This window comes from Mus caroli, unplaced genomic scaffold (genome assembly GCF_978045245.1).
Source record: "Mus caroli unplaced genomic scaffold, Mus_caroli_1 scaffold_1, whole genome shotgun sequence".
In the NCBI taxonomy this organism is placed as follows: domain Eukaryota; kingdom Metazoa; phylum Chordata; class Mammalia; order Rodentia; family Muridae; genus Mus; species Mus caroli.
Window position 1 is genome coordinate 72,216,892 of NW_028227256.1, and position 134,952 is coordinate 72,351,843.

General features: G+C 48.5%; 10 protein-coding genes and 1 pseudogene across 32 annotated transcripts; 4 read left to right on the forward strand and 7 right to left on the reverse strand.

Annotated features, from left to right (window-relative positions):
- Positions 1-9,931: 9,931 nt before the first annotated feature.
- Positions 9,932-13,019, forward strand: Zfand2b (zinc finger AN1-type containing 2B). 3 transcript variants are annotated; one of them, XM_021152620.2, is made up of 10 exons: positions 9,932-9,993; positions 10,117-10,192; positions 10,471-10,565; positions 10,786-10,917; positions 11,051-11,202; positions 11,647-11,739; positions 11,819-11,879; positions 11,966-12,033; positions 12,305-12,377; positions 12,631-13,019. In XM_021152620.2, exons 2-10 carry the CDS (start codon positions 10,138-10,140, stop codon positions 12,673-12,675), a joined length of 774 nt encoding a protein of 257 aa, XP_021008279.1. In that variant the 5' UTR covers positions 9,932-9,993; positions 10,117-10,137; the 3' UTR covers positions 12,676-13,019. The 3 variants fall into 3 exon arrangements, with proteins under 3 accessions (XP_021008279.1, XP_021008146.1, XP_021008212.1); XM_021152487.2 differs by having other exon boundaries at positions 12,732-13,019; XM_021152553.2 differs by having other exon boundaries at positions 9,934-9,993; positions 10,120-10,192; positions 12,732-13,019.
- A 91-nt stretch (positions 13,020-13,110) lies between these two features.
- Abcb6 (ATP binding cassette subfamily B member 6 (LAN blood group)) lies at positions 13,111-21,902 on the reverse strand. Its single transcript, XM_021152727.3, has 19 exons — positions 21,064-21,902; positions 20,362-20,499; positions 19,319-19,499; positions 19,062-19,163; positions 18,701-18,884; positions 17,479-17,600; positions 16,900-17,009; positions 16,364-16,429; positions 16,094-16,219; positions 15,870-15,946; positions 15,718-15,781; positions 15,531-15,616; positions 15,243-15,300; positions 14,931-15,035; positions 14,182-14,356; positions 13,950-14,062; positions 13,661-13,755; positions 13,509-13,577; positions 13,111-13,383 (listed from the first exon to the last, which is right to left on the reverse strand). Exons 1-19 carry the CDS (start codon positions 21,610-21,612, stop codon positions 13,272-13,274), a joined length of 2,532 nt encoding a protein of 843 aa, XP_021008386.1. The 5' UTR covers positions 21,613-21,902; the 3' UTR covers positions 13,111-13,271.
- Positions 21,903-22,346: 444 nt separating this feature from the next.
- Positions 22,347-33,781, reverse strand: Atg9a (autophagy related 9A). 5 transcript variants are annotated; one of them, XM_021157399.3, is made up of 16 exons: positions 33,453-33,781; positions 32,460-32,514; positions 31,948-32,079; positions 31,756-31,799; positions 31,211-31,275; positions 29,408-29,569; positions 29,148-29,289; positions 27,650-28,398; positions 27,411-27,564; positions 27,126-27,305; positions 26,510-26,758; positions 26,170-26,348; positions 25,941-26,058; positions 24,365-24,587; positions 24,067-24,212; positions 23,329-23,414 (listed from the first exon to the last, which is right to left on the reverse strand). In XM_021157399.3, the coding sequence occupies exons 3-16, from the start codon at positions 32,048-32,050 to the stop codon at positions 23,409-23,411; spliced, it is 2,520 nt and encodes an 839-aa protein (XP_021013058.1). In that variant the 5' UTR covers positions 32,051-32,079; positions 32,460-32,514; positions 33,453-33,781; the 3' UTR covers positions 23,329-23,408. The 5 variants fall into 5 exon arrangements, with proteins under 5 accessions (XP_085694562.1, XP_021013058.1, XP_021013069.1 ...); XM_021157410.2 differs by having other exon boundaries at positions 32,460-32,517; XM_021157421.3 differs by lacking the exon at positions 33,453-33,781 and adding an exon at positions 33,117-33,344.
- Positions 33,782-33,806: 25 nt separating this feature from the next.
- On the forward strand, positions 33,807-41,036 carry Ankzf1 (ankyrin repeat and zinc finger peptidyl tRNA hydrolase 1). 4 transcript variants are annotated; one of them, XM_085838443.1, is made up of 13 exons: positions 33,807-34,295; positions 35,793-35,896; positions 36,480-36,582; positions 36,701-36,894; positions 37,239-37,351; positions 37,441-37,588; positions 37,790-38,018; positions 38,153-38,308; positions 39,294-39,774; positions 39,914-40,025; positions 40,126-40,293; positions 40,429-40,514; positions 40,712-41,036. In XM_085838443.1, the coding sequence occupies exons 1-13, from the start codon at positions 34,073-34,075 to the stop codon at positions 40,833-40,835; spliced, it is 2,241 nt and encodes a 746-aa protein (XP_085694569.1). In that variant the 5' UTR covers positions 33,807-34,072; the 3' UTR covers positions 40,836-41,036. The 4 variants fall into 4 exon arrangements, with proteins under 4 accessions (XP_085694569.1, XP_085694572.1, XP_021013140.2 ...); XM_021157481.3 differs by having other exon boundaries at positions 33,809-34,295; positions 35,790-35,896; XM_085838446.1 differs by lacking the exon at positions 37,441-37,588 and having other exon boundaries at positions 35,790-35,896; positions 37,208-37,351.
- Glb1l (galactosidase beta 1 like) lies at positions 40,982-52,549 on the reverse strand. 3 transcript variants are annotated; one of them, XM_021157469.3, is made up of 17 exons: positions 52,535-52,549; positions 51,104-51,226; positions 50,781-50,947; positions 50,412-50,562; positions 50,061-50,121; positions 44,440-44,534; positions 44,172-44,346; positions 44,009-44,067; positions 43,788-43,909; positions 43,651-43,691; positions 43,338-43,456; positions 42,993-43,067; positions 42,795-42,884; positions 42,541-42,654; positions 41,977-42,108; positions 41,558-41,773; positions 40,982-41,404 (listed from the first exon to the last, which is right to left on the reverse strand). In XM_021157469.3, exons 2-17 carry the CDS (start codon positions 51,161-51,163, stop codon positions 41,141-41,143), a joined length of 1,941 nt encoding a protein of 646 aa, XP_021013128.1. In that variant the 5' UTR covers positions 51,164-51,226; positions 52,535-52,549; the 3' UTR covers positions 40,982-41,140. The 3 variants fall into 3 exon arrangements, with proteins under 3 accessions (XP_021013128.1, XP_021013119.1, XP_085694576.1); XM_021157460.3 differs by having other exon boundaries at positions 52,368-52,547; XM_085838450.1 differs by having other exon boundaries at positions 51,104-52,547.
- Positions 52,550-52,619: 70 nt separating this feature from the next.
- Stk16 (serine/threonine kinase 16) lies at positions 52,620-56,027 on the forward strand. Of its 4 annotated transcripts, none has more exons than XM_085838457.1 (8): positions 52,620-52,935; positions 53,016-53,190; positions 53,701-53,920; positions 54,371-54,504; positions 54,653-54,773; positions 54,900-54,995; positions 55,358-55,479; positions 55,596-56,027. In XM_085838457.1, exons 2-8 carry the CDS (start codon positions 53,105-53,107, stop codon positions 55,732-55,734), a joined length of 918 nt encoding a protein of 305 aa, XP_085694583.1. In that variant the 5' UTR covers positions 52,620-52,935; positions 53,016-53,104; the 3' UTR covers positions 55,735-56,027. The 4 variants fall into 4 exon arrangements, with proteins under 4 accessions (XP_085694583.1, XP_085694582.1, XP_085694589.1 ...); XM_085838456.1 differs by having other exon boundaries at positions 52,620-52,829; XM_085838463.1 differs by having other exon boundaries at positions 52,620-52,801.
- A 1,314-nt stretch (positions 56,028-57,341) lies between these two features.
- LOC110304519 (tubulin alpha-4A chain) lies at positions 57,342-61,587 on the reverse strand. Of its 2 annotated transcripts, none has more exons than XM_021175934.3 (4): positions 61,225-61,587; positions 59,007-59,229; positions 58,610-58,758; positions 57,342-58,380 (listed from the first exon to the last, which is right to left on the reverse strand). In XM_021175934.3, exons 2-4 carry the CDS (start codon positions 59,185-59,187, stop codon positions 57,409-57,411), a joined length of 1,302 nt encoding a protein of 433 aa, XP_021031593.2. In that variant the 5' UTR covers positions 59,188-59,229; positions 61,225-61,587; the 3' UTR covers positions 57,342-57,408. The 2 variants fall into 2 exon arrangements, with proteins under 2 accessions (XP_021031593.2, XP_021031591.2); XM_021175932.3 differs by lacking the exon at positions 61,225-61,587 and adding an exon at positions 60,994-61,103.
- Positions 61,506-74,159, reverse strand: LOC147006065 (uncharacterized; annotated as a pseudogene). The gene is made up of 4 exons (XR_015047251.1): positions 74,060-74,159; positions 65,024-65,161; positions 62,222-62,359; positions 61,506-61,567 (listed from the first exon to the last, which is right to left on the reverse strand). The product of XR_015047251.1 is annotated as an uncharacterized LOC147006065 (transcript).
- Positions 74,160-78,710: 4,551 nt separating this feature from the next.
- Dnajb2 (DnaJ heat shock protein family (Hsp40) member B2) lies at positions 78,711-88,559 on the forward strand. Of its 5 annotated transcripts, XM_021161168.3 has the most exons (11): positions 78,730-78,877; positions 79,140-79,236; positions 79,751-79,860; positions 81,416-81,469; positions 81,645-81,767; positions 83,601-83,693; positions 83,880-83,982; positions 84,118-84,188; positions 86,343-86,546; positions 87,433-87,460; positions 87,664-88,559. In XM_021161168.3, exons 2-11 carry the CDS (start codon positions 79,172-79,174, stop codon positions 87,737-87,739), a joined length of 927 nt encoding a protein of 308 aa, XP_021016827.1. In that variant the 5' UTR covers positions 78,730-78,877; positions 79,140-79,171; the 3' UTR covers positions 87,740-88,559. The 5 variants fall into 5 exon arrangements, 4 of the variants coding, with proteins under 4 accessions (XP_021016819.1, XP_021016802.1, XP_021016827.1 ...); XR_003837210.2 differs by having other exon boundaries at positions 78,729-78,877; positions 86,343-87,460; XM_021161186.2 differs by lacking the exon at positions 87,433-87,460 and having other exon boundaries at positions 78,734-78,877.
- A 1,360-nt stretch (positions 88,560-89,919) lies between these two features.
- Positions 89,920-107,696, reverse strand: Ptprn (protein tyrosine phosphatase receptor type N). Of its 3 annotated transcripts, none has more exons than XM_085838482.1 (23): positions 107,678-107,696; positions 105,507-105,557; positions 105,215-105,328; positions 103,736-103,832; positions 101,738-101,996; positions 101,304-101,655; positions 100,653-100,784; positions 100,202-100,239; positions 98,899-99,176; positions 98,401-98,487; positions 98,058-98,137; positions 97,864-97,928; positions 97,208-97,426; positions 96,544-96,744; positions 96,296-96,443; positions 96,055-96,128; positions 95,752-95,829; positions 95,540-95,659; positions 95,028-95,194; positions 91,571-91,624; positions 90,981-91,045; positions 90,716-90,789; positions 89,920-90,499 (listed from the first exon to the last, which is right to left on the reverse strand). In XM_085838482.1, the coding sequence occupies exons 3-23, from the start codon at positions 105,222-105,224 to the stop codon at positions 90,428-90,430; spliced, it is 2,670 nt and encodes an 889-aa protein (XP_085694608.1). In that variant the 5' UTR covers positions 105,225-105,328; positions 105,507-105,557; positions 107,678-107,696; the 3' UTR covers positions 89,920-90,427. The 3 variants fall into 3 exon arrangements, with proteins under 3 accessions (XP_085694608.1, XP_021014345.1, XP_085694606.1); XM_021158686.3 differs by lacking the exon at positions 107,678-107,696 and adding an exon at positions 107,237-107,507; XM_085838480.1 differs by lacking the exon at positions 107,678-107,696 and adding an exon at positions 106,863-106,939.
- Positions 107,697-115,354: 7,658 nt separating this feature from the next.
- Positions 115,355-121,606, reverse strand: Resp18 (regulated endocrine specific protein 18). Its single transcript, XM_021171066.3, has 6 exons — positions 121,366-121,606; positions 118,757-118,861; positions 117,533-117,665; positions 117,304-117,346; positions 117,093-117,182; positions 115,355-115,519 (listed from the first exon to the last, which is right to left on the reverse strand). The coding sequence occupies exons 1-6, from the start codon at positions 121,469-121,471 to the stop codon at positions 115,469-115,471; spliced, it is 528 nt and encodes a 175-aa protein (XP_021026725.1). The 5' UTR covers positions 121,472-121,606; the 3' UTR covers positions 115,355-115,468.
- Between the last annotated feature and the right edge of the window lie 13,346 nt (positions 121,607-134,952).

Below are 134,952 nucleotides of genomic sequence, written 5' to 3' on the forward strand. Positions count from 1 at the left end.
TAGTGTGGCTAACACTGCTGCAGGACAAAGCCATTTAGCAGGTTCATGTATGCTTTGTTGATCTATAAAAGACTTAGCACAGCTCAATTGATAATTGATATCTCCTGAAACAGCCATGCAATTTGTAAGTTGCAAATTGTTATTAGATTTCCTTCAGCATTCTCCTTTATTTGGGAACCAAGGAAACTACATCCGAGCTTTGTGTTGGGAGAACTGAGACTGGTTCATCTGGTCTTCTCTGTGAAACTAAGGGACATAGTAGCAGACAGCGATAATGAATAACAACAGCTGTGTGGATGGTAACAGGTCAGTAGGGAAAACAGTATCTAAGAAGATGTTGATAATGCCAGCCTACTTTGTTGAGGTAAATTCATTATGGCAATTTAAATATTTGTCAGGTGGTGGCCCATGCCTTTAATCCAGTACTTGGGAGGCAGAGGCAAGCAGATCTTTGAGTTTGAGGCCAGCCTGGTCTATAGAGTGAGTTCTAGGACAGCCAGGACTACACAAAGAAACCCTGCCTCAAAACAAACAAAATTTTACTATATTCTAGGTGGAGGCCTAATGTGTACCTCAGTGGCAAAGTGCTTGCGCAGCACATGTAAGGCTTCCTTCCATAGCCAACATTACCAACGTCAAACAAAAGCCATCAAACCATTCGGAGCCATGTTAAAGAGAGAACCCCTAAAATCATCAGGCTCTCTCTCTCTCTCTCAAAATATCTCCCTTCCTCCCTCCTTCCCTCCCTCCCTCCCTCCCTCCCTCTCTCCTCCCCTCTGAGTTCTCAAACCCTTTAGTCATTCAGAGTGGGAATGAGGAATGATATAGAGTTCACTTTGTTTCATCTGTCCCCCACCAAAGTTCCTCTAACTGGAAACTTACAATTCTAAAACCACTGATGAACATAGTATGAAAAATAAAAACTATAGCTCCTGAAACTATGTGATTATAGTTTCACTTGGAAATAATAAGTTAAGTTCACTTGTTCAGTGGCTAGGGCCAGGCAGTGGTGGCACACGCCTTTAATGCCAGCATTCACAAAACATAGGCAGTTGTATCTCTTGAGTTAGAGGCCAGTATGGTCTACAGTATGAATTCCAGGACAGCCAAGGCTACACAGAGAATCCCTGAGAAGAAAGAAAGAAAGAAAGAAAGAAAGAAAGAAAGAAAGAAAAAAAAAGAAATAAAACAAAATTAAGAAGTTAGGGATACCTCTCAGTGGTAGAGGGTGTGCTTAGCATGCCCAAGGGCTAGGTTCAGTCCTAAATGAATTCATGAGTGAATAAATGAATCATCCTCAAAGAAAATTAATTCCATGAACTGAATATACATACATACTATGTATAGACTGGTGTTGGTGGGGCTCAAACTCAAGACCTGACTTAATGTTCGGCAAGTATTCTATTACTGACTGATATTCTTAGCGCTAGTCAATGGACTATTAATACAGCACATTATATGCAGGGCCTTCCCAGATGTTGGGTGTTCACTTTCAGAGTTTAGCAACAATTCTACAGCTCCCATCAAAACCACCAGGATAGCCAGGCAGTGGTGCCACACACCTTTAATCCCAGCACTTGGGAGGCAGAGACAGGCAGATTTCTGAGTTTGTGGCCAGCCAGGTCTACAGAGTAAGTTCCAGGACAGTTGGGACTACACAGAGAAACCCTGTCTGGAAAAACAAACAAACAAACAAACAAACGACAGAAAAACAAAAAACAAAAACCCACCAGGATGTAGACAATAAGCCACTAAAGAGTTCTGACTTGGCAAATACTCATTTTTATTAAGATAAGCTACCATAACAGCTGTTATCTAAAAGAAAGTTAGGAGTTGCAAAATACAGAGACTTACTAACAAGGACATTATTCACTTCTGTACCAAGAGTGCAGATTATCTGGGGTTAGTCACCTTTACTTCGACTTTTCCTGCCTACTTGTTCTACCATCTTCAGGGAAGTGGCTTGTCCACTTGCTGTTTTGTTTGTTGGTTTGTTTACAAGGCTGAGTGCTGGATGTCACAAGTAATTTTGAAGCAGAAACAATTTTTCATCGAAATGCATAGTAAGAGCTGGGTATGGTAGTCCAAGCCTATACAGCCAGCACTTGAGGTTTGCCACAAATCTAAGGCTAGTCTGGGCTTCATAGCATGGCTATTCCAAACAAAGCAAACAAACAAAACTAAGCTGAGCAACAGTGCTCTCCTTAAACTCCACCACTTCAGAGACAGAGGAGGGTAGAAATCTGGGAGTTCAGGTCTTGAACAGGCCTACATGGTAAGTTCCAGGCTTGCCAGGGTTACAGTGAGATAGTCTGTAGCAAAACTAAGCAACAAGGTTAAAGCTCTAATTCACCACCACTCCTCTGTACTGCCTAAAACTGCACATGTGCAAAGTCTCCTGCCTGTAATCCCAGCACTGGGGAGGTAGAGGCAGCTCAGGAGCTCGAGGTCATTATTGGCTACACATAGAGAGAGCTTACAGGCAACTGGGCTACAATAAGACCCTATCTCAAAACAAAACAAAACAAAACAACCACACCCACATTTTAACATTTGAATCATTAATAAGGAATACAAAAATTCTCAACCTTTCCTGGAAATAAGTCTTGAAGTTACTAGGTTATAAAGTCAATTGATTAATATTCAAGACAAACCGAAGCTCAGAATGCATTTGGAGTTAATGCCTCTTCAGGGCTACATAGGAATGGCCTTATCAATTTGTGCAGAGTAAACCGCTTTTATCAGTAGGGGGTTGTCAGTCACCCACACTCTAACAACATTTATACTTTCTAAGAGGGACAGATGAAAGTATAGTGGTTTACTAGGAAAGTTACTAGTGGCATTTTTTTAAAAAGAAGGAGGTTGAAAAACAAAAAACAACAACAAAAAAAGAAAAGAAAAGAGGAGAAGAAGGAGGGGGTTAACATGTTTGTCTTTTTTAAAGTTTATTTTATTTTATTTACTCATGTGATGTTCAGGGGGAATGAGGGTAGTTTAATTGGCTTACAGAAGTTATCCCAAAAGCCGGGTGGTGGTGGCGCATGCCTTTGATCCCAGCACTTGAGAGGCAAGGCAGGCAGATTTCTGAGTTCGAGGCCAGACTGGTCTATAGAGTGAGTTCCAGGACAGCCAGGGTTATACAGAGAAACCCTGTCTGGAAAACAAAACAAAACAACACAACACAACACAACAAAGAGAAAGGGAAAAAAAGAAGTTAGCCCCACCCCCAATTTTAGATTGCAAACTATTAATGGGATGGTGGGTGTTTTAGGCTTACTGTTACTGCGATGAAACACCATGACCAAAAGCAACTTGAGGAGGAAAGGGTTTATTTTACTCACAATTCTGTTTAGTCAAGAACTCAAGTGAAGCAGGAACCTGGAGGCAAGAGCTGATGCAGACAGAGACCATAGTGGGGTGCTGCTTACTGGCTTGCTCATCATGGCTCAGCCTGCTTTCTTATAAGAGCAAGGACCACCGGCCCAGGGACAGTGTTGTTTGCCATGGGCTGGGCCCTGCCCTATCAACCCAGATCTTAGGGCAGGATTTTCTCAATTGAAGTCTTCTTGTCATATGAATCTAGCTTGTGTCAAGTTGATATAAAATTAACCACCACAGTGGGATGAAAAGATCCATATTATAATGCAACCAGCATCTTTTAAAAAGCAAATAGAATGGAATAGAATATCAATTGTAAAAAAAAAAAAAAAAAAAAAAAAAAAGGAGCAATGAGGGCTGGAGAGATGGCTCAGTGATTAAGAGCACCGACTGCTCTTCTGAAGGTCCTGAGTTCAAGTCCCATCCATAATGAGATCTAATGCCCTCTTCTGGTGCATCTGAAGACAGCTACAGTGTACTTAGATATAATAATAAATAAATCTAAAAAAAAAAAAAGGAGCAATGAAGTAATAAGCATATTAAAACATAAGGGCAAGTCTTAACTTTGTTCCTCAGTGTGTATGTCTGTCTGAGAACATGTGCATATGCATATTGGATATAAATTGCAGGTTTAAAAATTGTGGGTTTTTGCCGGGCAGTGGTGGCACATGCCTTTAATCCCAGCACTTGGGAGGCAGAGGCAGGCAGATTTCTGAGTTCAAGGCCAGCCTGGTCTATCGAGGGAGTTCCAGAACAGCCAGGGCTATACAGAGAAACCCTGTATAAACAAAAAACAAACAAAAAAAAAAACAAAAAAAAATTGTGGGTTTTTAAAAAAGATTTATTTATTTTCTGTATAGGAGTACCTGGTCAGCCCTGCTTGCCCTGGCCCAGAGATTTATTTATTGTTTTAAATAAGTACACTGTAGTAGCTGTCTTCAGATGCATCAGAAGAGGGAGTCAGATCTCATTATGGATGGTTGTGAGTTACCATGTGGTTGCTGGGATTTGAACTCAGGACCTTCAGAAGAGCAGTCAGTGCTCTTAGCCGCTGAGCCATCTCTCTAGCCCTTAAAAATTGTGTTTAAAGTTAACAGGAACTCTAGAGGCCTGGTTTTTCTTTTCTTCTTTTTCTTTTCTTTTCTTTTTTCTTTCTTTCTTTCTTTTTTTTTTTTTTTTCTGAGATAGGTTTCACTATTTATCCCTGCTGTCTTCAAACTAGGTATCCTCCTGCTCCAGCCTCTGACTGGCCTGTAACTAGCTTTGTGCACTATGTAAGCCTCAATTTACAGAGATCTGCCTGCCATTGCCTCCCAAATGCTGGGATTAAAAGGGTTATGCCATCACTACCTGACAAACATGGTTTTTATTAGTAAGGGTAACAGGTAGAGATTTGAAACTGGGTTTCGCTATGTAGTTTTTGTTGGCTCAGAACTCTCTCTGTGGACTAGACTGGCCTGGAATTCACAAACACTCTACCTCTCCATCCATGTGCTGGGATTAAAGGCTTGTGCCACCATAAAACAACAGCAACATTAACAAAGCCATCTACTTTCAAAGACTGCCTCTAGTTGGTCAGTGTCTACAATCCCAGCTCCTCACCAGGCTGAGGCGCCACACAGGGATGGGGAGGACCACAAAGTTGAGATCAATCTGGACAATTTAGAGAAGAGGCTCCGTCTTAAAATAAAAAGGACCAAGCAGTGGTGGTGCACTCCTTTAACCCCAGCATTTGGGAGCCAGAAGCAGAGGCAGTTGGATCTCTGAGTTCAAGGCCAGCCTGGGCTACAGATTGAGTTTCAAGACAGCCAGGGCTACACAGAAAAACAAAACAAACAAAGCAAAGCAAAACAAATAAAATCAACCAACCAACCAAATAAAAAAGGGAAGGAGATATAACTTAAACTGTAAATGCTTGTTTTAATCCCCAAAGCGGACAGGAAGAAGACAGGGAAATCAACCTGGAACTTCAAAGATATCCATCAATATGAAAGCACACCTGCTTGGTATATGATCACTAATTAAGGTTTTGTCTTTAAAAAGTGAAGAGGTGGCTCAGCGGTCAAGAGCATTGACTGCTCTTCCAGAGGTCCTGAGTACAATTCCCAGCAACCACATGGTGGCTCACAACCATCTGTAATGGGATCTGATGCCCTCTTCTGGTGTCTAAAGACAGTTACAGTGTACTCATATACATAAAATAAATAAATAAATAAATCTTTAAAGGAGGAAGAGGAAGAGGGAGAGGAGGAGGAGGAAGAGGAAGAAGAGGAGGAAGCAGAGGAAGAGGAGGAGGAAGAGGAGGAGATGGGAAGCGAATATTGTACAACCAACAGAGCCAGGTCACAATAGGATTTGACAAACCAATATTAAATCCTGTTGTTCTCTGGATCAAACCCCATGAGCCAAGACAAAAACTTTACACAACCTAACATTTGTTTCATCTCTTCAAGCTGAACATGTTCTCAATACCATAAAAGCCATCCTTTCCTTACCTCTGTAACACCGATTGCTTTACAGATATCTATTCTTCCTGAATTTTATCTGGGCACATGGCCACCTACATTTTCCAGCTCCCCTGGAGCCTAGAATGACCATGTGACTAAGTGCCAGACAATGAAAACTATCCAGAGATGATACAAGCTGACTGACTTAGGGTCAGACCCTCAAATAGCAAAGGTAGGCTCTTTTTCTTTTCCTGTATTCTGTTGCCTGCAATAACAACTTAATTGGACATAGATGGGTTAAGGCAGCACCTCAGAGATGGTACCAAAACAAAATGAGGAGGCGCTGGGGCCTCTGAATGTCATACCAGTTCAGGATTATAGTACAAGCAAGAAATTAACCTTCCTTCTTCTTTATGCTACTGTGGGAGTGTGTTGTAGCAGTTTAAATTGATTCCTACCTACTATATCTCGTCTTCGGGGTTTGTTGTTGTCTTTTCTTCCCAGACAGAGGTTTTCTGTGTAACAGCCTTGGTTGTTCTGGAACTTGCTTTTGTAGACCGGGCTGGCCTGGAACTCACAGAGATCTGTCTCCCTCTGCCTCTGTCTAGAATGCTGGGACTCAAGGTGTAGGCAACTACGCCTTGCTTTATGTCTTTTTGTTTGTTTGGGGGTTTTTCTTTTGTTCTATTTGTTGTTTTGTTTTGTTTTGTTTTGTTTTGTTTTGAGACAGAGTTTCTCTGAGTAGCCTGGAACTCATTCTGTAGACCAGGCTGGCCTCCAACTCAGAAATCTGCTTGCCTCTGCCTCCTGAGTGCTGGGATTAAAGGCATGTGCCACCATTGCCTGGCTTCTTCTTTTTTTTTTTTAATTAAATTTTTAAAGTGTGTGTGTGTGTGTGGGGGGGTGTTTGCACACATGCCACAACACACATTTGAAGGTCAGAACAGAACTTTGTTCTCTTCCCCCAATATGTGGGTCCTGAAGGCTCGGCAGCAAGTTACTTTACCAGCTGAGCCAACTCACTAGCTCTTGTTATCTATTTTTTACTCTATTAGCTAGAATTAATTGAAGTCTGAGGATTTAAGCACAGATATTTCACCCATCAGACTGTACGGTGTTTAGAGTTTTCTTCTTGTGGTTCTGAGAACTGAAACTTAACTCTTGTACATACTAGGCAAGCACTCCTTGTCCATTTCGCCAGCCTTCCTTGACATTTCGAGCCAAGGCCTCCCTGGTAACCCTAGCTAGCCTTGGACTTGTTATTCTCCTGCTTCAGCCTTTCCAAGCAGCTGAGACTACTCACCTATGCCACCAGGTTCTGTGGTACTTGGACTTTAAGCCATGCAAAATTTTTTATTTGACTTTGTTTTGTTTGAGACAGGGCTTCTCTATGTAGCCCTGACTGTTCTGGAGCTTGCTCTGTAGACCAGGCTGGCCTTGAACTCAGTGATACAACTACCTCTGCTTTCTGAGTGTGACAAGTAACAGCATGTGTCACCATTACTTGCTGTAGGCTTAGAATTTTCAAAATCTACTTTAATAAGGGGTCTTAAACACTTTAACCTCTCTTCTAGCCCACCACCCACCAGAGGTAGTGGAAAGGAAAGATATAGGACAAAGGGGGATGTGGGCCTCTTTGGGACGATTCCAGTCTTTACTGTCAGCATATCAGCAGTTCAATTCACATGAGTCAGCAGTGGTAGCTTGATCCACTCACAAACACCATTCACAAATCAGCAAAAGCAGTTCAATCCTGAAGAAACCCTAAGGCTCTGCAAATTGATCCAAGTCCAAAGAAGTGGCAAGCCAGAATATTATGATAATGAGAAGTTATTTGGTGCGTTTCTCTCTAGGATGTCTCGAAGTCACAGCAAGCAATGATCAGCAAAGAAGGCAAGATTAACCAATGCCACAGCACTGTTAGTGAAGACCTGCATCAGCAAAGTCAAAGGAAGACCAGTAAAGAGCGGCAAGGCTAACCAATGTCAGAGTCCGTTGGGTTATACTTCTACTCTTTCCAAATATCCACAAGTCCTCTCAAGTATCCACTCCAGCAAAACATCACATGCCCCTTTTCCAGGCAGTTTCCAGAAAAATACCACGTGTCTGTTCTCAGCAAAACATCCTCTCATAAGACAGTTTCCAGAAAAACATCACAAGACACAACTGAGTCTCCAAAGAAACCAGAAATGTCCACTTCAACCTGGCTTCTGCGTTTGACTTTTTATTAGAAGGCTGAGGATTTAATAGAGGGCCAGAGAAATATAATTTTTGCCAATGAGATATACTATTTACACAAAATTAAACTAAACCATGTAAAATAGGTTTAGACTTTTATTATTCTTCCTTTCCCCAATTTCCTAAGTATTTGTACATAATCATGTTTGCATGTGTGTGGTCACATGTGTGGGGAGGTATGGACATGTATTTGTATTTGCATGTGTATGGTCACACATGTGGGGAGTTGTGGACATGTATTTGTGTGTATTTGCATGTGTGTGGTCACATGTGTGGGGAGGTGTGGACATGTATTTGTGTGTATTTGCATGTGTGTGGTCACATGTGTGGGGCGGTGTGGACATGTATTTGTGTGTACCCCGAGGCTTGTGGCTGATGCTGGGAATCCATCTGGCAGGTTGAGGTTGCTCTTCCTCTTGATTCATTGAGACTAGGCCTCTCAATCAAACCCAGAGTTTGTTGACATAACACAACCAACAAGGACATGAGTGTGGCAGGCATGTAAGTGGGCAGATGACCCAAGTCAAGGTGTTTGGGTACAGTTAGAGCTGAGAACAGAGCTTCTGCCTGAGGTAGCCAGGAAAGACGGTCTTAATTTCTACCGGTCTTAGAGTGAAAATCAAAGGAAGAGGAGGGGAAGGTTGAGAGGCAGAGACTGTTTTTTTGTTTGATTGTTTGTTTGTTTACTTCACCTGATTACTTGTTTCCATGTCTAGACCTACGGGAAGGTAGAGTGACTACCAATTCCAAGTAGGAGAAGCTGTGTGAGAAGCAAAATGTGCTGGACCAGGAAGGTCATCTGCGGTTCCTAAAGGTGTACATGTTTAATGACTGCCACACTTAAGAAAACATTCCAGAAACCCTGAGAATGTGCTAGGCTAGTGTTTTTCAAGTTGAGACATACTAGAAATGTGTTACCATTCCTTCTGGAGCTCCCCTCTGAATCAGAAGTCCGAGGACCCAGGCATCTGTTTAAAGTAGCTATGTAGTGAGTTTCACCTGACACTGTTCTACTCTAGGTATTATGTGCCAGGCAGGGCCCAATATGAAACAGGTAGAGCTGATCCTTGACTCTTTGATATATTTTAATTTTATCATTGGAGGGAGGGGTGTGCAGTTCTCCTGGGTTTTTCTTCTTCTCTCCTTTCACTATGGATGTCTCTTTTCACTCAGATAGTCCCCTTTGTGTGGCAGATGCTTTTACCTGGGGAGCCAACTCTCAGTTCTTCTCTAGTATGTGTGAAGGAACTGGGGGACAGGTAATTCATTCTGTCTCTCTCTCCCTCCCACCCCCCCCCACCCCCCGAGCCTGGGTGTCTCTATGTAGTCTTGGCTGTCCTAGAATTCGATATGTAGACCATGCTGACGTCGAACTCATAAAGATTCACCTGCATCTGCTTTCTGAGTGTTGGGAGTAAAGGCTTGAGACACTGTGCCAGGTTGAACAGCTGATTTCAATGAGGTGACGTGTAAACTGGGATGGAGGGGAGGAGATGACAGAGCAGGTGTGCTCAGGTCATACCGACAGGGGCCAGGGATTTCTTAGAGGGTGAACATCAGCTCTAAAACCTGGAGAGGAATCTGCACCACAGAGAAACACTGTAACTCCTCACAGAAAAGAGGTAGCCTCGGTCTGGAGAAATGGCTAGAGAAAAGTAAGTTAGTGACGAAGTGAGAAGCAGGCCAAAGACCGAACTGCTTCCAAACCACCCTTGTCCACCAATATGCCCATCTTTGCCTTCACTGGTTGGTTCTGAAAAGACTCTTCTAAGCTTTACACCCGCTCCCGGGCGTGGCTCAACTCTTCTGGGACTCTCCGCCTGCAATCTACTGTTGCCCGGGATGGACCCGCCCAACGTGATGACGTCAGTGCGCGCGAGCCCTCGGGAGGAGGAGTAGGGGCTGCGGGCCGGCGGGCGCTCAGGCTTCGGTAACCTGTGCTGGGCGGGGGAGAGGAAGGGGCGGGGCGGAGAGCCCCCCGGAGTTGCTGTGTTGCGGACGGGGCCCGGAGCAGGAGTCTTTGGCACGCTCAGCTCTCGTTTCTTCCCCGCAGCAGGCCCCGCACGGCCAGGCGATGGAGTTTCCGGACCTCGGGGCTCACTGTTCCGAGCCTAGCTGTCAGCGCTTGGGTGAGGGGCGGAGCACGCGGGAGGCGGGGCCGGACGGCTAGGGCTGGGGACTGCAGGTAGGGCCAGGAGGGTGGGCACTGGAGCTGGAAAGGCCAGGAGGGCGGGGCTCGAAGTTTTGGGCGGAGACTAGGGGCGTGGCCAAATTGATCGTGTACTGTGAAAGAGGTACAGTGTGTTGCAAATAGGGCAGAGTTTTTCCTACTGGAGTAGCAGCTTTAAGCAAGAGGAAAGGACATCTAGGTTTCCTTTGAACCCGCAATCTGACCCATTCTCTGTAGATTTTTTGCCACTCAAGTGCGATGCCTGCTCGGGCATCTTCTGCGCAGACCATGTGGCCTACGCCCAGCATCACTGTGGATCAGCTTACCAAAAGGTGAGGGGGCGATCGCGAGGGTGGCAGGGGGTGGTGTATGGAGAGGAGAGCGGGTGCAGATGCTTTCAGGATCTGTCTATTTTATGTTTTCCCCTCTTAGTTATTGTGTTTCTCAGCCCAGCACTGGGTAACTTTGTTTTTTGTGTATTTGTGAGTGGTATATCCGGGTTCTTTAAGAGATTGCTTGGCTCTCAGACTGACTCCTGACCCTTGACTATAGGATATCCAGGTACCTGTGTGCCCTCTCTGTAATGTGCCTGTGCCGGTGGCCAGAGGAGAGCCTCCTGACCGTGCTGTGGGAGAGCACATTGACAGAGACTGTCGCTCTGACCCAGCACAGCAAAAACGCAAGGTAAATAAATAATGGCGGGGTTAGTGAGACAACCCAGGGTAGTATACTGACATCTGCAAACCCAAAAGGCTAGCTCCATGGGGGCCAGAGGAGGAGATGAGTTTCCTAAATAACAAACCCTGTTTCATCTCAGATCTTCACCAATAAGTGTGAACGTTCTGGCTGCCGGCAGCGGGAGATGATGAAACTGACTTGTGATCGCTGTGGCCGAAACTTCTGCATCAAGCACCGTCATCCCCTGGACCATGATTGCTCTGGGGAAGGTCATCAGACCAGCCGGGCAGGGTAATTACCACCAAATAGCCAACTTGCTTTGCTTCAGCCATGTCTTCCTTGACCAAGGCATATATGCTTTTTGCTCCATTTTGCTTGCAGTGCTGTGGACTGAAACTAGGCAAGCAAGCGCTCTGCCCCTGAGGTACTGCCTTGGCCCTTTTGTTGTTTTGAGAGGTTTCACTTCTTAGCCCAGGCTGGCTTCAAACTTGTGGCAGTCCTCCTGCCTCAGACCCTCCAATGCTGAAATTACAGCATACATTACTTCCAGCTCCCTTTATTCCTTGGAGACAAGAGTCCACAAAGTTGCCCCGGCTGTCATTGAACTCACTGTGCCCTGTACAATTTTCAGTTTTCCAGTCTGAACCTTCCAGGTAGCTGAAATTACTGACTACCCTCTTGACATCCAAAGCCTATCCTGGAAGATTTATTAGAATGGTTTTTTCTTCCCTTCAGGCTTGCTGCTATTTCTAGAGCACAAGGTCTGGCTTCTACAAGCACCGCCCCCAGTCCAAGTCGGACCTTGCCTTCATCATCCTCCCCAAGCAGGTAGGCCTACCCATTTCTCCTCTCCCCATTTTAACCCCTTCACACCTCTGACCACAGCCTGTTTTAATGTCTTCCATAGAGCCACATCCCAGCTTCCAACCAGGACAGCCTCTCCTGTTATTGCTTTGCAAAATGGCTTGGTGAGTTGGGGAAAGGTTGGATAGACTGAAGTAATTCTATACAGACTAAAGTCCAGGGAGACTAGTCTTTCTGTCTCCTTTTGCAGAGTGAGGATGAGGCCCTGCAGCGTGCCCTGGAACTGTCCCTTGCGGAGGCTAAACCCCAGGTTCTAAGGTACCTACTCTAAATGAGGACAAGATCTGTTTGGAAGGATGGAGGTGGGACCACACCAACCCACAATAGCTAAAAATTTGATTTCAAAATTAGATGAACCATATATCCCCAAAGGCCATACCAATGACAGTAATTCTGATAAACACTATGTTGATTATAGAAAGTAAAGATGGAGGTCACACTCTAAAGCATTCAGTACCATGATACCGAACAGATCAAATCCTCAGAGTTTTAGATATTACTGTCACTAACTTAAACTCTTCCTTTCCAGTTCTCAGGAGGAAGAAGACTTGGCGTTAGCACAGGCACTGTCAGCCAGTGAGGCAGAATACCAACAGCAGCAGGTAAGAGGACTGTGTGAGCTGGGTCCTGTGTTGGAGGGTGAGCAGTTAGGGTTGGCCCTACCCACCTGTGGATAGTATTGCCGTGGGGATCGTCCCATTGCCGTGGGGTGGGGATCGTCCCATTGCCGTGGGGTGGGGATCGTCCCTTTGCTTCCTTCCAGTGACTCCAGCTCACCCTGAGCCCTGAAATGAAGCCTGTCCCCTCTGGTCTTTGACATCACACCATCTCCTCCTTCTCCTCTCCTTGCTCCAGGCGCAGAGTCGTAGCTTGAAGCCGTCCAACTGCAGCCTGTGCTAGGGTCCTGGGCTTGGGGAGGGAGGCTCACCCAAGGACTGTGGCCCTCACATCTCCAGGGTCCAGAGGGAAAGGAAGCACAGAGAAGCCTGGACAGCAGTGCCAAGCAGGAGTGACGTGGAGGACGCTCCATGGAGCCTGGAGAGGAAGGATGCACATGCAGCTAAGCTAGCTCTGCTGCTGCAGAAGAGGGTGGCCGGGAAGTGCTCTCTGGTTGGGGCCTTGGTAGGTGCTAACCAGACTCAATCCCTACAGTCTTTTTCATCATGTTATCCCCTTTTCCCTGGGGCTGCCACATGTAGCAGACAGGGAGAGGGCCAGGAAGAGTAAAGACTGGCAATCAGTAAGACGTATGAGTGCTGTTTCTTTTTCGGGAATGTTCATTCACCTCAAGGGGAGAGACCCCTTGCAGAACCCCACACAACCAAACCACAGCCGTCCTTGCACAGGCCATTTATTTCCTCACGATGCTTTCTGGAAGGTCCCTTTTCCTTACAATAGCTAGCACCAAACTCCTACACCAGGATGAAATGAAGGCAAGAGAGGGGACATATCTTTTTCTCCTGAGTTAGCCTTTGGAAGGAAAGAGGTCCCTTTTATTACTGTGCCGTGTCCTGAGGTTTAGATTCTTCAGGGACAGTTTCTTGTCCTTGCTGCTGCAGCTGCCACATCTCGGCATAAACGCCACCTCGGGATAGCAGGGCTTCATGCCTGGGATGATAAAGCAAAGCTAAGTCCCACTCATTGGTTTCACTCCCATCTCAAGGAGAACGGAGGGTGTGAACCAGAAAGAAACCCTCTGGGAGCCCCTGCCCTGTTCATCCTGCATGGCTCACCTTCCTCTCTCTATGATGCAACCGTCCTTGATGACAAGAATCTGGTCAGCATTGACCACAGTTGAGAGCCTGAGAGATCAGACATCCGTTACTTACTACCTGCATCCAAAGTGGTCCACACTGCCAGCCATATCAACCCTGTAGTCCTGTACCTGTGTGCTATGACGATGGTGGTGCGGTTGGTGCAGACTTTGGCCAGAGAGGCCTGGATGGCTCTCTCATTAGATGTATCCAGTGCTGATGTGGCCTAGAGAAAGAGCTTTGGTGAGATGCTCTTGCTACCCAGAGGTTCCAAGGAGGGGAGGATGCAGGCTGCTAGTGGAGGGTAGTTTGGGTTCATGACTCATGCAGGGCTTTGGTGAAGATGGATGTTGTAAGGTAGGGAACTGCTCAGGAAGTAGGCAGAGATGGGAGACTAACAGGCACGCGCTGGGGCCTCACCTCATCCAGCAGAATGATGTCAGGAGCCTTAAGGATGGTGCGGGCGATGGCCACGCGCTGCTTCTCGCCACCACTCAGTTTCAGACCCCGCTCCCCGACCTGTGTCTCATACCCTGTGGATATTAAGTACCTCTCTCGTCACGTGTAAATTTGTTTTCTGTGGCTAGGTGGGCAAGGAAGAGGTGGAATTTGAGAGTGATAGGGTATCACTGGATAGGGAGGAAGACCTCACCTTCAGGGAAAGACAAGATGGCATCATGAATGCCTGCAGCCTGAGCAGCAGCCTCTACCTCACTGTCCCCAGCTGTGACACGGCCATAGCGGATATTGTTAGCAATGGTGTCGTTGAAGAGGACAGTGTCCTGGGGCACAACTCCAATGTGAGATCGGAGAGAGATCTGGGTCACCTGAGACCAAAAGACCAAAAATGCCCTGTCCTGTGAGGTCCCTCCAGGCTTCCAGGAAGCACCAGGGATAAGCAGCCGAGGGTAAGATTCCAACCATGGCTACCACAAATCTTAGCTGGGTGGGCAAGTCACACAACCACTCCAAGTCCTTCCCATTCATGAACAGAAAACATGGCTGCTGCCTGCTTCACAGAAAAGCGAACCTCACATGGTACTAGATTACTTTCCTGGGTGACTGCTGGTCACATGGTACTAAGGTTTTTAAACACTTGGAGGTGCTGGGGAATAAGCCTGGGAGCTTAGGCTAGGTCACTAAGCTATAGCTCCAACCACTCCCTTTCCCCCAGTTATTTAGAGACTGGGTCTGGCTAAGTTGCTCTGGTTGGCCTTGAACTCCTTTGTAGCTCTGGCAGGCCTTGACCTTGCTATCCTCCATCCTGAGATTACAGACGCACACCATCCATCAAACCACGAAAGGCTCTAGGTTTTTGCAAGGCTGGTATCTCAGGGATGCCCACTCCTTGCTGTTCTTCCACAGATCCCTAAATTACAGTCTTCTCTGCAGCAGCCTTACCTGTGAAATGTCCTGTCCGTCTATTCGGATGCAGCCAGAGCTGATGTCATAGAAGCGAAATAGCAGGCGCAAAATTGTGCTCTTTCCTGCCCCAGATGGACCTACCTGTTACATTGGAAACATGGGGAAAAAATTCTCAGGACTTCCCTCTGGTTTTTAAGGCTCCCTCTTTAAGAAGCCACCAACATCCAGGAGGGCTGCTACATTCAGTCTTGTTGCCTGTTATAACCAGGCATTGAATGTCTAATCTGGATCATGACGACACCGAATGAAAGAAACTCAAGGAATGTGGGCCATGTAGACTTCTCTTACCAGAGCCACTGTCTGTCCAGGCATCACAGTGAAGGACACATCTTGTAAGGTCTCCTGCCTGTAAGCGAGGGTGGTGAATTTAGTAGTGGATCTACTGGACCACCCAGTAGCAGATGGATTTCCATCCCCAGAGCTACTAGTGGTCCTTACCCTCTCCTGTCTAGGCTCCCTGTTCCCTACCCCACAGTGGTAGGCTGCAACGCTGGGGTTCAGAGCAGGATGAAGGGCAGGAAGGCAGTGTGCCAATATATGAAGGGAAGAGAAAGCGAGCAAAAAGGTGAAGCTTACCCATCAGTGTAGCTGAAGTGCACATTTTCAAACTCAATCCGGCCCTTATGAAAACGAAGGGGCCCTGCACCAGGAACATCCTTCACCTGGAGAACACAGCCAACGTGTGCTAGCTAGCATCACTGGCCTGGGATTCTCTGCACACAAGAAACTCCCCCTTACACTATCTTATTCCTCCCCTACTCACTTCTGTCTCCTCTTTCAGCAAGTCAAACATGTTCTCCATGTCAATGAAGTTAGTCTGGATCATCCTGCAAGAAGAGCAAAGACCAGGGCTTTATCAAGGAACCGAGGACTAGCGATACACCCTGAGCAGGGAAGGGACAGGAATCAGGTTACCTGTAGTAGGTGCCAAACCAGTTGAGAGGCATGTACAGTTGGGTGATGTAAGTGCCAAAAAGCACAAAGTCCCCAACCTGTAGAGACCCAGAGAAGCAAGTATGTCACGGGAAGCCTGCAGGTCCTCTGGCTGTTACTTCAATTACAAGCCATCCAGGAGCCCAGGGGCTCGCTCATGACCTTCTTCTCTATCTCCTACCCTTTCTTTCATGATTCTGCCTCACCTGTAGCTTCTGCTCACTGACGAAGTACGCGCAAAGCAAGGAGCCAGCCAGGAGCCCGAGCCCGATCACCAGGTTCTGTGTCTGATTCAGTACAACCAGCGAAGCGGTTGACTTCCACTCCAAACCCTAGGGATTACAAATTCAGGAGGAAGGGATGGCCCGGTGGCCAACTACCACCAAATCCCACTCTGGGTGCCAGCACCTCCAGCTGAAGCCCTGGGTCTCACTCTCCTCAGGCGTGGTAATGACAGCTCCCACGAATCCTCTCACCTGGAACTTGAGGATGGCCTCTCGGTAGCGTTCTACTTCATACCCCTCGGCGCCGTAGTATTTCACCTGATGGAGTCACACAGTGCACAGCTGAGAGATCATTCTCTCCAGAGTCCTCATCCCTTCCTCCCAATTTCTAAATTAATTCATTTATTTATTTTGCCTTTTCGAAAGAGGGTTTCTCTGTGTAGCCCTGGCTGTCCTAGAACTCACTCTGTAGACCAGGCTGGCCTCGAACTCAGAAATCCGCCTGCCTCTGCCTCACAAGTGCTGGGATTAAAGGTGTGCGCCACCACTGCCCAGCTCTAAATTTATTTGTAATAGAAAAAAACTGTTTGAGACAGAGTCTTGCTATGTTGCCTGGTTGGCCTGGAACAGGCTCTGCTGGTCAGGTTAAGGCTTGAACTCAGAGAGACCCACCTGCCTCTGCTTCCCAATCTCTAATCTCCCCTCCAGACTTTATCATTTCAGTGCTCCCGCCACGCTCCTCCACCTCTCCTTGCTTCCCACCGCCGCCATCTCAGGGCGACTGTTACCGTTTCAAAGTTGAGCAGAGAGTCTACTGCTCGTGCCCGGGTGGCATTTTCCTGTGTGTTCATATCGCGGCGAAATTTGGCTCTCCACTCGGTGACCACGATAGTCAGGACTAGAGGAGGAAAGAACGAGACATCATCCCCAACAGCTGAGACCAAATATACATGGCCATTCCCTGTGCCACACATACTAAACCTAGGCTAGCACCCAGAGACCCAGACCCGGAGAAAGAACCATAAATTCACCAAGGAAGGGAACTGCGTACAAGGTATCTTTGTATCCTGCAAAGTTTCATGTAGAAGATGCTTTTGATGAACACATGAGAAGATGCACTATGTGCTACACGGTTCTTCCTGCACTGGCCACACGGTGAGTATGTAATGCATTATACATGCCCTTCCCTGACTTTTACCTGTTTTACCTTAACAGGGGTGGGGTAGACTTTCCATTCACAGTAGCAGTAGTCTGAGCCTAGTCTATCCTCAGCCTGTTGAAGCTGAGTCAGCTGAGTGGGCATAGGGGTCATGGCCAAGGAAGACCCTACCCAGTTCAAGGAGATGGTTTCCCGGGGCAGCACTCACTGAGGTAAAGACTCATGCACAGGAACACGATGAGGCCAAACCAGGCATTGAAGAACATGCTGAAGTAGATGATGCCAATGATGATGTCAGCCAGGGTGGGAATGATGCTGAACACCAGGTAGCTAGAAAGGTAAGTCAAGGAGAGAAAGGCTTGAGGCTTGAGACCCAGCAATCCTACCTCTAGGGACTTACCTTAGCCTGGTTTCATTTTCAGCATCAGTCTAGAATGACTCTAAATACCCCTCAAGAGGTAGATGGCTAGGAAGGCCTAGTGGCAGAGGCTATAATCCCAGCCCTCTTGACCTCTTGAGCTTAAGGCAGGCTAGCCTAGGTCAAAGGGCTGAGGATATGAATGGAGAGTTTGCCAAGCATATGCAAGGCCCTAGGTAGTTCAGTCTTCAGCATCACACACACACACACGCACACATACACACATACATGCACCAAAAAACAAAATCCCAAAACAACAACAAAGTAACCTCTATCAACTGCAAGTAAAAGAGACCTTTGTGAAAAGGATCTCAGCTGGTTGGAGTGGTGTACTGGGGATCTCTGTGAGTTCAAGGCTAGCCTGGTCTACAAAGTGAGTTCCAGGACAGCCAGGGCTTTTACACAGAGAGACCTTGTCTCAAAAAACAAAAAAGAAGGAAAATTAATCCCCGTGAAGTTTTGTTAAGGCAATTTTGAAAAAGAACCTATGCTGTGGCATCTTTAGGTTTAAAAAGATGTTCACAGTATCATATTGGTTCTGAGTCTTCAGAGATTTAAAACAAAATGTATAGCTTAACACACTAAACCTAGCAGGAAAACTCTGGAGAAATGAATGGAACTCAAAAGATTTGGTCTATCTATAGTTTCATTTCTTTCCAGTTTAATTATGTGCATGTTTGTAGGTGTGGGAGGGGCATCAGAAGGCCAGAAGCCAGTGTCAGATCTCCTGGAGTTAGAGTGACAGGTGGGTGCCTGTGACTGCCTGAGGCAGGGGATGCTGGGAACTGAACTCAGGTCCTCTGCAAAAGCAGTGTGAACTCTTTACCTGTGGAGCCTTCTCTCCAGCCCCCACTTTTAGTTTCTTGAGAAAGAATCTTAAGCAGTCCAAGAGAGGCTAAAACTCACTGTATAGCTGTTTGCCAAAAAGACCGAACGAAGCCAGGTAGGAGGAGCAGAGCAGCCTGTGTCTTCCCGGCCCCCCTCCCATACACACTCTTTACTGGTGTGGCACCTGAGTAGTCCTGTGACACTAGATGTTCCCCGGTCCACGATCCGAAGCACCTCCCCGGTACGCCGGCCCAGGTGCCAGCGCAGTGAGAGTTCGTGCAGATGAGAGAAGAGACGTAGCTCCACACCTCGGGACGTAAACTGCTGCACCCGGATCCACAGGAAGGTTCGCAGGTTGCTCACAAAACCTGGGGAAGCCGGGGAAGTTTTATGTGGTCTTGGGGGCTGAGGGAAATGAGTCCAACACCCAGATGCTAGAGGTCTAAGCACCCAAAGGGTCTGCAGAGGGAATATCAGAAACAAGACAGTGAGGGAGTTCCCATGAGCGAGACTGATGCCAACCAAGATGAAAGAGTCTCTCATACCTGTACTGCCGGTGCCACCCCCCTGGAGGAACTTGAGGAAGACGTAGGTGGTAACAGTCCAGGCCAGGGAGCTCCAAGGAGCCTTCGCAGTCAGTAAGTTCACTGTGGATTAAAGGCATCAGGGTCCACCATCAACAACCAGGACTCTAAGACAAAACTGCTCCAGGCTCTGACCACCTACCTCCCATCTTTGTGTAACCTCCCTAGGTAAGGGCCAACCCAGCCACTAAGCCAAACATACCCTTCCACCCCCTCACCAATGTCCCTATAGAAGATGGGGACCAACACATTGAGTGCTCGTTCCAACCCCATGAGTCCCAGGCATATGAGCACTATCAGCTGTAGTGATGGACTTCCCCGAGGCCACAAGTAGCTACTCAGCAGTCGAAGCTTCCGGCCGAGGTCTCTCCAGGTGGATTGTCGGCCTGTTGAGCGGCCCTAGAAGGATGTCACACAGGAGGGGAGCTTACAAAGAAGTATATTTGCCCAGGTATCCACGCGGAATGATATACAGGACCACAGTTCACACGTGACCCCTAAGGCTCACATGTGACCCCTCTCAGAGTTAGGAAAGCCACTGGATTGCAAACTGAGCTTTGGGATGAGAACTGATTCACCTTGAGAAATGGGATTATCGGGTCCCCCAAGAAATTTCTTTCCCCAAAGTCTGGTATTGAGACAAAAGCCAGCATTCCTTCAAAAGCTTAAAGGGGTCAGTCTCTGGCAAAAGGGATGCTTGGTTCTTCCATTGACGCTTGGTTCTTCCATTACCATGACTATGATGCCTAATAGCATTTCAAGGTCATTGTTCCCAGTCCCTAATCAAAAGCTCCCTTCCTCCCAGGTACCCAGTCACATATAACCAGGGACACCCTCTCCCCCATGCCTCTCTCTGCTTCCCCCGAGAGACAGCTTTGGTAGTTTGAAATAAGCCTCCTTTTCACCTATGGAGTGGCTATTTCAGTTTCTTTGCTGCACCCATTTCATTCAGAGATGATGACACGGAACAAAATTATAATAAATCCCAGCATTTAGAGGGGCTTGGGAAGTAGCTTGGTGGCAGACACATGTTTAGTGTTCACAAAGTACTGGGTTCTGCACAAAGCTACTGCACAAAAGATACTCTTGACCGAGAAAACTAGGGATACCTGGTTCTGTTGTTTTGTTTTTGAGAGAGGCTTTCTCTGTGTAACAGCCTCAGCTGTCCTGAAACTCACTTTGTACACCAGGCTGGCTTTGACCTCAACAGAGATCTACCTGCCTCTGGGGTTAAAGGAGTGTGCCACCACACTTGACATACCTGGTTCCTTCCTACATCTTGGTCTTCTTCATGAACATGTAGAGTATAAGACTGGGGGCGAAGTCCTGGGGCCCAGAGCCCCAAGATAAATAGCCCTCCAGAGGTCACATAACGCAGGACCCACAGGCCAAATTGAACCTAGAATGAAAGAGAGAAGGGGCTGGAGAGATGGTTCAGCGGTCAAGAGCACTGACTGCTCTTCCAGAGGTCCTGAGTTCAATTCCCAGCAACCTCATGGTGGCTCACAACCATTTGTAATGCTATCTGATGCCCTCTTCTGTTGTGTCTGAAAACAGCTACTGTGTACTCATATACATAAAATAAATAAACCTTGAAAAAAAGAAAAACCAGAAAAATAAAACAACGAGAGAACAGGTGTGAACCACTACCTAAACCTATTGTATTACTTCTTACAACCCTCAGATGCTTGCCAGGAGCCTAGCAACAGGGTTTTTGTTTTGTTTTGTTTTGTTTTTTTTCTTTTTCTTTTTTTTTTTTTTAATTAAAAAAAAAAAAAAAAAAACCACAATGACTCAGCACAGACACACCCCATCCAATGCTGGGTAGCCCCACCAGCTGGCTATCAGCTTCCAGCCACCGCCAGACACTCCATTCTTTTTTCTAAAGCATGGAGCCAGTTGATCCTGACACAGTACTTGTCAAACATCAGTGTATCTCCTTCCCATAAATAAGGTTCCTTACCTGCTGGCCCAGATCTGCCCTGGCCCACCACCACTGCGGGCTGTTCCAAGATACTAGGGCCAAGTTCTCGGCTGCAAATGTCACAGTCCAGAGGAGCAGGAGACCCAAGCTATGCCTGAACTTCATCCAGACGCCCATTGCCAGACTCTGCCGTGCCTGGCTCCGTTCCACCACGAGCAGCCACAAGCCACAGGCGCTGGCCAGACTCTCCAGCACAGAAGCCAGCAGTAGGTAGCCTGGCAGACGGACCCCCCGAGCAGTGCCCACTCGGCCAGCCAGACCGGCCAGGGGCAGTGCCATCTGAAGTGTGGCCAGAAACAGCTGCAGCACATATGGGGCCACCCGAGGGCCAGCCGCCCAAGACAGTTCTTCTGGGCCAGCAGGCACCTCCCGACGCCTTCGGGGAAGAACCAGCACCAAGGCCAGTACCCCCAGAGTCAGGAGTGTCGAGGGCACTAGCGTGAAGAAGAAGCAGGGACTCAAGCCATTCTGAGTCCAAGCCGGCCCCGCCGGCCCTTCGGTCTCGCAGTAGTTGCCCACAGTCACCATGGCGATGTGTGGCTGCTGGCTGAACTTGAGGTCACTGCACAAAGAGTCGGGCTGACCCTTCAGAGAGGGCCGCAGATGCCAGAGTGTCCTGGGACATGGAGCTACGCCGCTTGGGTCGCGGGAAGGGACGCACGTGGACCTGCTACACTGCCCACTCTCTTCACGCACGCGCCGCTACCACGCATACTCACGCAAGCCACGTACACCGTGCTTGCCGGTTCCCACTCGCTAGCAGCTGGGACCCTAAGGCCCAGAGCCGCCGCACAAAAATGTTGGGTCCTTTACGGCAGCGGCCCCGCCCACCAGATCTATCCAGGGTTCCCATTGGCCAAGAGTAAGGAACACAAATAGGGCTGAGAACCGACTGGGTCACATGTCCAAGGCGGGAACTCTAACCTGAATCTGACTGGAGACTTTGACCTCCACAAACCTCCGAATTTGCACTCCCCACCCTCCACCCCCCCACCCCCCCGCCCTTTAAAAAGGTCACACTGAGGCCTCCCTGGTCTTGAACCTGCTTGAGTTCCCTCTATTATAGTGCTAAAGAACGAACTCAGGGCTTCACACATTATCAAGCTACTGAAACACACTAGAAACATCCCTTCTCTGAGTCCCAGCTCTCTGTTCCCGTGGTCCTGCAGGCGTACTTGTTTCCCAAGCGTCCCAGCCAGGTCTCTTTTACAGTCCTAAGACCCCAACTGCTGCGTGGGGAAAAAAAAAAAGCCACAACCGGATCAAAGTCCCTTCTTTATTAAGGGTTATCAAGCTGTACAGGGCTCCCACCCTTTCTGCTGTGGGCTGTGACAGCAGAGTCCACCACCTTCAGCTTAAGTTTACCTCCCACAGCCGAGCTGAGCAGAATTGGGGAAGGGAGTGGGGGAAGGGTAGGAGCTGGATCCCAGCATGCAATGTCGAAGCCCTAAGCTAGGGTGAGTCCATTATCCCTCCATTCTCCTCTTGGTAAGTGAGGGATACTGGGCAGAGCTGGGATGTATATATATGAGGTCACACTCCTGCCCTGCCAGCCCTCTGTGCAGGTGGTAGGAGTACATAGAAGCAGCCAGGAAGGCCTCACACTCCCAAGTGCTCGTCCTAAAAGTTGAAGAGGGTAATAGAGAATTTTCATCCTGTTCCTGCAACTTAGAAACCTTCCATCTTAGTGTCAAAAGATAGTGAGGGGAGCTGGGAGCTAGGGCTCTCACCCCCCAAAAAAGCCAAAGCCAAACAGAAGGGGGGCAGGTGAACAGAATGGGGGGGGGGGGGCAAGCAGCACACATGCCAGTAATGGGGGTGGGGGGGTAGGCTGCAGCACAGGTTGAGGTGAGGACTGGAGGTAAGGGCCACAGCCTGAGCTGCTCAGCTATTCCAGATTTTGGGGGTGGGGGGAGGCTAGGCTGCAGGGATTGAGGGTTCAGGCCCTGCCTCCCTACTCCACAGTTGGCACAGGTTCTTCTGCTTGGCAGCACTTCTGTGGCAGGAAGCCCTCTGGAGACTTGCAGGGATGGATGCAAAGATGGCAGTACTGGGACTGGGCTGGGAACCAGTTTCTAGCACCACACTCTGAGCCAAGGGAGTCCTGGAGACGAAGCTAGACTCTTGTGTGCCCCTAGGCCTCAAATTCTTCCTGGGCTATGGGTAAGCCCAGCGTTGGCACCTCCCTTGGCCAGGCAGGAACACACAAAACACCACACGTGGGGCCAGACGACACTCAAAGAGTCCCTCTCATGGCAGACAGAAGGGATGGCAGGGCAGCTGCCACCTCCATCCTGGCACATGGGAAGCAGCTACCGCCTTGCCTATACCTGTGGAGGAAAGGAAAGACTGGTAGTACAGATAGTCTTCGCCTATCACCTTGCCCCAGAGGAGTCTAGAAATAAAGGAAAGAAAACGCTGGAAGCTAGGGAAGTAAGTCTTGAACTTCAGAGCAGTAAAAGGAAGAAAGTAGTTTTTGCTTTTCAAAAATGTATTTGTGTATGAGTGTTTTGTCTGCATCTAAGTCTGAATCAGCCGGGCATGGTGGCGCATGCCTTTAATCCCAGCACTTGGGAGACAGAAGCAGGCGGATTTCTGAGTTCGAGGCCAGCATGGTCAACAAAGTGAGTTCCAGGACAGCCAGGGCTACACAGAGAAACACTGTCTTGAAAAACAAAAAACAAAACAAAACAAAAAGTCTGAATCATGTGTGTGCGCAGTGCTTTTGAAGACCAGAAGATGGCATCTGAACCCCTGGGGCTGGGGTTACAGACAGTGATGAGCAACTGTGTGGGTGCTGGAAACCGAACCTGGGTCCTCTGGAAGAGCCCCCAGTGTTCATAGGCACTGAGCCATCTCTCCAGCCGTCTGGAGAGTAAACAAGAGCATGGAGGAGTGGGAGACACGCTCCTTCACAGGAGAAGCTGGTCTTCACTGGAAGTCACCACGTCTGGCAGTGGTTCTTGGCCTCATAGCCTTTACCTTGTGCACTTGAGGGGGAAGTTCATCCTCTGAGCCCTCCTCTGGCACCGGCTCTGGGTGCCTTGATGCTGGCTGCCCATCTTCTGCCCATCCTCCCAGGGGCAGCCTGGAGAAGTGAGAGGGGCCACGGGGCACTGTGCCAGGATCTACAGAGAGAAAAAGAACACAAGGAACAGTGGGAAGGCTTTGAGGACCACTTGGAGGCTTAGTCTCCTTGCACCCCATCCTGATGGTCTCTTTTGTCTTAGAGAGAACCATCCTTCCCTGAAACCTCTTTGCTGTGTTCCCAGTTGGATACCTGTGATGCCCCCGTAGCGCCTCTGGAAGCCCCCATGCAGGGCGGTGGTCTCAGGTGCTCCAGGCCGGGGTGTAGCACAGGGATAGCTGGCCGAGCGGGGGATGGGTTGGGGGGCCCGGGCACCCTCTCCCCCCTCTTCAGGGGCACTCTCTCCACTCTCATCACTCTCCCGGCGGTGCCACACATGCCGCTCGGGCTCAGCCTGGGTCTGCTGCTTGTGGAGCTAGAGAAGTGGGGGGCTGATTAGGTGGCGGCAGAAGGGTGTCTGTCTGAAACAGCTGCGCCCGCCCACTGAAGCATCTTCACTTCCCACTCACAAACCCTCACCTAGGAACCTAGACTCACTGCATCGCAGATGTTAGTAGTGTCCATTAGCTGTGTGCTGCTCTATGGATCTCATTCTCAGGAGACCCCTGGAAAAGCTTCCGAGTAGCTCAGGTTGTCCCTGAACTCAGTGGGTAGTTGAGAATAACCTTGAATTTCTGATCTGACTTCATCTCCCCTGGGATTACAGATGTTTAGGTAGTGCTGGGAATGGACTCCAGGTCCTGTACACGCAGGGCAAGCAGTCTACTAAATGACCTACACCTCTGGCCCTCATTTTACCCACTCCTTGAATCAAAGAACAAGTTAACAGAGGGTCTCAGTGCCGGGTAGTATTTTAGGTACTCAGAACACAGCAATGAACAAATAGAATTGCCAGTCTTTGTGAGGCTTTTACACTAGTGGTGGTGGTGATAAGGAAAAATAGACCATAAACTTTTAAATAAAGAAGACAAAACCCCAAAATGTCAGATAGCACCAGATGCTATGGATAAAAACAGAAGAAGGAAAGTCAATAGGCAGCTGTGTGTGACACTAAAACATGAGGTAACAGGATTGAGGCCAGCCTGGTTTACAGTCAAGAGTCAGACTGTTTTAAAAGCCAAGGTGGGTGGGGAAGAAAAGGGAGGGAGGAAGGAGAGGAGAAGGGAGAGGAAGGGAAGGACCAGGAGTTATGAGGAAGGCTGGATCTGGAGGCACATGCCCGCAATCCCAGCTCTTTCGGAGCCTGTGGAAGGGAGATCACATGTTCAAGCCCAGCCTGGCTACACAGTAAGTTCAAGGACAGCCTAGGTAACTAAGTGAAAATAGTTCTCAGAATAATAAAGCAAAAGAAGGCTGAGGAGATAGCTTAGGGCTTACCTAACGTGTCCAAGGCCTTATCTGTTCAATCCTCAGTACTGGAAAAAAATTAAATTCAGGAGAGTGGAGACAGGAGATTTTACTGAGTCTTGGAGAAAGCAGCAGGAGGAGGACAGAGTAGGGAACATGGGAGTACTCTTGACTAAAGATGCCACTAAGAGGACATATGTGATGGCCGGGTAAGGTGATGTGTTGTCTTTAATTCCAGCACTCAGGGGCAGAGGCAGGTGGATCTCTGTAAGTTCAAGGCCAGCCTGGTCTACAGAGTGAGTTCCAAAACAGCCAGGGCTACACAGAGAAACCCTGTCTTAACCCTAGCTCCTGAGTAAAGGAGTTCTATGGAACCAGAGAGGCAGAAAAGGGCTGACACCCGCCCCTAGGCTGCACTCACCTGGTGCATGTACAGGGCGTGCAGGCTCATCTCGGTGGATGCGTATTCGGACAGCACCAGGCTCTGCAGCTGTCCTTCCCACACGCTACTCCCGGAGCTGGCTGTCCTGGCATCCACTCTGTCCCTCCCAGCACAGACAGACAGCAGGCATCAACATTTGCAAGATCTAGACCATGTTTTGTGGGCTCCTGCCACACCCTCCCACACTGACCCACGTCCACTCACTCACCCAGAGCCTGTCATGGTACTGGGAACCCGGCCTTGAGGGGCCGTTCCAGGCTGCAGAGGGGAGAAGGATCGAAGGGCAGAAGCAACGTCAGCCCTGTGCCTGGAGCCCTGCAGGTCTCTGGACAGTGGGGGTCCTCGGCAGGATGAGCCTGCTACCACATTTGCAATAAGGCTCAGTGGCTGTAGGAGGAAAAAATGGGGTAAGCATAAGTCTCAGGGCAGGGGAGGCCTCTAGGACCCAACCGCTCAGACTGAACGGAAGAAACCTGGCACCCTGTGTCCCATGCCGTTCTCCGCACCACAGTCCACTGGCGACCATCCCCCAGGCCCCAGAGCCACACCTCGGACTCAGACTGTAAGGACTGGATGGATGTGAAGAGGGCATTCTCAGGGAGCAGGCCACCCTGGGCCAGGCCAGCAGCTGCTCCATCTCGCTGCACCTGCTCCTTGAGGAAGCCCAGGAAAGCTGTGCTCTCACGAGGGGGCTGCCAGCCGGGATTGGTGATGGCAAAGTGCATGAGCGACAACTCGGTCTTCCCATCCTCGGCTTGCTGGTACACTGAGGCCTCCGTCTGCCCTCCAGACAGCCACTGTGCAAGGGAAATGACAGGGATCAGGCCTGAGCGCTCACAGCAGCCCTTCCGGGAGGACAGTGACAGCAGGGCTTTGTCATATCTGTCAAAGCCCTGATGCCCACCCCAGGAGTGGCCACATACTGGGTCAGTCATTTGAACTGTACTTTTTTCTCAAAGGAGTGTGACTGATGGTTCAAATCAGGGCTGGAATCCAGTCAGATTCCTGGTGACTAAACAGTGTGTCTCTGGTGCAGGGATGCCCACAAGTGGGGCTACCCTTTTTGTGATTTGTTGGCCCGGAAAGGGCAGCTTTTTGCAGTTTTCCCAAGGTTACTGTGTGCCAGCATTGTCCCTGGCCATCTGCCCTGCCCTCTCCGAGTACCTGAGGATGCCCATGCTGGCGAACGTCCATCTGAGCAAAGGAGCAGGTGTCTCCCACACCAACGACCTCGACCGTAAAGTTGCGGAAGAAGTCTATGATCTCCAGGGCCCGAGGGCGGAGGCAGAAGATGAGAATGAGGGGTGTGACGATGGGACTCAGCAACTCCTCCAAGATGAACACCTAAGAGGGAGGGGGCCGAGGTTACCCGCAAGCAGGACACAGCCCAGCCCGTATCACCAAGATACCAGCCAGTCTCTAGCAGGCCCTAACTCCAGCTCCACTCACTGCCTTGTACTGGAAGAGCTGGGCAAACTCGTCCCGGGTCTGCGAGCGGTGGGCATTACCCTGCCAGTGGTCAGGCATGTAGTGGATGTGTGCAAGGATCACTCGGAGCAGCTGCTCGGGGCAGAACACCATGTGCTGGTCTGGGATGAAGGACCTAGTGGGATCGGGCGCATGGTGAGACAGAAAGAAGCCTTTCCCAGAATGCCACTCTGCTATTCCCACCCGCCACCCTGGCACACCTGCACACAGTCACCGTGACTCCCAGGAGGGTGACCGTGGTGAGGACGTGTTCCACAGCTAACACATCTTCATCATAGATGGTGAGGGCAATAAGCACAGCCAGGATAGAGCCAGCGAAGAAGGCTCCATTCTTGGCCAGCAGAGTCAGCAGCGGTGACAAGAAGCAATTCATGTACTTGGAGGCAGGCTTGTAGCCTCGGTTGAGGCGGGACTGCAGCTCATGTTCCAGCTCATTGAAGTGGCGGAGGTAACAACGGCCATAGAGTGACCAGCAACGCGCTCCCAGGGCCCCCGGCTCTCTCTTCAGCACCTCGGCATAGCTGAAGAAGGCATAGAGGATCTGCCAGATGAGGATGAGGGGACACAGCAGGAAGTTGGCGATGCCAATCCACAGGATGCGGTTGCTGAGACGCTGGGCCAGCTCTAGCCGTTGCCCTCCACGTTTGTACTCGGCCTTGAGGCTCCACTCATTGAGAAACAGAGAGCCGGGTCCCCAGAAGAGGATGAGCTCAAAGTTGTACTTGAGGCCACGGGTGAAGAAGACAACCTCTCCGAGGCCGGGCAGACGGAAGCGCAGAGGCAGGAGGGATTTGTTCACCAGGGCCACCATGTAGTTCTGGAAACGTAGGATGCGATGGTAGATGTCCAACTCTGTCAGCTCACGCTTGTGGATGCAGATCTGATGCTCTTTCTGCGTCTGCACAATCCGGGCCTGAACTTCCTGCCATGTGCAGTATGGAAGGGCAGACTGCAGGATAGGGTGGACAAGAGACAAGTATAGGAGATGTATAAAGTATAGCTAAACCCTTTGTTCAACACAGATGGAGGACTTTGCCTACACAGATATAAGTCGTATGCTTAAAGATACTTCCTGTGAGCAGTGGTGGCGCACGCCTTTAATCCCATCACTTGGGAGGCAGATGCAGGCAGATTTCTGAGTTCGAGGCCAGGCTACAGAGTGAGTTCCAGGACAGCCAGGGCTACACAGAGAAACCCCGTCTCAAAAAAAAAAAAAAAAAAAAATAGCAAAGATATTTCCTGACCTGCTGTTCCAGTTCAGATCTGGGATGCAGCTCAAAAGCCCATGTGTTAAAGGCTTGGTCCTTTGCCAATAAGGGGCTGCTCTTAGATGAGATTAATTGGGGCTTTGGATCCCACCCCTTCCTGCCTTCCTCCACTTCCTGGTGACCATGAAGTGAACAGACTTCCTTTGTTGCATGCTCTTACCATGATGTACTTCCTCACCACAGGCCCCTAAGCAACCCGATCAACCAATATTATCAACCAACTATAGGCTTGGATCTCCAAAACTGTGAAAATTCTTTCTCTTTAATATGCTGATCATCTCAGTTTTTTTTTTTTTTTTTTGCACATTAACAGAACTCTTAACTATCATACCTGCCAATGAGAGCTATAGACATGTGATGCTCAGGAATACATATCATCCTTCTAGGATCACCTGGGCTGTGTTGCTAATGGTTCAACTTCCGGTCTTACCATTGGGATCCGAAGAGCATGTAGGTAGAAGGAGTGGATCTCCCAATAGCAGCAAATGTTATAGATAAACTTGATAAGCCGGTGGATCCAGAAGACACCAGCAATGACCAGGATGGTGATAAGAGAGCCATTTTCCTGAATCCTGATATGGAAAAAGGAGATAAAGTAGGGTCCCTGAGGATGGAGTCTTAGCAACACGTTCTAGAGTATGGATTGCTGCTTCATACCCCACTCTCCTCTCTCCTCAGGACCACCCTTACCTGGCACTACAGACTTGGGCAGGCAAAAAGGCATCTGGCAGAGTGACCTTGACAGGCTCAGTAGGATGGAGACTGTGGTTCACCATCTTGTTGGCAAAGAGGATGTCATAGTCCACACAGCTAACCAGGAAGGTGGTGAAGGCAACCACAAAGAGGAACTGCCTGGGGAGGTGGAGAAGGGATGCAGCCCACGAGTCAGAGAGGAGCTGGTAAAATCAAGGGGGTGAGCAAAGAGGCTGGAGACAGGTGAACAAGATAGGAAATTAAAGGGGCTGGAGTGTTCTTAATGGCCTCTGCTACCACTTCATCTAATAAGACCTTAAGGGCACAGGTCGTTCCTGCGTTTTTCTCTTAGGTTCAGGTGTTGCAGAAGCAGCCTGCTTCAGCATGATAAGCTGCCACAACTTGATTTTCAGAGGTTTGATGATTATGGCCTCTGGTCTCTGACTGGGGATCCAACTCATGTCAGCAGGATAGACACAGTGCCTTTTTCTGAGCCATCTCAATGGCCCCAACTTTTTTGTTTGTTTGTTTGGGTTTGTTTTGTTTTTTTGAGACAGGATTTCTCTGTGTATCCCTGGCTGTCTTGGACCTCACTCTGTAGACCAGGCTGGCCTCAAACTCAGAAATCCGCCTGCCTCTGCCTCACAAGTGCTAGGATTAAAGGCGTGTGCCACCACCGCCTCAGCAATGGCCCCAACTTTTAGCAATCTTTTTTTTTTGTTTTTTTTTTGTTTTGTTTTGTTTTTTTTTTGTTTTGTTTTTCGAGACAGGGTTTCTCTGATAGCCCTGGCTGTCCTGGAACTCACTTTGTAGACCAGGCTGGCCTCGAACTCAGAAATCCACCTGCCTCTGCCTCCCGAGTGCTGGGATCAAAGGCGTGCGCCACCACGCCCGGCTAACTTTTAGCAATCTTTTGTTTGTTTGTTTGGCTTTGTTTTTCCAGAAGGGACTTCTCTGTGTACCTTCTGGCTGTCCTGGAATTCCCTGGGTCTGGCCTTGAACTCACAGAGATCTACTTGCCCATGCCTCCTAGTGTTGGGATTAAAGGCCTGCACCAGTACACCCAGTCATAAATTCTTTTCTTATCACCAAGAACTCCTTTCCTGCTGGGTGTGGGGGCTTATGCCTTTAATTCTAGCACTAAGGCAGGTGGATGTCTTTGAGTTTGAGGTTATCCTGATTTACAAAGGTAGTTCTAGGACAGCCAGGGTTACATGGAGAAAATCTTGTCTCAAAAACCCAAAAGTAAAAACAAACAAAACTATGGAACAACAACAACCAAACAAACAACCCCCCCCCTTCCCAAATCCACCCCTCTAGCAACACCAGACTATTTCTCCCACTCCAGCAGGGCTAATGTGCAGTCAGGAAGAATACAGGCTCCAAGACCTCTTGACTGAACCATATATATCTATCTTCCTATAGCCTAGGTGAAATGACTAAATTGTAAATCCTTATTATGAAAGAGATAGGGCTCTGGGCGTGGTGGAACACACCTTTAATCCCATCACTCAAACCCAGGCAGAGGAAGGTGGATCTGAGTTCAAGGCCAGCCTGGTCTACAGGGTGAGTCCCAGGACAGCCAGGGCTACACAGTGAAACCCTGTCTCGAAAAACCAAAAGAGATAGGACCTAGGAAGTTCTTACAAGAGGTGAGGCTATAGGTTTAAATGTTATACCTGGGCCTGAGACATAAAGGTTTGCAGAGTTTAGGGCCTAGGATTGCGTTGCCTTGGCAGGTGCAAAAAGGAAGACCAGAAGTATTCTTTTATCACAGCATGCATCCCTTCGTATACTTACATGAGTTCAAAAATCTCTCCAATGAGCATACATGTGAAGCCATTCTTCTGATGGAGATTATAAACGTGTAAGTGTTAAGAAAAAGTGGCTGGCAAGCAAAAGACACCTAAGAATACAGACTTTGATGTCCACACACTCCCAAGCTGAAGTCCTGGCTCTAGAACTCTCTGGAGTGTGATCTTTAACAGGTCACTTCCCTAAGCTTTGCCCACAGTGGCAAACTGATAATAGCCATTGCTACCTTTTAGGGTTATTGGGTCTAGGAGCATGCATTCAAAGTATTCAGCACTGAAATGACAGCGTCGAAAGGCATTATTACCATTAACAACTTACACCCTTAGAAAAGCTCTTCATTAACACAAGTACATAGAGCTCTCAGCTAATACGAGGTATCATTACTTTTAACAATCATTATTTCAATATGAGTTTCATTTCCCTTTCCATGGACCGGAGCTGAACTCATCCCCGTTTCCCATCAGAGACCTCCTTCTCTCAGAGACAGGCTAAAAGGTGGAAGAGCTCCAATGCAGAGACACAAAGGATATTCGAGAGAAGAAGAGGTCAAGGTTTTCAATGTGGTGCCAAGGTGCTGTGGACACAGGAGCAGAGATGTCAGCTCCCTGAAGTGGCTATCCCCTCCCCCAACTCCCCACCCCTCTGCTTGCCCTGCTCACTCAGGGTTCCTCCAGCAACTCCGGCCCATGCCCCTGCTCTAGCTGTCATGTCCCAAAACTCACATTTGCTCCCCTCGGCCACATGCACCAACAGGTCCTCTTCCCCGGGGGGCGAATCGCTATAGGAGGCCTCTAGGCGCTGGTATTCAGTGTCAAACTGTGCCATCACCACAGCCCCCTGTCCACTTTGTTAACCTGCCAGTGAAGAGAACCCAGATCAGATCCGGGCACTGTCTCCTTGCTGTCTCCACCAGGCCAGAGGGAATGAGAAAGGGATTTGTTTTTTCCCACTAGCATCCTTGACTCAGAAGCAGTACAGGGATAATTTAGCACAAGAAGCACAGCAAAGCTTGGGACTTAAGGGAGCCTTCACCCTGGTCCTGAATCCCAGAACTTTTGCTGGCATAGCTACTATGCCAGAATCTGTCCCTCTGGTATGGGGTGAGTTGTTTCATTTTCTGTCCAATGAAGAGAAAGTTTCCTCCCCTGCCCCTCTTGGAAACCCTGGTCTCTCTAGAGACTGTTTGAAAGCATGTTTTTGTAAACAAAGGTTTAAGATAAGCACATGGTCCTACCAGCTCCATGGACAGTTTCTGCTCCACGTCAGTCCTGGGTGCCCTGGTTGGACAGCTGCTGGAGGAAAAGGTGTCAGGCTTCAAAGAATGGGGAGTTGGGACAGAAAAAAATCCAACCCTCCCACCCGTCCAAGCCTCACTAAGGAGGGCAGAGAGATGAGGAAGAGACACCTCGCCAGTTGTGTCAGATGTCTCCTGTTGTTCTATGTAGAACCATTCATCTACTCTGAGAATACCGGGGAGTAACTAAAGTCTCTGACCCAGTGGAGAGTGAGTCAGTACAGGTCCTTTTGTACTGTCCCTTTGGGACTGTTTTACCTCTGGTCTACCTCAACTTTAGAAATCAGACATGCTTTTCGGGGTCCAGAAAACCCGGAATGAGAGTCTTCTCAAGATTTTTCTGGACAGTCCCTTCTGCTTCCCTAGCATCAGAGACCTAGGCAGGCATGGCTTCTGGATCAGAATTTTCTAGTCCATGTAGACTCCGGATCCCGCTTGAATAAGTGGGTTCCCTGGGTGCCTAGTGCCAGGTGGGGTCAAGGTGGTATGGTATACTCCCAATCAGTAAAGACTCTGGTGATGGTGGATCTTGGTCCGACCTAGTCCCAGAGGGAGTCCCTTGGTTAATAAGGTGTGTGCCTCTGGAAACACACTCACCTGGTCAGTGTAGACCAGGGCCCATGATCTTCCCAGGAAGGGCCTGTGCTCAGGGGTGTCTGTGGATGGTGGAGGGGTCGAGCCAGATCTACAGCTGAAATCCCTGGTGGGCTGGGATGCCTCCCCAATCCCAGCCACCTAGACCTGAGCACAGGGCGCCCCAGGGTCGCCCGGCCCCAGGCCGGGGGGCTAGGCTCCCAACAGCGGACAACCCGGCGCGCGGCCCCGGCGCACGCGCGCTCCCCTGGCCGCGCGCGCCCTCTATCAAAACATTCTAGCTGCGCGCCCCCGGCCCGCCCGCCGCTCCCCTGCCCCCGTTACGCATTGCGATCTCACTTGGGGCTCAGTGGGCACCCCTGGCCAGCTTGGGCCTGGGTCTGGAGATTCCAGTTACCAGCCTCGCGTGTCACCGCAGGAACCGGGACCCAGGCGATCCCAGAAGCCGGGTCTGTTCTGCTGGGCTCTGCCAAACCCGGAGCTCTAGGCCCTCCGTCTGTCATTCACTGTCACCCGCAGCCAGTCTGGCCAATGAAAAAAGTGGGTGGAGACATGGTGGCCAATTCTTAGCCCAGGGGGCAGGACGGAAGGCTGAAGGCGGGTCTTGGAGAGCAGAAGACCAATAGTGTGCTCTACGTGATGAGGGGCTGGGCTACGGGCGCGGCAGTGTGTCCCCTTCGCCTCTCCGTAGCCGCCGAATTGTGGTGTTGCAGAAATCCAGTTTTCGAACGTGGTCTTGCGTGTGGCTCGGCTCTCGGGACATTAGGGGAGGCTTCTGAGGGCCGGTCGAGTGACGAGGCTCGGTGTCGGTGCTAGTAGTTCCGTTGGGTAGCCTCTGACTGGTAACTCCTGGACTTGGGTCTTGGTGCTCTCCATTTCACTCCTGATGATCCTCACGTATTTACCGCAGAACTGATTTGTGGGAGCGGGTGAAGGCTGAAGGGCATTTCTGCGTGGGGATGGCCAAACCGGCTGGCGACGCGGCAGTAGGATCTCGTTCTGGAGAGTTGTTTCTGCCCTCCGTTTCTTCAGCCATGTCACCAGCTCCACGTGCAGCCCCAGCCCCTGCCTCCGTTTCCCTGTTGTCCCTCAACGGGGAAGCTCCACTCATTCGGGGCCTGAGCCTGGTGAGCCAAGCTCCTGGGGAGGCTCTGGCCTGGGCACCGCGTACTTCCTGTCCAGGTATCCGGGATGCTTTGGGGTGGACCTATGAGGAACGTCACAGGGTTCCGTGCTGTCTATTAACACGGAAGACTTACATCGTGATTTCCCAGCTTAGGAATCCACACTGACTTTATGTTGGTCCGCTTTTTCTTTCCTCGATATATTTCAGCCTTGGTTTGTTTATACAGGGCTGGCCCATAAATTGTCACCATAAAGGTTTCTAGCTATTGTTTATATCTCGTTACATTAATACCACTGCTTTTAAAACACCTTTCCTAGGTCTATTTCAAATCGAAGTAGACTCCAGTCAGATATATTCCCTTTTGCTAAATACAGAATAATTTACTGATTTTCTACACTAGTTTGTCTTCGGCTGTGTTTTCTTGCACTTTTTTAGGTTGTCCACTGCAACTGGGAGTTATAAGATGTAAACATCCATTTAGGAACTGGTTTTATATAGTTAAAAATAAATTTAATCTGGGAGTTGTTAACACCCACCTGTAACCCCAGCACTTAGGAATCTGAGGCAAGAAGGAGAAGTGGGACTTTAAGAAAAACCTAGACTGTACAGTGTACAGGTCTGGATTCCATCCCCAGTGCGGCAGAAGTATTTTAGGGCTTACTAGGAAGGGAGCTAAAGGGACCTTTCAGACACCGTGATGTAAGGTTTTGGTTAGGTATCAAGATGTGACAGAAGACCATCCCTGGACTTGTTTTCCTGGGTGTGTGCTTGCTTAAACTCAGAGAGACCGCTGTGTACACCCACAAGTTCACTTTTGAGAGCAAGGGGTTGCCCATTAACCATATCAGTGGGGGTGTTTTGTTTTGTTTTTGAGATAGGGTCTTACTGAATAGCCTTGGTTGGCCTGGAACTCACTATGTAGACCAGGCTGACCTCTAACTCATAAGACATCTGTCTTCCTCTGCCGAGCTGCATCACCACGTCCAGCTTCAGTTAAGTTTGATGTAAAGAGATAGAAGTTCTTCTAGAGTTAGCCGTAACTGTGTATCTGAGGATTTGGAAGACATGGATTCAGGAATTATTTTCCTGATTGATGGCTCAGTTTTGGTAATTTACCCTTGTTAGAAGGTTCTTCAGATGTGTTGGGTAGCAGTCAATACACTGAAAAAGGAGTTCGGGGCGGGATACAGTTCAGTGGTACAGAACATGCTTAGGATGTGTGAGATCTTAAAGCCCCAACATCAAAAAGAAGATTGAACCTTACTGCCATTTGTTTTCTACAAGATTTCCCTAAACAATCCACTTTGATAACTGAAATGTAATATTTACGATTTACGTTTACATGTATCTTTTCAAGTGTATTTATTGTACAAAATAGTTACTGTGTCATTTATTTCATGATTGCCAGAGTGTAAATTCTTAGAAGTCAAGGTCATGCCAGGTTTTTCTTCTGTATTATCAGGTATTCAGTATAGTCCTGGGTACTATAGGTTCACTGTGGTTTGGATATAATCCCTTTCTACTTCCAATTACCCTTTTCTTCCTTTCAGAAGAGAACACAAGCTCGGGGAAAAAAGTATCTCCGTATTCTCTGGATATTTCAGAGAAATTATTTTGTTCAGCCTGTGACCAGATCTTCCAGAACCACCAGGAACAGGTAAAAGGCCAGCGGATGAGGTTAGATGGTAGAAGCAGAAGTGTAATTCTGGCCAGGTGGTGGTGGCTCAAGCCTTTAATCCCAGTACTTGGGAATCAGAGGCAGGCGGATTTCTGAGTTCAAGGCCAGCCTGGTCTACACAGTGAGTTCCAGGACAGCCAGGGCTTCAGAGAAATCCTGTCTCGGAAAAAAAAAAAAAACAACAACAAAAAAAAAAAGAAGTGTAAGTTGGGCGTGGTGGTACACGCCTTTAATCCTGGGAGGCAGAGGCAGGCAGATTTCTGAGTTCAAGGCCAGCCTGGTCTACAAAGTGAGTTCCAGGACAGCCAGGGCTACACAGAGAAACCCTGTCTCAAAAAAATCAAAGAACCAAACACCCCCCCCCCAAAAAAAAAAGTGTAATTCTGGGTAGGAGGAGGTGGACATGGGTTTACATTGAGTAATAAAGGTCCACACCTTGTCTAGTGTCCTTAGTGTTAACCGGGTTGCATTTCCTATCTATCTGTGACTAGCTTTGTCTACTGTACACAGCCAAGGTGGACTATATTTCCACTCTCTGCCTCCCTCTTTTCCTTCATACCAGAGAGAACATTATAAGCTTGATTGGCATCGCTTTAACTTAAAACAACGACTCAAGAACAAGCCTCTCCTGTCTGCCTCAGACTTTGAACAGCAAAGCTCCACAGGTGGTGCTTGAAACGGGAAGCCTGCCTGGGAGCAGGGCGGGGTGGGGAGGACCCTGTGGGGCTCGAGGAAAGGTCAAAGGTGGAGTACCAAACTTGTATGGCCCATATTTGTCTTCAGGGGACCTTTCCAGCATCTCAGGGTCAGATGACTCAGACTCCAGCAGTGAAGAGGACTTGCTGCCACTGGATGAGGGGAGGGCTGAATCCGAGAAACCTAACCGGCCCCCCGGATTCTACCCACATCGGGTCCTTTTCAAAAACGCCCAGGGCCAGTTTCTTTATGCCTATCGTTGTGTCCTAGGCCCTCACCAGGCAAGTAACAGTCCAGATTGTCTGCTCACTCCCAACTTTTGTATACTAGGTTTTCTTCAGCCAATGTATGTCTTATTTTCTTCCTTTTGAGTAAGGCTATATCATACCTGACAGCATAATCTTGAATTGAACTGGCCAGAATCTTGAATGGGTCAAGTGATTTAAGTCTAGATTGTGATTATATCATTCCCATCTTCACTACTACCTCTTGAAGCCATGTGTATCCTTTGTAAAATGGAAATGAGGGCAAGATGGTTGTAATAAATGAGATAATTCAATATAACACTTGGTTTCTTGTTTTCAATGCATGCAGCATGTGGAATGTTTGTTGATGTGTCATCTAGATTCCCCCAGAAAAGGCAGAATTGCTACTACAAAACCTACAGAATGGAGGTCCCAGATACTACGTGGTGCTCATGGCTGCAGCTGGACATTTTGCTGGTGCCATTTTTCAAGGGTGAGAGAGTGTTGCATGGGGTAAGGATGGACCCCACTAACCTGGGAGTACTGCCAGGTCTACAGTACTGAGTCTGTTGCTGTCTACAGAAGAGAAGTGGTGGCACACAAAACCTTTCACCGTTACACTGTGCGGGCCAAGCGGGGCACAGCCCAGGGGCTTCAGGATGCCCATGGTAGGGCATCCCGCTCTGCTGGAGCCAACTTGAGGCGTTACAATGAAGCCATGCTCTATAAGGTGAGTTGGGCCTCACAGATCTGGTAGTCCACTCATCTCATGTTTTTCTAGTTTTCTGGGAAGACAATAGTAATTTCCAGAAACATTCTCTCATTCTTTCTCTACCTTACCCTCCCTTCGTATGATCGTAGGACCATTGTTGGTTTGGAGATTTTTTAAAGCAGCAGATGAAGCTGTGCTAAGTGGAGTTACTCTCTTTAGGATGTTCGTGACCTGCTGGCGGGGCCAATCTGGTCCAAGGCACTAGGGGAGGCAGAAACAGTATTGCTCCGAGCCCCACGCTCTGGCCGGTCCTTGTTCTTTGGAGGCCAAGGGGCACCCCTACAAAGGGATGATCCCCGGCTTTGGGATATCCCTCTCACCACCCGCAGACCCACTTTTGGAGAGCTTCAGCGTGTACTCCATAAGCTGACCACCTTGCAGGTGTATGGTGAGCTATTCCAGATCTTGGGACTCATACACAGACATGTGTATCCATGGAGTTTTCCAGCTGGTGGACTGCCACACAGTTGACCTTACACTTAAAATTGAGAAAGTTTTTTTGTTGTTGTTGTTTCATGGTAGATGAAGACCCTCGAGAAATGGTCAGATTTCACTCTCCTGAGACACACTGGAAACCAGTGAGAGAAGAGAGGAAAAAGGATACTGAGAAAGAAAAAACAAAGGTCCCCAGTGATGCAAATAAGCCCCTTGGGCAGGATGAAGAACCACTCAAACAAGGTTTGAGCACCATCAGCCTATCTGCCTGGGAATTGCAGTGGCCAGTTCTCATAACTGCCCCTTAAACTATACCCACGGCCATCCGTCCGTCCATCCACTCATCCCTGTGAGCATCTGTTTATAAAGCTAAGGCATGCTGTAAAAGCAAGCAGGTTTTTCTTGTGTTGTTTTGAGAGTGTCTCACTTCAGCCTAGGCTGGTCTAGAACTCCCTGTGTAGCACCCACACTGGCCTTGAAGTCATGGCAGTCTTCCTGCCTTGGCCACCCAAATGCTGGGACTGCACTCGAGCCTCTACACCAGGCTGTTTTTTTATCGAGGCAGGGTCTTTATTGTCTAGCCCAGGCTGACAGGGAGCTCTCTGTAGCCCAGGTTGATCTCAAACTCACTGTCCTTTTGCCTCCAGTTTCCAAATACTGGGATTACAGGTATGTATTACCACACGTCAACTGAGACATGTTCAGTGACTTGCCAAATCTTATGACTGCTCATAGATAATATTCCTGGTACTGGGAATGTGGTGTTTGAGTTTGATTGGATGCTGTGCTTGGGGCTAAGCATTGCTTTCCTATACTCTTTTGGGGGTTTTGTTTGTTTTGATTGCTTTGTCTTCTTTTTTGTTTTTTGTTGTGGTGGTAGTTTTGGGGGTTTTTTTGTTTTTGTTTTTTAGGCAGGTCTCACTATATAGCTCTAGCTGTCTTGGAATTCATCCAGATAAACCAGGCTGGCCTTAATCTCTTAGATTATTATAATCTCCCTTCCTCTGCCTCCAAGGGCTGGGACTAAAGGTGTGTGCGCCCCTGTGCTGGTGCTTTCCTCTACTCTGTACTGTCCTGTTCACTGGGAGAGTCCAGGGCTAGAATAAAAACACTTCGTGTCAGGATCATCTGGAGCATCTGTTATAAATGTAAACCTATCTGAGGAAGCACACATCTTTCAACCCTCTCCCTATTCCTTAGATAGATCTAAGATCCTATCTTTTTCTAGGTTCAGAGTCTCAGGAAGAAGATGGTTCCAAAGTAGAGTTGGAGCTAGTAGAATTGACCCTGGGGACCCTGGATCTTCGTGAATTTGAAGTACTGCCCAAGCGGAGGAGGAGGAGGAAGAAGAAGGAGAGAAGTCAAGAGCAGCAGTGTGGGGCACATGGGCCTCTTCCTCAGCAACCTCAAGATGAGCCGTTCTCACAGCCAACCCAAGAGGTTGAAACCCCATTGGACACTTTGGTCTATGAGGCTAAAGCCCCTGGTCAGCCAGAGCTCTGGGACACGCTTTTAGCTGCTTGTCGTGCTGGGGAAGTTGAGGTGCTAAAGCTGCAGCTAGCCACTGGGCCGGTAGACCCTGGAATTAAGTCCCTGCTCAGTGCCCCTTTGGGCTCTGGTGGTTTTACTCTCCTGCATGCAGCAGCCGCAGCTGGAAGAGGCTTAGTAGTTCGTTTGCTGCTGGAAGCAGGTGCTGATCCCACTGTGCAGTGAGTATCTCCTTCCTGACCCCATTTAGGTATAGAGAACTTAATGTGCTGGCTCATGTTGGCACTTGATACTATTTCCTTGGGTGATGCCAGGAAAACAGGAAGCAAGTTGAACTTGGTTTTGGGTTTTTGTCCTTAGGGATTCTAGGGCTCGGCCACCTTATACTGTAGCAGCTGACAAATCAACGCGTAATGAATTCCGGAGGTTCATGGAGAAGAATCTTGATGCCTATGATTACAACAAGGCTCGGGTGAGCTGGAAAAGGAGCTACAGAGCGGAGGGCATCAGAGATCCTCATAGGTCCTTTCTGCTTCCTTGTAGTTTTATAATATCTTTGTGAAATCTTCCAGGTGCCAGGGCCATTGACTCAAGAAATGGAGGCCCGGCAGGCTACAAGGAAAAAAGAGCAGAAGGCAGCTCGACGGCAACGGGAGCAACAGCAGCAGAAGCAGAGGGAGCAGGAAGAACAAGAGCAAGAGGAGCAACGGCGGTTTGCTGCCCTCAGTGACCGGGAGAAGGTAGGCTACAAAGTCTTGCACTGCCGGGCTTTCATAAGTGCCTACCTCCCCTCCCCAGACTGAGCCGTTATTTCCTGAGTGCACTGTTCATCTCTGGGACTTTTGTCTGTAACATCGGTTGGTTCTGTTTTATAGAGAGCTCTGGCTGCAGAGCGCCGACTTGCTGCCCAGTTGGGAGCTCCTAGCCCTCCAGTTCCTGACTCTGCAGTTTCCAGTGCTGGGTATGGGGACGGGATGAGTGGAAGGGTGGGCTCCTATTTTATAGTACCATTTGGGGTAAGGGGAATGAGTGCCTTCATGATGTTCAGAAGGGTGGCAAAGGGGACTTGAGTTTCCCTGGGACCTTTAAGGGTTGGGCAACGCTTAGATGGAAAGTTTGTGGGGTACCTGTCCAATCATTTTCCTTCCTTTTGTTCAGACGCTGCTGGAGTTGTGGAGTGTCCCTCCAAGGCCTCATTCCCTTTCACTACCTCGACTTCTCTTTCTGCTCCACACGTTGTCTTCGAGACCATCGCAGTCAGGCGGGGAGACCTTCATCTTGATTTCTTAAAGCACCTAGGGCCAACTCTGGGTCCCAAGAGGACACATCCCGACCTAGAGCTCTCTTCCTCCTCATGAAGCTTGACATTTGGAAGATGGGCGGTGAAGGACACTCAGGAATCGAGGCAAAGACAGGGCCACGAAGGTGTGTGGAGCCAGTACTGTCTTTGGAATTTTAATCATAATAAAGTTTGGCAAGAAAACTGTGTGTACTTACAGTCAGAGGGATTGTAGCCTTCTTTATGGTCACTGTGATCATCACCAAAGGATGCTGCCCTGTGTCTCAGACTCCAGGGTCATCTTTCTTTCAGTGCCCACTTAACTCCATTGGTTCAAAGGAACCTTGTGTTTCTGAGAGAAGAAAGTTATACCCCCAATGCAAAGTGCTATTGAGGATAGGCTTATCCAAAAACTGGACTTGGGGGTTATGAGGCACATTTTCTAGCTCCAGCAAAGTGATTTTGTTGATTGATCTACCAAACAGCAGCAGTCTTGGCACGTATAGGGTTTGTTGTGGACCCCGCATTGTCCAGTACCGGCCCAAGTTAAACCCATTGATCCACACTTGACCCTGGGGGAAGGGGTGGAGTGGAAAACAAAGGGTCAGCTCTCCAGGATGGAGTCGCCCCCTTTCAGCTTTCTAATCAGAATTACAATTTGTATTTCCTGTTTGGTTTTCTTATAATGTGACCCCCACAATTCCTTCTACCACCATTAGCAATACCTTGGTCCATCCAGGTAGATAGAGAAATGTGTCCCCAAGCAAGCCGAAAACTGGAAACTTTGCGGAATAGAAGGCAGGGACAGAGGAAGCTTGAGGCAGGGCTCTTTTCATCAGCTGCAGGGGGAACCACCACTTTACAAGCTTATCCACCTTGAGAGGGAACATCATCCACTCAGTGAGGATGCTCTGCCCCAGCAGTGGAGGTTCTAACAGGCCCTGTGGGGAAGCAAGTGAGAAGTCACTCACTGAGTCAGGGCCACACTGGCCCCATCAAGCCCTGGAATGTAACTGGTCATGCCCACGTCCTCAAGCACCATTCCTGTGTCTACACCTAAAGGCAGAGTTCTTCCACTAGGCCCTGTTCCTCAAGAGAGTTGGTTACGAAGGGTCCTGGGGAAGAAGAGACAAACCTAGCTCACCTTGAAGTCACTGTGGTTAGACCCAAAACTGAGCCTCCCCATATTCTCTAGCAATATATCCAGCCTGGTCCCTACTGTCCCAGTCAAATACAGTTCTTGTTTCAAACTCCGCTCCAGAACGCCCTTCAATACCTGTGGATAAGAGATAGGCTCTGGTAAAAGAAGGTCACAGTGTCTAGTTCTTGGCCACTACACAGTGAGTCACATTAGAACACTTTATTTGGAGGACAAGGAGAATGTAATCACCGTGTTGATGCCTGCCATTCCTGATTCATTCTCTCTCTCTCTCTCTCTCTCTCTCTCTCTCTCTCTCTTTTGAGACAGTGTCTATGTTCACTATACAGCCCAGGCTTGTGGCTTGTGATCTCCTTGCTTCAGACTACTTAGTGGTTGGGAATACAAGTATGCCCCACCATGTCCCTAGTTACAATCACATTCTCCCTGAATCCCAGCTTATAACCTGGGCAGACAGATGGGGAAGGGATGGGGGTGAGTTAACATTAAAGCTGGTGCTTGGGGAAGGGATGAGATTGAAAGCATAACGGTTGGGAATTAGGTTCTTACCCCGTCTACCATCACATAGGCACGGTCATGAATTCCATTATTTGGCACCCAGAATGGTGTTGGTTCTAAAACAGGATAAGTCAGATAGGTCCTGTACAACATAAAGCCATGGTCCTAGACACAGAAGGATGAGGACTTAAGATGAAATGGTGAGAAGAAGGAGCACTGTAAGGAAGATTAGCAACCAAAGGGACTTTGGGCTGTAGCTGTTGAAGGAGCCTACCATTCCCATCAGATAAAAGTTTCTATCTTACCAGTTTAACAGCCTCAAAGGTCAATGGCAAAACTGAATAGATGGGGCCTTGCGGGCAGAGAAAGTCTAGGAAAGACAGCAAATTCCCATCCTGTGAGGACAAAGGGCAACCAAACTGTTAAACTTCTGAATTGGGGGCTGCTCAAGGTAACTGACTCAGAAAACAGTATAAAATCAGAAAAGATAGGGAGAAACTTACCAGGCTCATAGTCAAAGGTCCAAGCTTCATCTTGGGGCTGGGAGGAGGTAAAGGTCCCAAGGGAATTTCCTGGAACTGAGCCCAAATTCTCTCAGTAGTCATAGGAAAACCAAAACAATCCAAGGCTCTAAAAGAAGGTTCTTGACCTGGAACCCAGGGATGGGCTGCAGCGAGCCATGAAGACCCTATAATTCTTCACATGTGGAATTCCCCAGATGGTTCTATATGAATGGGAACTGCTTCATGGAAGGCTAAGTGGGCTCTGCTCCCCAGACAACACTACCAGTTTGTAGGGCGCCTGTACAATATGGGCCCACTCCCTTCTCCCAATTAATAAAAGGGCACCTTGCTGATGACATTTCGAATTGCAAAAAGCTTAGGTGTAGGGTCCCCTGCTTCAGATATGGGTGCATCATAGTCGTAGCTGGTAGTAATTGGAAGGAAGCGTCCCTTCTCGTCAGCTCCTGGGTTAAAGTAATTTAATTAATTCAACATCATCTTAGCTGATGGGCACTAAGCACAGAGCCCTGTGCAGAAAATCTTGTCATTAGAGGGGAAGTGGTCATCTTACACAGCTTCTACGTATCCTAATCTATCCAGCCCAAGATTCTGATTCCTTGTTTCCTCCCTGATTCCACCAAAGGGAATTGATACTCACCATTCCAGTATCCAAAGTTGGTACCTCCATGGAACATATACCTAAAGTGGGGGGTGAGGGAGAAAGGGCAACATCTGACCTATGGAATCTTAACTTTAAAACCCCAGCTCCCGGGAACATATTGTGTCTCCAGTTACATGTTCACACTGGCTCCCAACTTGAGCATTTTTTCTAGTCCTTGGGCTACAGCTGGACTGGACCGTGTGGAGTGATTTTGGCCCCAGTAATCCAGCCAACCTGTATAGTACTCCGAGTTCACCTAGAGGGAGAATCGAAAGGAGCCACAATGAGGTGGGAGCAAGCTGGACCCATTCCAGCCACATGATTTTTCTCATTCCCCTTCCCTATGGCCTCTCACCAATGGCCCATGAGGTTCATACTCCCGAAGCAGGGAAAATATTCTGGTCACATTGTCAGCTGCAAAAGGAGAAAAAAAAAAGTGTTGAATAAACAAACAAACAAAGTATCACAGAGGAGGTGCCTGTGTCCCAGACTCCACACCCAACCCTTGTTTAAGTGACCTGGGCCAAAATCTACAGTGGTATAGAGTCCCTGAAGGGAGCCACATCTGAGTCCTTGAGGCCCATCTGTGGTAAAAAGCAAGATCTTGTCTCCTAGTAATGCACGGAAGAGGCCAGCCAAGTGTCTCAGATACTTGAAGTCACAGGCCTTGTAGCTACCGTATTCGTTCTCCACCTGCCAGGGATAAAAAAGAGAACCCAGCTAGGAGACAGAGAGGCTAAGAACAGTGTGTACCTGTCTCATGGCCAGCCCACTTCCCAGTCATACCTGAATGCTAATGATGTTGCCCCCATTGTGGTAGAGAAATGGATATATCTTTGGCAGCAAGACCTTGAACCAGGAGTCCACAGCTTCAAGGAAGGCTAAAGGAAGGAGCAGTGTGTTCTGCTTATTAGGGGCCACAACTTACTTTCTCTCTCTCTCTCTCTCTCTCTCTCTCTCTCTCTCTCTCTCTCTCTCTCTCTTTTTGTGGTTTTTCAAGACAGGGTTTCTCTGTGTAGCCCTGGCTGTCCTGGAGCTCACTCTGTAGACCAGGCTGGCCTCGAACTCAGAAATCTACCTGCCTCTGAAGTTACCATTGCCCAGCTGGGCCACAACTTTTTGAAGGTCTCACTCCCACCACACACCACAGTATCCCTGATAGCAACCTCGGTGCTAAGTCTGGGCTGTAGCATCCTTTTCCCTGGCTCACAACTAAATCAAGAGAGCAGTGACTCTAAAGTTTATTTATTTATTTATTTATTTATTTATTTATTTATTTATTTATGAGTGTTTTTGCCTGCATGTATGTCCTTGTATCAAGTGCTTGGTGACTGCAGAAGAGGTCAGAAGATGGGCTTAGGTCCTCTGAAACTAAAGTTACAGTAATGAGCCACCACATGGGTGCTGGAAACCAAACCTGGGTCCTCCATATGTGCTGAGCCATTGCTCCAGCCTCAGGAGCAGTGACTCTCAGAGGAAACTCTCAGCACAGGAAACAGCAGAGTAGTGTCTCCTAAGACTCCATCTATGAAAAAGGCTAAACACACTATATGGAGTTATTATATAATCAGTTTGCACCTAAGAGTACTGTGAAATTTAACAGGAAAGTAATATTTGACCTGTATAGAATCAGCCCATGCAATTTTATGCCTTAAATTCTCAACTCCTATTTATTCCTTTTAGAATCCTTCAACGACTTCGTGTGTTATCCTCTGCCTGACTTTTCCTCCTATCTTCCTTCCCCTAGTTGATGTGCTAACTTATGCCTCAATTCTTCATGCTCATGGTCTTTTTTTTTTTTTTTTCAAGACAGGGTTTCTCTGTATAGCTCTGGCTGTCTTGGAACTCACTTTGTAGACCAGGCTGGCCTTGAACTCAGAAATCCACCTGCCTCTGTCTCCACCTGCCTCTGCTGGGATTAAAAGCGTGCACCACCACGCCCAGCTCACGCTCATGGTCTTAAATTACATTTATTTATTTACTCATTTATTTATACACATATATCAGCCAAGGAGTGGTTTGGACCAGCAGAGAGCAGTAGGGATACGCAAAGTGGTTAAATGCAGTGTCCTTGAGAGCAACACTGGTGTGCCTGTGTGAATAAATGTGTCATAGCTCATGTGAATAGCAACTGTTAGGAGTCAGTTGTCTCCTTCCACCATCAGGGTCTCAAACAACGAATTCAGGTAACCAGGCAGGGTGACATGCATTTTCTCTCACGTCTAGACTCTTCTTTTTTTTTTTTTTTTTTCCCCCAGACAAGGTTTTCCTATGAAGCCTGACAGTCTAGGAACTTGCTATGTAAATCAGACTGTCCTTGAACTCAGAGATCTGCCCACCTCAACTTCCTAGGGCTAGGACTAAAGGCTGGCACATGACTAAATCTTCATCTTTGATGTTAACTTTCTCCAGAAAGCCCCTCCCAGCACAGGAGGAATAGGAATTCTAAGGCTGGACTACAGGAGAACCTGTCTCAAACAAACAACAACACTCTTATCTGTTGTCCCATTGATAAGAACGGATCCTTTTGTTACACAGTCTCACTTCAAGTGGGCTCTTTTAAGAGCTTTACAAAAAGTATTTGGGGGCTGGTGAGATGGCTCAGTGGGTAAGAGCACCCGACTGCTCTTCCGAAGGTCCAGAGTTCAAATCCCAGAAACCACATGGTGGCTCACAGCCATCTGTAATGAGATCTGATGCCCTCTTCTGGTGCATCTGAAGACAGCTACAGTGTACTTAGATATAATAATAAATAAATCCTTTAAAAGTATTTGTACATTTGTCTTTAATTGTTGCACCAAAGCCAGGATCCAGTGCTGTTAGAGCACCCCTGACCACCAGAGGACAGAGCTTAGGAAACAGCAGTCTCTGGGGAGACTCAGTGAAAAGTATTTTAAAGAACATTTTAAAATTATTTTTTTGTTTCTGCTTTTGAGACTGGGTTTCTCCTTGTGACTCTGGCTGTCTTGGAAATCACTGTAGATCAGGCTGGCCCAGAACTCAAGAGATCCAGTTGCCTCTGCCTCCAGAGTGCTAGGATTAAAAGTGTGTGCCACCACCTTCTGACCATTTTTTAATTATTTGTTAGCCCTAGATTTCCTGGACTTGCTTTGTACACCAGGCAGGCCTCAAACTTGCAGAGATCTGCCTGCCTCTGCTCCTGAGTGCTGGGATCAAAGACATGCCTGGCTCATTTTTTTTTTTTTTTTTTTTTTTGATTTTTCGAGACAGGGTTTCTCTGTGTAGCCCTGGCTGTCCTGGAACTCACTTTGTAGACCAGGCTGGCCTCGAACTCAGAAATCCGCCTGCCTCTGCCTCCCAAGTGCTGGGATTAAAGGCGTGCGCCACCACGCCCGGCTGCCTGGCTCATTTTTAAATTTAAAAAACAAAAGTTTTAAATTACATTTCTTTAGTGTGTGTGTGTGTGTGCATTCAAGCCATGGCACAGTTGTGGAGGTCAGACGACAACTGTCAGAAGTTGGTTCTCTCCCTTACCACAGGGGTCCAAGGGCACCAAACTCAGGTTGTTAGGTTTACAACCAAGTAGTTTTGCCTGTGTCTCATAAGTATTATTTCTTTGTTGTTTGGGGGAGGGAGGAAGGTTTCAAAAGGTAGCCCTGACTGGCCTAGAATTTCCTATGTATACCAGGATGACCTCAAACTCACAGAGATTTGCTTGCCTCTGCCACCCAAATCCATTAAAGGCATATACCGCCATGCCCAGCTTGTTTTTTAAAATTCTTAACCCATTTAATTATTTTTCTTCTTATGTTTTACACAAGAGACCCATCCAAGCACATATGATACCACTTTTATTCACTCAACAAATATGCATGGGTGACTCTGCTTCAAGCACTGTCCTAGGTGGATAGAAGGAGCAACGAGCAGAAAGAACCTCGGCTTTATGGGTCCCTTCTTGAGTGGACGCAGACAATAAATAGATGAGAAAAATGACATAGTGTGTTAGGGACAAGAAGAACAAGGCAGGAAAGGAGGCATAAAATAGGTTGAGTGCTTAAAATTTAGATGGTGGCCGGAAGTTATCATCGAAGGAGATTTCTGCGGAAGCACTACATGCGAGCGAATGCCTTCTACACTGAGGCATTTGCATGTGGTGCTTAAGTATGAAGAACAGCAATGAGGGCAGTATGGCTGAGGCCAAGGAAGCAGGCAGCAACAGATACCAGGAAGCCAGGCCTAGGGCTGGGAGGCCGAATATGTGGTTTGTTAGGGAGGTATGACTTGACCCGAGATGGAGGTTTAAAATGTTTTCAGAGAAGCCCACTAGTTGCTATGCTAAGAGCAGACTAGATGGGAGGAAAGGCCAACTAGGAAGAGCAAAGAGGATGCTGTTAAGAAGGCAGTAAGGGGAGGTTCACACTAGTAGGTGTCATCAGAAGTGACTGGAAATAGTTAAATTCAATGTTGTTGAGAGTCACACTGACAGGATTTTATGATAGACTGAATGTAGGGTGACAGGAGAGGTGTGAAGGGTTACACTGCAGTGTTTACAGTTCCAAGATGGGGAAACTCTAGAAACTAGAAGCTGCTTTGAAAGGCTGTACCAGAATCTCGGTTTCTGTTATATCACTGCACATTTTATTTGTCTAAATAGGGGCATAGGAGTTAATATGTGTGGAGAAGCCATGGGAAAGGTCCTAGGAGAAAGATATATATTTGGGGGTCAACAGAGGTTAAATCTACCACACAAATGGATAAAATAACCTAGAAAAGAAAATTAGGAAAGAGATAAATCCAAGGACGGAGCCCTGGGACCTTCCAGCCCTTAGAGGAATGGGAAATGAGGAAACAAATGGGACTGAATGGTCAGAAACCTTGTGAGTCAGGGCCAGACCAGTGAAGCATCATTACAGAAAGAGTGAGCTTTGTGTCTTGTCTTCTGAGATAGCTCACTGTGGAGACCAGGCTGCCCTCAACTCTGGACCACTTTGCCTCACTTTCCCTAGTGTTGACATTTCAGGCATGCACCACCATGCTTGGCTAGAAGAATGTATTTCAAAGACAGGGTAGCCAGTCGTGCCCAGTGCTGCCTACTAGTCAAGAGTGGTGAGGTCTGCCAGATCACACACAGCAAAGCTGACAACTTGGAGGTCACTTGAACAAAACAGGCTGCACGTTGGGACTCTGTTAACCTTCACATTTTAAATGGACTGCCCAGTCATCTGCACCTCCAGCCTCTCCCATTCTCCTCAATAACTGGTCTTAACTGGTCAGAAAATTGATTCCTTTCTTTTCCTACCAGTGGCCCCCACCTGGCCCCCTCATCCAATAAAAATATGTCCACAAGTCTTGTGACTCTTCGATCCCAAGCCGTCTCTTAGGTCTGCCTCTTCTCCTACTTCCACTACCATCACTGTACTTAAGCACTGTCATCATCACTCATCTACCTTAAGAATCTCCATTCATAGCCGGGCGTGGTGGCGCACGCCTTTAATCCCAGCACTCGGGAGGCAGAGGCAGGCGGATTTCTGAGTTCGAGGCCAGCCTGGGCTACAGAGTGAGTTCCAGGACAGCCACGACTACACAGAGAAACCCTGTCTCGAAAAACCAAAAAAAAAAAAAAAAAGAATCTCCATTCATTTCCTCACTCTTGCTGTCTTTAGCCCATTTGCATCCAGGCTGAAATAACATTAAAGCAAATCCAGTTGTGGCATATTTCTGGGGAAATTTCCCAGTGGTTTTCTACTATGGTTGGAATAATCACAAAACTCCATCACAGGACTGCAAGGGCCTCTTCCATTTGCATAATTACCTCAGTAGGAGTTCCCTGGCACAGTCCTGCCTCCCTGACTACTGCTCCAGCCATGCTGGTCTACTTGCCTCTATCTGCCATGTTTCTTCCCATCCATCCCAGGGATGGACCATTCAGCCACATTTTTCATACGATCAGTGCTTTCTCTTCCACAGAAGCCAACTAAAACATTACCTTCTCAGAGAGTCTCTTCTCACTACTCATTACCCTCAACACTTCTCATTATTAATTATTTCAACTCCTTATTCATATGGTTTTTGTACAATATAGTCACAGTATATGATCTTATTTATAGTTTTGAAAAACAACTGTCTCTATTTCTCACTCTCTTTTTTCCTTTAATGTGATACAAGGTCTCTAGTAGCCCAGGCTGGCTTCCAACTTCCTACATAGAGGAGGATGGTCTTGGACTCCTGATCCTCCCGTCTCCACCTTATAAGCTCTGAGATTATAGGTGTGCATCAGAGCCTCCTCTGCAACTTACACTACTGTACATTTTACTCTGCACAGGGACCAGGTCTCTGAGTTCCCAGTTTCTAGCATCCTGCCAGACATGAAGGAAAGAATAAATGTATGACCTCTAAGTGAGGGATGGCCTCTTGTTCAGGTATTCAAATCTGTTGTCTCAACTCACCAGGATCTGATGTTCTCAGATGAATATTAGGGTTTCGAAGCAACCAAGAGGGGAGACCTCCCTTAAGAAAAACATAAAGGCAACACATGAGCGGGCGGGGAGGTGGGGGGTGGGGCAGGAGGGGGTTGACACAGGCTATCTTCAGTCTTAAAGTCTCTACCTCCTAAAATCTGGGATTACAGGATAAGCCACCTCTTGAGCTACAGACAGGTTTTATCTACTGTAAAGTGGGAGGCAAGAATGGCGGGAGTTGAGTATAGGGCTGGAAATGGCCCCTAGAGTGTGGGCAGAAAGGAGTTGAAACCCACAGGAACTTCACCTTTGGTTCTGTCCTTCTCCCAACTAACTCACCATCTCCCACTCAGCACAGATGTAAGGTCCTGGTCTCAGAATAACCAACAGGTTCACTTTAGCTGCCTCATTCAGGAAGGCAATGAGGTCCCGGCTGCCATTAAAGTTATAGATCCCAGGCTCTGGCTCATGGTAGTTCCAAGGCACATAACTGAGAAAGGAAGATGTTAACAAGACCCAAAGGTTCCCTAGGAGACTCAGAACTTGCAGAGAAGCAGCTAGAAAGAGATTCTGAGCCATCCTTTCTCACCCTTGCCTGAGGAGTCCTGGAGCTTAAACCCTTTCAAACCCAAGTCAGTTTTCCTGGGGAACCCCATTCTAAGGAAGAGGAAACCTCGCTTCCACAAAACTCTCGCGAGCACTTCTTACAACTGCACAGCGTTGAGGCCGCTCAACTGCATCTTGAGAAGCCGGTCGGCCCACAGAACTCGCGGTACTCGAAAGTAGTGCAGGCTGCCAGAAACATAGCGGAAGGGGACCCCATCCAGGAGGAATCTGTCATGTTCCCGATCCACTACGAAGGAGCGAGCTTCTGCCTGCAAGGGCGAAAGCCTGGCTCAGCAGAGGTCCGGAGTAAGGATCAGTGTCTGCCAAGTTTAAAACTGGCCTTGTCGGTAGTTAACCATTTCTCCACTGAGGATCTGTTTTCCTCTCCCCACACCCAGGCAGACAGTCCGACCCTCTAGGTTTACCTGGGTCAGCAGCAGCAGGACCATAAGCCGCAGCAGCAGGGAAGGCAGGTCGGGTGGCATCTTCTGAGCTTACAAAGTTCTTCTATTCGGTGAGGGCTTTCCCACCAGTCACGTGTTGGATTCCTGGGAGGGAATCGGACTCAAGCAAAGGGGCGGAGACCACCTCAACTTTTCAGGCCGTTAACCCGGACTTTGCCTGTAGCCATTCACCGTTCACTAGTTTGTAAAATATTACTTCTCTCGAAGTGCTGAACCCGAATCAGTTCCATTAGCATCACCTGGGAGCTTGTTAGAAACGCAGAATCTCGGGTCCTACCCCAGACCTCTAGAATTAGAGTCTGTGCTTTAACAAGCCGGATCCTTTGCTAATCATGAAGATTTAAGACGCTCTGTCAGCCCTCCGAAAGTTCAGTTTAGAGCGTCTTAAATCTTCATGATTAGCAAAGGATCCGGCACATATCAGATTAAATCTATATGCACGGTAGCAGTAAGGTTAAAACTGATTCAGAAACAGTGGAAACCCTAGAAAATCTTCGCAGCGATCATGGCTGTGGAAAGGGGTTAAAAGGAGCCTGTCCTGGTCACTATCTTTTTTGGAGGTACACCCTTTTCCAATATATCCTGCCTGTCTAGGCAAGAGATGTGAAACAAACTGCATAGTTCATAGGCTTAGAAGTCTAATTTTCCACTTCTCCTGCCTTCACAGCCGTAGATCTGAAGATCAGCGTAGAAAATACTATTATTTCTGTTTATTGACACACATTTATATACGGCTATGTTTTAAAAATTGTACGAAAGACATCTCATTTAATTTTGAAACAACCCATGAGATAACTCTCATTCTCATCTTACACACGAGGAAAATGAAGGTTAGAAATAACAAGTAGCTGTCCAAAGTCACAACTAGTTCAGTAGAGCTGGGATTGGAACTAGTCAGTTTGGCCTTGTAACTCACGACATTTAGCCGTAGGTACTGTCTTACAGCTGGGAAAAGTGAGGATCTGAAAGACTAAATAACTTGCAGGAGGTCACACAGCTAGGAGACTGTTAGGACCAGGTTTAGAAACTGGCACTCTAGTTTAAGGACACAGACACAGACACTAGCCAAGACAGTGGAGTACAGGCTAGACCCCTGAAAGTGTTAAAGGGTCAGACCTCCTGGCATCTCAGGGTCAGCACCCGCCCTTCTCTGGTCCCTCCTCCAAGCTAGATTGTAGAAAGCCACTTTCTAACTCCAGCGCGCGGGAGCTATAAGGCCTCCTACCTCCGACATTGGGAGACAGAGGTCCTAGGGGCCTCAGGCAGAGCCCTGCTTTGCTCCCCTTTGGTACTAGTCCCTGCGTCTTGACCCTTACTGAGGGCCAAGTGGGAACCCTCGGCGAGATATAGAAACCAATCCACCCCAGGTCTAGCGGGGCCCCGGCCTCTCACTTCCGGGTCCCCACATCCTCTTGCCGCCTCTTGTTGCTAGGATACAGCGGGCCGTTACTTCGACGCGGACTGATGATGTCATCCTGGCTTCCGGTCCCTGGCCCCTCGCACAGTCTGGAGCCGGGTCGGTGTAGAGTTTGTAGTGGCAGACCCTCGGCTCGTTCCCGAGCGACGGAGGGTGGACTCGGCCAGAGGTGGGCTCGAGTTCCGCACCTCCTGCGCCGCCACCCCATGCCTGACGGGTGCGAGAGCTGGACCTGGCCGAAGGTGGGCCGGGGTTGAAAGAAGCGGCCTGGTAAGACGCAGCGTGGCCTGAGGCTTTGGGGTGCCAGAACTCAGCCTTTTTAGCGCTGGAGTCGCCAGGGCCAGTTTTCTTTAGACGTGAATATGGGTTCTCGGAGGTGAGCCTGAGCTCTCCTGGTTGGTACCTCCGTGGCTGTCTAGATTGTTCTTGACCCGCGACTTGCTGTTTCCATTCCAGCATGACCCGCCGGGACCCCACCCCATCGCCTGGAAGAGCCCACTCTCCCTGGAAGGAAGACCATCCCTGAAGAGGATGAGTGAGACGTTATGGGCCACGCACTGTGTGTCTGCTCCCGGGGAACTGTCATCATTGACAATAAGCGTTACCTCTTCGTCCAGAAATTGGGGGAGGGGTGAGTGTTTGGATGTCACTTAGCTAGACCCAGGTCGTTTAGGGACAGTGATAGAGTTGCAAGAGTGTTAGCCTTAGAGTCTACCCCACCTGACCGGTTAGCTGAACGGGTCAAGAAGTGGATTTTAGACTCTGGCCTCCTGGATCTACCTTGTGTGACCTTAAGTCAACTGTGGTTTCTTCTGCTTAAAAGGAGATGATTATAATGTCTCGCTGAGGGACTTGTGGAAACTCAGTGAGATAGTATATTCTTTAAAACATGTCACCCAGTGACTGACTCATGAGGACTTGAAATTAATTGAACATCTTATGCTCAGACCAAAACCTCAGTGATTTCTGTGCCCCTGCTCTTGGGAAACGCAGATTCTAATGTCTTGAAACTATATGAGAGCTACATCTTGGGAGGGTTTCTACTCAGTGTGAAAGGCACTCCTCCCTAAGGGAATTCCTCTGGGTTCGAGCTATGTGGGACATGACCATGGTCCTTCACTGTGACCCCTTTGGCCCACAGTGGGTTCAGCTATGTGGACCTAGTGGAGGGCTTGCATGATGGACACTTCTACGCCCTGAAGCGGATCCTGTGCCATGAGCAGCAAGACCAGGAAGAAGCCCAACGAGAGGCAGAGATGCATCGCCTCTTCCAGCATCCCAACATCCTTCGCCTCATGGCTTACTCTCTGAAAGAACGAGGTGCTAAGCATGAAGCCTGGCTGCTGCTGCCCTTCTTCAAGGTCAGAGAAGCGTGTACTTACAGAGGGGATTGTAACATTGTGCAACCCCACCAGGGGCTCTGGGCAGGCAAACATAAACATTCTAGGAGCACATGCCCTGGTTTGGCCTTTTGTTTGTTTGTTTTTCGAGACAGGGTTTCTCTGTGTAGCCCTAGCTGTCCTGGAACTCACTGGCTGAGACCAGGCTGGCCTCAAACTCAGAAATCCGCCTGCCTCTGCCTCCCAAGTGCTGGGATTAAAGGCGTGCGCCACCGCTGCCCGGCTAGTTTTGGCCATTGTTAAGTTGGGGCTCAGAGGACTATAGGGTCCCCTGTGAACTTGACATCACGCAAAGCCCCCAGGCGATCAGGAAGAGTGGATGTGGTAAAAGGGTGGACAGACTGATACAAAATAGAGTCCTGGGAAGTAGAGGCTTGAAAAATGTCTCAGCACAGGGAACTTGTGTTGTAGAAAGGTACACTGTGGAATGAGATAGAAAGGCTGAAGGACCAAGGCAGCTTCCTGACTGAAGACCAGATCCTGCTGTTGTTGCTGGGTATCTGCAGAGGCCTTGAGGCCATTCATGCCAAAGGTTATGCACACAGGTCAGTGGGTGGGCCCTATGCACTTGATGAAGCCAGGGGGAAGCGCAGTGCCAAGAGAATTGGGGTTTCTCTGCACTTTCCATGGTGCTCCCTGGGATACCAGCTTCCCTGCCCAGGGCGCCTTTGGGTCATTTTCACTTCCCTCCAGGGACCTGAAGCCCACCAATATTTTGCTTGATGATGAGGGGCAGCCAGTTTTAATGGACTTGGGTTCTATGAATCAAGCATGCATTCAAGTGGAGGGCTCTCGCCAGGCACTAGCTCTTCAGGTAAGAGAGTCTCCTGGTTTCTTTGGCCATCTCCTCCCCATCCCCAGATCATTCTGATGCATGCACCAATTTGGTCACATGATATAGCTTGTGCTCCACTTTTGAGCTCTGGGGACACTGTTCCAGGACTGGGCAGCTCAGCGGTGCACCATCTCCTACCGGGCACCTGAACTTTTTTCTGTGCAAAGCCACTGTGTCATCGATGAGCGGACTGATGTCTGGGTGAGGAGCTTGTGGGTGGGAACCTGGGTGGGGAAGGGTGTGGCTTTGTAACTCTTGGAGTACAGGGAAGAAGACCTTTGGTTTCTGTTGCATGGAACCCTAGAACCACAGGATGTCTCCACAACCGTTCACTTCCTTCCTGAGAACCATCACTGATACTGTTCTCAGGAAGCCGTGCAATCATTGTGGCTGAATTGCTAGAGGCACTAGCTAAGCAGGGGCCACGGAGGCCTCCCTCCTGCTCACATGGTTCCTCTGGGTGAGGTTGGCATATATTTAGCTTACATGGTCTTCTTTTACCATAGCAATAAGGAGATAGATGACATTTTTCACCTTCCAGGAACTAACCAAATTATGTTCAGTCCCTAGGCTGTGTGCTTTATGCCATGATGTTTGGGGAAGGCCCTTACGATATGGTGTTCCAGAAGGGTGACAGTGTGGCCCTTGCTGTGCAGAATGAACTCAGCATTCCACAAAGCCCCAGGTGAGCAGGAAGAAGAGAGGGATGCCAAGCATTGTAGACTCTTGCTTAGATTTGGCCAATTTGGAATCTTAGCAGTTCTAGGTGGCCTCCAGTCCTCTGCCTTCCCCCTCCCACAGGCATTCTTCAGCATTGCGACAGCTATTGTCTTCTATGATGACTGTGGACCCCCAGCAGCGGCCTCACATCCCTGTCCTCCTCAGTCAGTTGGAGGCATTGCAGCCACCAGCTCCTGGCCAGCACACCACCCAAATCTGATCAAATCAGTGGACATATTATTGGGAAGATGACCTTGAAGTGGCTCTCATCCCTCATTGGAACTCCTTCCATTCTTCCAGGATGGCTCTCACAGCTAGTGGCAAGGATGGTGGGTCCTTGTATATTCTACTTTCTTACCCCAATACCTGGGCAAGGAACCTAGGGTGAGTTGGGGGAAAATGAAACAGAAAATATGGCTCAAAGCTGGGCTGCTGGGTGCACAGCTTGTTCTGTTTCCAGATCTGGGAGCAGGAGAATACATAAAAAGGAGAATAAAGTGAAATCAGACTGTGTATATTTTAGGTCAATGTGTCTGGAGGGAAAGAATGAACTCTCTGCTTGCTATTTCCAAGGGAATCTCTGGCAAGAAGTACTGGTATGGTGTCTTGAGGTAGATCTACTTCTTGAGTTCTGGCAGCAGGCAGGTCTTTTAAGCTGGCTTAGTCAAAACCAGAGAGCCTCAAGCTTGAGCTGGTTTCTGTCTGTGCCAAGAAGTGGGACCAGGGTCCCCTTGAAAGCACACTCAACCAGTTCTGTCATTCATTCCCAGGGTGGGTAGCTTAGAACAGCCCAGCTCGGCAGGTTTGCCAAGTCCATGTGACCTCTGGGTGGAAGCACACCGGGTCTTTTCCCTTCTTCAGCAGAGGACAAAGGGAGTGGAGCTGGCAGCCATTTTTTTCCAGTCTCCCTGACTATTCTAGCTCACACATGGTTAATAATTGATGAGGCTGGTGGCCTGTGGCAGTACCCAGCAGCCACTTCTGCCCTATTTGCTGAGTAAACAGGCACTTGCCTTAGCTGGGTTTCAAACTTTCCTCAGGGAAGGGCACTGCTTCCCTGAGTCACCAGGGAGGGGAGACAAGGGCAGGGACAGTGCTCCTGTTCTGGAGATTCCACCCCTACATGCTGACGTCAACATGAGTCCTAGGGTGCCTATTAGTGAAGTATAATTTATCCCTAGGGTCCAGGCAGGAGGCTTCTACCCCGAGCAGAGGCTGAAGCCAAAAGAAAGCACAAACAGAGGGGAGACGACCTGACTTTTAATAGCATGGCTCCAGCCCCAGAAAGCAAGATAGACAGCAAGCTATGCAAAGCTGCCAGAGGTGCTGTGGCACAAGCAACTAGATTGCCCTTGTTCCTGCCCATCCCCCAAGTGTGTGAGGTGGCTGTATGCCCAGGAACTTTGGGCCCGCTCAGCCCCCATTCCCAAATCCTCAGTGTTCAATGACGCCTGGGCCAAGCCTTGCTTCTAGAGCTGTTGAGTGAAGCAGCAGCAAGAAGAATAAAGTAGTCCAACCATCCAACACAGACTATCAGACATTTCAGAAAGTGAAGACTTGTATCTTGCAATAGCTTGTAGCTAAACAGACAGGTCCAGGGTTTGCTCCTTGTTTCTTTCCTATTCTGCGAGTCCTTAGGACCTTACATTGAAGTCCTTGGGTTCCTGCTTTCTGGGGCTCAATGTGGGGCCCCCTTGGCAAGTCTCACTGTCAGCCATGTGAAGGTAAAATTAAAAGGTCACAAGCGGCCAATAGCGGGAGGTAGCAGCCAAAGCAGAAAGGGGGACAAGCAGAGGCTCAAGCAGTTACAAAGGGGACAAGAAACCATGCAAGGAGACTGTTTATTTCGAAAGGATTTTGCAATAAACACAGTGAACAGGCTCCAAGTAGCGGTCTACTCTTCTCCCTCGTCCTCGTCCTCATAGGAGTCGATGCCTACTTCCTCATAATCTTTTTCCAGGGCAGCCATATCCTCTCGAGCCTCAGAGAACTCCCCCTCCTCCATTCCCTCACCCACATACCAGTGTACAAAAGCCCTCTTGGCATACATCAAGTCAAACTTGTGGTCCAGACGGGCCCAGGCTTCAGCAATGGCGGTTGTGTTGCTCAGCATGCACACAGCACGCTGCACCTTGGCCAGGTCACCCCCAGGCACCACAGTGGGTGGCTGGTAGTTGATGCCAACCTTGAAGCCTGTGGGGCACCAGTCCACAAACTGGATGCTGCGCTTCGTCTTGATGGCAGCTATGGCAGCATTCACATCCTTGGGCACCACATCTCCACGGTACAGCAGGCAGCAGGCCATGTACTTGCCGTGCCGAGGGTCACATTTCACCATCTGGTTGGCAGGCTCAAAACAGGCATTGGTGATCTCTGCCACTGACAGCTGCTCATGGTAGGCCTTCTCTGCAGAAATGACTGGTGCATAGGTAGCCAAGGGGAAGTGGATACGAGGGTAGGGCACCAGGTTGGTCTGGAACTCTGTCAGGTCCACATTGAGGGCCCCATCAAAGCGCAAGGAAGCTGTGATGGAGGAGACAATTTGGCTGATAAGGCGGTTGAGGTTGGTATAGGTTGGGCGCTCAATATCTAGGTTACGGCGGCAGATATCATAAATGGCTTCGTTGTCCACCATGAAGGCACAGTCTGAGTGTTCCAGGGTGGTATGGGTGGTCAGGATGGAGTTGTAGGGCTCCACTACAGCCGTGGACACTTGGGGGGCTGGGTAGATGGAGAATTCCAGCTTGGACTTTTTGCCATAGTCAACAGAAAGCCGCTCCATCAGCAGAGAGGTGAAGCCAGAGCCGGTGCCCCCTCCAAAGCTGTGGAATACTAGGAAGCCCTGAAGTCCTGTGCACTGATCAGACTGAAAGGCAAGGAAGAAAGAGCAATATAGGTAGGGGAAAGGCCTGAGGAATTTTCTAGTTTTGTAAGGTCTAAAGTATCTCAGATGTTAGGACAAAGACTGAATGTTCCCTAACAGCATCAATTTCTGAGACACAACTAGTGATCATCCTAGAAATGGATCTGAAAAAAATACTTTTCCTGAGCACAGAGTCCAAAGCTCCCTCCTCCCTGCCAGGCTGTAGTCTTACCAGCTTGCGGATCCGGTCCAGCACTGGGTCGATGATCTCCTTGCCAATGGTGTAGTGACCACGGGCATAGTTGTTGGCCGCATCTTCTTTTCCAGTGATAAGCTGCTCTGGGTGGAAGAGCTGGCGGTATGGGCCATTTCGGATCTCATCTGAAAGACCATATATCACATTGCTAGGGCAAAAACCACCTGACTCTGCTCCTTCCCCCTCTCCACCCACTGAGCGGCAGCTGAAGCCAGATAGATAAAAGAGCTAGCTCATCCTTCTGCCAACATCCTGGGGTCAGCATCCATCTTCAGCTTCAAATAAACCAAGAGGCTTCAAAGATCACAAAAACCCAGCCAAGACATTCTTCAAGAGACACTCCACCTTCCTCAAAAGGGAACTCCCCCCTCACCGATTACAGTAGGCTCCAGGTCCACAAAGACTGCCCGAGGCACATGTTTTCCAGCTCCAGTTTCACAGAAGAAGGTGGTGAAGGAGTCGTCCCCTCCACCAATGGTCTTATCGCTGGGCATCTGCCCATCAGGCTGAATCCCATGTTCCAGACAGTAGAGCTCCCAGCAGGCATTGCCCATCTGGACACCTGCCTGCCCCACATGGACTGAAATGCACTCGCGCTGAGGGATACAGAGAAGGTCACAGCATAAGTCCCTACCCACAACTACCCACTTCATTCGGTTCTTTCCCACCCTTTTGCCTATTAGCTGAGATTACTCAGTTGGTAAAAGTATGGTAAGGTTGGGCTCACGGTGGTCAGAAGCAGCTGGCAGCCTCTCCAGTCTCCTCAGCACAGGGCTCCCCAGATTGGAGGCAGCCAGCAGGGCAGACCAACCCCTTAGCCTACTTCTCAGTAGAGAATTTACCAAGTGAGAGCTGTATAATCCTGTTACATCCACAGAGAGGACAGAGAGGACATGCACACCTGACAGGCAGGGCTTCAGCAATTATAATAAGGGTGCGGGGAGAGAAAGACACCGAGAGGGATAGACACCGACACCGAGAGACAGACTTTCCAGTTGCTTCCAGATCGTGCAGCGTCTAGAAATATGTTTTATAGTTTATAGCCAGCAGCTTCCTCCCTGGTTAATCTTTGCCTTGAAGATTAACTAAAAATTCTCACAACCCTCTCCCCTTCTTCCTGTGGGCAAAGAGGTGTCTCAACCTTCCATCTGGTATCAACTGACCATTCTGGCCTTCAGGATGCTAGAACCTCCACTTTTAAGTTCCATCTGGCCCTGAGGGATCAATCCCATCTGGCTCCTCTCCCCACCTCCACCCTCACACTCTGCGTTGCTTCACCACCTCCATCCTCGCCTCAGCCCGCATGGAAATAGCAGCGATAATACGGGTAAACGCTGACGGCAGGGGCAGGCAATACAGGTATACATACTGGAGCCCTGGCAACTTAAGGCTCCATCTAGGTGGTCCATAATTTAACCCCTGCAACGCCCAGGTCTGTAGAACCTGTGCGCCTCCCTTTTCACAACCAAATGACGCGTGGGGGCGGGGTGGGGCACGACAATTTCTAAATACCCAGAAAAGGAAGTGGAACCTGCTAGGAGGCCCTTGAGGAAACCCGCCTTGCTGCACAAGCCAGGGGAACGCCATCTGTACCTGGGCCTTACGTCTGCTCTCCCACTGGAGTCTTTCCAGTTACTTCCCAGTTGAAAGCTCGGGTTGGATTTCTGCCCCCGCTCCGGGCTATAAATACAACCCCCTTCATACACCTCTCTCCCTTCCCCCGCCACCTGGCCGAGGCCGGGGCTGTCGATCAGCGCCAGCTGTCTCTGCCTGTTCTCCGAGCACCCGCGAGCACCCGCACTCGGGTAGGAGGGGCCCGCTGGCCTCCCGAGACCGAACCCCATTCCCGCCACCCCTCCTGGCTCAGGAGGGGGTGCTGAGTCATGTAGGGGGGGGTGTAGATGGGAAGGAGGCACACGGAGGAAGACGGGGTGCGGTACCAAGTAACCCCTTAAACCAACCGGCGCCAAGCACGTGTTCGGTCAGTTCCAGGGACTCACTCAGGGGGTATGGGTGGTGGGGGGCAGCTGAGCAGGTCTTCTGCTGCCCGAGGAGAGCACTGGGTGCAGAACCTCGTGACTCCCCTCAGGAGGGTTGGAACACAGACGCTTGGTAGGGCAGGAGGACACCTTACAGAAGGGCTCCTCTCTGCTAGTGAAACACCCACCCTCCCTCAGTCCCCAGCTTCTGAAGGTGGACAACACACTAGGCCAAAGTCACCAGGAGAGGTGGGGGAAGTGCAAAACTCTTACATCTCCTGGAAACTCGGAATGCTAAGGAAAGGGTCCTCAGCATCTCTAGAGGAAGGTTTCCACAGAGGAGAGATAGGACCGGAGAGATCCCGGCGGGGCCTCACTCACCATGATGAGTTTGGGCTGTTCGTCTCACGTAGAGTCGGGGTCACGGGTCTCGGTGAGATCTGCGGAGCTGCAGTGCCGCACCACTCTTATAGGCAGGAGGCGGGACCTGCGCGCTCAGCCCGCCCACCATGGGGCGGGGTGGTCTAAAGACTACATCCCGGTCAGGGTAGGTGGCCACCAGGAGTGAAACCTAGGCGTATTCCCTCCCCTTGCTGCTCCGGATTCTCTCACCTGTCGAGTTTGGCTTAGAAGCAGCGGCCCATATTCGTTCCTAGTTTTGAGCCGATGTCCGGGATTCCGAAGGTCCGAAGCAGAGACGCAGGGTGCGGTGACGGAGCGTGTCTCGAATGCACCTGCGTCGTGTAGATGCTCATGGTGCAGGTATTCCGACTTAGGGCGGATGAAGCTCAAGCGATCCTTCAAAAGCGGCTGTCCCCGGCCTTCTCCGCTGTCCTCCCAGCGTCGCCTCCCGGGCTCGGGCGGGTTGGGCAGCTGGGACTGGTCGCCCGAGACCCCCTTACAGCAGACCGCCGCCTGCTGGTCCCCGGCCGAGTTGGTAGGCTTTCGCCCACACCTGTGGGAGGCCGAGGACCTAGAACTACAGAGCCTGAGCCCCAGGGTGCCGATCCCGCAGACTATCCCTCAAAGCCGAGCGGCACAGCCAATCTGTGAGGGCCGACGCGAGAATCTGCCACCTTTCACCCGCCAGGCCACTCGCTGGTCAGAGGCTCCGTCATTAGCGCCGTCACTATTAGTTAGCTCCCGCCACGACCTGCTGCGGTGGAGCACAGAACCTGGAGCCCCTAGAACAGCATCCGGTCGGCCCTATGCAACCTTGGGCAAGTGACTTAGTGTCACTGAGTTCTTGGCTTGTACAGTAGAAGAGATACCTCCTTTCTACGTTTTATTTCCATTTCGTACTAGGACAGGCCTTTCTAAAAACTATTTCTGCTTTCTCAGACATACATCACCCCCACCGGAAAAAAAAATCCCTCAGGAGGAGCCCAGGTGCTAGTTTTCATGGCCATAAAAATTCTGACTCCCAGGGTAGTCATCACTTGACAAAGATTTCACCAGCATGGGCTCCCATTCTCTTCTTAGGGACAGAGCTGTCTGTCAGCATAACACAAGGCCGAAATCTATACAGGATGGCAGACGTTCTATCAACAAAGTAGCTAGTGGCATTTGACTTAAGAGAAGTCATAGAAAAGAATACAATATATTTCACCAGATCTCTCTAGTCCTTGACATCTGGTTAGGAGAATTTCGTTGGGAGAGACTGAGTGTGTAGTTCAGTTGGTAGCATGCTGTCATTTGTGAAGTTCTGGGTTTGATCCCTAGCACCATGGTTGGGAGAGGGTCTCCTCTGTAAAAAGAAAATGGACAAGGACGTTTGGTTAAGCCGCTTACAATCATGGGTCATGGTCTGTGCAAAGGAATGAGTTTTGATGATCACAGGACACAGTGGCCACTCTGAAGACCTCATTTCCTATGAACCCACACAGCACAAGGGATAGAAAAGATCTGAACAATTAGGCAAAACTCTAAGCCTGTTTGGCCTTCAGATTCAGATCTTTGTAAAACGGACAGGCACAGGATTGTGTACACAGCTAGCAGAGCAAGGTATAAGGAGCCACTGGAGACTCCACAGCTTCCACTCACACTTAGTATATGCACAGCACACCTGTATGTGCTGCAGAGTTTATGAACCAAGGCAAGGGCTGTGCTGCGTCCTTCTTTGGGTCCCTGGTTTTTAGTATGGTACTTAGGACATTTGATAAGCATGTATGCATTCAATGAACTGTTGTACTTCAGAGATGGGGCCCTCAGGGAGTTGCAATTGAGCAGCTGATAGACCAAAGTCCCTCTCCGAAATGTTTTATTCTGCTAGGGGGTACGGCGTAGTGGTAGAGAGCTTGCTAGGTGTGTACAAGGCCCTGTGTTCAGACCCTAGAACTGCAAAGAGCAAACCAACAGAAGAAGAAAGGTTTTGTTTGGATCTTCGTGGTGTTTGGCATAGGAAAAGATCAAGGACTTTGGGGTTGAGGTACCCTCCAAGTCACCTCCATGTCAGAAGAGTCCCTAGGACTCGGGATTTTCACCAGTTTGTGTTCCTGGCTATGGTTGATTGCAGTTATATAGTAATGATGGACAGCTGGGTCCAAAGGGGGGAGGATCCAGGCAGGGTCTCTGGAAGTTTATGCCATTTAATCCCCATCAGGGTTCACAGGAAGCATGCTCTTCCTTTAAGCATCAGAACATTTCCCTGCAGTCTGTCTGTCCATGAGCGGGGAGCCAAAGAAGACCCAAGTGAGCATAGAGGGGGGTGAATGGCGCCCTGAGCTAATGTGTATTTTTGACATGGGTTCAGCCGTGTCAGGGACCAACACCGCAGACCCATGGGAGAACACCAAAGCTTTCTTTGGTCAGGCTAGAAATAGCAAAGCCTTCCTCTGATCCAGGCATGAATGATGATGAATCATAGGCCAAACTAGCAACCATAGCTTCCCCGGATGTGTACAGCCTGAGCCTGCTCCCCTACAGAGCCTAACCACTCTGCCTATGCTGGACATAATAAAAGCACTCAGGTTCTAGTTCTTTCTGTAGTCAGTATCCGTCACAATGCTCGTGGTCAACCTGTGTTGTGGATAGCCCTGGGGCTAATTATATTTGATGGTAATTCCGTTCTCCTATGAGTGGCTGAGAACATGGAATGAGTCAGCACTCAGTGACTTCCTGTAAACCTGCTTCCCACCTTAATTTGTAAAATAAAGGAGAGCTGATGATTGGGCAGATAAAAGAAGGTGGAGAGAGAAGAAGGAGAAATTGGAAGAGGGAGAGGACACTGAAGAGGAGGAGGAAGAATAAGAAAAGCGGAGAAGCACATGGCCTAGAGAAACCGCAAGTTCTAAGGGGTCTCATAGATGTGGAAGATGGTAGTGTAGTGGTAGATCTGCCCAATCCAGGCGCACAGCATGGATTCATATTAATTGAGTTGTGTTTTCATTGCCAGGGCATATTTGGGAGAGATTCACCGCAACACACCTGATTTTCTGTTCCTGTGTGTGTGTGTGTGTGTGTGTGTCTGTCTGTCTGTCTGTCTGTCTTCATTCACTCGACTGGGTCAGATTTCCAGACCTAAGTCTCGGGGACACAGAACCCATGAAAACCCACTGGAGATTTTCTTGGAGGCTTGTGTAAGCACCTCCACCTAGCATTTCCCAACATCTCTGAAGGATAGTGGAAAGTGAGTATTGGCACAAACCATATTGCTTACACAGTCTGTGGACAGTGATCCTTCTGTATCCACTCAGTGTTCGCTGAGAACATTGAGAACTAGAGGCCCAGGTGCCAGGTGGAGGTCAGCCGTACAAACAGGCCTGTCTGAGATAGTTGGTCACCTTGGGCTCCTCTGCTCTCTTCTGCAGGCGTATGAAATCTCAGGCATCAAATCTACCCTAGTACTGGGAGTTCTTTCTAGGCCTATGTTCCCATATAACAGAATAGGTAGGCAGAATAATGCCATGGTCCCCATATCCACTTTCTAACCCCTGTGACTATGCTACTTAATGACTGATGACTTATTATTATTGTTGTTGTTATTGTTATTGTTAATTGAGATGGGGTCTCCTTGTATAACCCAGACTGGCCTTGAGCTCATGGTCTTCCTGCCTTAGCCTCCCAAGTGTGCACCAGCACAGTCAGCTGGGGTTTTCATGGTGTAGTATATCTACTCTGAGATTGTTGAATGTTCGTTGCATAAGAACTGTAATTTTTCTGGGGGGTTACAGAAAGAACTACATTGCACGCTCACACAGTAGTGAAGGGAAAAACCGTGCATGCCCCTCCCCCAACCCCTTCTCTATCTATCTATCTCTTTTTGTCTCTTTTTGTGAGACAGGATGTCTGGGGTTACAGGTGTATGCCAACGTACCTGGCCTTCCTTCCTACTCTTTTATTAGAATTGGTTTTGGCTGCAAATATGGAGTCCATGTGTAGTCGTGGTTTAAACAATGAGGATATTCATTACCCCATTAGAAGTCAGCGTAGGGCTGATGGCACCGATAACTCCAGTATTTCCAGCTTTCTCCTCTGGCATCGGTAGGCTGATGACGTCTTCCCTCAGGATCACAAAACGGCTGCCTCAGTGTCATGGCTTCACATGACGCTGTATTAAGGCAGGGAAAGAGAAAGATTTCTTATATCTCTTTTCATCTGAGAGAAAAATCTTTCCCCAAAGCAAACCCCCTGCAAGAAATGGAAAAGGAAGGGATGGGGAGAGACACTTTAGCAGACATCTTTATGTCTTAACAGGCCATTCCACAGCTAACTTCTGAGAGGAAGGAAAGATCTAGACTCACCCGGGTCTGAACAGTTGGACAGGTGAATACTTAAAGAGAAGCTGGCCAAGGAGCTGGGATAGGGCAGGCATAGCTGTTTGGGAGGGCTGCGGTACCCTGCCATAGTGGGAGGTATTCTCACTTCCTCCTGCTTCACCCTTAGTCCAAGCCTCGGTTACTCCCACCCCCAATGCCTGAAAAGTCACCTCCCAGCAGGGCTGTGGTCTACTTTGACTCCCGATAGCATGATCTCCACACGGCTCTGATCTCTGCCCCCAGAACACAAACATGCTGGCCTCTGTGCCTAAAACATTAAGCCTTTGAGGTTTTTCTTGCTCTGGGAGTTCATCTTGCTCTAGTCTTTCCCTCCCACCTTCCTTTTCTTTGAACACACTAGGCTTGTTACTGTCTAGCAAGTCTTGCTTGCTGTTCTTTTAAGAGCAGCCTTTCCAGGTTTTGCTGTAGCCAATGCTTGATTGTATTATTATTATTATTATTATTATTATTATTATTATTATTATTAGACAGAGTTCTACTATGTAGCTTTGGCTGACCTGGAATTTACTATGTAGAATGTATGCCAGACTGGCCTTGATCTCCCTGAGGCCAACCTTGCCTTTGCCTTCCATGTGTTGGTATTAAAGGCATGTACCAGCACACTTGGTTGTAATTCCGTCTTCTTAGAGAACTATTCCTTCTTCAACCCCAAGTAGTAGCCTTTCAGGTAACTTGTGTGCTTTATATTTATCATCATCATCATCACCACCACCACCACCATCATCACCACCACCATCATCGTGAGTGGTGTGTGACTGTAGGTGCACATGGTGCGTCTGGAGGGGTCACGGGACAACTTTCAGGGGTTGCTTTTCGCCTTCCACCATAGGATCTGGGGGTCAAACTCAGGTCATCAGGTTTGTTCTGCAAGCACCTTTATCTGCTGAGCCATCTGGTTGGCCCTTTGAGTTTTATGCTTGTTTACTTAGTCTGTCTTCCCCAAGGAAGAGCATACAAACTCCTTAAAAGACTTCTTGTCTGCTACTGTACCCCTAGTACAGAATTTTTGCCAGTATTTTCACGTGTAATGACTATCCAATCATACTTGTTAAAGGAATGAACAATACTGACTGTCTCTTATTTTATAACTTAGATAGTATCATATGCTTAAAACAAATTCAGTCTCTGGCCAAGCATGGTGGCACACACCTGTAATCCCACACTGGGGAGGCTGAGGTAGGATAGGGAATTTGAGGTCAACTTTGGTTACATAGCGAATTCTAGGACAGCTTTGTGTAACACACAGCAAGAAAGACCCCCATCTCAACACAAAGCAAAAGAACGACCCCTCAGCATCTTTAAACTGTTTTGCCTTATACCCACCTAACATTTGGATAGTAGAGTTGGTGATGAGTAGGCCAATTTTAGATATCTAGTTTAAGAGATACACAGGTGAGATTTGGGCCTTGAAGGACTTCTTACTTCATGGGGATCTATCTGGTTAATAATTCCTAAAGTCTCTGGCTTCTCTGCAGACCAATTCAGCATGAGGTTTCTCTCACCAATCTTAAGTATTTTCATAACCCATGTATCCTTTCTTTGCCAATTAGACCAGAAAAAAAAAAAAAAAGAAAAAAGAAAGAAAATTCTGGGGCTGGTGAGATGGCTCAGTGGGTAAGAGCACCCGACTGCTCTTCCGAAGGTCCAGAGTTCAAACCCCAGCAACCACATGGTGGCTCACAACCATCCGTAACGAGATCTGGCGCCCTCTTCTGGAGTGTCTGAAGATAGCTACAGTGAACTTACATATAATAAATAAATAAATCTTAAAAAAAAAAAAAAAAAAAAAAAAAGAAAATTCTGGCTTTGAAAATTTCAGTCCATATCCATGACCCAGGTGGTAGGTCAGTCACCTAGAGATTCTGGGAGATTCCTTACCTGTGTGGTAAAGAGGGTCTCTGTGAAAGCCTCTATCTCAAAATATGTTTCCTACCATTGGGCACAGTAGCTGGAATGTCACATTAGCCACTGCTTCCTGGACAGGATTGCTAACTGACCTACTTTTAGTCTTAGTGACAACCTATTCCAAGTTGTAGTTCTATCTGGAAGACTAGCTGAAGAAATGCCAATCCTGGAGTCCATTGAAATGGACTGTGTTAGTAGGTAAGGTTGCAGGTTTCCCTACAACTACCGTTCAGTTGATGACGTGGTTAACAGGTTCTTGGTTAGTCAGATGAGAGTGCTGAAGCTAAAAGGGTGGGAGAGGGAATCAGGGGTACAAAGAGAGTGATTTTGGCTGCAATTCAGACTGGAGAGGAAGGAGATAAAGAAACGGAGGGGGGTGGCTTTCAAGAAGGTGTATGCCCACATATAGAATTGTAAGTAGAGCAGGCTACAAACACTGCTGTGTGTAAGAAGCTGAGCCCAAGTCTCAGAAGAATCTTAATTCCACCACTAATGAACCCCCATGTGACCTTGGGCAGGACACCAGAGACTTCATTTTCCTTTTCTTCGTCCTGGGAGAGAGAGGACCATCTTGTCTCCTTTACTGAGGGAATCAAAATTGACAAGGGCAGAGCAATATTACAAATTGTGAAGCAAAAGCCACGTATGGTGGTCATGCCTGTAATCTTAGCCCAGGCAGGTTTCTTCAAGTTCAAGGCCAGCCTTCTGTACATAGTGAGTTCCAGGTCAGCCAGAGCTACGCAGTGAGACCCTATCTCACAAACAAACAAAAACAATTAAACAAACCCATCATCTTGCTGATGGAGAACAGCAACAATTCTGGCCACACATTTATGAAAGTTTTTCCCCCTTGAGAAACTCCTATTGCTCCTTCAAATTGGACAGGTGAGAAAGCCCAGGACAAAAGAAGGTCTTAGACCTGTAGGTCTTAGACATGGGTTTTCTTAGACTCTGGTTCCCTGTATTTCATGGCATTCTGTGTTTCTACCCAGAATGCCCTAGGTTTTATCTCTTGCTGGAGGACTCATTATTTCTGGATTGCTACAAACATCATCTTAGTCCCGCCCACACGCCACTGTCAGCGCTTGCCAACCACAGCAGGAGGAGGAGGAGGAGGAGGAGGAGGAGGAGGAGGAGGAGGAGGAGGAGGAGGAGGAGGTGTTGTTGTTGGTTGCTCTGGGGGCTTGATTTCAAAACCCTCTGCCGAATATGAGGGTCTTCCAGGAAATGGGATTATGTGAGCGGCAACAGACACCAGCCTTGGCCCCTCTTTCACCCATCCCACACAGCTGGACCCAGACTGGGCTCTTGGATGCTTGGCTGCTGCTGTTATAACAGTCAATAGGCTAACTCTCCTGGGACACAGTGTATGTATGTATGTATGTATGTATGTATGTATGTATGTATGTATTTAGCATTCCCTACAGAGAGCCACAGAGAGGATAGAGAGATCAGGAGTAGTTCTCTCACAGATTCATTTTTCTGCCCAGTGGCAGACACACAGCCACCAGACTCCAGTCATTCCTGGCCAGCCAACATGGTAAACAGAGGTTGGGGGCTCAGTAGATCCAGGGTAAAAGAAACTTGGGTGTCCAGATGTTCATGGGGCTATAGCATGTGGTGAAGCAATGTTAAATTTGGGTGAGGCTTCCATATGTATTTGCTGAAACAAGGGAATGGATACCGGAAATGGAGCAGGGGAAGAGCGCCTAGGCTCAGGCACAGGGCTATTCAAGGGCTCTGAATTCATGTGGAACCATTAGCAGATTGGTCATAGCATTTGAGCAGAAAGTGCAGACACTTCATTCTGGCTGAATCTTCATACCCTGTACCCACTGACTGATGGCAGCTGCTGGGGCCCTGGTCAGTGTCAAAGGACAGCTTTGGAGATATGTCCTTCTACATGCTGTCACTCACAGCTTGCTCGTGTGTCACACTTTTGACTGACCTCTCATTTCAGCTACATATTAGCAGGAGAGAGTTGGGGGGAGAGGGAGAGGGGGAAGGAGAGGGAGAGGGGGGAGGGGAAGAGGGGGGAGAGGGGGAGGGGGAGAGGGAGAGGGGGAGAGGGGGAGGGAGAGAGGGTAAAAGGAGTACAGCTGCATTTGTTGGGCTGGGTTGTACACGGGCCAGGCACATTTGATATCTTCAACTGTCTCTCCACCGGGGCTGATAGAAGAGCAGTTAAAGGCATGGTTGGAGCCAGACTGTCCCTGCTCAGAACATGTCTGCTTTTGCTCATGACCTTGGGAAAGCTGCCTAACCTTTCTAAGAGTCAGTTTCCTGCACTGTGAAGTGTGGGTTGAGGGGAGACACTTAGCTAAGGGGATTGCCCTGAAGAAGAGCTTGGTATAAGAAGGCATCTAATTAGTACTTATGCAAGGGGAACCAAACAACTGCAACAAAGCCTTCTGGGTAGGAGATTCTACCATGTTTACAGAAATAGGAGCTCAGGAAACTCAGGCAGGTGAAAAAAAAAAAAACCATGTCTCCTGAGTTGAGTTCTTTGCTCCAAACCTACTGCCTCACAGCATAGAGCATTGTTCTCTGAGTAGCCAGATATCCTGTGCAGGCTGCTGGCTCCTGGGGCCAGAACTGTGTCTAATTTCATGGACAGAGCCTGAGTAGGCTCAGGGCTACTTCTGGCTTTGCCAGACACTGGGTGAGGCAAATCAGGTTCCCTCTCTTCCATACCTGGGGAGTTCTTGAGTCTTTGATTTATCTAAATCTCTCCAAGATCAACTCATTATCTTTTTTTTTTTTTTTAAAGATTTATTTATTACATGTAAGTATACTGTAGCTGTCTTCAGACACTCCAGAAGAGGGAGTCAGATCTCATTACGGGTGGTTGTGAGCCACCATGTGGTTGCTGGGATTTGAACTTCGGACCTTTGGAAAAGCAGTCGGGTGCTCTTACCCACTGAGACATCTCACCAGCCCTCATTATCTTTTTTTATCATGACACAGGAGGCTGAGAAAGTTCCAACATTCATGAAGCACCCGGTGTGTATATAAGGCCATGGGATAGGCAGCTTTTAAGTATTCTTTTCTTTTCCCATTTATTTATTTATTTATTTATTTATTTATTTATTTATTTAATGTATATGAGTACACTGTAGCTGTCTTCAGACACACCAGAAGAGGGTATTGGATCTCATTACAGATGGTTGAGAGCCACCATGTTGTTGCTGGGAATTGAACTCATGTCCTCTGGAAGAGCAGTCAGTGCTCTTAACTGCTGAGCCATTTCTCCAGCCCCTTAAGGTTTCATTTGACTCTCAGAGTCATTCATCCTGGGAGAAGACTCTTATTATCACCTATATTTTACAAGGAGGACATCAATAAGAAGGCTAAGAGTCCTATGTAAGAGAAATAGAGGCACCCTAGCTCTCAGATGCCCATTACTTCTGATAAATACCATTTGCCTAAAAATCATAAGTCAAGGTCCTTAGGCCATATTTTAAAAGTCAGTGGTGTGTTAGGTTTATGAATAAAACATCCTCATTAAATGTTACAAAATATTAGCCAGGCATGGTAGAATAGGCCTGTAACTCCAGTTATCTGAGAAGCTGAGGTAGGAAAATCACAAGTTCAAAACCAGCATGGGCAACTTTGTATGACTTTGTCTCAATTTTTTTTTTCCTAAGACAGAAATCCACCTGCCTCTGCCTACTGAGGGCTGGGACTAAAGGCGCACCACCACCGCTACCAAACTATTTTTTAAGGACAGAGAATGAAGTTATAGAGATGGAGCAGTTGCTAAGCATTCTCGAGGGAGGTCCTGAGTTCAGCAATGATGACAACAAATAAAACGATGAAACAACACAGTAACCCAGAAAAAAAGGACAGGGAACAAAGTATGAGGAATGATAGAATAAGCGCCGACTACCAAGCCTCCAATTGTCTCCACTTCCTTCTGCCAGAGAGATCCATCATCCCAAACTTAGTATTAGTGACCCCCCCCCCCCACTGTCATTATCTCTGTGTTATTTTCTCTTGCTTTCCTCACTGTTGGCTCCCATTTCTTTCTGAACACAGATGGGTTACTATCACACTCTGCCAGACCCATTGGATCCTCTCCTGTCCTTTCCCGGGATGCTTAGTCACCAAGTGAGGCCCTAGAAGTTTAGATCTACCCACATCTGTTTCCCCCAGAGTTTTGGCACAGCCCTCAACACTTGTCAGTAAAAGCTTAGACCCAAGAGGTGGGGCAAGGAGAGCAAGCCCAGGATCCTTGACTCTTAACTAAAGAAGGCAGAAGGAAAAGGGGATGGAGCTTGTGTTCAGGCATGGTCTAGGTTTCCCCAAAGCTGTCCTCTGCCTGCCCAGTGTGAGCGCGTCTCAGTCCACTTGGGGCAGTCCAATGTGTAGAAGGCCAATGCCCACTGGGAGGTCTACTGCCTGGACTGTGGGATCCAATGGGATGGGCAGATAGATGTTCAGCAACAACCCATCAGTGGAGGGGATGGTTCCTGATTCCTGACTTTACCACCATTTTAATGAAAATGGGGCTGGAAACCATGGACCCTATGCAGTCAGTGCTTGTGGGCCTGGAGACTGTTGCGATTGGTAAGCAGTGATCAGTTCCTGTCCCCAAGGGTACAGTAGAACCACTGCATTGATGAAGGATTTTGGGGTTAATCATCACAGCCTTCCGGCTTCTGCAACCAGTGTCAGGCTTTACTTTATTTTACACCCTTAGATCACAGTGCATCGCTGAGAGAAGTTGGGGCGGGGCCCTGGAGCAAGAACCTTAAAGGACACTGTTTACTGCTTTGCTCTCTGGCGCATGCTCAGCTAAACTTTTTTTTTTTTAAAGATTTATTTTATTATATTTATGAGTACAATGTAGCTGTCTTCATACACACCAGAAGAGGGAACTGAATCACATTACGAATGGTTGTGAGCCACCATGTGGTTGCTGGGAATTGAACTCAGGACCTTTGGAAGCGCAGTTGCAGTCAGTGCTCTTAACCACTGAGCCATCTCTCCAGCCATTTATTTATTTGATTTGATTTGATTTTTTGAGACAGGGTTTCTCTGTGTAGCCCTGGATGTCCTGGAACTCGCTCTGTAGACCAGGCTGGCCTCGAACTCAGAAATCCTCCTGCCTCTGCCTCCCAAGTGCTGGGATTAAAGGCGTGCGCCACCACTGCCCAGCCCTGTTTTTTTGTTTTGTTGTTTTTGTCCAGTCCAGGCCTACCTGCCTTGAGATGATGTCACCCACAGAGGGATGGACACTTCTCCATCAATTATCAATCATGACAATCTCTCACAGATGTGGCTACAGACAAATGTGATCTGGGAAGTTCCTCAATTGAAGTTCCATCTTCCCAGGTATCTTAAGAGTTTCTATCGCTATGGTGAAGCACCCACCATGACCACAGACAGAGCCAGAGAGGAAAGAGATGATCTGGCTTACACCTCCACATTGTGGTCCATCATTGAAGGAAACCGAGACAGGAACCCCAACAGGAACCTGGAGGCAGGAGCTGATGCAGAGGCCATGGAGGAGTAATTGACTGGCATGCTCCCCGTGGCTTGCTCACCCTGCTTTCTTACAGAACCCTGCACTACCAGCCCAGGGATGGCCCCACCCACAGTAGGCTGGCCTCTCCCTCATGAGTCACTAAGAAAAGCGCTCTACAGGCTTGCCCACAGCCTGGTTTTATGGAGACTTTTGTCTATTTGAGGCTCCCTCCTCTCTGGTGACTCTAGATTCTGATAAGTTGACGTGGGCTCAGGCAGCACACCAGGTGACTCCAGGTTTCGTCAAGTTGACACTGAAAACCAACCAGCACTCTGGACAAGCTGCAGCAGCTCGGAAGCATCCCCAGGATACCTTGTATTATCTTTTTAAACCTAAAATGCATGTAGCCATTATACCTCCTGCAAGTCCCATGGGGACAAGGTCTGCTGCTCACCACTCTATTATTGGCACCCCAAATGTTGCCTGCTATATTAGTCAGTCAGCACTTGTTAAGGAAGTGTTATATGTACGCCTATTTTATAATTGTGGAAATGAGGCTTTGTGCAGCTCTGTGTCTTGCCCAAGGTTACCTCGCTAGTAAATGGAGGGAGCAGGATTCAAACCCAGGCAAGTCTGAGCAGAAACCGGTGCTCTAGCTTCTTCTGATCACTGCTCCTCTTCTCCATGGTGGAGCCAGACTCTGACTCTTCTAGCCTGCCAGGTGCCCAATGCCTAGACAGTGACTCAGGCGCCTTGAGGGCAGGGAGGGGGTGACGCCTGACAAATCCTCTGTCCTGACTCTGGGATAGAGGACATCAAGGCAGCAGATGAGACAGGGCCTCAGCCAGGATAGAGACTTCCTTGGGGACAATCTTTGGGCTGCCACTGCCCCTGGGAAGAATCTCACAATATCTTACAGGAGGTGTGGCAAGAACCTGGGACAGGCCGTCAGGAGGATTAAGAAGAAAGGAAGTGACCTGGCAATTGGGCTGGGTTTCTAGATAGGCACTGTGCTCTTCTCTGTCTGGTGTACAGAGACAACCAGCCCACCCTGGTTGTCTCTGTGGCTATGTCCTCTTTCACTTATGTGGTGTAGCTAGTACACACATCCCCAAGCTCCCACTGGCATGCACCAACAGGCCTGGGTTGGATGGGGTTTAAGTGTGGGAAGGGAACCACCCAGCTTAGCTCCCTTGGGGCAGCTGTGAGCACCACCCAGCCTGGCTCCTGGGGACTCCCTCAACCCTAGGAAGTGCTTTCATCCTTCACACTTCTAAGACTAGGGAGCAATTACCTCCTGCAGGTAGACTCCTGAGCTAGGTCTCCAGCCTTGGACCTCACCTCTGCTGTGTCAGGAATCTGTCTTTGTCTCCAAAGGTGGAGTTCTAGGCCATCTCCTTCTGAAACCCTGCCTCCCTCCTCTTGGGGTTGCTGTTGCCACGCCTTCCAGCTTAGGTCACAGACTCCAGAACCATCTAGAACCTCGACGCGTTCCTTTCACTGGCTTTCCCTGGGTCCTATCTCCTATCTGTCCCTGTGACTCGTTGGTGCTTGGAGTGAGCTGCCTTGTGCTGTAGTCCAAGTCTGTGGTTTTATGGCTTTACGCATGGAGTTTCTTGGCATTGCCCTAACTCCCCAACTAGGATAACTTCTTAAGGATTCAAAAGGTACCAACAGCTTCTCGTGAAATGCGGTAATAAATCTGTATCTGCTTCTCCTCTTGGTGGCCACCAAACCTAACATTACTCTGTGTTTATTATTTTTTCCTTTCTTCTGGGACAGGGTCTTGTTATGTAATCCAATTTGGCCTTCAACTCATGATCCTCCTAGGTGCTGGCATTACAGGTAGGTTCCACTGCATTTGTTTTTGTTTTGTTTGTTTTTGTTTTGTTTTAATAAAGACTTATTTTTTTTAAAGCCTGGCATGGTGGTATGTGACTAAATCTAACACTCAAGAGGCAGTTGGATCGCTAAATTCTACAGAGTTAGTTGGTTCCAGGATAGACAGGGCTATATGGAGAAACCTGATGCAAAAACCAAACAAAATAAAACAAGATTTACTTTAAAAGCAATGTGTATTTGTATGTGTCTCTGTGTGTATCTATGCATACCGGTGCCCACAGAGGTCAGAAGAGGGCATCAGATCTCCTGAGGCTGGGTTTGCAGAAGGCTGTATTTGGGCGCTACCTAGTGTGGATACTGGGATCCAAACATGTCCACCGTAAAAGCTCTGCGGGCTCTAACCACATATCTCTCCAGTCCCTCTTTATTTTTTAACATAATTTCCACTGTTTATTCATTTGTGGGGTTTTGTTTTGTTTTTGTTTTTTTGGTTTTTTTTTGCTTTTTTGTTTGTTTTCAAGACAGGGTTTCTCTGTGTAGCCCTGAGTCAGTGACTGCGTAGTTTTTGCTTTGTAGACCAGGCTGGCTAGATGAGACCTTGTCTCAACATTCCCCTTTACCACGCTAGAGGTGGTGGGACCTGGGAGAATGAGTCGATAAATAAGGCAGAGTAAAGTCTCACGCAACAGCCAGCTCTTTATCCAGAGCATCAATTTATACTCTGAGGGCTAAGAGAAGTCTCATGGGTAAAGTGTACAATCACAAGGCAGGACACAGGTAGTAGACAAGCCACACTTGACAGGAAATGTGTTTTTCCACAGAAGCACATAAAGGGGTAATGGGCAATTGTAATAAATAATCTGAAGTAAAAATCTGAAGTAATCTCACTCCTCCTTGCTACACCCGAGAGGGGAACAATAGCATAATCCAAGAATAATCTCATGTTTTGAGGACACTGAGGTCACAAGACCCTTGTCTTGGTTTCTTGGAGTTTTCTCACAAGCACTAAGAAATCTCCTCACATGACTCCATTCTCGAACCATGCCTCCCCTCCCCCAAGAATGGGTTTATAAAAATTATACTGAGCCCTGTAAGTACATTCACCTGGCAGTATTAAAATTTTTAAAAAGAAGTTTGTCTTACAAATTCCTTTGACTTCCTTTGTGAAAAAAAGAAAAGTAAGCCTTTATCTGTGTCTGCTAGGTATGTTCCATGCATTTTCCTTTGGCTTTATTTATATCCTGTCAAGTTCTTTTTTTTTTTTTTTAAAGATTTATTTATTTATTATATGTAAGTACACTGTAGCTGTCTTCAGACACTCCAGAAGAGGGCGCCAGATCTCGCTACGGATGGTTGTGAGCCACCATGTGGTTGCTGGGATTTGAACTCTGGACCTTCGGAAGAGCAGTCGGGTGCTCTTACCCACTGAGCCATCTCACCAACCCTCCTGTCAAGTTCTAAGTATTGGTTCCATAGCTCAGGCTGGCCTCTAATTTTGATCCTTTGGTCTCAGCCTCCTGCATTCTTTGTTTCTTTGTGTAGACAGGTCCTCACTCTGCAGTCCGGGCTGAGCTGACACTGACTATTTAGACTGGCCTTGAACCTGAAGTTCTCCTTCCTCAGCCTTCCCTTCCAAAGGGTTGAGACTACACTTCCGATTTAGACTATAGTGCAGGAGCAATGTTTATTGTATGCACAACATCTGAGTCATACATAGCATCCAAGTGGCGATCAGAGGACCACTTGTGGAAACCTGTGCAGCCAGGGAATTGAATTTAGGTCATTAGGCTTAGTGACAACTACCTTTACCCCTGAGCCATCTGCCACCGAGTCATCTCACCAGTCCTGGCTTTTCTATTCTATCTTTTTTTTTTTTTAAAGATTTATTTAATGTTTGTGAGTACACTGTAGCTGTCTCCAGACACACCAGAGGAGGGCATTGGATCGCATTACAGATGGTTGTGAGCCACCCTGTGGGGGACTTGAACTCAGAACCTCTGGAAGAACAGTCAGTGCTCTTAACCACTGAGCCCTCTCTCCAGCCTGGTTTTTCTTAATGTCACATTCCTGGTAGGTGCTAGCCTGCTGTGTGTTGAGATGAGAGAGGGAGAAAATAGCAAAAACTTGGAAGATTTTGGAGTGATTTCCTTGTTCTTGATTTGTTTAAACCAAATATAAGTACTTCTTGGTCCTTGGGTCAGTCAGAGCTCGATTGCAATCAGCAGAAGCTAACCAAGAAAATTAAACCACAAAACAAAATAAAGCAAAACTAAACTAAATCAACTATTTCCCGCCACTAAATCACCCTCAAATTAGCAACGTATGGAACTCGAATCGATTCAGTCAGTGCAGGACTGGCAGCCAAACCTCAGACAGCAGTGACAAAGGAGGTCTGGCAGCTCTGTCCCCTCCCTCCACTGACAGAGGACAGTGTCATCTGTCCTCAGCACGGGGACAGACACTTCCTCCTCCAGGCACAAGAGGCCGCTGAAGGACCCACAGCAACCTGCACTATGCAGAAGCAAATTCTTAGCCACCTTCACCTTCATCTCTCTTTCTCTGTTCAGATTTGAAGTCCCACTTAGTCGTGACTTCTCATTGGCAGAACTCATCTTGTGCCTGCACCCTTAGATCAGGGAATCGAGAGCCTCAAAGTTCTGTGGTAGATACTTCATCTCTTATTAAGGCTGAAACAACCAAAATTCCCCAAGTGTAGGTGGGAAGTTTCCAGATGTAGGCTGGAGTTCAGAAGGTGGGGAGACAGGAAAAAGGGGACAAAATGACGGCAGCCTTCCCTCAGTTGATGGCAGCCTTCCCTTGGTTGGTGCTCAAGCTGTTGCTTTGATGAGATGTCCCCAGGTCACCTGTCCTGAAACACTGACTGGACTCATACAACCATTCCTGCTTGGGTCATGTGTGACACCAGAAAGCATCATGCTAATAACAGCTTCTATAAACCATGCTTCATTTGACTTCTAACAACTCTAGGTGCTACCTATACTTAAGGGGGAAAACAGTCCTTGGACATTCCCAAGTCACACAGCAGCATCCGGTTGCAAGGCCAGGTGTCCCTGCTCTCAGAGTTCTGAGTTTCCCAGTGGGTTCTGCTGACAGGCTGCTGTCTTAGCAGGGACGTGTGTGTGTCTGTGTGTATGTGTGTGACATTCCGTGCCATTTTTTATCCCTCCCCCAGTGCTGGGAATTGAGGCTAACTAAGGTCTGGCGGCTGCTGGGCAAGCACTCTACCCCTAAGCTCTCCCCATAGCCTTACATTCTTAGTACCTTCTGGCAGCATCTACTAAGAAAACAGTACACTAATTCCTAGGAGTCGGCCAGATGGAATAAAACAAGACCCACTTCTGGAAGGTTCCCTTTTCCTGAGATCGGACTCCAGGAATCATTCTGAGGCTAAATAGATCTACTTGGGATCAGCTGTGGAAGAGAAACGTTGAGTCTACTAATTTCCTCATACTAGGCTCTTCTACCTCACCCTTTCTAGGTCAAAACTGTTAAAAGTCTTCCAAGTATTATTCGGCTGTCCAACTGATACTTTTCAATTCCGACTAAAGACTAAGGGGATGACTAACGAACGAGGACACAATTCTTACCTTGTATAATTTACATTCTACTGGGGGAGATAGATGATCATCAAATAAATGTTAATTTGTGGCTCTGACAGCGTGGAGAAGAAAATGCCACAAGACTATAAAAAGCAGGTCTGACCTACTCAGGGGAGCCAGGGCAGCCTCTTTTGAAGACTTGGAACTGGAGCTAAGCTATGAAGAAGGGTTAGGCCTAGAGGAGACTCGGTGAGTCCTGGAGGTGATGGCCTGGGGGAAGTACTCAGGGATCATGAAGCACTTTTAGAGGCTAGCGACAGAAGGACAGGGGACCCGCACCTAGCTTGCGGACCGCCCCTCTGCCTGTGTTTGAGAGACTGCGTCACGGCTGGAAAGATAGAGCCGACTTCAGCCTCCTAAGTCCCACCTGGGAATGACGTCGCCTGGGTGCAAAACTAAAATAAACGGCTCCGCCCTCATCTCCCAGCAGCCCCTGCAGCGCCACCGCCTCCCACCCCCCCCCTCGCCCCCGCCCCCTCGTGTGACCGGCCGAGCCGGCCCTCTCTGAGTCTCTAGTAGTTTCCAGGGCGCTGACGCATGCTTGCGCACACAACCCAGACTGGCGCGTCGTACGCAGTGGCCGCGAGCCGGGCAGCGGGTGCTAGGCGGTTCCCCCGCGGGGGGCAGGGGCGGGACTCCCGGCAGAGGAGGTGCGGTCCCAGCTGGGTCAGGTTGGGGGTTCAGATCGGGTTACTAGACTTAGGGGGTTCGGGTAGGGCTCCCCACTCCTGCCGTGAGATAGCCCTGGGCACCGGCCTGCGGGACCAGATAAAGGCTGCGAAGGAGCCTAGTCACTGGCCGCAGGCGTGGCTCCCCGGTCGGATTCCACCTCGCAGTGTCGCCTGCCTGCCCGGGCTTGCGGCCGCACGGAGCTGCGGTGCCTCTGTCGGCCTGACCCCTTCTCTCCCGCAGCCTGGAGGAGGGACGTCTGACGCTGAGTTGCCATGGCATCCTACTACGAGATTCTAGACGTACCGCGGAGTGCGTCCCCTGATGACATCAAGAAGGCGTAAGTGCCTCGGCTGTGTTACAGAAAGGATCTGACCCTTGTTCCCCGCCCCCCTGAGTGCCATGGGCCTTTTCGAGGCCCGGCTAAAGGGAGGAAGGAGACCCTTGGGAAAGTACGAAGACCAAGTCCAGCCAGGGAAGAAGAGCTGACCTTCTTTAGCGTCCTCTATACACCCAGTTCCCCTCTCCTCCAGCTCCTTCCTACATGTGGGCTTGCCCAGGTTGCAGTGCTATAAAATGCCCAGGCTCTATGAGACAGGACAGTGTCTCCACTCTCCCTGTGGCTATAGATAGCTCTATCGAACGAACCCCAAGAGAGGGCTTATGGCAGGGACTTTCCTTTTTACTCATATCCCTGGCACACCGCAGGGAGAGAACCCCCTGAATCCAGGCTGCAGTCGTGGGGTGTTCTGGGATCGGGGCAGTGAAAGGGTGTTGGACTAAGCAGAAAGGGTAGTCGGTGGGCAAAGCCTGCATCAGTCTCCTGACCCTCCCTCTGCACTCATTTCCTGCAGGTACCGAAAGAAGGCTCTGCAGTGGCACCCAGACAAGAACCCGGATAATAAAGAATTTGCTGAAAAAAAATTTAAGGAGGTGGCAGAGGCCTATGAAGTACTATCTGACAGTAAGGCTTGGGGTCCTGCAGGGACCAGCATGTCCCCCTGCTTCCATTCATTCATGGTACTCCTTCCTAAAGCCACGCCTCCATCCCGTCTCCTCCATGATTTTATTTTAGATAGCGTTTAATCGCCTCCAGGTTATGTCTGTCTAGCAGGGTCTGAAGAGCAGTTTGGGTCCTGATCAGGGAAGGTCATAGCTTTCCTGCCAGGCCAGCTTATCACCCCCATTTTGTAGGCTGGTAAACCGAGGCTGAGAGAGATGAGATAATTTGCCCATTTCTTGAGCCAGAATATGAATCCAGGTCTGACGGGTGATTTTTTTTTTTTCTCTGTGCTTGAGTGTACCTAGGGCATTGTGCATGCTAAAGCAAGTTTTCTACTGTCAAGCCATGATTCCAGACCCAGGTCATTCACTCATTCATTTATTCATTTGTTCAGAAAACAGTCTGACTAGACATGGCTATAATTCCAGCACTCAGGAGGTAAGGTAAGGCAGGAGGCTTTTAAGGTCAAAGGTCCTGTTTCAATAAGTAAACTTCAAAATGACAAACACTAGTTGAGGCTGTAGCTTTGTCAGTAGAGTGCTTTGGTAATATACACAAGGCCCTGGGTATGATCCCTAGCCCCACATAAACTTGCCGTGGTGGTGCATGCCTGTAATCCTAGTGACACAAGACGGAGGCAGGAGGATCGAAAGTTCAAGGTCTTCCTTGGCCACATATCAAACTCATGACCATCCTGGGCTACATGAACAGCATCTTTTAAAATGTATTTCTTAGATGATGTGGGTGGTGGTTCACACCTGTCACCTCAGCACTGAGGAGGCTGAGGTAAGGTGATTGCAGAAAGGCTGAAGACAGCCTGGATACAGGATGAGACCCTGTCTCAAAACACCAAAACCAAACCCCACAAATGACCCCAGAAAATATCTCCTAAACGTACTGTGCCAGGTATTTCCGGGTATTAGGGAGACAGTGGAGGGCAAGCAGGCCCCGTCCTCATCCTGTGGTCATCATTATTCTGGTTAGGGAAGACCAACAGGAGTCAGGTATGTGCAGAGACAGATTACACACTGAGAAGAGTTCTCCAAAGGAGAACTGCTGTACCAGGGAAGGGTGGTGCATGCTCTTGTTGTGGTCCTAGCTAGTCTCTGTGGAAGTGGCTTGGTTAGGATAAGCCTATTAATAAGAATATGGTATAATTAGCTGACATTTATTTACTTGTTTCTGTGGAGCTGGGTGTTGAGCCCAGGGTCTTGTTCCTGTTAGACAGGGTCTCTGCTACTAAGCTCTGCCTCAGCCCCTAGCTTACGTTTGTTTATTGCCTTTTGTGTTAGGCAGACACTGTGCTAGGCAGGTTGGTGAGTTATCTCCTTTAAATTCTCTCAGTGGCTCAGAGTGGGGACTATGAGCATGTCTGTCATAGAGATGAGCCAGCTGCTGAAATCATGCCCCCCTGGATACCCTGCCGTCTCCCAAGTTTCATTTTCTGACACTTGTCCTAGCCCAAGAGGGGCGATAACTCTCCTAAAGGGAGGAATGACCAGGTCTCTTCTTCTAGAGCACAAACGGGAGATCTATGACCGCTATGGCCGGGAAGGGCTGACGGGGGCAGGTAGGTGGAGTGGTGGGGGTCCCAGGATGGAAGTGGGTCAGGGAGGGAGGGGCAGGCAAATTCTGGCAAAGCATGCTCTTTCTAAGGTTCCTGGCCATGCCTTGGGTGGGATGCCCTGGCTCAGGGCTGTATGTACACACTAAGTTGTCCCCTCCTCAACCTGACTCTCCTCCAGGAAGTGGTCCTTCTCGATCGGAAACTGGTGGTGTGGGGCCTGGCTTCACATTCACCTTCCGTAGCCCCGAGGAAGTCTTCCGGGAGTTCTTCGGGAGTGGAGACCCTTTTTCAGAGCTCTTTGGTACGTAGACGCAGGGTTGCTCCACTCCCTCCTCCAGCCTGCTGTCTGTCCTCGGGGGGGGGGGGGGGGAATCTCTCAGGCTAGAGCCAGAGACGGAATTGGAATTTCACAGCCAGAAGATTTGAGGTTGTAGGCGTGAGTCCAGGGAAAGCTAGGACAGAACCTGACACATGGCAGGACTCACGTGACACACCAGTGACACTTCACAGACTGGCCTTATTAAATGACAACAAGAACACATTGTTAAGCCTCCACAACAGCCACCAGTGGAGCAAGACTCAAAAGCATCATGTGACTGCTGCAGCAGCATTACACATAACAACAGACACCTTTTTTTGGTTGTAGTTTGATGACTAACATATGCCAAGAGTTCTACATCTCCTAAAGCCTCTTGTAAATCCTGAGAGGTGAGCCATTTTAATCCGTTTCCAGATGAGAAGATGGAAGCATATTAGTTAGCTTAGACGCGCACAAGTAATTGGCACAGCTGGGTGGCTAGGAAGGCACTCTGTGGTAGGGGCTTGTCCAGCATGTGCAGGGCACTGATTTCAGTCCCCGGCACCACAAATCAAAACGTGAAGGCAAATCTGTTGATTAAAAGATTCCTTCGAGGGGGGCTGGTGAGATGGCTCAGTGGATAAGAGCACCCGACTGCTCTTCCGAAGGTCCAGAGTTCAAATCCCAGCAACCACATGGTGGCTCACAACCATCCGTAACGAGATCTGGCGCCCTCTTCTGGAGTGTCTGAAGACAGCTACAGTGTACTTACATGTAATAAATAAATAAATCTTTAAAAAAAAAAAAAAGCTGGGCGTGGTGGCGCACGCCTTTAATCCCAGCACTTGGGAGGCAGAGGCAGGCGGATTTCTGAGTTCGAGGCCAGCCTGGTCTACAAAGTGAGTGCCAGGACAGCCAGGGCTACACAGAGAAACCCTGTCTCGAAAAACCAAAAAAAAAAAAAAAAAAAAAAAAAGATTCCTTCGACCAGCATGGCTTGCACATGCCTGTAAAAATCTCACCACTGGGGCTGGTGAGATGGCTCAGTGGGTAAGAGCACCCGACTGCTCTTCCGAAGGTCCAGAGTTCAAATCCCAGCAACCACATGGTGGCTCACAACCATCCGTAACGAGATCTAGCGCCCTCTTCTGGAGTGTCTGAAGACAGCTACAATGTACTTACATATAATAAATAAATAAATCTAAAAAAAAAAAAAAAAAAATCTCACCACTGAGCACTGGCCACGGTGGTGCACACTTTTAATCCCTGTGCTCAGGAGGCAGAGGCACTCTTGAGTTCAGGGCTAGCCTGCTCTGCCTAGCAATTTTCAGGCCAGCCAGACCTATGCAGTGAGAACCTGTCTCAAAACCCCAAAAGAACTTTAAACTTGGGAGATGGAGGCCCAAGATCAGGGCTTCAGGGTCATCTTTATCTATTAAGTTTGAGGCTAGCCTGAGCTACTGATACTGAGATGCTTTTTCAAAAAAAAAAATTTTTTTTAAATGTGTAAGGTGGGGCTGGAGAGATGGCTCAGTGGTTAAGAGGTTTTGAGTTCAATTCCCAGCAACTACATGGTGGCTCACAACCATCTGTGATGGGATCTGATGCCCTCTTCTGGTGTGTCTGAAGACAGGGACAGTGTACTCATATATACAGAATAAATAAATATATTTAAAAACAACAACAATAATCTTAAGACATTTTGTAAGTTTACACAACCCCAAACAGGAGCCATAAGTGTATCGGGTTGTTTAGCAGCTTGCTTTCTAGGCCTTAAGGCTACAGCCCCACACGTTTTGGAGGAAAGCTCTTCACCAACAACTTACCTTCTTGCAGATGACTTGGGTGTCTTCTCGGAGCTTCAGAACCAGGGTCCCCGACTCACGGGCCCTTTCTTCACTTTCTCTTCTTCCTTTCCTGCCAACTCCGGTAAGCACTGTCCTTGTCCATCTCTGCAAATCCCGAGTCTTGGAATCCTGGGAATTGGTTTTGTTTTGGCTAGCCTGGGCAGGTTTGAGTGAGGCCCCCAAGATCCCTGACTTTTGGTGATGGTGGTAAGTAGCCAGCCGTCTCTCTCTCATCACTGCCTCTCTGCCTCGTCTGCCCCAATGCCAGATTTCTCCTCCTCATCTTTCTCCTTCAGCCCGGGGGCTGGTGCTTTCCGCTCCGTTTCTACGTCCACCACCTTTGTCCAAGGCCGCCGCATCACCACACGCAGGTGAGCTCTCCTTCTGGGGCCGTTCAGGTGGAGGGGTTGGGGAGGAGGCACAGAAGCAAGTGCTGTCTTGGCCTGCCCTGACCACTGGACCGTTCAGAGGTCTGCTCATTGACTGAACTGTGCCGTCTTCTACAGAATCATGGAGAACGGGCAGGAGCGGGTAGAAGTGGAAGAGGATGGACAGCTGAAGTCAGTGTCAATCAACGGTGAGTGGCACCTCCTCTCACCTCCTGGGGTCGGGTGAGCGGGAGAAGAAGGGTCTCAGACTGCATCGTTAGTGGGATGCCTTGGTTGCAAGGCTCTTCACTCTGTGTGTGTGATACTGGGCACTGAACCCAGAGCCTTAGACATGCTAGGCAAACTCTCCGAGCTATAGCCTGAGACCCTGCGCTTTACTCTTTAAAAGACATGCGTGTCCCCATGCCACTGTGGGAGTTTCCTTCCCTTTCCCTTTCCTTTTCCTCTTCCTCTCTCTTTTTTCTTTTTTTTTTTTTTTTTAAAGATTTATTTATTATATCTAAGTACACTGTAGCTGTCTTCAGACACTCCAGAAGAGGGCGCCAGATCTCGTTGCGGATGGTTGTGAGCCACCATGTGGTTGCTGGGATTTGAACTCTGGACCTTCGGAAGAGCAGTCGGGTGCTCTTACCCACTGAGCCATCTCACCAGCCCCCCTCTCTCTTTTTTCTCTTTCTCTCTGCATGTGAGTCTTTGTGTGTGTGTGTGTGTGTGTGTGTGTGATGTACACTCTGCATGTACCCGTGAGCCCATTAATGTACCTGTGGAGGCCAAAGGTCAGTGTCTGTCAATCTATCTATCAACCATCTATCATCTATCTACTATCTATCCACATACATATATACATAATTGTCAAGATTTTTGATTATGTGTACTTTTGTATATATGTGTGTGCACCTATGTGTTTGTGTCTGTGCAGGTAATAACAGATCCAAGGCACCTCCAGGTCCCCTTGGAGATGAAGTTACAGGCAGTTGTGAGCCTGTATGTGGATTCTGGGAACTGAACTTGGGAGCAGTACCTGCTCTTAACTGCCAAGCCATCTCTCCATCCCCAGTCTTTATTTACTTTTTGAGGATTTCATATAAGCGTACGATGTCGTATTTTGATCAGACCTTCACTCTCCAACTCCTCCTCGATCCCACCCACCACGCCCCTCTTTGTCTTCTCTATTTTTTTTTTAAAGATTCATTTATTTATATGAGTACACTGTAGCTGTCTCAGACACACCAGAAGAGGGCATCAGATCTGATTAAGGCTGGTTGTGAGCCACTATGTGGTTGCTGGGAATTGAACTCAGGACCTTTGGAAGAGCAGTCAGTGTTCTTGGCCACTGAGCCATCTCTTCAGCCCTATTTTTTTTTTTTTTTTTTGAGACAGAGTCTCTCACTGATTGAGCTGACCTGGCTGGCCAGCAAGTCCCAGGGACCCTCCTGTCTCTGATTTTCCAGCACTGGGACACCAGGTGTGCTCTGCTGCACACTGCTTTTCTCATGGTTGCTGGGGATCTGAACTTAGGTCTGAATTCCAAGCCGTCTCCGAAGTCCTCCTGTGTTCTTGACATAACAGGAGTAAAGCCTTGTAGATCATATTTACCCGGTTTTTGGTGGTGGTGGTAGGTTTGGCTTTTTTGTTTTTTGTTTTTTGTTTTTTGGTTTTTGGTTTTTGGTTTTTGGTTTTTGGTTTTTGGTTTTTGGTTTTTTTTTTTTTTTTTTTTTTTTTTTTTTGAGACAGGGTTTCTCAGTGTATCCTTGGCTGTCCAGGAGCTCACTCTTCGACTAGGCTGACCTTGAACTCCCAAAGATCCTCCTGCCTCTGTGTCCCAGGTGCTGGGATTAAGGGTGTGTGCCACCACTGCCCGGCATATTTACCCAGTCTTTATTTGAGGGGCCTGTGCTGAGGCATGTTTAAATGACCCTCACTTCCAAGTAGCCTCTGGCTTAAGACCTCTACTTACCAAACAAAAGGGAGAAATGAATCCAGGAATCGATTCAGGTACTAGAGACAGGGCCTTGTGCATGCTAGGCTACCTGCGCCAGTCCGGGAATCAAACCCAGTCACGGTAGCTAGCCGCTTAACCTGCCGATGCTGAGCACTCTAACAGGTACTTCACACGGGTTATATTTAGTCATTGGAACCTTTGCGTGTGTATACAATCTCCTCATTCCTGTGTCATAGACAGGGGAGGCATAGGGAAGCTGAGTATGTGCTGGATAACCTAACGCATGGATGTCAGTTCCAGAGAGAGGCTTGTGAGTGGTCGGGGTCGTTACTGGGTAAGGTGGTCCCGCATGAGGCGCTAGCTTGGGTTTGGGACCTGATGGTGGTTGTGATTCTTGCAGGTGTCCCAGATGACCTGGCACTAGGCTTGGAGCTGAGCCGTCGTGAGCAGCAACCTTCAGTCGCCCCTGGGCTGGGGGTCATGCAGGTCCGGCCGACCTCTCTCTCTCGTCCCCCTGACCATGATCTTTCTGAGGATGAGGACCTGCAGCTCGCCATGGCTTACAGCCTGTCAGAGATGGAGGCGGCTGGGCAGAAGCCAGCAGGTGGGCGGGGGGCACATCAACGACAGCATGGGCAGCCCAAGGCCCAGCACCGAGACCTTGACGTGGGGGGCACCCATAAGAGCGTGAGGGGCGAGGCAGCCAAACTCAGCCCGTCCTCAGAGGAGAAGGCCTCTCGCTGCCACATTCTCTGAGAACCAGGCAGAGCCTGGACTAATTCAGGTCCCGACTCGGAGTCCAGCTCACTGTCAGGAGTGCAGAATAGTGTGGCCCAAGCTGCAGGACTCCAAACTCTGTCCCTCCACATGTTTCCCTCCCAGGTCCACTGTTCTGTAGCGTGGGCAGGGATCTGTTGTACTCTGTCCAGGGCTGATAGGTCCCTGAGTAAAGCCCAGGTTTTGGGGGGGTGGCATCAGTGCCTGTGGAGCTCAGAGGCACTGGTTGGATCAGACCCTGCTGAAGGACACTAGTGGGTTTGGGGTGGGCCTTTGTGCCCAAGTCTTATTCTGCCATTTATGTTGCTGATGCTGTCAAGGAAGGAGGACTTGGCCTGGCATGCTCTGAACTTGAGTTGACAACTTTCTCCCAGGGCACAGCACAGGCTGAGCGAGCCTCTGCTGTCCTTGGCCAGCTGCAGCCCTCCTGGTTTCTGTGTAGAACTAAGCTCTCACCCACCCATCTTCTCGCTCCCCCTCTGGTGCTGCTGTCCTCCCCTCCGCTCTCTGCAACGCCCACCCTTCGGCCGCAACGCTTGCTTTCATTGCTGCTTGGCTAGGTCTCCCTTCTCCTTTTCTTTGAAGCCCAGGAAGATGCTGGGGCCAGTGGGTCCATAAGATCTTCTGGGGAGGCTAGCTAGGTGGGGTGGAAGCCTCTCAGCCCTCCAGAGTCTCAACCAGAGTCAACTCCTCTTCCCTTCTTGCTGCCTCAGCCTGCCCTGGCCACAGGACTAGGCAGAGGTGAGGCTGGCTATCCTTGGAGAGGTGGGATAGGGCCAGGGTGACCCAGAGGGAGGCCTAGGTGGGGAGTGTATTTGTGCTACCTGCAAACAAGAGCTTAGGGGCCGGCCACAGGGCTGACCTAGAAGTGCATGCTCAGCTCCATCCTCCATCTGCTTGCAGCTGACCCTCTCTCCTGTCACCCACCCCTGCTCTCTCCCCAGATGTGTTCTGAGCTGGATATCCTGGATACAGAGTTGCTGCAGTTCCAACAGGACAGCGCCCTCCCCAGTGTGCTAGGAGGGAACACAACATTCCTCTCCCTCATTTATGCTGAGTGTAGAGCTGGGGGCTGGGGTGGTGGGTGGAGACTGAGTGGGAAGCACCTGTAGTCTTAGCCTCTGAACTCCATGGGTTCTTAGCGCTGTCTTTTGCGGACTACAAGTCCCAGAATGCAATGCACCCTGGACTTGGCTCTTGTACCACTTATTCCAGGGGAGGAGCTGCTCAGTTACAAAGCTGAGTTACTTGGGATATGTAGTTCCAACCCTGGCCAGTCAGTCACTCTCTCTGAATGGAGAGATCTTGTTTTTCATTTTGTCCCTGGCAGGGGTGGTGAGAATTGTAGATGACCAGAACTTTAGTTCCTATGGCACTTCTTGCTAGACTCAGGTTGGAGTGAGCAGATTCCTGTAGCATCTGAGAGAGTTTGTTTTCCCTTGGGCAACCTGGGGGGTTCGAGGAGTAAGCTAATGGGGCGGTGGGCTGCGTAGGTAGGGCACAGTCTTGGATGGATGCGGGCTGGCAGAACCTGCGTGGGAAAGGAGGCTGCCTTGGCTGGAGTGTGTATGGCAAGGACTGGCATGCGGAGGGAGCGTTGGACATATTGCTTGAATGGCTTTCTTTGACCTCTGACCTTGCTGCCCATTCTTTCTTATCATCAATTCATCCTCCATGAGCCACCTGTCCTCCTGCCTGGGGAGCCCAAAGCCACACGGGGATTGGTGGAGCAGGCTGTGGCCGGCCTCTGTTAACACTGAGCCTCTGAGACCCATCAAAGCAAGATGAGCTGAGCTCAGACTGAGGGGAAACGGAGGCAAATAAAGCTGAGTTTTGAGAACTCGGTGGCCTGTGTTCCTCCTTTCCACGATGGCTCCGGAGAGACCCTCTAGAACGACTAGAGGACAATTCAGGCCTTACACATTCATTCATGTCAAGTAGCTGGAGGCACAGCCTTTGACCAGGTTGTCCTCCCCAAATGTGTCACGTGATGACAGGGGGAAAATGCTTATAATTATTGGCCCTCCCTTCCAGAGTCCCCACAGCTAGCTTCATCCTGAGGCTCCCTCTTGTAAGGGGACCTGCTTCCTGGTTCTCCGCAGCACAGCCAGGCCCACACTAAGTTACGACTTGATTGGGAGCAAGGGACTCCGATAGTGGAGCCTGATATTTTAAACAGCACCCAAGGGCCCTAGAGTAATCCCCTCCAGGGGACACATGATCCAGGAGCATGCGGAATGCCACCCTCCCCAGGGTCCAGGCCCAGGGATGAAGGAACCAGGACCTCTTCCCCACTTGCTGTCTCTAACCACAGGACCAGCTCTGCCTGGCAGACTTGTGGAAGCTAAAGCAGCAGCCACCCCTGAGGGGGATTCCAAGCCCCTCTCCCAAGCAGCTGCTGGGCCTTGCAGGCAGAAATGGTGCTTTGCCCACTTGGAGCCTTTGTCTTGTAGAGCACTGGAGCTGAGCTTAAGCGGTGCAGTCAGATGACGGGCATCGTTCCTCACACCAGCATTCAGAATTTCATTTGAACTCCAGCATGAGGTAGTGGCCCCAGGCCCAGATGAACCCAGGGTTTCATCTCAGTTCATTTTTGTGTGTGTCTGGAATCGCTGCCGGAGGGCTCTTGAGGGAGGAACACAAGGGCCACCTTAAGGGATAAAGAAAGGGCAGGGGAGGCTGGGTAATGGGAAAGGGGAAAGTGTGTCGCCCCCCCCCCAGGTGGCCTGCCCCAGCACCTTACTGGAAGAATCAGCTGTGGTATCTATGGCCTGAGAGGAAGGTGGTCTGTCTCCACAGCCCCAGCTCAGTCCTGTGTGACCCAAATGTCATTCCTAAGGCTGAAGGGTACAGAGCAGCTAAGAACCAGGAGGGAAAGCTTCAGGAAGGGTGGCGGCCCAGGCTTGAATCCTGACTTCACTACGTACAAGTTCCTCAGACTGGCGTAGCAAGGGCCACGTTGCATCCTCTCTCTACCCAAGGCATTATTGGTCGTGGTTTTATGAAGCTAAAACCAATCCATGCATGGTACCGTGGAACCTGCTAGCGCCCTAGAAGCCACGTTGCTAGGCACTACTTTTAAACCAAGGACAGCCAGCATCTGCAGCCAATGTCACCCCTGGCTTTGTGTCTCCAGGGAGACAGGGCAGGGGACACTGGAGCCCGGAAGCATAACAGACAGCGCCTCAAAGGCATCCGTGTTGCAGCTGCACAGACAACACACTAACTTTATTCACACTGATACAAAAGTAGATTTTACTTTTCTAGAAATGTTCCCTTGTGCTAGAGGGAGAAGGTTGAGCAGGGTCAAGGTGGCAGGCCAGTGGTAGCAGGGTTGGGGGAGCTGGGGCTTTCTCGTTCTGCTTTGTCTATAGGTGGTAGGCTGGTGGGAGTGGGGACGCACACATCCAGAGAGGGAGACAGAGACTCAGGCAGGATGGGGCTCGGGCACACCTGTGGCCGGTGTCCACTCCTCTCCTTGCCTGCTGTCTGCTTCCCATGGGATGCCATGGTTCTAGCATGGATAAAGCAGGGCAAGCCTACCCCTTCCTTCCCTCCCGACTCCCTTCCACACTGGGTTGGGAAAGGCTCCCATGGCCAAGTCAGACCAAGGTGGCAGATGGGTAGGGCTGAAGAGTAGGTGCACAGATGCTCACACAGGCAGAAGGAGCCGAGGCCAGGATGCCCACTGAGGTGCCCAGGGGCTGCTCACTGGGGCAGGGCCTTGAGGATAGCATTCACCTCCTCTGCCACGGCTGTCAGCGCAAACTCAAACTGGTCCTGTGAAAGGCCAGTGGCAGAAGGGTCAGGGGAAGCCTAGCCTCTGCCTCTGCCCCAGTGGACATGGCAGGAGTGGAGGGTGCTAGGCATCTGGAAAGAGGGGAGTCTTTCTGAGGGATGAGGGAGGGGCAGGCTGCTGCTGGTTTCTTCATGGTGGCCATGAGGAGAGTGCTTGGAAAGGGAATCAAGTGGGGACGGGAAGGGAGCCACTGTCACCTTAGAACGGACAAGGCCAGGCCGCTGGTCACGGACATGCTCCAGGGTGGCAGCAATATCAATCTCCTTCACTCCTGGGGAATAGGGGTGGGGTAAGGGGTGCTTAAGGGGGCATCCAGAGGGGAACGTGCCCCGTACCTCCTGGGCATCCTCTGCAAAGGCTGGAGAGGGGTCCACATGCTCCCCAGGGGGTTCTCAGGCCCATTGCGTGCTGGGGAGCCAGGAGGGACCAGGGCTTGTGGGTCCTGTGGGGACACGACCTTACCTTTGGCCATGCGATTCAGGACCATGTCAATAAGGATGTAGGTGCCTGTCCTCCCTGCACCGTCACTGCAGTAGGAGATGGTGACAGACAGGCTTAGTTAGCCCTGACAAGGCCAGAAGGGAGCAGGCATGGGAGTTGGGGTGGGGACATTGGCTGATTATTCCAGTTGGCCCGAGAAGAATGTTAGTGAGTCATGGGTGAGACAACAGAGGCAGGTCTGAGAGCCCTGGCATGTCCCCCAGGCAGGGGGACAACTAGAAAGGATAGCCATGGCTCTGTCTTCACTGGAGGCAGCAGGACAGGGTGGGAATGGCCCTCTACAGTCTGGGGTCAGGCTTTGGTCAGAGAAAATATTTCCAGTGCTGTGAGCTGACATTCTTCCAGGCGTGTGCCTGTGCATGTGTGTGTGTGTGTGTCTATTTTTAACTCATTAAAGACAAGATGTGCCAGATTTGGCTCCTGTCTGTTGCTCACCAACAAGAGGCAGAGAGGTGGTGCGCTCACAGTTTGTGCTCAAGGAAAAGGACCAGAGGGAAGGACGGAATGAGGGAGGCCCCAGCCCAGGGCCTCTGTGGCAGGTCCTTACTCACCTGCAGTGCACTATGATGGGGCAGGAGCGGCCTCTGTAGCACTTGTTCACTTTCCTGAAAGGAGAGGTGAGTGTGAAGGCCAGGGACCACCAGCCAGAAAGAACATCAGTCACACAGCAGAGTGTGACCGCATGCTGGCTTGCTTTCTTTTCTTCTCTTTTCTTTTCTTTTCTTTTCTTTTCTTTTCTTTTCTTTTCTTTTCTTTTCTTTTCTTTTCTTTTCTTTTTTTCTTTTCTTTTCTTTTCTTTTCTTTTCTTCTTTTCTTTTCTTCTTTTCTTTTCTTTTCTTTCTCTCTTTCTCTTTCTTTCTTTCTTTCTTTCTTTCTTTCTTTCTTTCTTTCTTTCTTTCTTTCTTTCTGATTTTTCAAGGCAGGGTTTCTCTGTGTAGCCCTGGCTGTCCTAGAACTCACTCTGTAGACCAGGCTGGCCTCAAACTCAGAAATCCACCTGTCTCTGCCTCCCAAGTGCTGGGATTAAAGGCATGCGCCACTGCCTGGCTGCATGCTGGCTTTCTTACTCTTCCACCTTGTGGCAAGCACAGAGCAGTAAGAGAGCTGGAGAGAAGGTTCAGGGCCAGTGGCAAAGGACCACAGTTGATGTGGGTGGCGCTGAGCTTGATCTGTCACTTGGGAGCCACATGCCCAAGTGGTCAACCAAAATAACGGATTTGACTTCTCGGTCCCCATACCCGTGAAATGGGAGATGATAAAGGGACCCTTTGTTAGGATTCTTTTTTTTTTTTTATTACATGTAAGTACACTGTAGCTGTCTTCAGACACACCAGAAGAAGGAGTCAGATCTTGTTACAGATGGTTGTGAGCCACCATGTGGTTGCTGGGATTTGAACTAAGGACCTTTGGAAGAGCAGTCGGGTGCTCTTACCTGCTGAGCCATCTCACCAGCCCTTGTTAGGATTCCTATGAAGTGCCATGAGATAGCATAAAGAGCCTGCATGTCACAGGCGCTCTCCATGATTGGTAGTAAGGGTGGATAAGAGGCAGTGGCTCTGACCACATCCAAGGCATTCTGGTAACTCCCAGGCCACCTAGTCTACCACCATAGAGTCAGGCCTTTTCTACTCAGGCCCTTAGTTCACACCAGCCCTGATATCAGGTCACCAAAATGCATTCATCAGCAACAATTACTTAGTTCTAGCTGTCATATGCCAACTGAATTTATATAATTCTGCTGTAAGACCCAGCAATTGTTTAGCTTACTTGTGTGGCCTTAAAAAAAAAAAAATCCATGCAGTGACCCTACAGTGACTCTATCAGGGACAGTGACTCTATCAGGGGCAAGGACCCTACAGTACCTCTATCAGGGACAGTGACCCTACAGTGACTCTATCAGGAGCGGTGACCCTACAGTGAGTCTATCAGGGGCAAGGACCCTACAGTGACTCTATAAGGGGCGGTGACCCTACAGAGAGTCTATCAGGGGCGGTGACCCTACAGTGATTCTATCAGGGGCAGTGACCCTACAGTGAGTCTATCAGGGGCAGTGACCCTACAGTGAGTCTATCAGGGGCGGTGACCCTACAGTGAGTCTATCAGGGGCTTTGCTAGTGCTATTCCTTTTTTGTAGATTTGGGGTCAAGCCAAGGCTTCATCCATATTATCACCAAAATGTCTACTTAAGTGGCGAGGAATTGGGAGGAGTAAAGGCAGGGGAAACTGTAGTCAAGCTATATAATAAAATAATCCATTTTCAATAAAAAGGGAGGGGAGAATTTCACACACACACACACACACACCACATATGAAGAGGGGCTGAAGAGATGGCTCAGTGGTTAAGAGCACTGACTGCTCTTCCAGAGGTCTTTGAGTTCAACTCCCAGCAACCACATGGTGGCTCACAACCATCTGTAATGGGGTCTGATGCCCTCTTCTGGTGTGTCTGAAGAGAACGACAGTGTACTCAAATCTTTAAAACTTTTACTTTAAAAATATTAACATTATTACTTATTATTCAGTAGTAGGGACTGAACCCAGGGTCTTGTGAAAGTTCTCAACCACTGAGTTACGTCCCCAGCCCTTTTTCACTATTTATTGGACAGGGTCTAACTAAGCTGTTCAGATTGGCCTTGAACTTGCAGATCTCCTGCCTCAGCCTCCTGCACAGCTGGAATTACAGGTGTGTGCCTGTAACTGCTGACATTTTTAAATGTGGGTGGAAACATGAAAATAATTTAATACTCTGACATCACTTTCAAAATGTACCTCAGGTTGCAGGGTAGTCAGAAATCAGTCATCCTGGAGTTCAGAAACTACCAAGGTCCCCACCTCAACTCTTGCCCCTCTGCCTGGCACTGGAGATCCAGGCCAACTTGGCACAAGACAGAGGAACAGATGGTTTCAGTAGAGAGGCTTCCTTGCCACCTGTGTATGAATGGCAAGGGATGCTGGGTGCCTGGCCTGGTCTTTGTGTTACAACAGGCTACTCCCTCTGCTAGTGTCTGCTTCAGCACCCTCCCTCTCTCCCTTAAAACTCCCTGCAAGATAATCTTGGTCTCTTTCTACATTCCTGCCCCAGTTCTCCGAGCAGCCCTCAGGTTAGTCCCTTCTTGACCAGCCAGCCTGCCTGTTCCATCCATGCGTTTGCCACGCCTGCCAATGACCACTTTTGTGGCTGTTCAACTGAAGTGAGACTATCAGCAGAGATCACAAAAATAAATGATGCTGGCAGCCATGAGACTGAGGGGGAGAGAGAGAAACAGAAGGGAGAGGTGCAGATGGAGAAATGAAGACAGAAGGGGGGACGGGAAGAGTGATGGAGATGCGGGAGAAGAGGAAAAGGAAGGGGAAGAAAGAGCACTTGGGAGGCAGAGGCAGGTGGATTTCTGAGTTCCTGGCCAGCCTGGTCTACAGAGTGAGTTCCAGGACAGCCAGGACTACACAGAGAAAACCTGTCTTGTAAAACAAACAAACAAACAAACAAAAAAAAAAAAAAAGAAAAGAAAAAAAGGAAAGAAAGAAAGAAAAAGAAAAGAAAAGAAAGAAAGAAAAGAGAAATAAGAAATAGAGGCAGAAAGACAGTAAGAAAGATGAGGATGGAAGCTAGAAGCTGGACAGGAGAGAGTGAAAGAGCAAGCCCGCACAGAGCTGAGGCCCAGAAGGGCAAGGCAGGAGGCAAAGCAGGGCCCCGCAGAAGGCGAGGCGAGGGGAACCCCCGCCTCCAGAGGGACACTCCCCCCTGCACACACACACACCCCGGCTCCAGGCCGGCTAAGGAGCCAGATGGTGGAATGGCGGTGTGAGAATGTGGGTGTGAGAAAGAGCACCAGTTTAGGGTAGGACGGCCAAACTGTCAGTACTGGTTTGGGGATGGGACAGGCTGGTGGTAGGGACAGAGATCAAGGGCGAGGCTCCAGGCCAGACCTCCAGGCTATGACCTCTTCCTGGGGGCCAGACCTTGGCCCCCAGGAAGAGCTCATGGATGGCAGCTGGCAGCTTGCTCACCTGCGGAAGTCCAGCAGCGGCCGGGTGGAGGCCGGAGTGCCCTCTGCCGGCCAGCTGAGGAAGTGGAACTGAGTGAGCGTGCGCGTCTCCTGGGTCTGCACGTTCTTAAGGTAGAAGCTCCGCACCAGGAAGTCCTCGCACCAGATGTGCTCCGACACCAGGTTCACCTGTCAGATGTCGGGCAGGGTCTGAGCACAGGTGCGCACGCGCTCCGCTCCAGTCCCCACCCTCCTGCTCCCCAAGCAGTGCAAATATTAAATATTTCGGGAGGTTAAAGGTGGTAATTTCAGTCTTTGGATATTTATTTTCCCTGTCTTACATACGCATGGCTCAGAGTCCCTACAAATGCTTTTTGGTGCTAGACAGAATATACAAGCTTTCATGTATGCATGTATGTATGTATGTATGTATGTATGTATGTATGACGTGTGTGTATGCATAAACCTATACATACATATATACATTCATATTTTAAAATGTCACCATTTACCCCTTACTGTTGGTACTCTGACCTCATAGACGTGGTAGAGGGAAGATCCTTCATCCGGCCAGTAGCGGTCACACTGTTTGACACCGTCCTCCACTAACGGGGTCAGCATAACGATGACAGTGCAGCCACTCTCCCACACCATCTAAGGACAGAGATCCAGGTAAGCGGCCCTCTACCTTCCCTGGCTCTGGCAGGCTTCAGGGGCCTCAGGAAAACCCCTCTCCAAGCGTGCACCTGCCAGAAGTCCGCGATGGTGTGGGACAGTGGTCCCTGTGTGGCTATGTAGGCCGGCATCCGAGGGTCATGCTCGATCTAAGGGCAGAGAGGATATGACATGAGCCAGACTGAGAAGGGCCAGCTTGGAGTGAGGCTTGGTCAAGAGTGGGCCAGGGTGTGGGGGAGGCTGAGATGCCTAAGTTCGAGGACATGGGCTCTACAGTTTCAGGGCTTGGCTGGAGTAAGAGATGACTACGGGGGATGGAATAAAGAGGAGCAGTGCAGATGGGCAGAGTCAGTGTGGGAATCGGAGCTGCTCACGATGGGGCTGGCGTTGATGTAATCACTCCGAGAAGGACTGCTCTCCACTTTCAGCTTGATTCGGGCATGGTCATCTGCACAGAACTCACAAATGACCTTCTGGCACCAGGGCTCTGCCACCCAGCCAGAACCAGGAGCCCCACTCCTCCCCATCCCCCACTCCCCACCCTCCACCTGCCATCCCCAGTCTTGAACTGCTCCTAGCAGAGTGTGGGGCCAAGCTGGCCCACGGCTCGCTTACAGGGTAGGAAGTCAGGATGGCGGTTCTTCTTGATGTTGCTCTCATCCTGTGCTGCGGCACAGGTGTTTGGCTCTGCTTGGTAGGCGCACAGAGCCTGCCACTCCTTGGCCAACCGGTCCCGGTTCCGAAGGTGATCCTCCATGTATGCCTGTAGGGGGCACCACAGCCCGGCTCTGGGCCACACTGCCCGTCCTGCCTCTCCTGCTATGCTGTTCCCTCCCCAATTTAGGCCTGGGCCCTTTCCTGACCAGAATCATGTGTCCTGTGGAGATGTCCATGTTGGCCTGGGCGGGCTCCTCGCACCAGGATGGTGTGCTGCTGTGGGAACTGGGGCTGGCCTGGGCCGCATCGCTGAACTGGGAGGACACACTGCTCACCCTAGAAGGCTCTGGCTGACCCTCCGCCCGGTTAAACAGGGACTTTGTGGCCATGTGCTGGCGACACAGGTCCTGCAGAGGAAGGATTGGGTGAGGCTGGGGGGGTCTTTAGAACCCCCCTACAAGGTTTCTAAGCCGCAGGCTGGAGCTTAGTGGTCCTTGCGGGCTTAGTGCTTGCCCAATGTGCGGAGTTCAGTTCTCAGTGCTCCAAACAAACAATGCCTTAGGCTTTGTCTCTGATCAACGGGATGAGTAAGATCTGTCTTTCGCCCTCATTCTTTTCTGCCTCAGTGCATATGACAACCTCAGATACCACAAAGTAGAATCCCAGAATTATATTCCTGGGAGGCATCTCCAAAGCCAACTATTCCCAGCCCATATTCATCTAAAAAGTATGTCCCAACACCCCTTCCAGGACCTTTCCATCCTTTATCCAAACAGGGCCTCATTCTGCCCACATCCTTACTCCGCACAAGACTGGGTCACTCGATCCCCTTGTAGGTCCTTCCCTCCACAAGCTTCTATAGTTTCACACCTGGTACTCAAAAGTAGTGTCACCATGGGCCCCCTCCGGCCCCAGCGCTGCCAGGCGCTCCTTATCCCGCTGTCTCGAATGATGGCGCATACACAGGGCCACTGCCAAAGCCACTAGCAGCCCAGCGACGCCTGCCAGGGCCACTAGAGTAAGCAGCACTGAGCGCATGGGAGATATGCCATGGGCTTGTCGGGGAAGGACTGCAGCTGTTTCCTCCCTCTGTGGGAACAAAACCAGAGTCAGAGGGAAGGTTGCAGGGGCCTTGACTCCTACTTAGGCCACCTCTAGGGACAAAGCTGTGACAGGCAGGGGTATGAAGGTAACAGGCAGAAGGGCATACAGCTTCCTTCCAAATCCACAATGGACCAATTCAAGAGCCAGAGACTTTGGGTGACCCACCAGAAGGATTTCCATAGAAACAGAAAAAAGGAGATGTCATGAAAAAGATGATATAGCTTTAAGAATGGTCCTTCAGGAAAGCGCCACTGCGCCATCTGCTGGTCAAAATGCGAACTACACAGAGACGGGCTGCATGGGGAAAGAAGGCTGGTGAGCCCAGTGAACTTTGAACCCTTTAAGTTCCTGTTCTTGCCTCCTCTCTTGTGTGCAGAGTCAGACCTACGAGGGCTTTGACAGATTCTACAGTTAGTGCTTACCTGTCCCACCCCTGTCTGCAAAATCTGGAGCCCTGTCTGCGCTTCCAGTTCAGACTTCACCAGCCCTGCAGGAAGGGTGCAAGCCAGGCTCTTTTCAGCCCTATGTGGGCTGGAAATAGTTTAGGGAAGGATCAGCACAGGAATCAAGGCTGGGGTCATGCGGAGCCTGGATTCGAACACAGGGTGCTATTTACCAGCTTGCTGGGTCACATCTGCCAAAGACAGGTTCTGCTCATTGTGCCGGATTCGGAAGGTGACAGCTGGTCCCACCACACTGCCAAATAGGAAATATGTTACTCCCTTACCCACCGGAGACTCCAGATTCTAAATAAAAAGGCCGGCAAGGCAGATCAGGGATTCCCACGAGTGTGTCTAATGACAGGCAGATTCAGGATGAGGCTAGCAGCAGGCCTACACGTGGCTCCCCTGCTTTGACAAGTTGGGAGGTCTCTGACCCCAGAGCTGTCTTCCCACCTCACTCAGGCTAGACGCCCCCGCCCCCGCCCCCACGCTGTCCCACCACAATGGCAACCCCACCTGATGTTGATAAAGCTACCGGAGGACATATGCACGTGCTCAGCCAGAATCTCCAGCAGCCTCACTCCAGCCACCAGGCTCAGGGGTCTGCAGGAGGGGAGCAGGCAGAGAGGGAAGTGGTGATTCTCAGGCACTCTTTTGAGATGGCCACCTCAAGACACAGTGTAGAACTACCCTTCCCCCTCTACCTTTTTTTAAAAAGATTTATTTATTATTCTATCTAAGTACACTGTAGCTGTCTTTAGACGCACCAGGAGAGGGCATCAGATCTCATTACGGAGGGTTGTGAGTCACCATGTGGTTGCTGGGATTTGAACTCAGGACCTTCGGAAGAGCAATCAGTGCCCTTAACCACTGAGCCATCTCTCCAGCCCCACTCCTCCCAACCTTTTTTTTTTTTTTTTTTAATAGTGCTGGATTCTTGCTCTTTGCTTCTTGCCAGACAGGCTAACCCAATCCCACAGGGCCTGGAGGGCTTCCCCAGGATGCAGCACTCACTTCTGGTCAGTGACGATATAGCCATACTCCTCAGCCGATGGTCGAGCTGATGGCCGTCCCACCACTGTGGGCTGGCTCTGGCCCATGGGACTTTTCTTCTCCAGAAGGACTGAGGAGGTACCCAGAGGACTGGATGTGTGGGGAGGTTCAGGGAGACCAGGGTTCAGCGCCTGCTGAACTTCGCTGGAGGCAGGGCTGGCAGCGAGGTATCCAGGAAGCGAGGGTGTGGGGGGCAGAGCTTCTGCAGGGTCTCCTCTCTGCATCTGTTCTTGTATTGCCTGTTATAAGACAGGGTGCAGGCGTGACCTCTAGAGTGGAAGGGCTGGGGAGGAGGGGCGGTCACACTTTGGGCTCTAAACTCTTTACAGTGGAATTTAGGAATGGTTTAACTTTTTAACCCCCAAAGCCCACACACTGGCTAACAGAGAGGGCATCCATGGAGTGTGAATCGAATGTATGAATGGGGGAGTATAGAGTTTAGTGAGTGAAATATGGTCTGTAAACCACAGAATGGGGCTTCCAGGGGGTGGGGTGGTGGTGGGGAGCTGAGCCCAATAATTGGGAAAGATAAACAGAAAGGCAGCAGTTTTTAGGCTTTTGTTCTGTGGCAACAGTTAGAAGCCTACACCTAAAACAGAGACAAAGCTTATCTAGCTACAGCAAGATGCAGCCTCTACCAAAGACCCCACTGTAGGAATCATGGGACTCTGAATGGATTGTGGTAAAAAGAGGGGCGGATTAAGGATTCTGGCTTCTAGTGCTGTTGACTTTAAGTGAGGCCACAGGTGATTATTTGAAGTCTCTAGGCCCTAAAGTGAGGGACCAGAGGATAGATTCTGAGTCATGATCTCAAAGCAAAGGTGTGTGTGTGTGTGTGTGTGTGTGTGTGTATGTGTGTATGTGTGTGTGTATGTTGTGTGTGTGTATGTGTGTGTGTATGTATGTGTGTATGTGTGTGTATGTATGTGTGTATGTATGTGTGTGCATGTATGTGTGTATGTGTGTGTATGTATGTGTGTATGTATGTGTGTGCATGTATGTGTGTATGTGTGTGTATGTATGTGTGTATGTGTGTGTATGTATGTGTGTATGTATGTGTGTGCATGTATGTGTGTATGTGTGTGTATGTATGTGTGTGTATGTGTGTGTATGTGTGTGTATGTATGTGTGTATGTGTATGTATGTATGTGTGTATGTATGTGTGTGTGTATGTGTGTGTATGTATGTGTGTGTATGTATGTGTATATGTGTGTGTGTGTGTGTGTGTGTGTGTGTGTGTGACAGCTAGGTGCTGGGAACTCACTTTCTTGACATTGGCTCCTCCAACATTTACAGCTCCTTCTGTAGAAACACAAAAAGCAATAGTCAAGGCCAAAAGGACCAGAGCTCTTGAACCTGTTCTATCTGTGTGACCCCTGTCCTATTAACAACCCAGATGCCACCCCCTCTGCCCAGGCTCCCACTCACCCACCGCCTCCATGACCTTCCCACTCTCTAGTGCCTTTCCTGGTCTAATGCTTCACCTCCCCTGCTTACCCTCTTGCTCCCTGTCCTCAAAAGAACTCTCTTTCCAGCCAGGCGTGCTGGACCATGCCTGTATCCTAAACTCTGGAGGTAGAGGCAGGAACATGAGTTTTCAGAGCATCCTAGACTACAGCAAGACCCCATATCAAGAAGAAGAAAACCCCCAAACTCTCCTCTACAATAACCTCTGTGGAGATGGGAGCTGCTGGCCTCCCTGACTGGACACTCACCAAGATTTCTTCCTGTGCCCTTGGGCAGCAACTGCAGCAGGGTCAAGTAGGTAGAAAGCTGCTCCGGGGTCAGCTGACGCAGCTCTACTCCATAGCCTGCCAGCACAGGAGCCAATCTCTGCAGACTCACATCTGCCGGGAGCCAGACACAGAGCTTAGGGCCGACGGTGGAAAAGGACTGCAGTGCTGAGGGGTGGTTGGGGCATGGGACATGCACATTGCAAATTCTTTTCAAACACTAGGACATGGATGCTCATTCCAAGAGCATGGACATACTCGAGGTGTGCCAGGTGCACACCCCACTCTCCCCACATCGAAGCTAGGGCTGTGTGGATCAGCTTGTCAATAGACAGTTAAATGTGTGAATGAAAGGCAGAATGCCAGCTGTGGTGATTTGCGTGTGAATCCTCAGAACTCAGGAGTCTGAGGCAAGAGGATCGCAGCAGGTTTGAGTCCCACCTGAGCTAAAAATGAGTTCAAGGATAACCTGGGGTAACAGCAAGACCTCGTCTTAAAAATAAAATAAAAATATAACTGAATAAACAAATGAATAAGTGAACATCTTCAAAGGTAGCCAGGAAGGGCCCCAGCAAAGAGGTAGACCCCACCCCCACCCCAAGACAGAGAGGTAGAGGCTGAGGCCACTGCTACCTGGTTGTGCTGCTTGGGGAGGGGACTTCTCCCCACGACCCCCTAGTACTTCCTCCTCATGGCCCTCTGAAGAGTCCTCTGCCCTGTTGCCCCCATCCTCTGGCAACCTTGGTGCCCGGGCCCTGCCAGGCACTGGCAACTCTTGGGCCATGTAGAGCAGCCCTGAATCCTGGAAAAGCTGAGCAGATGAGGGACCTGTAAGGTCCCCAAAAGAGTGTCCAGAGTGAGTCCCCAAAATGGCCTTGGAGGCACTTCTGCTGAAGAGTGCAGGACCTTCAGCCTTGGACAGGTGACCAACACCAACTACCCCAGAGGAGCTCTCTGAGCCCCGGGAGCCATCTCGGGAGCCAAACTGTGGGGAAACAGAGTTGTGGGTAAGAACAGAGTCGGGGCTGGGTACTGGGGTTGGGGAATGGCCAGGTTGGAGGTCTCACCTGGTGGAATAGGTAAGGCTGTAGCAGTGCAGGTTCATAAGTCAGAGCAGGGTGTGGAGGCTGTGGGGGCATTAGCAGATGCTCCAAGAGAGGGGGTAACAACTCAGCCTGCAGAGGGGACAGTGGGGAGCCCACCCCAGCTCCATTCCCACCCCCTGCAGGCCTTGGAAACCCCTGGGCAGCAGGAGAGGAGCCAGTAGGATTGCCCTGAGATAGCAATTCCCCTGCAGGGCCTGGTTTCCTGGGTACCAAACCAGACCTAGGGAGGAAAGGAGAGAGATAAGGAGATAAGGAGTGGGAGAGAGAGAGAGAGAGAGGAAGGGGCGGGGGAGACAGAGACAGAGACAGAAACAGAGAGATTGATTTATTTGTTTGGTTTGGTGGTGTTTTTTGTTTTTGTTTGTTTGGGTTTTGTTTTAGTTTGGTTTGGTTTGGTTTTTTGAGGAGGAGGAGGGGTTGGAGACAGGGTTTCTCTGTGAAGTCTTGGCTGTCCTGGGACTCACTCTGAAGACCAGGCTGGCCTTGAACTCAGAGCTCCCTCTGACTCCAACTCCTCCCAAGTGCTGGGATTAAAGGCATGTGCTACCACTATCGGCTCAGAGATTTATTTGTATATTCGTATAGGTCAAGGATGTGGACAGTTTACAAGGTTGAAGATGGACAGAGTCACTGTTTTAGAATAGCCCTGTCCTGTAAGAAATGAAGAGGAGAGATGGGCTAGAGGGCATGGAGATGAAGGCAGGCTAGAGAGGCCAGCTTGCTAAGGTAGTTTGTTATGACTCTGTCTTTGGTAGAAAAGAACAGGTATGTGTGTGTGTGTGTATGAGTGTGTGTATGTGTGTGTATGAGTGTATGTATGAATGTGTATATATGTGTATATGAGTGTGTGTGTATGAGTGTGTGTGTGTATGTATATGAGTGTGTGTATGCGTGTATGTGTATGAGTGTGTGTGTGAATGTGTGTATGAGTGTATGTGTATGAGTGTGTGTGTATGAATGTGTATGTGTGTATGAGTGTGTGTGTGTGTTTATATAGGGATCAAATCCAGGGCCTTGTATATGCAAGATGTTCATTCTACCACTGTACTACATCCCCAAGCCATATGCATGCCTTTGAAACACAGCTGCACAGGTAGGAGCTCAGTGAGTGGTGAAGGGGAGATACATGGGTGGACTGTGACTATAGGGTGACTGCGTTGTCCCTGTGAGCCGCTCCCCACCCCTGCTCTCTAAGTATATGTTCAAACAGCAGAGAAGGCCTGGCCCCACTGCTATTGCCCTCTTGGACCAAGTGTCATATCTGAGCTCAACATGCCCTTCTTTTGTCTGAGAATTGCCTCTAGAGCATCAGTTTTCAACATGTGGGTCATGACCCTTTTGGGAGTCGAAGGACCCTTTCATAAGCATCACCTAAGACCATCAGAAAACACAGATATCTACATTATGATTCCTAACAGTAGCAAAATTACAGTTATGAGGTAGCAAAGAAATAATTTTATGGTTGGAGGGTGGGTAGTCACCACTACACAAGGAACTGTATTAAGCAGCATTAGGAAAGTTGAGAACTACCGATGTAGAGGGTCTCACCAGAGAGAGAGAGAGTGCTGTTTTCTGCCCTACACAATTCCACACAGGAACAAACTACTTAGGTACATCCAAGGAAATTCTAGTTTGTTCATAACAACTACTTTAATTCTTCTTTTACGATGTCAAATGCCGGGCTAGAGAGATGGCTCAGCCATTAAAGGCTAGGCTTACAACCAAAAATATGAGATGTCAAATGCCAACATCTTCTTAATGTCCTGTTTTGCTGGATTTCCAGGATAAACTCAACTTCTACTGAGTGTGTCAACCGTTAGAGGGAAGGACCATTCTCAATGTGGTTTTTCCTGTGCCCCAGTCTGCAGACCTTGCCACCTCCACCCCCACCCCTGCCTATAAGGAAGGTCACAGGTCACCAGTTTCAACATTCTAAGGCAGTTGGGAAAGGCTGCCTACCTGTCCCTTGGATGGGGCTCTGGGGGGCGAAGCCTGGGGATGCGTTCCATCTCCTGGGAGATCACATGCTGGGTGAGGTCATCATGCCAAGACAAGCCTGAAAGGAGGAAGGGTAGGGCAGAGTTGACTCGAGAGTGGGGGCCCAGTTCCAGAGCTAGTTTCAGCCAGGAGGATATCCCATTCCCTACATTGAGTTGTGATGGGTAGAGTGGGGGTGGGACAAGGAAGTGCCAGGGATTGGAGACACAGTGGGCAAGCTGAGCTGACTTTCTACCTCTACCCTCAGCTATAACTTTTGGAGTCAAGCTACCTGGGCTGGAATCCAGCTTTGGTTCCTAAAGAACTGGGGAATTTAGGCAAGTTGTTAAGCCTCCATTCCTCCATCTCAGTTCTCTCTGGACCTTAACTCTCTCATCTGGGGATACGCGCCTCCTAAGATTGTTGTGATAATTAAAAGGACACATTGTGGAAAATAGTTCTGTGACATGGAGAACTCATAACAAATGCCACTGGCCCTGTCATAATTGTGGGTCTCCATTCTGAGCCTGGGTCTTGTGTGGAGTGGGAACAATACATATTCTGTAGGCTTCTGAAGAGATAAAGTATGGTCAGGAAAATGAAATCTTCCATATGCCTGTTTCAAACACCTGGACCATCCTCCCCACGGCCGTCCTCCTCATGTCCTCCCTGCAGCAGCACGGAGCATCTTGATCCTGTTTGACTCATTACCCATGAAGCTCTGCTCTCAGAAGAGATCTCTCATCCTTTCTAGAGGGACTTCACCTCATTCTCCTCCATTCTTCCTTCTATGGGTTTATTTATTTAGAGTCAGGGTCTCATTAGCACAGGCTGACCTGAATGAAACTCAAGGGGATTCTTCCACCTCAGTCCCCTGAGTGCTAAGATCACAGTTGCCTGGCATTATGCCCAGATCCTGCTCTGGATTCATAATCTGGGTTACTCATGACTCATATCTTGGTACCTGCAAACATCTATTCCATGCATTAGAACTGTCTGTGCTCCTGCTACAGTTAACTCCTCCAAGGGACCATTTGTTGCAGCAAACTTCTTAAGACATACATAGAAGCTGAATGCAGAGGTACATGCCTGCGGTCCTGTACATGGAAGGCTAAAGCAAAAGAATTGCCTGGACAATATAATAAATTTGGAGCTAGCCTGGGCTACACAGTGAGAGCTTGTTTCAAAACAAACAAGCAAGCAAAATTCCAACAAACCTAAAAGATAATTTCCAGCAACCTCATCTGCAAGCTTTCTGTGTGCAACTCCAGAGAACCCCATCTCTGGGATCCTATCATCATGTTGATTTGCCCCCTTATCCAGAAAACTCTAAGAAGGTGGGGCTTCGTGAATGGATATAATAATTAAGTTGTATGAATAGAAAGTTTTGGGTGAGGTGACCCTTTACTCCCCACCCACACCAACTTCCAATCTCTGCGTTCCAATGCAACCAGACCTCACCTTGGGACATGAGTTGCCGGAGCACACCTTGCAGGCGCTGGAGAACTGGGGAAGTGACTTGTAAGAGGGGCCGGGCCTGCCCCACTCCTGCCTGGCACTGTCCAAACAAGCCATCTAAAAGCACAAAGGTCTTGTCAGGGCTTTTGCAGGAAGATTCCCAAAGCCCAGGCTGCAGACGGACAGGGTTCTCTCCACCTTCTCTAGCTTTAGAGTTGTGCTTCTCTGCTCTCCTCACAGCTGACCTCTCCCTCCCCATTTTTGTCTTGGAATCCTATGCCAGGGCCCTACTCACCCTGAATACAGACTTCCAGATGCGAACAGAGTCTGCGGTCAAACAGACAGCCTGTGGGAGAGAAGAAGATTCTCAGAACACAGAACACAGAGGACAGTCAGATGGTTTAGAAACAGAGGAAGGAGATATGGCCCCATTATTTCTTTCTAAGGAAGGCTTTAAGTTGGGAGGACAGTAGGGAAGAAGCCTAGAACTAACTCTCTCTCTCCCTCTCCCTCTCCCTCTCCCTCTCCCTCTCCCTCTCCCTCTCCCTCTCCCTCTCCCTCTCCCTCTCCCTCTCCCTCTCCCTCTCTCTCTCCCTCTCTCCCTCCCTCTCTCTCTCTCCCTCCCTCGCATATATATTCATACAAATTTATATATGTGCATGTGGCCAGAGATCAAGTTGGGTATCTTCCACATTTTGTATTTTCAAGACTGGGTATCTCACTGAACCTAGTGTTCACTCAGCACACCCAAGGGATTTGACTCTCTTACTTTCCAGCACTAGGGTTAGACATCAGTCACTATTCATGGATTTTTATATGGGTGCTGAAGATCCAAATTCAGGCCCTCATGCTTGCATGGCAAGCACCCTACTGACTGAGTCATCTCTCCAGCCCCAAGGCCGAGAATTATTGAGGAAGAATGGGGTCTAGCTTTGGAGTCTGAAGATCTTAGTTTCAATCTTTAAAAGATTCAATTTGCCTAAGTGGGAATTGGAATGTGGGAGGAGGGGAGGGTAGATTATGTAGCATTGTGGGAGAATTCGTGGCCAAATTCAAAAGGAAACGGTGGTTCCCCAAATCTCTCAAAGCATCCCAATTCTAGTAGTTTGGAATTAGAGGCGGAAGCTCCAGCACACCTCCCCCGCGTGGCAGGGAAGGGGTGCAGGAGCTTGGTTCTGGGGCTGCCTGTCCCAGGCGCGAGTTGATGGCGCTGTCCATGGTGCTGAACCTAGGAGCTAAGGGCACGTCGGGAAAGGAGACGTTTACCAAGGGAAAGGTGGCAGGACAAGGAGTGGCTCATCCTTCCGCTCTGTCTGGTTAACTCTTGGCCTCACAGGAAGTACCGTGCACTGGCCCCCAAGCCAAGGTGGGGAAAGAGGGAGCCAGATGGAGAGGCTGCGCCCCCCCACCCCACCCCAGCAACCTTCCCACCCCCATCCCGGGCCCATGAGTCAGCGCTGACTATGTCCGCTTAGATGTGAGTCAGCACCAGGCCCAGCTTTGGGAAAGGGGACAAGAAGAGGACCCTCCCCTTTTACTCCTCTTCCGTTCCCTCTCCTTGCGTGTTCCCCTTCTTATAGCCGACCAACTCGAGCAAATGGCCTCTCTAGACTTAAAAGATAAATCCTGCTCTGTCTCTAGCCAGTCCTACAGGGAAGCTGGAGTCGGGTAACAGTGGAGAGGCTCCTGCCGCCGGTGGTCGTCCATTCCTCTTTCTCGGCGATGCCTCTGGCTTCTCCCACGGTCCTGTAGTCCCTCTAAATCTCTCAACTCGCGTGCACCCCCGCTCCTCCTCCTGTACCTAGTCTTCCCTGGAGCCCACTTTTCCAGGTCCCGCCTGCGAATCCCGGCTCCACCTCCCAGCCTACGCCCCTTTCCTCAGCTCCATCTCCCTTCGTCTCACTTCATGTCCTCTCATCTTCCTCACCCTACAAACCACCCACCCCCCGCCTCCCAACATTTATCCTACCCGAGCTTCTTGCTTTTGCGACGCTTCCCCCCGCCCCCATCAAGTTTTCTCCTGACCGTGGGCACTGATGGCGCTGCAGCCCCCGGGGCGGCCGCTCAGCAACAGCAGGCAGACCAGCAGTCGGAGGCCCCCGGAGCCCCCGGAACCTCCAGAGCCCCCGGAGCCCCCAGGCCGCCGCGGGCGCCTCATCCTTCCCGGCTCTGAGCTCTCTCTCTCCGGCCAGAGTCTCGGCGACGTTGGTGGGAGTCAGCCCAGGAGCCTAGGCGGAGTCTGCCACTCCCCACCCACCTCCAAGGCGGGGTCTAGTTGCCCCTCTTGAGGCGACCCGGCCAACTGCAGGCGTGCAATGACGACATCTCCACCCCCGGCTCTTATGCCTATTTGCGTCATACTGGCGTAAGAGCCCCCTCTTAGCCGGGGACCTACTCAACCTAAGCCTCCTCCACCATATAGTAGGTTCCTCCCTAGAATTCCCACTGGGTCCACCCACTCCTGACCTGTATTTTTCGGGTCCACGGCCTCTGTCTCCCTGGCTCAGGTTTGGTGAGAAGGACTCAAGTACTATAGGGAACAGGAAAGATACGTGGGGCAGGGAGTATAAACCGTGATACAAGAAGCTTAAGAGATCAGAACAGGAACTCTTACCGTGGTTCCATTATCGCTACTGGCGTCATCCTGAAAAATCAGAGATGGTTAGGCACTCGCGCTGGGATAGCAAGGAATGAGCTAGTTGCTTACCCTTGTCTGAAGAAGCCAAAAAGCACCTGCCCCACAGGGTAGTGGTGAGAATTTATGTAATTAGACACTGCAGCAAGACCTGGATCTACATATCGCAAACACTCCTACGCATTAACTTCTTTTCCTCTTGCAATCTACTCATCTGACCCTTGAAACGGTTACCTTCTTTAGCATTTGCTTTTCGCTTAGTTGGTACATAGCAATCATACACAAATGTACACCGTGACAGTCAGTACATGTACAAGGATGTGTGCAATGTGTAACGACCAGATCCACATACCTGGCGTATCTATTACTTCAGACATTTATAGTTTCTTTGTGTTGGGAACACTCAGCATCTTCTCGGTCAGCTCATTTGAATTAGCCCAGAAATCGTAGTTATCCTGCTGTGCTTCCCAACATCAGCCATGCTGCTTGCCCAGCTGCACCCGGTGAGTACTGCCATTTGTTATTAGCTCTGGCTCTCCCTTAGCTTCCTGTCTCAAGCTTATTGAAGATCTTATGATTTCTACATAAGGTACACATCACATCAAACCACCCCTTCCTCCCACCACCAACTGCTCTGGTTAGACCATTTCCTCCAGCCTTATCACAGTGATTTCCTCAGTGGCTTTTTAATATTCTTAGTTATCCAGTAAGCTACAGAGTTTTCTAAAGTTCAAATTAATTGCATTATCCTTTTGCTTTCTAGTCGTTGTTTCTTTTTGTTTTGTTTTTAAGACAATGTGGGTCAGGTGAGATAGCTCAGCAGGTAGACATTCACTATCCGAACCCGATGACCTGAGTTTGATTCTTTGAATCCATATAAAGACAGAAGAAGAGAATCAACTCTATGATGTTGTCTTCTGACCTCTACATCTCTCTCTCTCTCTCTCTCTCTCTCTCTCTCTCTCACACACACACACACACACACACAGAGAGAGAGAGAGAGAGAGAGAGAGAGAGAGAGAGAGAGAGAGCTTTATAAAGTGAATTAAAAAACCAAAATGGTTTAGTGGAAAAAAAAACACTTATCTAGACTTCACAGTTATTGACATTTGGGGTGTGTTTGCTCCCTTTTAATATTTATGGTAGACATTATGAAATTCCTCATAAATATTTCAGTATGCATCTCTAGGAAATAGGAACACTTTTCTACAATAATATCATTTAGAACTCAATTCATATTCAACTATCTCAAACTGTTTCCAAAACGTCTTTTTGACTATTTGTTCAAATATGAGTCAACCAAGGATCACTGTTGCATTTAATTCTTTTCTTTCTTCTCTCTCTCTCTTCCTCCTCCTCCTCCTCCTTTTGTTGTTTGTTTGTTTGTTTGTTGAGAGAGCGTTCTCTGTGTAGCCCTGGATGTCTTGGCACTCTTTCTGTAGACCAGGCTGACCTCTCACTTAGAAATCTTCCTGCCTCTGCCTGATGAGTGCTGGGATTAAAGGCATACGCCATCACCTCCTGGCTGAATATAATTATGTTCTTAATTCTTTTTAACTTAGCATAGATACCCAAAGTCACCCTTCTTCCATTTTTCACATTGTCACGTAGAACAGAAAGCAAGGCATTATTTTCTGTGGACTCCTCCTCTTCTCGATTTGTCTCACGGTTGATGTCCTGCATGGCCCCTCCGTACAACACACATGTTCTTGGCATACCCCTCGGTAAAGTAGATATTATACTTGATATGCCAAATGGGTTGAATCTTTTTAAATGTAAACAGAATATTGCTTTATTCCAGGAGATGCACAATGCCTGATTATGCTACTACATAGGGATGCTAAAACCGATAACGAGTCTAAAGCAGAGCCAGCCCCATCTTTCCTAGTCTGATGAGCATGAACAAGAAACTCATGGGATCAACCATCCACTTTCCATCTAGATTCATAGTCCTCCTCCTCCTCCTCCTCCTCCTCCTCCTCCTCCTCCTCCTCCTCCTCCTCCTCCTCCCGTGCTCTGTGTATGCTTGGGATGAAACTCAGTAGCTCTGACATGCTAGACAAGTTCTGTACCATTGAGCTACATCTCAAGTCTCCAATGGTGATTATTGACGAAAATATTTCATTTCGGTCTGCAGGCTGCGCTTCTTTCTTTCTTTCTTTCTTTCTTTCTTTCTTTCTTTCTTTCTTTCTTTCTTTCTTTCTTTCTTTCTTTCTTCCTCTTTCTCTCTCTCTCTCTCTCTCTCTCTCTCTCTCTCTCTCTCTTTCTTTTTTTGACATTTATCAGCATTTGGTCATTACCCTGAAATACAATGTCAACTGGAAGTAGAATGTATTCTTCACTTTTGCTCTTTACCTACTTGCAGACTAAGGAGTAGTTGACATAGTTACCTCAATAGTGGCTAGCGAGTTTTCCTAGTGTCTTCTTGTGGTTTTTCTTTTTTTTGAACATTACTATTTATAAATTCAATGTGAATTGTTCAGTCACAATAATTACTAATTAATAATTAGTAGATTAATTATTATTAATTAATAATTATTATAAATTATTAAAATTAATAATTTGTGGATATTTAAATTATCCCCAAACAAGCCAGTGATTGGTCCTTGAATCACATTCTAATGTCCTTTTGAAACACCCTATCAATCACTAAACCCGCCTTTGTTTTTGTCACTCTGAGATATGCCAGGCTTTTCTTTTTCATTCTCTCTGCAATATGGAAGTAGTCATTGATCTACAGGGCTGTGGTAGCTTTTAGTAAGGGCTGATCTTAGAGGCCAGGATCTGGATGCTAGGTGTGACAATGGCAACTGACGGACACTGACTCTAGACTTTTTCTATGAGCAGAGCCAGGATATTAAGATAATACACATACATAAACACATACATATACACACACAAACACACATGGACACTCACCCACAAACACATACATGAATATATACACATGAACACATACACACATGAACATATGCATACAAATGTTCACACACACATGTACACAGTCCAGCCAATATTTAATCATGCTTTACTGGGTTCTCCACACTTGCAGTTCTTTATTGTCCTGCTGGAAACTCGGGTTCCTGATGACATTAATATAACCACTTGTATGTTTGATACACACCTAACAATGTACATAGAATAACACAAATATTACTCTACTAATAAAACAGTGAGGGTCTGGAGATAGGTCAGTGGTTAAGAGCACCTGCTGCACTTGTGGAGATCATAGGTTCAGTTCCCAGCACCCATGAAAAGATTCATAACCACCTGTCCTACCTTCTTCTGACCTCTTTGGGTACCATGCATGCATGTGGTGCGCATTATACATGCAGGCAAAACATGCATACACATAAAATAATAAAGCAATGAATACATGTTTTGAGATAGAATCTTACTATATAGTTTTGGATGGCATAAAACGCTATGCAGATTGGCCTGGAACTCTTAGAGATCTTCCTGCCTCTGCCTCCCATGTGCTGGAATTAAAATGTGCACCACTGTACACACTTGCCCTAAATTTTGCCTTTAAATATAACTTCCAAGGATACATCATCAAAATGCTGTGTCTTAGGATTGTTTCAAACATCTCTTTTGTTTGTGTTCGTGTAGTTATGATTGACAATTTGACATGTAATTGGAGCTTTTGTTTCAGTTTATTTTTAGTTTCGTGGCAGTGCCTTATATTCTTTATAAATTTTATTTTGAACCTTTTGCAAAACAATGTAATTGCAAGACACCTATACTATCTCCCCGCTCCCCACCGTTCATTGTGTTCCATTTGTTTCCCCCTTTTAAAGCTGATACATTGTTAAATATCATGGAAAAACATGCAAAACAAAAGGAAACATTTTAAGTTTTCATGAACAACCAGGCAACCCAGTTCCAAAAGTAAAGTGCTTCTAGCAGCTCAGAACGCTGACTGAGCACCAGACACTGCCTTTCCTCAAAGCTAACTATTATCACTCACTGCCTACCTTGCTTTGCTTTCATGTATGGTTCAAAGCTAAACATGACACCTCTGACTGTAGGTAGATTGGGGGTTATCCAGTCTTTCTTGGAGTACCATGAGTGGAATGGCTGTGTTTGTCCTGAATTATTTACTACTGCATCTGCATGCCGGAAGAAGCAGGTATCCAGTCCAGTCTACTAGAGAGGTGGGGAACGGGACATGGGTACACTATCTCCTCCTCATCAATCCCTTTTCACCTTCCAGGTGTTCCCATCTGACTAACCTAATGAGCATCCAGAAGAAGAGATATTCATTCCCAGCACTCCCCTGGAACAGAAATGGAAGTGAAAATTAATGAAAGGAAAATTACAATAGCAGAATGTGGGACGGTGAACTGTGCACTTGGGATGGTAGATTTCTAGCCAGCCTATGTGACTGATGGCCACACACCTCTCTGCAGGAGGCTGTGGGAGGCTGTAGTAACAGGAGCCAGGGGCCCAGCAGGCGTGGCTGAACTCCTACCATCTTGTGAAGGCAGAAGTCACTGCCCACCAGGTCTCTGGGGTTCCAGGCCTGTGCTCCACCGGGAACTGGGCTGTCTGAGCACAGTTCACCATCCCACAGCAGAAAACATAAAGTGGCGGACAGTGGTGGCTCACGCCTTTAATCCCAGCACTTGGGAGGCAGAGGCAGGCGGATTTCTGAGTTTGAGTTCCAGGACAGCCAGGGCTACACAGAGAAACCCTTTCTCGGAAAACCAAAACACAAACAAACAAAAAACATAAAGTGTCCACTTATTTACCCATTATTTGACTTGTTTCCTCCCCCTCTTTTTTTTTTTTTTTTTTTTTTTGTGGAAATCATTGGTCAGTATAAGTTGCTTTTCTTCTTCTTTCTTCTTCTTTCTGTGTCTCTTTGTCTTCAATTTTCCCTTTTTGTAAGAACAGCAGCCATGTCAGACTAAAATTTATTTTGATGAACACATTTTAACTAATTCAGCTGCAACAGCCTTACTTACAAATAAAGTCATGTCTGGGGGGGGGGTGGTCTGGAAATTAGGATTTGAACACAAGTCGGGAGGAGACAATTCAAACCATCCTAACAGTTGCCGGGTCCAGGAGCTCTCCTGTAAGACTTCTTGAATTAGTGTCATTTCTCACTCTCTTTTGGGTTTTGCTTCAGTCAGGAGCAATCCCTGCTCCTCCTGCTCCTAGCCCCACCCTTATGCAGAAGCCTCACCTTGCTCTAACTTCCACTGCCCCTCCCTCTTTCAGAGGATCTTAGTGATACCTGTCAGTCAGGTGCCATTCAAATAGCGTCACATGGTCCTTTAAAACAAAACAAAACAAAACAAAAAACCAGGTCTACTTTCCTTTTGTAAGTTTTTGTCTGAAGCAGAACAGTTGGCCGAGGACTGGGGTTTGTCCCCAGCTCCTGAAGTGGTTTGTGCCTGTCTGTAACTTCAGTTCTAGGAGATCCATCACACTTCCCTGGTCTCCCAAAGGCACCAGTCACATGGGTGGTGCATATGCATACATGCAGGCAGACACTCATGCACGTAAGATTAAAAAAAAAAACACATAAATCTTTAAAAGTTCCCATCTTTTTCACCTATTCAATCTGTCCCCCAGTTCCAAGTTTCAAACTTCAAAATTCCAGACTTCCAAACTTGCACTACAGTGTTTTCTTTCTAACCTCTGCCACTTTTTTTTCTGGAGGTGGAAGATTAGAAAGACCAGAGTTGGACCACATAGGTCAACTTTGATTTTTAGGATATAACTGAGGAGATGTGTTGAGAATGAGGTACCTGTATGTAAAAATAATGGCCCATGCACGGTTTTAGACACATAAGTCCAAGGCAACACAATTAGGGCCAAGTTGCTAAAGGGAGTACTGGGAGGGGAGGTGGTGGAGTGGGCTGAAGGAATCAGCAAGAATCTGACCACTCCGCTGGCCAGACACATTGCTTGGACTCTTCCCTAGAAAATTATTTACAGCCAAGACCCCCAACAGTATTATACACAAAGTATTATTCCCAACTGGCTCATCAAGGCCTAGAGGAGTGTGTAGCACACAGTAGCCTCAGTAGGAGCAGAGTCCAAAGAGAAGCTACATGCAGTAATTCCTGCATGAGATAATCCTGGAAATCACAATTTAGGACTGGAAAACTCAGTCATATTAAAGATGAGCATGGCCAGGCAGTGGTGGCGCACACCTTTTAATCCCAGCAGTTGGGAGGCAGAGGCAGGCAGATCTCTGAGTTCAAGGCCAGTCTTGTCTACAGAGTGAGTTCCAGGACAATCAAGGCCACATGGAGAAATCCTGTCTTAAAAGGGGGGGGGTCATTGGCATCCTCAAGAATGCTGTGAATATGCTTCAGAACTGTCCACAAGGATGGAGGCATTGCGTATTTTACCACTAAACTAACTAAAGTCCTTCTCTATGTGAGAGCTTCCTCAAAAGCACTGTGAAGATGATAAAATCCCAGGTCCTTCCAGACTGTTTGAATCACAGAAAGGCACACTATATACATTTCCAGGCAAGAAGCAGAGAAGTCCATGGCTTGGGATGGGAAGGTGTCAGTGGAGACAGGAGCTATCGACTTGCAGTGGTTGGGTGATGAAGATGTGGTCCAGGAGCTAAGGGATGGGATGCCCACTGTGTTTGCTCTCTTCAGACACCTGAAAGAATCTATACTCTCCCAGACTTCACGGGTTTTGAGATTATTAAATACATCCACAGAGGAACCAGATACAGTCTTGGGAGCTTGACTCAATGGTACTCAGGGTTAAACAAATGAAGAAGGAAGGTATAGGAGGGTGTACTGTCTAGTTTTGTGTCAACTTGACACAACTGGAGTTATCACAGAGAAAGGAGCTTCAGTTGAGGAAATGACTCCATGAGATCCAACTGTAAGGCATTTTCTCAATTAGTGATCAAGGGGGAAAGGCCCCTTGTGGGTGGGACCATCTCTGGGCTGGTAGTCTTGGTTCTTTAAGAGAGCAGGCTGAGAAATCCCGGGGAAGCAAGCCAGTAAAGAACATCCCTCCATGGCCTCTGCATCAGCTCCTGCTTCCTGACCTGCCTGAGTTTCAGTCCTGAATTCCTTGGTGATGAACAGCAGTATGGAAGTGTAAGCCGAATAAACCCTTTCCTCCCCAACTTGCTTCTTGGTCATGATGTTTGTGCAGGAATAGAAACCCTGACTAAGACACAGGGGTTTGGAAGAGTAGCAATAGTTAAGGGATTTAATGGGTGCAAGGAACAGACGAATGGAAAGAACTGACTAGGGGCAAATATGAATTTTCCTTCCCCAACACGTGAAAGGGTGGGCAACCAAACCATCCAGCATGAATAGGGTGCCATGGGAGAAGGCTGCCATGACAGCTGTGGTCACCCCTCACACTCTCTATTTCAGAAAAAGGGGGGAGGCCGACACCAGCCTTTGACCAAGCATTCAGAGCTTGGTCAAAGCTTTCTCTGTCCCTTTCTCCCTTGGGAACATCTGGTTAATTCACGTTCCATGCGCCCTCCCGCAAGACAAGCTCACAGAAAGTGTTTGCAGGAAAATCAACTTTAATTATCCATATTTGGGTCATCCAAGAATTGCCCCTTGGGTTAGAGGGCATTGAGGAGGTTCCCAGAGAAAGGGATCTTATGCAACGAGATCTCAGTCAGCAACAAGGTTGAGGCCCACAGTGGGGAATGGCCCAAAGAAACCCTAAAAGAAGAAACAAAGGAATTGAAGTCAGCCTGCAGAGACATTGTGCCTCCTTACCTGCTCTCCTTCTTCAAATAAGTAATAATTGCTTGATCTGAGTAAGCCTTCCCGATGGTGACTCAGCCCAAGGGTTGTTAGCCTAAGCCCCTGGCTCCCACACACACGCCCCACCCCTGCCCTGTGATTTTCCATTATACTGGGGGCTGGAGAAGAACGGCAGAACTTCATTCGTGTTCCTGGAAGCTCTACAACAACCAGTTCCACACAGGTGGGTCTCTGTCATTTATCTCATATTGTGTTACCCCAGCAACTAACCCAGGTTTAGAAATTCTAGCTGCCATGCTGCAGAAATGGGAGCCTGTTTTCCTGGAAAGTATCAAGGGCTGGGACCCACTTCTCACAGGCTGTCTCTAGATGGAAGGTGTGTGTACAGAGAGCAGGAAGGGACAATTATCAGTTCCTTTGCTACTGCCCAAATCCAAGCCTTTCCCACCTCCGTGGACCAGAATGGCCCTTCTCTCACATCCCCTTTGTTTCCATTCTTGTTCTTCTTACTTTCTATTCACCTAACACCATTGTAGTGTTTTTTTGTTTTTTTTTTTTTTAATGAGGGGTAGGGTTTTGTTCTGTAGCCTTGAACTTACAATTTTGTGACCTCAGCCTCCTGAGTACTAATGTCCCACCATGCCTCACATCTAGGGTGGCCTTTTAAAACCTAAATGTCCCATTAGGACATTCTCTTCCTCAAAATATTCCAGTAGCTCCCCATTGTCCTTGGAATAAAATGTAACACGTGCTCTGTGAGCCCCTGCATGGGCTTCCTTCTATCTGATCAGCTGTCACTGGAGGTTCAGGACACTCCTCTGGAGGGCCAGGGCACTCTTGCCTCCGGACATTTGTGGTTACAGTGCCCTTCCTTTGTGATTTCTTCTGTCACTTTCTTGTCATTTGTGTCTTAGCCCTAAACAAGCCTTTTCATTATTGATAAGTCTGATGTTTGGAACAGGTCTTGAGAGAGGGCGAGAATCACACAGGGGAAGCTGGAGACTGGGAGGCCTGGGTCTAGCAGCACAGACATAGCATGGTAGGTTGAGGAAGTTGTGTAACTAGCCTGTGCCCGTGCCCAGACCGTACATCACATTTTCATCTGTAAAGATATTAGATGTGGTGATTTCTAGTCTGGAATCCAAGGAGATGAGCCTTACCCGGTCCATATAGCAAAGCAAGGCAAATGGGGTTGAAGTCTCTGCACCCTGCCTTCACCATATACAGGGGTTCCTCACATCTAAACTGACAATGCTTCCATTTTTAGTTCCTGTTTTAAGTCTGATGCACGATCTTGCAGCCTTTGTCCTCCTTAGGAGCTTTCTGGGGTGTCATGGCCCAGCCCTCCTCTCTCATCTGGATGTCTAGATAGTAGTTTATAAACAAGTAGTTTTACCCTTTGGGTACAAGAGTTTATTTGTTTCACCCCAACACCCATTCCCTCCTTTGTACCTGTTCCCCCTCCCCCTACCCCCATTTAAACACACCCTTTTGGGTTTAGTCTCCTTGGGTAAATTGAGCCACTCACCTTGGTAGGATGGGTGGCCTCTTGTTTGGTGGCCTTTGGGATTACTTTGGTGGTAAAGCATCGGTCCCTGTTCACCTTGACTGTTGGACTCTAATGAGAGAGAGGAATCAGGAGTAAGGAAGAAGGCAGGAAGGATGAGATGGTCTTACCAGGAAATCCAAAGGACCCAAAGTCGAGGCTTCGCAATTTGGGGGAAGATAAATGGTCTCACCTTTTGAGGAGATAAGAGTTGAAGTTTCTCGTCTTGCTTGCTCCTAGAAGAGTCAGGGATAACAGGAGGAACCTAGGCTTGCCAACCCCTCTCCCCCTTTGTAAGTACAATTATTATGCCCCATGGAATTGTTCCCCTAGAGGTGACTGCTGGAGCTCAGTATTTCTGGTAGCTTCTACGTACAGTTCTAGTACCCTACACAGCAGAGGCCTACCACAGGTTTCCATACCTCACCCCAGCGTTTGCCGTGGGGGAAACTGCCTTCATATCCTTCCGGCATGTATACTGGGGGTGGAGTCTGCTGAGGTGCTCCACCTTTTTGGTCATTAACTCATAGGCTATGTCATCTGTCCAGAACATGCCTGTAGGGTGAAAGGACAGACTGAATTGGCACCAGGGGCCAGAGTGACCTCTCCCTCAAGTATATGTAAGACTGATTTTTTTCCCTTGACTTTTCATTTCATTCTATATATCATTATCAATATCATTGTGAGTGTGTGTGTGTGCATGTCTGTGTGTACGTGTGCATGTGTGTGTGTGTGTCTGTACATGTGCATGTGGTTGTTGGAGATCAGAGTAAGATTTATGCCTTTATAAGGGGTCTGAACATTGGAACCAGTTCATTGGCTCAGTGGCAAGTGCCTTTACCCACCGAGCTATCCGGTTGGTTCTTCACCTTGTGTTTTGAAATAGGGTCCTTCACTGAATTGATTAGTCTGAACTAATAACTGTCCAGGGATCTCCATCTCTACCCTCCCTGCCACCCACACCCTCCACTGCACTGGTTTCACCAGCACACACCACTACTCCTGTTCTGTGTGGTTGATGGGGATTAAAACTCAGGACCTCACAATTGGATGGCAGACACTTTCCAGCTAAGCAACCTCCCCAGACCTAAGATTTAATATTTCTGACAGATTCCCTGCTGATGACACCCATGCTGCTGGTCTAGGATGCACCTTGAGACTTACAGAGCTAAGGAAGCGCATACTTCTTAAAGTATTGGGTATGATAATGTGGATTCAAGGTAGATTTCTTCTCCTACCTACATGCATGTGAACCTCTATGGAAGGGTCAGCCTTCTATCAATAATAGATTCCCTACTCCCTTCCATCTCTCTTTTCTACTACATAGTTTCCCTGCTTTCTATACAAAGGCTGAGGTTTGCAGCTGGTCTCTTGGCTGAGCACTTAAGGAATCTCAGCTCTGGCTCTGACTCTGGCTCTGGGGGTGGGGGACTCAGACTGTGATAGAGTTTGGGACCAGTCCCAAGGACCTGTGTGCTGTTTGTTCTCTTTCTGGGCTTTCAGCAGCCTCTTCTTCCCTTCCCCACTAAGGTGATAAGAAACTAGAGGCATCCAACAACAGAAATCCTATCCCCTGGCCAATAGTCTTTTACTATCTCCCCAACAGCTGACCAGGACCCCACCTCTGCTCTGCACCTTTTGCTTACCTTCGGGTACAATCTGGTGGAATATAAGTTGTAAGTACTGGAAGACTGAAGCAATAAGTCCTTGGAATGTCCAGAGCTGTTCCGATCCCACTTGGCCCTGAACATCTAAGAGCAAAACGGTGCTGTCAGCAAGCACCTTGGTCAGATTCACTTCAAATCCCAGCTGAAGAGAAACTGATATCTTCCCCCCTCCCCATTGTTAACAATAGAGACAGGTTCTTTCCTCCTCTTCCAGTTCCCCTTTCTCGTTTTCTCCTCCATCACCCCTGGCCCCTGAACTCTGTTTACTCTTCTTATTGTTGCTTGAGATAGGACCTTTTAAAAATAGTTGTAGATGTCCTGGAACTCACTATGTAGTCCAGCTGGCCTCTAATTCTCAGAGATCTGCCTGCCTCTGCCTCCCAGTGCTGGGATTTATGGTGAGTTCCAGCACACTTGGCTTTCATTCACTCTTGGTATCCGTATCTAGCCAAGAACCAAGCACACAGGCAAAAGTATCTTGTGAAGGTGCAGGTGGAAAGAATCCTGGGAGCCGCCCACATGTGATGGACGGGAAGAACATGAAGAAGTGGATGAGCTGCTCCTTGAGGACAACTTGGAAGGCAGAGGCGATTGTGGGAAAGAACTTGAATCCTTAGAAAGTACCAGCTCCCAAGGTGGCTTCAAGAAGTTGGGCCTCGCCGGGGGTGGGGTGGGGTGGTGGTGCTCACCTTTAATCCCAGCACTTGGGAGGCAGAGGCAGGCAGATTTCTGAGTTCGAGGCCAGCCTGGTCTACAGAGTGAGTTCCAGGACAGCCAGGACTATACAGAGAAACCCTGTCTGGAAAAAAAAAAAAAAAAAGAAAAAGAAAAAGAAGTTGGGTTTCAGCCTACCCTCCATACCAAATCTGAAGATGTTCAAGACTCTAATACAACATATTATTTGTATGTTACTTATAAATATCTTTCTGCATACTTTTTTTCAATCGCGTTTAGCATGTGTGTGTGTGCGCACTCACACACGTGAACACATGCACATAAAAACATGAGCCACAGCATGAGTCTGGAGATCTGAGGACAACGTCCATAGTCAGTTCTTTCTTTCTACTGCGTGGATCCTAGGGATTCAACTCAAGGCTGTCAAGCTTGCTGGCAAGTGGATTTATCTACGGAGTCCTCCTGCCAGTCTCTTCCTGTATATTTTAAGCAACCTCCCAATTATTTATAATAGCTAATATGTAACGTAAATAGCTGTTGTATGCATTGCTTAGAGAATAATGACGGTGCATGTGTCTGCATTCAATCTATAGTTGGTAGAATTGAGGACGCAGAGTTTCATGATGAAGAGTGTGGAGGCAGGGAAGGCTGACAGTATTCCTATGTGTAAGGTCTGAAGGTTGGAATTTTTTCCCCTGAAACACAATTTGCTCAATGGTGTGTAAGAGAAGGGCAGGGAGGAGGGATAAGTGAGTAGTGTTAAAGAAAAAAATCTCCCTGTTCCACTTCAGTTAATTAAAAAACAAACAACAACAATTAAAAAAAAAAAAACAACAACTCTGAGTCTTGCTATGTATCTTAGGCTAGCCTCAAATCATAGGTCTTCCAAGAATGGGCAATTCTCTCCCTCACTCCATTCAGATAGATTCACAATACAGTTTCCTGGCCCTAGAAAGAAGTAGAGGTTCTAGTGTCCTGGTAAAAAAGAGAACTTCCAAAGAAGAGGTGGTGTTCAGTCTGAGAGGGTGTCTGGTAACGTAGGTATGGGAATCCACAGACTGGCCTGGAGCTGTCCGTGGTGCTGAGGAGGGTCAGACGTAGTCATTGCGGGGCGTTAATGACAACGCCTTGGTACCTGCACTTCCCACCCCCATTCTACTCCGTTCCCACCCTGCCTCAGTTTTCCCCTTGTTTGACACCAGATCTCCACCCACAGTGTTTACCAGATCTCCACCCACAGTGTTTTGCGAATCCTCTGCATTGGCTTCCAAACCCAAGAATCCCAAAGGGAGACGGGGCGTCAGACTAGGACTTTGTGCAATGGTCTGCGCAGGTATTCTGAGGCTGCGCAGTCTGTCTCCGACTGTTTACGAAGTGAGTGCGGGCCAGGTCCATCCAGGATGGCGCAGATCAGAACAGGAGGAAGTAGAATGGTCTCCCTCCAACCTGTTTCACCCCAACCTAGCTTCCCCCATTTCATGAAACAGGGTCCACTCTCTGGACTCTGCGGGTTTACGGCTGAGCCTTTTTTCTGTCTCTCAGCCCCACCCACTTATTCCCTTGATAAGATAACCAAATACAAGCACTCCTGGTTTTCCACTTAGTCCTGGTTATCTCTTTCTTGACCCCCCAGAAACGTCTGGCGTGTACCGCAGTCACCCTTGGCTCATCTGTCTTCCCTACTCTTTCCCCAACCCCCAACCTTTCCCTGGGTCCGTTCCTTCTATGTCTAGACCCTGAACACCAAATGCCAAGACTGCATCTGTCCCGCTGAAACCCTCTGCGTTTCTCTCTTGTCATCCTAAACGGTTTTGCTCCTGAGTCTTTTAGCCTTGAAGGCCAGAACCTCTGCTCTCAGAATTGCTCTCTGGCCTGTCCGCACTCCCCGCCCCCACCCCAAGTTTTCTCCTGACCGTGGGCATTTATGTCGCTGCAGCTGCCTGGAGGACTGTAAAGCAGGAGGAAGCAGACCAGTAGCTGAAGACGCCCGGAGCCCGCAGGCTTTAACGAACTATGCATCTTGGCTGGATCCAAGCTCACGGTTCCTCGAGCTAGGTCGTAGTGGAAGTAGCAACAATAGCCAGGGGGGTTGTGCCAGGATGTTACTTTTCACCCTCTAGCGCTAGCAACGCGACGACGAGAGATCTGCAGAGCCCTCCTCTGCAATTCAGCCAATCACAAGCAGGCTCTGCCCCTGCAGCCGCTTACCCAAGTTAGCCATCCCCTTTGGCCTCTCTCCATTCGACCTTTTGGAATTTCTGCCCCCCACCCTCTACACACTTTTCCAGATAAGTCGCCATTCTCAATCTCCAAGGGAGGAGAAACTGATTGCATATGAGATGGGGGTGGAAATGGAACCAACTTCATGTGTTTGGTTGTGATATTTAAATATGAACTGCGGGGCGAAGAGTGAGCACTCAGCCTGATGACTGGTTATTGCCTTCAACCTCGTTTTCTCTTCATCCATTTAAAATCTTTTAGCAACCATATGGGTTCAATCCGCAAAACACTGAATGTCCATCCTTATTTTCCCACAGCCATTGTGGTTGCCCAAATCCTAACCACCGTACACTTTAAAACAGATCTATTTCGATAACTAAGTACCTGGCACACTGCCACTTGTCCCGTGCCATGTTTCTAAGCTCCAGTGTTAAGTTTTGTTGTAAAGTGGGTGTTTTTTGGGTTGATGCTTTGTGGAGTCTCTGGATTGCATTGTCTTTCTTCAGTATTTATTACTCAGGGTCTTTTGAGACTCGATGAGAGGTGTTTAGGAAGACCCTCTAATTTTGTGGGTTCTGGCTCCAGGCTTTGCCTCCTTAGAACCGTGGCAACTGCCAAAATCTTTGCTCAGATATCTGGCTTTTCCTTTAGGCTCTTGGAAATCTCACCCCTGTGCATGTGCTATTTAGAAGATAGCTGAGAATTTAGGGGAGATTTGCATTCAGATTTCGGGTTCTCTCTCTGTACACCACTCATTACCCAGAATTCCTCTTCCGTTTCTGGCTGCCTTGACACCTAAGTTCCTGCAATTCTGCTCCCCAACCTGTTCCACCATTACTTTCTGCTGGAGTCCGTCGATGCTGAAGGGAATGGTGGACTGTGCGCTGTGCCGTGGGGGGAAATGCCCGCTGAGTGTAGAACTCACCTAGTGGAACATTTACTCACCAACGGTTATGATCCCAATCACTTTTCTTCCTTTTGTTTGGACTCTGTGTCTTCACACAGGTTCATTTGTCTTTTGCCTGGAAAAAAAAAATATATATAGTCAGTATATATTAACAGGACTGTCTAGCACAAGGTGTTTTCCCACGCCAGGATCTGAAAGTTTGTTGTCACCGATTATATGCTAAATATTTTATTTTTAAATGATTTATAGAAGCAATTTGAGAGGTGTTATAAAACAATGAATTGGCATATACCACCCAGGAGGGAAACTTAAGACTCCGGAAACCATAAAGGGAAGCTTGTTAAGACTCAGGGAAATTTCTTTTCTTTTTTCCTTCCTCTTCTTTTCCTTCCTCTTCTCTTCTTTTCTTTTCTTTTCTTTTCTTTTCTTTTCTTTTCTTTTCTTTTCTTTTCTTTTCTTTTCTTTTCTTTTCTCTTCTCTTCTCTTCTTTTCTTTTTTCTTTTTCTTTTCTTTCTTTTCCTTTCTTTTTTTCCTTCCTTCCTTCCTTTCTTTTTTTCAAGAAAGGGTCTTTCAGCCAATGGATATCTAGCAACTCACTCTGTAGATCATGCTGGCTTTGAACTCAGAGATCTGTCTCTCTGCCTCTACCTCTCTGCCTCTGCCTCTCTGCCTCTGCCTCTCTCCCTCTGCCTCTCTGCCCCTCTGCCCCTCTGCCCCTCTGCCTTTGCCTCTGCCCCTCTGCCCCTCTGCCCCTCTGCCCCTCTGCCTTTGCCTCTGCCTCTCTGCCTCTGCCTCTGCCTTTGCCTCTGCCCCTCTGCCCCTCTGCCCCTCTGCCCCTCTGCCCCTCTGCCCCTCTGCCCCTCTGCCCCTCTGCCCCTCTGCCCCTCTGCCCCTCTGCCTTTGCCTCTGCCTCTCTGCCTCTGCCTCTGCCTCAAGTGCTGGGATTAAGGATATGCAACACATCCTTAACAACATATGTGGCACAAGACTCAGAGAATTCTAGGGGCTGGTGAGATGGCTCAGTGGGTAAGAGCACCCGACTGCTCTTCTGAAGGTCCAGAGTTCAAATCCCAGCAACCACGTGGTGGCTCACAACCATCTGTAATGAGACCTGACGCCCTCTTCTGGAGTGTCTGAAGACAGCTACAGTGTACTTACTTATAATAATAAATAAATCTTAAAAAAAAAAAACAGAAAGAGAATTCTAAAAGAGGGCTTCTTAAGACTCAATGAATAAACAATTTAGAAGTTACAGGAAGTTGATGAAAATGATCAAATGTATAAAGTTAAATAAGCAATAGGGACAACTGAGATGAGATGTTCATACTTGCCATGCTCTCCGGTACATGATATCAGGGGAAAATTGCCTCTGGCAAATTGTCCTCTGACCTACACACACAGATAGGTGTCCACACATATGAAATAAAACAACCTGCTGGGCAGTGGTAGCACACACTATTTTTTTGAAAGATTTACTTTTTTTTTTTTTTTTTTTGATTTTTCGAGGCAGGGTTTCTCTGTGTAGCCTTGGCTGTCCTGGAACTCACTCTGTAGACCAGGCTGGCCTCGAACTCAGAAATCCGCCTGCCTCTGCCTCCCGAGTGCTGGGATTAAAGGCGTGCGCCACCACGCCCGGCTGATTTACTTATTTTTGTGTGTATAAGTACACTGTCACTGTCTTCAGACACACCAGAAGAGGGCATCAGACCCCATTACAGATGGTTGTGAGCCACCATGTGGTTGCTAGGAATTGAATTCAGGACCTTTGGTAGAGCAGTCAGTGCTTTTAACCACTGAGCATCTCTCCAGCTGCCCTAGTAGCACACACTTTTAATCCAGGTACTCAGAAGGTAGAGACAGGCAGATCTCTGAGTTTGAGGCCAGCCTGGTCTACAGAGTGAGTTCTGGGCCAGACAAAGGTACACAGAGAAATCCTATCTTGAAAAACCAATAAGAGACTCTCAGGACTCAAAAGGAGGGATCTTAGATGAAATGTCCTACAGTAGAGAGAGGGAACTTGTAGTAGAGTCTACCTCCAGTAGAAAGACAGGGAATCAAGTGGAGTGATGGGGTTGCCATCCCACAGTCAAAAACTCCGACCCAGAATTGTTCCTGTCTAAAAGAACTGCAGGGACAAAATGGAGAAGAGACTGTGGGAAAGGAGGTCCAGTGACAGCCCTTGTTGGTGTAATGCTTTGTATATGCTCAGACCAGGGAATGGCTCTATTAGAAGGTGTGGCCCTGTTGGAGCAGGTGTGTCACTGTGGGTGTGGGCTTTAAGGTCCTCATCCTAGCAGCCTGGAAGTCATTATTCTGTTAGCAACCTTCAGATGAAGATGTGGAACTCTCAGTTCCTCCTGCACCATGCCTGCCTGGATGATGTCATGTTCCTCCCTTGATGATAATGGACTGAACCTCTGAATATGTAAGCCAGCCCCAATTAAATGTTGTCCTTTATAAGACTTGACTTGGTTATGGTGTCTGCTCACAGCAGTAAAATCCTAACTAAAACAGTTGGAGACTCAGCTGTGTCATGTGATGTTTTTCTGGAAACTGTCTTATGAGAGAATGTTTTGCTGAGAACAGACACACAGTGTTTTTCTGGAAGCTGCCTGGATCAAGGGCATGTAATGTTTGGCTGAAGTGTACTCTTGAGAGGTGTGTGATGTTTGGGAAAAGTCTTAAGTGTAACCCAACAGACAACAGACTATGTTTTTGCTTTGGTTCACTGTGAGACCCCAACTTAAAGCGTTTCTCCCTGAAAGGTAAAGCCCCTCAGACGTTTCCCAAGCTTGTTTTCCCTGATCTCTAAAAATACAGCCAGAAAGAAGCTCTTTGTTCTCTATAGCCAGCAAAAAACCTTTTTGTTTCTGTGCCTTACAGCCAGAGATGCGATGATTGTGGAGAGACCTAGCCAGGCATTTGCTTGGCTTCCTGTGCCAAGGACACGGAAATAGATTCCACAGAGAAGAGCTGTAGCCTCCCGACTCCTCCCAACTCCTCCCAATTCCTCAGCTAGCTGTTAAAAGCCCCCTACTGTTACTGTTAAGGCTCAAACTCCTGTGCCCTGCTAGCGAGAAAGGAGTTTGTCCTCAGCTAGCTGACAATAAAGCCTCATGCAGTTTGCATCAGGTGTGGTTTTCTCTCGAGTCATTGGAGTGCCGGCCAGCTCATCCCAGGACTTGAGCGGAGGTCTCCCCAGTTTCGGGGGTCTTACATCACCTTGCTGATCTTCTCTTGTAGTAGCTTTATAGAGAGAAAGACACCAAAGAACTTCTGCTGGTATTCTGGCTGCTTTTGGCCAGATCTTCGAGCATTGCAATTTCTTCTGTATTGAGACACTGCTACTGATTCATGTTAGGTGATTGCTGCTGCTATTTGTGTTTGGTGTTTTGCTAGAGGACTGGGCTGCTGACAACAAAGATTGGAATCTTCCCAAAGAACTATTTCTAAACAAGTCCAGGACCCCCAGTTCCTATTAACCTTTCTTTTCCCCTGCCTCTGGTGGGTGGTGGGCTAGAAGGGAGGGTGAAGCATTAAAGAACCATAATTAAAGTAGGTTTTGAAAAATCTAAGCCTACAGGTAGGTGCTCTCTGTGAGTTTAAGACAAACCTAGTCAATGTAGCAAGTCCCAGGCCATGAAACTCTGTATCAAAATAGAGAGATGTTTGTAAGTAAGCATGGATACTCTTTCTTTTTGCTGTTTGTTAGATGGGGATTCTGCTGCTGAGCGATGTTTCTAGAAGACTGTGGGATCTCAAGCCTACTGACCCTGGAGCTCAGTTTGTGTGTGTGTGTGTGTGTGTGTGTGTGTGTGTGTGTGTGTGTGCGAACTTTCTAATCCATGGGGAGAAGGAAAAGTATTCTATCACATGACTGTGGGCAGCAGGTAAGAGAAGTCTACGGTCTACTGGTCCTTCCTTATCCTGCATTCTTGTTAGGAGTGTTACCTGGAAGAAGGAAATACTTGGAAACCTGGTCTCCATCTGTACCAAGTAGTCACTGTGTGTCCATGTCCTCCCCTCTGATCCTCCTCCCCCCCCCCCCCCGTGCACTGATCTTATTATGAATTTCACTTCAGAGCCTCTTAGGCTCAAATAACAGTTTCACAAAAAGTCCTTTTTAAGAAATCTAGTAGCAAGTTACCTTCTGACTGATTCGTAGAGGGTAGCAAGGGCAGAGAAGCCTTAGTTTGCAATAGAGTGTGCTCAGAGAAGAAAAACTGTTAAAGAAGCTTTAAAATGGGTGGAACCTGGGGTTGGAATCTGTGTGCATTTGTGCTGGGTCCCGCTTCTCCCACCCCACTCCAAAGAGGGCTGTACAACAGTATTGATTTGGACAAGTTGAGGCACAGTGACTCAGCATGGCTGATAGCTTGCCTCCCACACTCGGGTCTTCTCACCCTCCCTGGTTTCCTGTGCAGAGTGAGAAGAGAAACTGGAACCCAGCAGGCTCTTGTTAGCATACGTCATAGCACCATGACAACCGGTTATCGTTGTGGGAATCAGTCATTCAGTGCAGTTAACGTTTCCCCGGCAACCCATCCAGGCAGAGGCAGTGCATCCACCATGGTGACAGAAGTCAGAAGCAATTTCCTTGGACTCAGGAGGATCTGGGTCTCCTCCCCTGAGTTGAGAATGCTTTAAGTAAAGTGTGCAGCACTCAGCTGCTGCACACTGAACCTCCAAACCACCTCGGTTATCTTCAGGCTGTGAACAAGCCTTCTAACAGATCTATCCTTTCCACACTAGCCTTGGCTGCGGCTTTTCCAACAATGCTAGCACAGTCGTGAAACTGTTTGTACCATCAGACCATCCTTTCCTCGGAGGTCCCCAGTGCTTTCTTGTACCCTTTACTGTCCCCGACAAGGACCTCTCTGGATTTATTTCCTGAGCTCTCTCTCCTCATTCTGTTTGCTCTTCTCAGGTTCCATTTAGAAGTGATGAGAGATGGCTCAGTGGGTAAAAGCATATGCTCCCTTGTAGAGGGTGGACTTTGATTTCTAGCTCCAACATGGCGGCTCACAACCACCTGTAACTCCAGTTCCAGGGGACCCAATGCCTTTTTCTGATCTCTGCAAGCATTTTATATACATGGTGTACATACAGACATGTGGGCAGAAGGTTTGTACTCACATAATTAAAAGAAAAAAATCTTTAAAAAGTAAAGTACTGTGGCTTGAATGGCTTCAATATGAAATATAGTGCTAAGTCATATGTTTGAATATTTGGTCACTAGCTAATGGTACTCTTTTTACTTTTTTACTTTTTCTTTCTTCCTTTTTAAAAATTTTATAATATTTATTTATTTATTTACTTTTGGTTTTTCAAGACAGGGTTTCTCTGTGTCCTGGAAATCAAATCTGTAGACCAGGCTAGCCTCAAACTCAGAGATCTACTTGCCTCTACCTCCAGAGTGCTGGGATTAAAGGCCTGTGCCACCACCACCCAGCTACTTTTTTTTTTTAAAGATAGTGTCTCACTATGCCTTTCTTGCTAGTCCAGAACTCACAATGTAGACCAGGCTGGCTCCAAATTCACAGCTATTTGCTTGCCTCTGCTTCTCAAGTTCTGGGATTAAAGACATGAACTACCACACCTGGCTTGGTGCTGCTGTTTAGGTTATTGGAGGATTAGAAAATGGAGCCTCACTGTAGAAGGGTTGACCACTGAGATTGTATAGCCTGAGCTCACTTTCTGTCTTCACAGTGATTCCTGATCTAACGAGATGTGGGTAAGCAGCCACAGGTTGCTGCTGCCACGCCTTCTCTGCCGTGGTGATGTGTATACCCTCAAACTGTAAGCCAAATAAACCTTTAAGTCGCTTCTTGGACATTACAGTGAGCGAAGCAACTGATACACAACCGAGGAGTTGCTGCAGTAGCTCACGTGGTGGAGTGCTTACCTAGCATGAGCGTCTGATCTCCAGGACCTCATAGCTGGCATGTGCTGTAGGCCTGGAATCCCAGCATTTGAAATCCTGTCTCAAAAAAGCAAAGCAAAACATCATACGTGATTAGGAAATGCTCAAGCTAGCAAACCTGAGATCATCGTGCTAACAGAAAACTGAACCAAACTAAGGCATTCATATTAAATTTGAGACGAATTAACTTTAAGCATAGAGAAAATCAGAATACAGGTGAGTATTGCTTATTAAGAAAGAATCAACTCATCAAGAGAGCATCCTCTTTTAATGTGCATGTTCCTGCCAGGGCCTCAAAACATTCGACACAGAACAAACAGTACCAAAGAGCAGCAGACAAACCACCATTGTGTCTGTAGACTGTAACGTTCTCCTCTTAGAAGTCAAGAGCAAGCACGAGGCACAATAGCAGCAGGTACAGAGGAACTGAGTCACACCATCTCGGAGCTGTGGCTAACTGGCATTTGTAGCACACTTACCCAACAACTGTGAGTACATATATCCTTATCCTCTATTACAAAACAAACTGTACAAAATGTTCTATGGCCATAACATGGGAAAAAAATCGATAGCAGTGAAGTCTCTAAACACTTAGCTAATAAAACAAAACAAAACAAAACAACAACAACAACAGCAAAAATCCACTTCTAAGTAATCCATGGGTCTGAGAGCAAGTCTTAAAGGCAATTAAAAGAGTTTTAAACAGAACAGCAAAGGCCATGGGACAAGGTAAAGGAGTGGCCTCAAGTGAAGCTGCGGGCATTAAGTGATTGTGCCAGAAAAGTCATCAGAAAAAGCAGCTAGAGAGAAGAACAGAGGGAGGGAGAGGTGGGGGTTCCCGGGATTCGGGAGCTGGGGTGTGTGTGATGTAAGTACATTGTTTATGTGTATGTAGTAGTCAAAGAGTAAATAAAAGATTCTTTATATTAAAATATAAAAGCATGAACCAATAAATTCTGGAAGGGAAAAATGGAGACGAACTATTGAAATAGAAAGTCGCTAAGCTGAGAGTCTCTTTGTGTGCGTTTGTGTACATGGATGATGCCCCTCTGGGTTCAGCTCTGTTTCCTGGTTTGGTATCAAGGCACTGCTGACTTCATCTAATGATGTGGAAAATGCTGTAAAGATGCTTCATTTCTTATTTTTAAATGTTTGGTTGTTGTTGTTGTTATTTTGTTATTTTGTATGTGTGGGTGTGATACATGCTCGTGAGTGTGAAGGTGTGTACACCCATGCCTACACCTGGAGGTTGGACGAAGTCATCGGTGTCTTCCTGTTCTACTTCTTCGCTCTATTGTCTTCAGATGATGTCTCTCATTGAGCGGGAAGCTTGCCATCCCAGCTAGGTGGCTGGCCAGTATGTTCCTGGGATCTTCCTGCCTGGGCCTCTGATGGTGGTATTGCAGCCACATGCAGCTGTGCCAGGACTTATGTGGGCGCTGGGCCTCAAACCCAGGTCTTCATGCTTGCAGTCACTGAGCCATCTTTCAGCTGTCATTTTATTTCTTCTTGAAATATTTGCTAGACTGTGCCAGTGAAACCATCTGGCCTGGAGGCTAGCTTAAGACAAATTCCATTTCTTTAATAGTTATGAGCAGGTTGTGTCTTTGTATCTTGGATAAGATTTTGTAGTTTGTGGGTTTTTTTTTTTCTTTTTAGATTTTTATTTATTTCTTTTACATGAGTACACTGTAGCTTTCTCCAGACACACCAGAAGAGAGCATCAGGTCCCATTTCAGATGGTTGTGAGCCACCATGTGGTTGCTGGGAATTGAACTCAGAACCTCTGGAAGAGTTCAGTGCTCTTAACCAATGAGCCATCTCTCCAGCCCCAGTTTGTGGTTTTTATAACTTTGTCATGAGAGTACGAAAGACCATGGGTGTGAGGAGCAGAAGAAAGCTGCAGACCGGTCTCCACACTGTGCTTTAGGATTAATGGCTCCAAGTAACCTACCTGTCTGTATTCGAACCTAATTCTTGGGCAAGCAATGAGATTCAACACAAGCGGAGGAGAGTCTTCTGCAAGCAGGTTGATATAAACGATCAAGTGTACCGCTTCCAGGAACAAAAGCCAAGGCCTTTGCGGTTTTATTTGTCTGTTTCTTTTGTTTTTAATTTTTCTGATCTGTTTGCACAGCAACCCACTAGGGTGACAGGAAGTTAACAAGTGAGCAAGACAGCAGCAGAGAGAAAGGAGTGACTGGAGCCATGCTCCTGAGTTTGCTTCTGGCCTCAGTTCTTAGCAGTGAACAACCTTTACCAAATTGGAGTCACCCCTGCTTCTGCCAGTACCGCAGTTATGCCCACAGCCAACAGTTCTCTGAGGTGAGGTCAGGCTCCTTGCTTTCTCCCTCCACATAAACCAGGCAGTCACCAAAACCTATCAGCATACACTTCCCCTCTCTCAACGAGTCAGCTCCTGTAGTCCATGGCTACAACGTGTGTGTGTGTGTGTGTGTGTGTGTGTGTGTGTGTGTGTGTGTGTGTGTGTGAGAGAGAGAGAGAGAGAGAGAGAGAGAGAGAGAGAGAGAGAGAGAGAGAGAGAGAGAGAGAGGGAGGGAGGTGGAGTGCCTTACTCAGTCACTTTCCACTTTATTAACTAAGGCAGGATCTCTTCTTAAAACTGGAGTTGTGTGGTCTGGGTTAGGCTAGCTAGCCAGCTTTCCCTAGGGGTCCACCCTTTACCTCCAAGAACTAGGATTACAGAGAGACAAGCACCCCCACCCCCACTGTTTTTGTGGGCCTGAACTCCCACTGGCATGCTTTCATGGCAAGAGTTTTATCCAAGATCTCCTTGAGCTTCCAAAAGGAATCCTGAAGTAAGCTTTGGGTGGCGGTGAAGCAAGACAAGTGATGGAAAGGAAGAATAATGCTGTGGGGACTGTGGACCTTGGGAGGCAGTCAGGGCACACTGGTGAGGGTCCCTGCTGTGTGCAGGTGGGACTCAATCCTGCTGATGGCTGGGTGTGGTGATTCATACCTTAATCCCCGCACTCAGCAGGCAGACTAAGGTGGATTTAGGTGATTTTGATTTACATAACAAGTTCCAGGACTACCAGGGCTACAGAGGGAGACTTTGTCTTAAAACCTTGCCCACTGCAGGGCGTGGTGGTACACGCCTTTAATCCCAGCACTCAGGAGGCAGAGGCAGGTGGATTTCTGAGTTCGAGGCCAGCCTGGTCTACAAAGTGAGTTCCAGGAACTACACAGCCCTGGAGTAGCCAGGGCTACACAGAGAAATCCTGTCTTGAAAAAACAAAACAAACAAACAAAACAAAACAAACAAACAAACAAACAAAAACGCTTGCCCACCGTAGGAGAAATATTTAGAATATTTTTCACTCACTCAGGCTTTTAAGCACTTAAGGATCACCTGCCCTCCAGAGGATGCTAAATCCTAGACACCTCGGGGCTGCCTACACACGGGTGTGCGAGTCTGGCATTCCAGAAAATCTGCAGTGGAGTGTTCCCAAGGCTTAAACGGGGAGCTCATGCCCGGTACTGAGAGTCTACTTGTTACCGCGGGTGACTTGAGAGTCAGGCCAGGGCATATGGAGCAGCAACTGTGGACTCCACTGCAGAGGTTCTCCATGCCTGTTGAATTAATATATTTTATGTACACCTTGTGTGTTTTGAATTTCTTTGATGAGATTTCAGTTGCCCTGGGGGCAGGAACCAAGGCAGCTGCATCATAGTGGCCAGAGAGTGAAGCACACGGCTCTCTAAAGCATGCTGAATAAGAGAGAGGAGGATGGATGAAGAGGAAGAAGGTGGGTGTTAGCAGTCAGTGTAGCTGGTAGGAACCACATGTGCATAAATGTGACTTTCTGTGTGCTACCTTTAGCTGTACCCTTACAAGCAAGAATCGGGGGTGAGAATGTGTTTTAATTCTATCTGCATAGAAGAGGGTCTTAGCTTTGCTTTGTTGTATTTCTCGACTAGGTGGGCTGGGCACATGGCTATACTCTCCAGTTTCTAAGGACAAAATGGGCTGAGTATCAATATGCTCTGAGCAACAGACCATGCTGGAATTTCACTGGGTTTAGCATTGATGGCTGGACTTCTCCTTTCCTAGGGGCAACTGTTCATAGCTCCCAAATATAACACTTTCTAGTCCTCGGTGAAGATTTACCTTGGTAGATGGTTAAGGGTGGGGCCAGTATGATGGTCCTACAGAGAACAGTAATGACAAGAGGGGACTGTGGGTCTCAGAAGGCAGAACAAATGTGACCTAGGGTCTGAAAGGAAAAAGTGCCACGATTTGCTTTCAAAGCCCCTGCCCTGATGTGTGTTTTGTTCTTGCCTCTTACCTCAGAGACTCTGACCAGGCTGAGAACTCACCCATCCGGCCTCCAAAGACATCTGGAAAGAGCTACCTTGAAAGCTGGCTGTGGTGGCTCAGGCCTAGAATCCTGGCATTTGGGAGGCTGAAGCAGGATAAATAGAGCTCAGGGCCAGCCTGGGCTACAAGAGTGTCTGTCTCAAAAACAAACAAGGAAATTTCTTCTTTTAAGATGTATTTTTATTGTATGTGTACTGGTGTTTTGCCTGCGCATGGAAGTCTATGCACTATGTGTAAGTCTGTTGCTCTCAGAGGCCAGAGGAGGGCGTTGGATCTTCTGGAACTGGAGTTGTAGATGGTTGGTAGCTGCTATGTAGGTTCTGAGAACAGAACCTGGGTCCTTTGGAAAAGCAGAAAGAGCTCTTAAGCCACTGAGGAAACAGGCATTTTCACTTGGTGCACACAGAGGCAGGATTCTTCCTCTTTCCCCTCCTCTCCCATCAAATGTAGAACACTTACCAGTAGCAGCCAGAGGAGCCCAAAGTCAAACAACTCAGGCTTCTCCAACTCTCCCCAGGATTTCCCCACTGGATACACTGGACTCTGGCTTTTGCTTCTGGAGTCGGGAAAACAGCAGCTGTTTGTTTGCATACTTGACAGAACCATGGCAACGGTTTCCCATCACAGGGTCAGTCACAGGACTAATGATGCGACCCAGCAACCAATCCAAGCTGAGGAGACGGGCTGCCATGGCGACAAGTCTGGGGACCATTTCTCTGAAAGGAGTGGCGGGGGTGGGGTTGGGGGTGGGGGTGAGGGGGGAGCAGGCTGACTGGGCAGAGTCCCGCTGGTTCTCCAGCTGCGTTGTTCCCATCCTTGACCAGGATTTGGCAGGTTCCCCCTGTGTTAACCCCAGAACCCCTTATCTGTCTACCTATTTATTCTGTTTATGCTTCATCATCATCTGGCTGTGTCACTGTATCTTCATATAACACCCATCATATCATCCCTTTAAAACCCACTAATGATTGCCTAGTCTTCTTTGAATAAAAAAAAAAAAATCAGTTCCCTAAAAACAACAGCAATAACAAAATTAAAAACAAATAAAAATTACACACAGAGCGAGATCCTCTGGAGACTAGGCCTAAACAGATCTGCATGGGTCTGGAGACCCATTTCCCACACAGAGACTCTGGCAGTCTCTGAACACGGCCTACCTAGGCTTTCACCTAAGCAGCTGAATTGCAAACCTCTCACTGTGGGAGTTCTTGCTCTTGCTCTTCCTGGCTGCCTAAATACAAATGCCTTTTCTCAAGCCTATAACTGTGGGGGAGCCTGCTGTGTAAACCAGCTGCGGTCTCTTGAGAGGAGGGTGTGTCTGTGCAGAGAAGACCCCCTGCCCCACCTACCTGCTCCACCTACCTGCTCCACCCTCGCCCAGCCTGACACCAGTTTTCCTTCTATAGAGATGGCTGGAGGTACCAAATTAATAGTATTTTATCAGGGCCCCAAGATGCTCAGAATCTTCAGAAAGGAGCAAAGGAAAGACTGGGTACAGGAAGCAACACACACACACACACATCAGGACTCCCTATAAAGCTGTCCAAGTCCAAGCATGTTTAAAAGCTTTGTATGAAATGACTTAGCATTTGTACTTAACTGTACTTAAATTCTACACATTCTCACTTTATATGTAAATTATTTCTAGGTGCTTATAACAGATAATACAATGTGAATAGTTGTTATGCTGTATGGTTTAGGGAAAAGTCTGTGTGTTCAGCATAGATGCAACCATGGTAGGCTTAACTACACTTTCAATCTGCACCCCTGATGCTGATTTCCAGATTTCCCTAGTCTCTCCAAAGCCAGTGCCTGTATTTATTTTCTCAGAAGAGACCTTTATCAGTGACTGAGAGACAGGAACTGGGGAGCCCTCCAGTGGGGGAATGAGGAATTTTCCTTCAGGGATTTTTTTTTCATATATTGTCTTTAATCCTGCCCAGGAAGGTGACCATATCTACTTTACTGTGTTGGGGAGGATGTGAAGAACTGAAGTCATATGTCCACAGTCTTAGCAGAGTCAGAAATGCCCTGGCTCTGGGTGGAAATCCAGAGCCTACCGGAACCACCCCTCCCTTTCCAGAAGGTTCTCCACTATGCCATGCCCC

Excerpts from the sequence above, each read along its gene's own strand:
- Zfand2b (XM_021152487.2), top strand. The coding sequence starts at position 10,138 with ATGGAGTTTCCGGACCTCGGGGCTCACTGTTCCGAGCCTAGCTGTCAG. Across the intron at positions 11,880-11,965 it reads TTGCTTTGCAAAATGGCTTG|AGTGAGGATGAGGCCCTGCA; the intron begins GTGAGTTGGGGA and ends CTCCTTTTGCAG. Across the intron at positions 12,034-12,304 it reads GCTAAACCCCAGGTTCTAAG|TTCTCAGGAGGAAGAAGACT; the intron begins GTACCTACTCTA and ends CTTCCTTTCCAG.
- Abcb6 (XM_021152727.3), bottom strand. The coding sequence starts at position 21,612 with ATGGTGACTGTGGGCAACTACTGCGAGACCGAAGGGCCGGCGGGGCCG. Across the intron at positions 18,885-19,061 it reads GGGTGGCACCGGCAGTACAG|GTTTTGTGAGCAACCTGCGA; the intron begins GTATGAGAGACT and ends CGGCTTCCCCAG. Across the intron at positions 15,036-15,242 it reads CTGGACAGACAGTGGCTCTG|GTAGGTCCATCTGGGGCAGG; the intron begins GTAAGAGAAGTC and ends CCAATGTAACAG.
- Atg9a (XM_021157399.3), bottom strand. The coding sequence starts at position 32,050 with ATGGCACAGTTTGACACTGAATACCAGCGCCTAGAGGCCTCCTATAGC. Across the intron at positions 27,306-27,410 it reads AGCTCTTCCAGTACAAGGCA|GTGTTCATCTTGGAGGAGTT; the intron begins GTGAGTGGAGCT and ends CCTCCCTCTTAG. Across the intron at positions 24,588-25,940 it reads ACGCCCTGTACATGCACCAG|CTCCACAAGCAGCAGACCCA; the intron begins GTGAGTGCAGCC and ends CCACTTCTCTAG.
- Ankzf1 (XM_021157481.3), top strand. The coding sequence starts at position 34,073 with ATGGCCAAACCGGCTGGCGACGCGGCAGTAGGATCTCGTTCTGGAGAG. Across the intron at positions 36,895-37,238 it reads GTGTCCTAGGCCCTCACCAG|ATTCCCCCAGAAAAGGCAGA; the intron begins GCAAGTAACAGT and ends TGTGTCATCTAG. Across the intron at positions 39,775-39,913 it reads GGTGCTGATCCCACTGTGCA|GGATTCTAGGGCTCGGCCAC; the intron begins GTGAGTATCTCC and ends TTTTGTCCTTAG.
- Glb1l (XM_021157469.3), bottom strand. The coding sequence starts at position 51,163 with ATGCCACCCGACCTGCCTTCCCTGCTGCTGCGGCTTATGGTCCTGCTG. Across the intron at positions 44,068-44,171 it reads CACTGTAGATTTTGGCCCAG|CTGACAATGTGACCAGAATA; the intron begins GTCACTTAAACA and ends CTCCTTTTGCAG. Across the intron at positions 41,405-41,557 it reads ATCTACCTGGATGGACCAAG|GGTCAAGTGTGGATCAATGG; the intron begins GTATTGCTAATG and ends CCCTTCCCCCAG.
- Stk16 (XM_085838457.1), top strand. The coding sequence starts at position 53,105 with ATGGGCCACGCACTGTGTGTCTGCTCCCGGGGAACTGTCATCATTGAC. Across the intron at positions 54,505-54,652 it reads GCCAAAGGTTATGCACACAG|GGACCTGAAGCCCACCAATA; the intron begins GTCAGTGGGTGG and ends ACTTCCCTCCAG. Across the intron at positions 54,996-55,357 it reads ATGAGCGGACTGATGTCTGG|TCCCTAGGCTGTGTGCTTTA; the intron begins GTGAGGAGCTTG and ends AATTATGTTCAG.
- LOC110304519 (XM_021175932.3), bottom strand. Across the intron at positions 58,759-59,006 it reads CCTGGAGCCTACTGTAATCG|ATGAGATCCGAAATGGCCCA; the intron begins GTGAGGGGGGAG and ends ATGGTCTTTCAG. Across the intron at positions 58,381-58,609 it reads TGGACCGGATCCGCAAGCTG|TCTGATCAGTGCACAGGACT; the intron begins GTAAGACTACAG and ends CTTGCCTTTCAG.
- Dnajb2 (XM_021161160.3), top strand. The coding sequence starts at position 79,172 with ATGGCATCCTACTACGAGATTCTAGACGTACCGCGGAGTGCGTCCCCT. Across the intron at positions 79,861-81,415 it reads CTATGAAGTACTATCTGACA|AGCACAAACGGGAGATCTAT; the intron begins GTAAGGCTTGGG and ends CTCTTCTTCTAG. Across the intron at positions 83,983-84,117 it reads CGCCGCATCACCACACGCAG|AATCATGGAGAACGGGCAGG; the intron begins GTGAGCTCTCCT and ends CGTCTTCTACAG.
- Ptprn (XM_021158686.3), bottom strand. The coding sequence starts at position 107,369 with ATGAGGCGCCCGCGGCGGCCTGGGGGCTCCGGGGGCTCTGGAGGTTCC. Across the intron at positions 95,660-95,751 it reads CCATCGCGGACTTCTGGCAG|ATGGTGTGGGAGAGTGGCTG; the intron begins GTGCACGCTTGG and ends CTCTGTCCTTAG. Across the intron at positions 91,625-95,027 it reads CCGCTGCTGGACTTCCGCAG|GAAAGTGAACAAGTGCTACA; the intron begins GTGAGCAAGCTG and ends CTCTCCTTTCAG.
- Resp18 (XM_021171066.3), bottom strand. The coding sequence starts at position 121,471 with ATGCATAGTTCGTTAAAGCCTGCGGGCTCCGGGCGTCTTCAGCTACTG. Across the intron at positions 117,347-117,532 it reads ACGGCAAACGCTGGGGTGAG|GAGCAAGCAAGACGAGAAAC; the intron begins GTATGGAAACCT and ends TGACTCTTCTAG. Across the intron at positions 117,183-117,303 it reads AACTCTTATCTCCTCAAAAG|AGTCCAACAGTCAAGGTGAA; the intron begins GTGAGACCATTT and ends CTCTCTCATTAG.